The 121,896-nt window shown below is 59.2% G+C and overlaps 4 protein-coding genes across 8 annotated transcripts in view; 1 reads left to right on the forward strand and 3 right to left on the reverse strand.

The window, feature by feature from the left end:
• EDF1 (endothelial differentiation related factor 1) overlaps positions 1–3,950 on the forward strand; it is an 18,410-nt gene extending 14,460 nt beyond the window's left edge. The window contains exon 5 of one of the 2 annotated variants that reach the window (XM_025190523.2): positions 3,609–3,950. In XM_025190523.2, coding sequence (XP_025046308.1) covers positions 3,609–3,622 — 14 coding nt within the window. In that variant the 3' untranslated portion in view covers positions 3,623–3,950. Of the gene's footprint in view, positions 1–146; positions 710–3,608 lie in introns of those variants that run through there. The other variant, XM_006134753.4, reaches the window with a different exon arrangement.
• A 4,774-nt stretch (positions 3,951–8,724) lies between these two features.
• On the reverse strand, positions 8,725–56,807 carry MAMDC4 (MAM domain containing 4). Of its 4 annotated transcripts, none has more exons than XM_075905725.1 (30): positions 54,830–56,807; positions 47,172–53,063; positions 45,110–45,223; positions 44,522–44,695; positions 39,676–39,801; positions 38,634–38,779; positions 37,525–37,594; positions 37,046–37,174; positions 34,983–35,129; positions 34,419–34,519; positions 33,652–33,810; positions 32,972–33,062; positions 31,694–31,849; positions 29,760–29,888; positions 29,330–29,461; positions 28,833–28,963; positions 28,268–28,379; positions 26,845–26,949; positions 26,249–26,383; positions 25,010–25,140; positions 20,242–20,461; positions 18,417–18,554; positions 17,650–17,771; positions 17,020–17,110; positions 16,048–16,182; positions 14,902–15,036; positions 14,284–14,411; positions 11,632–11,746; positions 10,821–10,999; positions 8,725–10,324 (listed from the first exon to the last, which is right to left on the reverse strand). In XM_075905725.1, exons 2-30 carry the CDS (start codon positions 47,209–47,211, stop codon positions 10,256–10,258), a joined length of 3,660 nt encoding a protein of 1,219 aa, XP_075761840.1. In that variant the 5' UTR covers positions 47,212–53,063; positions 54,830–56,807; the 3' UTR covers positions 8,725–10,255. The 4 variants fall into 4 exon arrangements, with proteins under 4 accessions (XP_075761840.1, XP_075761841.1, XP_075761842.1 ...); XM_075905726.1 differs by lacking the exon at positions 54,830–56,807 and having other exon boundaries at positions 47,172–47,416; positions 52,921–53,894; XM_075905727.1 differs by lacking the exons at positions 14,902–15,036; positions 54,830–56,807 and having other exon boundaries at positions 47,172–53,896.
• A 199-nt stretch (positions 56,808–57,006) lies between these two features.
• PHPT1 (phosphohistidine phosphatase 1) lies at positions 57,007–65,020 on the reverse strand. The gene is made up of 3 exons (XM_075905729.1): positions 64,843–65,020; positions 62,931–63,055; positions 57,007–57,413 (listed from the first exon to the last, which is right to left on the reverse strand). The coding sequence occupies exons 1-3, from the start codon at positions 64,988–64,990 to the stop codon at positions 57,321–57,323; spliced, it is 366 nt and encodes a 121-aa protein (XP_075761844.1). The 5' UTR covers positions 64,991–65,020; the 3' UTR covers positions 57,007–57,320.
• A 1,866-nt stretch (positions 65,021–66,886) lies between these two features.
• On the reverse strand, positions 66,887–120,944 carry AJM1 (apical junction component 1 homolog). The gene is made up of 3 exons (XM_075905464.1): positions 120,828–120,944; positions 84,871–84,957; positions 66,887–79,922 (listed from the first exon to the last, which is right to left on the reverse strand). The coding sequence occupies exon 3, from the start codon at positions 79,858–79,860 to the stop codon at positions 76,558–76,560; it is 3,303 nt and encodes a 1,100-aa protein (XP_075761579.1). The 5' UTR covers positions 79,861–79,922; positions 84,871–84,957; positions 120,828–120,944; the 3' UTR covers positions 66,887–76,557.
• Positions 120,945–121,896: the final 952 nt, after the last annotated feature.

Below are 121,896 nucleotides of genomic sequence, written 5' to 3' on the forward strand. Positions count from 1 at the left end.
CATGTAGTGGGTGTCTTCTCTCCCTCTAGCCCACTACAATCATCTTAATTTGTTTGTTGGGCTGTTTGAGGATTCAGGGTGACAAGTATGTAGGGAGGACTAAAAGTCAAACTACTGAAAGTTGTCTCCTTTGTGTCTCGTTCCAGGCCTTAAGCTACGTGGAAGAGATATTGGAAAACCACTTGAGACTGGCCCCAAAGGGAAATGAAAACAAAGCCTCGAAATCAGTTTGTTCAGACTGATCTCATCTGGCTGGTACTCTTTAACCACCAGAATCTCTCTTCATATTGCCATGAACAAGAGGGTTTCAGACTTGTGGGGGGGAGGGAGGAACCTGCAGAATTTCTGCCTGCTGTAAAAAGGCAAATCTTAAGTGATTTTCCTGATTTTTTTTTTTTTGTTTTTTTTGTTTTTCCCTGTCTCCTTTCTGGAGTTTGAGGAAATAAACCCAATAAATATTGCATCTAATTTTGCCAGAAAAATGTCTTGGTGTTCTGAACCAGCTAATAAGACATCTGGGTTGGTCTGATGTTGGATGGTTTAATTGGAACAATTTTAGGGGAGGGTGGGTTGTGAGAGTTTAGGAGAGGTGGGGGTTGGTCAGAGTCCATATTTAAAAGGGCTGGTATTGGGCACTATATTGGAATGACTTTGCTTTGTTCCTGCCAGCCTGTTTGAAAGAGCTGTATAATAAAGTTTGTTACCCTTCTGTTGGCTGGTGTGGTCATTTCTAGGGTCTGTTCATTGATGATCGCTCCCCACCCAGCACCTGTTTAGTGCCATGGGACTACATGTAATGGCAAATAGCAGCTGTCACTGAAGCTCAAAAGCCAGAGAGAATACAGGAAGAGTCAGATGTTGCCAGAAGTGAAGAAAGTGGGATGATCTGTATGGACTGGAACAGCAGCCTTGAATCATCTGAAACAAGTCAGGGTGTTGAGTGTGGGCTGAAAGAGTGAGGTCTTCACGCAGTTGGTGACAGACTGAACCAGAAATTAAGTACCTCTGCCCAACATTTTGTACCAAGCTAGTCAAACCCAGTGGAACTGGACAAACTTCTTTTAACCAGAATGGAGCAAATATCCTGAGCTTGCTGGGGCCACAGCTCCAGGTAAATTAGTGTGGGGCCTGGGGAAGGCCAGACTTGCATCATAGAGCCTTTGTGTTATGCTGCAAGAGAGAGACTTGCTGATGCACTTGGCATATTTCTCACCTCCAAGGGAATGCTGAAATGGAACACTTGCCTTCAGGCTTTCTGAATGGTGCTTCTGGAAGTAAGACTTGCAAACGTGCTGGCCTGGAGGCAGAACTAATTGGCTGGCAGCTCTAGCCTGTATTCTGGTTCATATTGCAGGCTTCCTCTTAGCTAAAATGATGCTGTACGTCAGGCTCCACAAATACAACCGTGGGTTGTGCGGAAACCAGCTGTACAAAAAACTTGGGCTTATGCCAACTAATCTTCAAAAGCATGTGGGAAATCTCTAAAGTCTTCAAAATCCCTTTCATGTTCCTTGGTAGGACTCTGCAGTAACCTTGCTCTTCGTTCTCTCTGTTGCTTCTTGGAGCCCATTGGGAATACAGTGCAACCATTTTATTTGCAGGGCTCCTTTTGCCCTGATTTCTTCTCAGCATGTCTTTGATCAGAGGTGTCTGGAGCAATTGGCAGTCAGGCCTGAGTCCTGTCTTTTACCAGCCCCCAAGCCCTGCCCCTTTCTGCTATCACCCTGCCCTCTTCCCCACCATGGTACCCCATCCCCCTGAGCACACTTTTGAGGATCACTATGGGGGCTTGGAGCCATATGGTGGCAACAGTCACACCTCCTTATATTCCCTGTGGGTGGTGGGAGTATGGGTAAAGTGGAGTGAGTGTCCCCACCTGTGTGCACTGCTTCCCCACATGTCTCCAGTGATCTATGTTCTTGGGGAACCAGGTTCCATGGTGGGGGAGAGGCAGGGCTTGGGGACAGGTAATGGAACAGCCCCCTGCTTTGACAATCACTGTGACTGGCTTGTGGACCAGGAGTTTTAGACCCCCTGCCTTTGAGGGAGGCAGAAGAAGGTGTTGAGATTCAGTAAGTGGCTTCCCAAGGTCATGCATGAACTCTAGGAGAGCTGGGACTTGAATCCAAGGCCCTGAGTGTAGCTATTTGACATCCGTCTCAAAGTCCAGTTGATGTGCTATCTCCTTGTTGGCCAGTCCTTGGCTGTAAGGAGCATCTAGTAACCAGCAGTTGATCAGTTGCTTTTATTTGAAGATACATACTGACATAGTAAAGGTTGTATAGAATTTACAAGATTGACTAGAATTCTAATCTGATCCTTTACTAAATAGCTTCTGAGATTGTAAAGAATTTTTTTATATACAGTGGTATTTGACATAGAATAACGTAGTGCCAGATATATCGGTATGCTACGAAAGCACCATTTCTCCCTGACTCCTTGGTGAGTAAGTAATTCTTAGATGTTCACAGCTGCTTTGATGCAATTACCCATGACTAAGATTGGAAGGATTAGATTTATGGTTAAGTACCACTGTGCTGGATAGGAGGGGTACTACCGTTTTCTAGACATAGAATCCTAGAATACTGGAAATGGAAGGGTTCTTCAGAGGTCCAGTCCAATCCCTTGCCCTCACAGCAGGACCAAACACCATCTAGACCGGGGGTGGGCAATAATTTTTGAACAAGTGCAGCTGGAAGGGGCAGAGTCTCAGGTAGAAGGGACATTTATTTAAATAGCAGCAGTTGAAAGGGCTCGTGCCTCACCTGCAGCTCCCAGGCATCACATTCACAGGGGACAGGTGCTGTGAGCACTTACATTTCCTGCTATTTAAAGGTTTCACTGCTCTCAGCCTTGCTGCTAGTGCGTTGCCTGGGAGCAGCAGACACTAGAGCTGTTTCTACTGCTTCTATTTAAAGGGCGTGTGCCTTCCCTAAGGCTTTTGCCTGATAGTCACGAGGAAGGCATGAGTCGTTTAAAAGGAAGCAGTTGAAAGGGCTTACACATTTCCTGGCTCCCAGGCAAACAGCTAGCATGGGGCTGTAAGCCCTTTCAGTTGCTTCTGTTTAAAGGGTTTGCTCCTGTAGGGTGGCTGCCAGGCAACATAGCTGTCCAGTAGGCTTGAGCCCTTTAAATAGAAGCCGTTAAAAGGGCTCTCAGCTCCTGGCACTACTTGCGTGTTGCCAGGGAGCTGGGACTTGCAAGCCCTTTTAATGGCTTCTGTTTAAAGGGCTCATGCAGTCCCCATGACTGCTAGGCAACACGTTAGGAGGCAGGGCCTGGAACTGCCCTGCTGAGAGGCTTTTGCCCACCCCAGTTCTAGATAATCCCTGAGAGATGTCTATCCAACCTGCTCTGAATCCAGTGACAGGGATTCCACATCTTTCCTAGGCAATTTATTTCAGTGTTTAACCACCCTGACAGGTAGAATGTTTTTCCTAATGTCCAACCTAAATCTCCCTTGCTGCAATTTAAGCCCCAAGGGAACAATTTCTCTTCCTTCCTTCATGTAACGTCCTTTTAAGTACTTGAAAACTGTTATCCTGTCCCCCCTCAGTCTTCCCTTTTCCAAATTAAACAAACCTGGTTCTTTCAATCTTCTCTTGTAGGTTATGTTTTCTAGATCTTGAATCGTTTGGACCTTCTCCAATCTCTTCACATCTATCATGAAATGTGGTGCCTGGAATTGGATGCAATACTCCCTTTGAGGCCTAATCAGTGCAGCATAGAGTGGAAGAATGACTTATGTCTTGCTCATCACACTCCTTTCCCCCCTCCCCATAGTATTATGCTTTTGACTTATTTAGCTTGTGATCCACTATGACTCCTAGATCTTTCTGCAGTATTCCTTCCTAGATAGTCACTTCCCATTCTGATTGTTCCTTCCTAAGTGGAGTACTATGCTATGATACTTTGCATTTGTTCTATTAAATGTCATCCTGTTTACCTCAGACCCTTTCTTCAGTTGGTTCAGATTATTTTGAATTATGACTCTATCCTCCAAAGCACTTGCAACCCCTCCCAGCTTGATATCATCTGCAAACATAAGTGAACTCTCTATGCCAATATCTAAATTACTGACCTCACTTATTATGCCCTTCCATCATGACACTGAACTATTGATAACTTCTTTCTGAAGATAGCCTACACTGCACAGTCATTTTTGAATAAATTATTCCTGAATAGTTATTCTGAAATAGCACATCTACACTCCAGGGAAGCCTCAAAATTAGTCCGAGGCAGGCTTCCCTAATGTAGATGTGCTATCTCGTCTTAGAGCCCAAGGAGGTGCCCACTTACAGTGGCCCTTGTGAGAGCCAATTTCAAAATAACAAATGGTGGTGCTACACATGCCTTATTTCAAAATAGCTGTTTTGAAATAAGGTGGTGGTCTTTGTAGAATGAGGTTTACAGAAGTCAGAATAAGCCATCTGTTATTTTGAAATAACGGAATTGCTGTGTAGACAGACACTCGCATAGTTATTTCGGAATAACGGTCATTATTCCAAAATAACTTTGCTGTGAAGATACACCCTGAGACTGTTATCCCATCGATTATGCACCCGCCTTATAGTAGCCCCATCTAGGTTGTATTTCCTTAGCTTATTTATAAAGAAGGTAATACGAGACCATATCAAATGCTTTATTAATGTCTAGGTTTGATAGATGGCTGATTTGATCTTATGAGCCTTCTCTGTGCAAAGCTTTTACACAGTGTAAGATGGATTTATTTGGGGTTTGTTTTGGTCCCTTTTGGGGGTTGGTTTCCTGGGAGCTAAGTCCTTATAGCTGAGCCCTTCCAGTGCTGAACTGGTTCAATATCTGTGTTGCTCTGCGGGAATGTGGGGAAGGGTAACCCTAACTCTGTGCTTTGGCTGGAGGAGACAAGAACTTCTGGCCCAGCAGGACAGGGTGGTGGGGTGTCCCAGAGGGCAGGAAAGTGGGTCCAAGTGGCATGATCAGCACACCTGAAGACAATCCCAAGGGGATTTTCTGAGAGCCAACCCATCACAGGGTGATACATACCTTGTTTGTATCAGTCTATAAAAGAGGGGGCAGGGAAGATACGTCTTTGCCTGCCAGAAGGGCAGTGGGGGAGCCCTGCTACTGACTGAGTAGGTCCGTTGTCTCGCGTGTACATGTATCAGTGTCCCTGCCAAGTCTAGGGGCTGATAGTACAGTGCTTTGTCAGCAGTAGACCTGGCCAAAGGCCTTTCCCCACATATGCAAGTTTTTTTGGGTAGTTTGGTTTGCTAGGCTGGTTTCCTGGGCAGAGCTGGGCCAATATAATGCGTGCGTGCGCACACAGCCAACAACAGGTGTCATTGTATTAGAGCTCCCAGCAACTGTGGAAGGGTGGTCTGATGGTTTTGGTATCTGCCTGTCTCTAGCTAACCCTGAAACTCCTGATGGGTGGCACAGGCTGTGGCGATCAAGCTATAACATAGAAAAGAGGGTACCACATGATACTGATAGTCAGTGTGGCTAGTCCTGGCTTCCGAGGGAGCTGCAGGAACTCATCGCTGCTCAGAACTGGCCCACTGTGATGCAAGTGGAACATTCTGCTGTAGCGGCAGTGCCCTGGACAAACAGAGACAAGCAGCAAAGGAAATCCAGATGGAAGCTTTCACAAGTAAGGGCTGCACAAGTCCCACCCAAGTCACAGGTGAGCAGCCAGTCATGGCCCTGGAAGAAACAGAGCCCAACTGGTGACGCTACATCTGAAGTATAATTTGACATTCAATAGTTGAGAGCCTGACAGACCCCTCCCCTTACAGCTCCCTTTGGGGATTTGGTGCTGGTCACTTTGCTCACTCTGCCCAAATGAGAATGTGTCACAATGTTTCATGACTTAAAAGTGCTGCAGCAATTGTTGTCAGTCATCAGAGGCTGCAGCATTTCACACCAGGACTTTGTCCAGAGCACAGGGCTACTGCCTGGAGTTCTGAGTATGGGGACCAGGGCGAAGGAGTGGATAGCAGCAAGAACCTTGGCTGATTTCTTTAGCAGCAGGTAGAATCCCAATTGACTTTGCCAAGATATAAGCAAAGCAGCTAGTTGTAACCACTAGGACTTAATAATGCAGGTATTTGTAAGATCCAAACAGGAGAGGGTACAAATGGCCATAGGTGATATCTGTTTTCAACAGATTACATTGCAATGACCTATTTCTGCTGGTTTGATCATTGCAGTGTATCTGGCAGAAGCTCGGATTGTACAACTTAAGCAGTAATATGAAAAACTGAGTGTTCCTATCAAGAGATAAGGGATTCACCTTCTCATAGCAATGAAGTGGAACTTATCCAATCTGACTGTACTTTCAGGTGAAGGAAATGAATCCATCCTTTCCTGTCAAAGGCTGCTAGCAAGTTTTGTAAGAATAAAGCAATGTACAGAACCAAAGCTGCTGAAAAGTTAGAGAATTATCTACTTGTTCTAGTCAAGGATAAGGAAACTAATTTAGACCACCTAGATTTTAAACAATACAGCTGATTGTACAGCAAGAAAAAAAATACACCAATTCATCGTATGCATTTTATTCACTGTTACAAAATTAATCCAATGACAAATCATTTATATATATTGTCTTACAAAAACACTCTGTCAAACATAGATCTTTGCAGCCGGTCATATCTTGAGGTGCAGGGATGACAGATGCCTGCAGTTTACCGGAAGGAATTACCTGATCTGGCTGATCCATCCTTTTCAGGAGGTAAGAAATATATTACACATTCCCACAATAGTCAATATTTCTGGTCATGTTTTCAGGTGAAAAAAACGTAACCGATGGAAATCTTCATCTCTCTAAAGAGCACAAGAAGTTGCTTTTCTGAATAAAGCAACAAAAACTGATAGCTACTTGTTCAGACATAAGGAAAGCAGATGCTAATTCTAAGATCATAATATCTGCTCATTTTTCCTTTCCAGATAATACTATTAGCTATTCCTACAAAGAAGTAGCACTGAAGTTATTTCAAGGAAAAGTGAAACTAACCACTGCACGAAAATGTGCTTTAACGTCCTCTTACATATCCAGAGATGAGTTGTCCACTGAATTCTAGTTTTGCAGGATAGATCATTGTTGCATACTTATCAAAGGGCAAGAAGAAACAAGTGTAACTGATCATTTCTATCAAGATAAGGAATCTACCTCCTCATAGCCCAAGGCCAGGAATAAAAGGCTCCATTTCTATATTTAGGTGAAAAGGAAAGAATAGGCTGCTGAATTTAAGGGTAAAATCCAGAGGGAAGAAAAGCATCTTTTATTTCTAGCCGAGATAAAGAAAAGCAGCTAATTTTGTGCTTCAAGTTTTAACCCATGTAGCTTGCCATACTTGTAAGAATCAAAGTCATGCAGTAGAACTTCATAACAAGTAGGTGAGCATTGAAAAGTCTCTAAAAGCCTAATAATCTGGCTGCTAAGGAAGCATCTTCATTGATGACTTCATAGCTGGTAACGAGTAGTAATAATAAATTCAAATCCTGTCTAACATTTAATTGTAGGTTTTTCTACCAGGAAGACGTGAAGGAAAGTGCCGTGCTTGGCAAGAGGTAAGAAATGCTAGACTCCAGATAGCCATGTGCATATCAAGCAGTGTTGATTTTACTTTCAGGTAGAACTGCTGTTGACCTTACTTGTGAAGGGGAGAGTGATTGTTACAGCAGATCACAGATGGAAGGAGACCAGAGAGAGGGCCATTCTGTTCTATAAGGAATTAATACAATGAGCTGAACTGGGCATATCAACTGGTAAGAAATACTAGATCCCCAATAGACATTTTTTTAACATTCAGGTGGAAATGAATGGATCCTCTCCTACTTTCAGATGGGGAAAATGCCACTGATCTGACCTTGGAGGGTGAGAACTTCAGGAAGTTCCTAAAAGATCACTCTCTGCTAAGAGGTAAGGAACTTGCCTCGTAACAATGGAGAAGAATTAACAGATTGGCTGTGTCTACACTGGCAGGATTTTCCGCAAATGCTTTTAATGGAAAAGTTTTCCATTAAAAGCATTTGCGGAAGAGAGCGTCTAGATTGGTACGGACAATTTTCCGCAAAAGCACTTTTTGCGGAAAAGCATCCGTGGCCAATCTAGACGCACTTTTACGCAAAAAAGCCCCGATTGCCATTTTCGCGATTGGGGCTTTTTTGCACAAAACAAATCTGAGCTGTCTACACTGGCCCTTTTGCGCAAAAGGACTTTTGCCTGAATGGGAGCAGCATAGTATTTCCACAAGAAGCACTGATTTCTTACATGAGATTGTCAGCGTTCTTACGGAAATTCAAGCGGCTAGTGTAGACAGCTGGCAAGTTTTTCTGCAAAAGCAACCGCTTTTGCGGAAAAACTTGCCAGTCTAGACACAGCCATTGAGTTTCCTTTTCAGGTGGCAGAAATGCAGCTGGGCTCACCTCAGAGGGACTGAAAGCTAGTATAAGCAGCCACATTGAGAATAAAGGAAGACCTGGCTAACCCTGCAGAGAGGAAAGAAAAGTTGCCTTCCATGACTAGAATGGGAAGATAAAGATAGTCACTTATCACCATCAAGTTTCAAACCAATAATGCAGCAGACTACAAGGAAGTTTTGTTGTATAAGATGCTTCATAATCTATTCTCTTTTGCAACATTTATGGGCCTAATGAGCAACCATTAGGTCAAACTTGGATCCCTACAGTCCTGGCTGTGCTTTTCATGAACTACTTTGTGAAGCTGATTTGTCTTTTCAGGAGATCAGGGATATAAATGCTCAGGATTTTCAAGTACGAATGAATGGATCTGTTCAAAACCATTCCTCGGAGGGTGATTTGTTCTCATAAGATATGAAACCACAGACACTCCAGTTAATAGAGTCACAGAACTGGCTCTGAGGAGAGGTAAGAAGCATTTGGTAAGTGTAACAAATGAGCATACAATCAGCTCCACACATTTGCTAACTTCTGTTGTGCCAAGGGGCTTGTGACAGGTGATCACACATCTCAGATTCTAAGAGGAGCCAAGAATGATGGCAGACACAAGGGGATTCATCTTTCTCAGGAGGTGAGGAACCTGCTTATCACTTCCCAGATCAGTGGCTGTGATTGTGCTTTCAGATGAAGGAAACACAGCCACTTTGGACAGCATTCAAGAAACAATGTTCAGACGTTGCACAGGCCACCTATTGGCCTAAGAGAAACAGCTGGTTCCATCTGCTGGGCTGCAAGCAGAAGTGAACTTTCAGACAAGAGAGAGGCACTGGGGCTGGCTGCGGGCTCCCAAACTTGCACTGGTGTTGCGGCCGACTCCCTGTTCCTAGCCCCCTGCCCGCAGGACATCTGGGTTTCCCATGGACAGAGGCTGCTCTGGATGTCAGAGCAGCCCCTGCCTGCAGCAGGCTTATGGGGCTGGAGCAGACCCCCAGTCACTGAAGTCAGCTCTGATTACGGGTTAATCACAACCAGCAAGCACCCCGTTTGTGGTGATGCTTACCCGTTAACCTGGTAAGTGATTAACCTTTCACATCCCTAGTATGTAATCATAGTGGCCAGTGGATCCTTGCTTGCATGCACAGGGTCTAACTGATCACCATAGTTGGGGTTGGGAAGGAATTATCCTCCAGGGCAGATTGGCTAGAGACTCTGGAGGTTTTTTGCCGCCTTCTGGGGTACTGAGCAAGGACTAGCCCTTTGGGCCATTTGGAATAAAGTCCATCAAAGACAACTTTTGTCTTTTGCATTTTCTGTACACTAGTCCTGTGCCTCGGCCATGCCCACACTCCCAGCCAGGCACCAGGGTATAGTTTTGCCTGCTTCCTGCTCACAGTATCAGTATGGTTCCTCCAGGCATGGAGGGGAAATAGCCAGGTTCCCTGGTCCAGGGGAAAGCAGGAAGCAAGTGACCAGAGAAAACAGTGCTGATTTGAATGAAACAAAGTGGTACAGTCTTCAGAACTCTGTGATAGAATCCATTTTATTTTAGATAAAATCAAGGGGACAGTTCTTCAGTTGGAAAGGGCAACACAAGAGGGGAAACTGGGCGAATAGGGCAGCACTCATGAGCTCTTGAATGTGCTTCAGGAAATTCAGTTACATGGAGTGTATTCATGCTCTTGCTAAGTTCCAAAATGGACTTGTATTCCTCCCTCCAGCTGCCCTTGTTTGTCTCCACTAAAGCTTCCGTTTTAGCCAATGGGCAAAGCAGTTTAAGAGCACTTGTACTGGAAAGTGGCCATGCAGGACCCACTTTCCATTCTGTCATTGCAGCTACAGTACACGGAGGTGCCTACAGTGGGAGGCTGATATCTGGCTCTGCTTCCCCATCTCCTGGCAGTGGAGTTATAGTGACCATGTCCTGGAAAGAAAGGTGAACAGGAATTTGTTGTCACTAGCTCAAGCCCAATCAAATGACATGTACAGCTGGTCCTAGCCAGCCAACTCCAGGAGAGGAGGAAAAGGTGAGTCGGCTGCTGCTTCTACACCCCCTACTCCTGTGGCATGAAGAACATGAAGCAGCACTGGCATGTGCAGCGTCCACCACCACGTCCCGCTCTCCTCCAAAGAGGAGGCATTGCATGACCTGCTTTCTTGCCACATGAGCACAAAGCTGAGCAGCCCCCCTTCTTGAAATGCTGGCAAACTGGCCCTCCTCCCCCAGCAGTTTCTAGTCCTGCGGACTGCCCAGTGAAAGAACTGGTAGAGGGGTCCAGGACTGGTGCTGTTGGACACAGATTCTCTTCCTAGTGCCCCTGATGCTCAAACTCCAAAGGCAGCAGCTGGCCAAATTAGCAAAGCCCCTAATGGGCCCTCTTTTCCACCCCTCCGCCCAGCCCAAGCAGTGGCTTCCTTACGTCTCTAAAAGTGATGTTGTCAAAGCCTTGGCTAATGCCTCTCTCCTCCAGGATCCTGCCTGCTGCTCCCCTCTGCTGCTGCCAGTAGCAGGTGCTGGCAGCTAGCAGCAGGAGCAATACAATGGCCAGGAGCGTGCCAATCACCAGAGCTGCCACTGAGCCGTTGGTAGGCTTCCCATCTGCAAGCAGAAACAATGGTGAGCACAATGGAAGATGGCTGCCAGGTCAGAACCCTGTGCGCCTCAGCACCTGGTTTCGGGGAATCAGTCTGTATCAGGTGGGCCATGGCAGTTGGCTCCCAACAGTCCTGTCACCTGACAGAAGCCTGCCCAGCGTAGGCATCCTGAGCCCTGTCTGACTCCACCAGCTCTGAGATGAGGGCCAGCAGGAACTTGCTGCCTGTGCTAACTTTTAACCTCCCATCCTGGTATTCTCACCCCAGGCCTTCTCCGGGGGAGCCTGAACTGGAGAGCAGGGACACTAGCTCCAGCACAGGATCCCCCCACCCTCTCACTCTGAGCAGGCACCGTCACCTGCTTTCCCTGCTGCTGGCCTTGCTCCCCCCATACACCGGAGCACTGCCCCAGTTCCTCCTCTTGGTCCGTGCCAGCGTGGCCTCCCCAGTACAGGGAGAGAGGATTCCTGCGCTCCAGGCCAAGCTCTTCCTCTACTGTCCAATACAAAGTGGGGTGATTGATTCACTTCTCTGCCAGATCCCGACTCCACCCCATGCAAGGGGCTTGCACCAGGGGGAGGCACTGCAGTAGGGCCCAGCTGCTCCCACCTTTGGCTGGGTGGGATTTGGCCTCACCTTCCATCTGTCCCAGCCCGTCTCCACGACAGCCCACTCCGGTACGGTACGTGATGTCATCCACAGCAATGGTCCCCCCAGCAGGCCCCGCACCACTGGCCACTTCAAAGACAATCTGCAGGGTGGGCGGGGAACCCCCCTGAGGCTCAGTGCAGAGGAGCAAGCAGGGAGAGGAGACGTCTCCTTGCAGGGAGATGTTAGCCCCAGCATGGGGTGGCTCCAGAGGAAGGGACACTGGGCTGCACACAACCCAGGAGCAGAGCATGGAGCCTGGAGGGCGAGCCCTGCGCCCCGGAGTAAGGCTGCCAACTCTGAACAAAACTTAACATGCGCCTCCCCCCCACCCCTACTACCTCAAGGCTCCAGTCTGATCCTGACCCTTCTCCAAGGCTCGGCCCTGCCCTCCCCCCTCAGTCGCTTGTGTGAGGTGCAGGCTACTGGATGGAGTTTGGTGGGGGGGGTGGCAGATCTGGGAGGGAGCTCGGGTGCAGGGGAGTTTCTGCCTTAGGGCAGAGCGAGTGGGGTCAGGAGGGAGATCAGGGTGTAGGCTCTGTCTCGGTGGCACTTCCCTCAGGCCACTCCTAGCAGCAGCACAGCAGGGCTTAGGAAGGCTCCCTGCCTGCCCTGGCTCTGGGCTGCGCCCAGAAGTGGCAGCTGGGTCTGGCTCCTAGACAGCAGCGTGGTTAGGTGGCTGTGCACACTGGCCATGTCCACAGGCAGCACCACATGGCCCTGGGTCCTAGTCAATGGGAGCGGCAGAGCCAGTGGTGGGGGCAGGGGCAGGACAAGGAGTGTCCCTGATCACCCCTGGGCCTAGGGGCTGCAGGGACATGCCAGCCACTTCTGGAAACTGCACAGAGCTCGGGCAGGCAGGGAGCCTGCTGTGCCACCCACCAGATCTTTAACATCCCAGTCGTGCCCCAGAGCCAGCCAGTGGCAATCCTAACCCCCAAGGCAAGAGCATCTTGAGTCTGGGGGCTACAGACAATTGGCCTTGGCAGGACCTCAACTCAATGTGCTCATCTGCCATTGGACTCCCATCTTGTGCCTGTCTTTTCTGTAAACTGCTGAGGCATCCCCATCAACTGGAAAAGGGAGCTGTGACATCACTACCAGACCCCACAATTCAGCACCTGGCTGGAGGTCTGGAAAGCAAAGGATTGACCTGGGAAAGAGGTGGGAGGCGGGAAAGAAGGCCAAAGCCTGGCCGTGTATGGTAGCCTGGGAGATGCTGCATTCCATCAGGGTGACATTGGTGTATAGAATTTAGCCTGGAGCTCCTTTACGAGGTAACTAGCTTTGATCTGTGCGCAATTCTGAAAACTTCCACACAGTGTGCAGCGGTGGTCAAAAAGGCAAATAGGTTGCTAGGAATTATTAGGAAAGGGCTAGAAAATAAGACCCAGAATATCTTACTGCCCCTGTATAAAACTATGGGACGCCCACATCTTGAATACTGTGTACAGATGTGGTCTCCTCACCTCAAAAAAGATATTTTGGCCTTGGAAAGGGTTCAGAAAAGGGCAACTAAAATGATTAGGGGTTTGGAACGGGTCCCATATGAAGAGAGGTTAAAGCGACTGGGACTTTTCAGTTTAGAAAAGAGGAGACTGAGGGGGGATATGATAGAGGTCTGTAAAAGCATGAGTGGTGTGGAGAGGGCAGATAAGGAAAAGTTATTTATTAGTTCCCTAAATAGAAGAACTAGAGGACACCAAATGAAATTAATGGGTAGCAGGTTTAAAACTAATAAAAGAAAGTTCTTCTTCACACAGCGTGTAGTCAACCTGTGGAACTCCTTGCCAGAGGAGGCTGTGAAGGCTAGGACTATAATAGAGTTTAAAGAGAAGCTAGATAATTTCATGGAGGTTAGGTCCATAAAAGGCTATTAGCCAGGGGACAAAATGGTGTCCTTGGCCTCTGTTTGTCAGAGGCTGGAGAGGGATGGCAGGAGACAAATCGCTTGATCATTGTCTTCGGTCCACCCCCTCTGGGGCACCTGGTGCTGGCCACTGTCGGCAGACAGGACACTGGGCTAGAAGGACCTTTGGTCTGACCCCGTATGGCCGTTCTTATGTAATTCTGTGCCATTACAATCTCTTCAACTCTCTGTTTGATACGTTGCCAGTGTGGTTTGAGTGAAGTGCATGAAAAAAATCTTAGCTCAGTTTATAAAAACTTGTTCATGCCTCACCACAATGGTCTGGGAAAGGGCCGGGGGGGGGAGAGGGGAGCATGGACTGGGTAATAAATGTACCTTGGTCAGGCTTCTTGAGCAGGGCAGAAAGTGACGCGCTAGAGTCCCAGGCTGCAGGGACTGTCTGGTTCAGCAGTGGCTAAGAGAAGTCCTGATTTAACAGTGCTGAGGGTACCCGTCTGGGGCTGGCTGAGCAAGGAGAGGGTTGAGGCTTCTCGCAGCCTCAGTGTGAGGGGGGCACCAAGTGCACAACCCTCCTTTCAAAAGGGAACGGCCGGTGGTGGGGAGGTCCCAGCACTCAGCCTGCCTAGTAAGCCAGCAGCTGGGCTCCTCCATCACTAGCACCCCACTCTCCTGCTGGCTTCCGCTCCGCATTGGAAGTGCTGCATGGGCAGTGGCAGGGTAGCTGCTGGCAGGCCCATGCCACCACTCCCCAGACAGCTCCCTGCCGTTACCTGGAACTCCACGGCGCTCTGCACTGGGATGCTCCTGTTCCACCAGCCGTGGCCCTGGTGCCCGTGGGTGCGCCACACCATTAGCTGTCCCACCGTGCTGGAGAGCTTCACCCTCAGCTCGCTGCTGTCTGCTCCAGAGAAGGGTAGGGGGATGTGAGAATAGTGCAAGTAGCCAGGGATGGCAGCCCCACCACTCCCAGGGCCCAGAGTGGCTCAGACCCTGGGGGGTAAACCCAACAGCAAGGGAACCTGAGGCTTGGAGAGGGTAGTTGTTTGCCAGGGTCACACAACCAGTCAGTGTCAAGGCTACAAACAGAACCCAGGGAGCCTGGCTGCCAGCTCCAGCTTTACACCTGGCATCACCCCCTCTTCTGCCATTCCCAGCAAGCAGGCACAAGCCCCCTAAGCCTTTGGGCAACTGCTCTTCCCAGCGAGGTGGGACTGCCCCTCAGTCAGAGCGGACCAGCCCTAGCTTGGCTGCCACGTTACTCTTGGCTTGTGAGCCCGACTCCCTGCTCTGCATCTCTTCAGCTAGAACTGAGGGTGCCTGCCTACCGCTGGTCCAGCCTCTTGCCCATCCCCATGCCAGCAGTATGGTGAAAGCCCAGGGTCACTCACAGAAGTGCTCCTGAAAGTCCATGTGGTACCAGAACCAAAGGCAGGCACCTGCAGTGGCTGGCAGGTGCTCACTCAGCAGCCAGGCGACATGTCCCCCAGGAGCCAGCACGCTGGCATCGAAGTAAGCGTAGTGGCCTGCAGGGGAGATGCAGCAGGAGTGGAGGTGCCAGCCTCCTTTTACAAGCCAGGTGGGCTTTGCCCGGCCCTCATCTCCCTGTGTCCCTCTGCCAGCCATGCCCAGACTCTCACGTGGGCTCCACGTGCTGGGGAGGGGGCTCCCAAGGCACTACCCACATAGCAGGGCCACTGGGCTCCCTCACTCCAAGGGTTTCCCGAGCTGAGTGGGCTGGGGCACAGGGCACTGCTGCCTCCTGATCGCGCTGGCACTGGGAACAAAATGGCAGCCAGAGACCAGACCCAGACAGGTCTAGCAGCTCAGGTCTCCATAGGCAGGAGGTCTCTCACCCTGGCTGCCCCCAGCATGGCGCCCAGTTGCTCCCAGCTAGGAACCTGGGAACAGAATCTACAGAAGAAGTCGGTGGTCCCCAGCCTGGACCAGAGCGTCATGGGGGCAGTGCCCCCCAGCCTGGGCCAGAGTGCCGTGGGGAAGTGAGCTGGCTCATTGCACCCAGAAACACCAGCCCACAGCCGCGGGCACCACACAGCCAGAGAGACACTCAGCACTGCAGCCCTCCCCATCCAAGGCCCCCTGCCTGGTGCTGCAGTCATTCTGCACTGGCCAGAGCCGCTGTGCTCAAGGCAGTTGGGACAGAGCTCGGCCAGCCCCAGACCAGTTCCTGAGCCAATCAGCACCTCTCCAGCCAGTCCCAGGGACCAGGGTTCAGTCTCACTAGACCCTTGGTCCCGGTATGGCTGAGCCAACCCCAATCTGCCTCCATCGTCCTTGCAGGACCCCAGCCCTCAGGAACAAGCCCTTCCAGAGGCTCCTGCCCAGTGCTCCTGGCAATGCTGGGCACTAGCGCAGGCATCTCCCTGAGCCTCCCTCCCCAGTCTCTGCCACATCCTCCCAGGCAGACTGCAGGGTGAGGGCTACTGTTCAGCTCCTCATCTCCACCCATCATTGACCCCCCGCCCCTCCCAGGAGGCCTCCAGCCAGCAGCGCCAGCTCCCAGGAGAGACTCTCACCTGCTGTCGTGCCCAGCGTGTGATCCACCTCAGGGCCCAGACTGATTCCACTCCTCCAGCCCCAGGCATAGCTGCCAACAGTGGGATCTGAGGGGCTGGTCCAGCCACACGTATCTGACTCAAAGTCACAGGAACCTGCCAGCAAGAGACCCTGCCCCATTACACAGCATGGGCTCATGATGTCACCGGGCACCCCCTGGGCCCTGCCCGAGTGAGGAGGGGAGCAGGGCAGGACCTCGTGGAGCAGCCCCATCCCTGTGTGCCTGGGGTACAGCTGGGTAAGAGCTGCAGGGCTTTCACCATGGGCCCCTTGTACGGATCTGTGCTGGGAAAACGGGTGCTGCCAGGCTGGGAAAACCCATCAGCCCCCAGCCTGGTGCTGTGATGAGGGACCCAGCCCTGACCCCAGCGGCAGCAGCAGCTGCCATGAATGAAGCTGCTGTCTGGAGCGCTGCACTTAGGGAGGGAGATAGCTGAGCCACAGCACCTAGGGCTGCCTTCACGCTGGTCCCATGGCAGCTCTAGCTCTGTTCAGGGGAGCAGATACCAGACATAGAGCGAGATGAAGCTGGGATGGGAGCCCGCAGTGCCACCAAATGCTGAGCACGGTCTCCTTCTGTTGGCTTGGTCATCCTTACAGGGGGGCACAGGGCTTGGGGCAACCCCCTTCCCCCAGTGTCCCAGGCATGAGGCCCAGGGCAACTCCCCCGATGCATTCCTCACCCCTGCCCCACCTCTGCCCCTTTGCCCAAAACCTCCTCCCCCCGAGCTGGACGATTACCTGTGGGCTTGGTATGGGGTGGGTCAGCCTCTCCCACAAGCACCACAGCATTGGGAGCTGGAGCATCCCGGCAGCCTGTTCTGCTCTGCCCTGCCCCCCCTCAGTGCTCCTGGCTCATCCTCTGGCCCCAGCCAGCCTTCCCAGCCCTGCTGAGCTGTGTCTGGACCACACCTGCCCCCCGGCTCCTCTACCTGGCTCCGGGCAGCTGCTGGCCTGCAGGTGCAGATCATCGAGGGCGATGTAGGAGAGCTGGCCGCCAGCTCCCACTGCCTTGAACACCACCTGCCACAGAGAGCAGGCGCAGGTGAGGCAAGAGGCCCAGCAGAGCCAAGCATCACCACTGGGGCTGGGCACGTTCTCACGGAACCTGAAAGGGAGGGGCCAGGCACACCCATGGGGCACTGCGCTGCCTCTCTTCTTTGGCAGGCTGGGCCAGAGCCTGATGGCTGCACTGGCTCCCAACACCAGCATGGTCCCCAGGACTAACCCAGGTCTGCACTGGCCTTCCACCCCCACGTGCCATGGGCAGGCACCCAGTGTAGCACTTAGGCTAGGCGGGAGCCCAGCGCCGAGGTGGGCTTGACCTTCATTCCCCCCAGCAGCCACACAAGCCCAGTCCAGCCACCAGGCAGGGCCGGCTGGCTGCAGAGGAGCCAGGGGCAGGGCTAGGTTCAGCCCAAGAGAAGTCCCTCTGAGCAGGGCTCTTCTTGCAGAGGGGCTCTCAGGGTGAGGGATGAGCGCTTGGCAGGCTGCCATTCAGTGCCCCGGCTCACCATTACGTACAGTTACTGCCAGTGCATCGAGCACCAGGGCTGCCTCACCTTCCAGGCCTCAGCTGTTTGGACAGTCACTTGACCCCGGTGCCAGGCGTCCCCGTGCACTGAGCTCACGCTGAACAGACTCCGCTGCAGCCCCTTCTCCTCCACATGCACTGTCAGAGAACCTAGCACAGTGGAGAGAGAGGGCATCTCCCAAGGTCAGCCGCCGGGGCACAGAGCAGGGAGTGGCAGCGCCACCAAACCACAGCACTGGCAGCCTTCCTGGGAACTTGCTCTCTCCCTTCCTCCAAAGCCCCACATGCAGGCCACTGGGAGTCCAAGCCCTGGGTCCTCGCCTGGACATGTTGGATGGGCCCTACCCCACTCCATGGCCATTTCCGTACTGGAGCAATGGGGCTGTCATGGCATGGAGAGACCCCAGGCTCTGTCACGAGTATTCCCATGGGGCAGGTGTTCCAGACACTGCCAGGCCATTCAGCTGACCAGGCAAACTTGCCTCCCAGAGACTCAGTGCCCACAGGCCCAAGGCATGTACCTCAGCCAGGCCCAAGTTGGAGGCAGGGGAATTTATTCTTGGGTGTGAGCAGCCCAGACTCTCTGCGAGGCTGTGGGTGGGGGGTCGGGATGCTCCCTTCAGCACGAGGGAACCAGAGGCCAGGGAGGGCCCAGCAAGTGTGTGACAGAGCCAATATGAGAACCTGGGAATCCTGACGCCCACCACAGACCAGCCATCCACCTCTGCCTCGTGGCTCTCCCTCCATTGCCAACAGCTCTGAGCCTGAGGGACACGGTGGGGCTGCTGGGCTCACCTGGGTCACTGGGGCTGAGCTGGTACCAGAAGCAGAGGCACCGTGGATGAGTCAGGGGCCTGTACTGCCCAGAGCTCAGTGTGGCTGTTTGCCCGTGGGGCAGGGAGCCCTTGCTGGTGTCAACAATCATGTAATATCCTGGGAAAAACAAAAAGCATCAGCCTGGCAGCGAGAGTCACTTAATCACTCCAGGCCCAGAAATGAGACCCTTGGGCCCACAGCACCAAGCATGGCCTGGCCTCCTTGGAATGCCCTAACATGGACTGGCTCAGGCCCACCTGGCAGTGCCACAACATGGACCCCCCAGAACCATCCCAGGCACACACGGCCAGCCTTCTAGCCAAGCAGGGAAGGGCCCCAGTGTTAGAGCCACAGGGAGGAAAAGCCAGAGAATAACTGTCCTGCTGTGAGTCTGAACCCACGTGGCCTCACAGGCTCGCAGAGCTCTCCCTATCAGCCCAGCTAGAGATTGTCACAGGGTCGTGGCTACTCCTTTGCACTTCCTTTGGCCTGGCCAGCCCTTGGCGCCTCCTCCCGAGGCATGTGCTGGCAGCTCCATCAGCCCTCCAGAGCCCCGGCTGGGCAAAGGGAGAAAACCAAGTCCAGCCCCAAGCTTCCCACCGCACCAAAACCTTGAGGAGTTTTGCTGACACAGACTGGCCTGCCACTATCCCTCTGAAACGTGCCCCCCACAGCAGATATCCTCTGCCCTTAACACACTCTTCCCACGGTCTGTCCTTGGCACCTTCCGGAGCCCTGGGTCCCAGCTAGCCCCAGCCGGCTTATCGCTGCAGTGCCAAATGGCACGTAAGCCCCAGTGTCTGCTTTCTGAAAGCCCAGGAGTTGCTTCCTCTGGTGCAGCCCCCTAAGAAGGTGGGACTGGTCCCTGCCCCTCTCAGTGCAGCCCCCTGGCAAATGGCACTGGCTCAGCCCAGGAGAGCAGCATGGCATGGCCACCTTGCAATGCCCTAGACATGGACTGGCTCAGTGCCACAGGGGCTCCCTTCCCGTGTCCCACTCCTCACCTCAGCCCAGCTAAGGATGTTAAATATGGACTCATTGACTACTTGAATAGTTGATGCATTTTTGCATTGACTATTTGATTAGTCAATAGGGCGATTCCACTTTTGAAGTGCAGGGTTGTTGCTACACTTCAAAGGCAAAAGCACCAAGTGGAGCCTGGAATCAGGTGGGGACAGCTGATCCCGGGCTCCACATGCTGCCACTTTGAAACACCACAAATAGCCTGACACCAGGCTCCCCGCAGTGTTTCAAAGTGGCAGCTGATCCTGGGCTCCACGCAGCACCGCTGCTTTGAAACACTGCGTGCAGCCTGGGGACACCCCAGATGGCCCTGGACTGCACGCAGTGTTTCAAAGCGGCCGTGCTGAGTGGAGCCCGGGGTCTGGGCCCAGGCTTCAAGCAGTGCTGCCCCTTGGAAATACCCCTACTTCTTCCTCCTTCTTTCTGCTAAAGGCAGCAAGGGGGGTAGCGACTCCTTGACTAGCATGTTGACTATCCGATAAGCATTTGCGAGTCCTTCACCTCCCCAGGCGTGGCCCTGCAGTATCCTGGGGCCCGAGTCCACACTGCAGCATTCCTGCCACTTGCACATGGGCTCCGCCTGCGGCACCAGCTCTTCCACAGACCTTAGTACCAGGCACAGCCCCATGGCATGAGGAGCTGCCTTCTGCAATCAGGCCCACAGGAGGAGAGCTGTGGCTGGGGCCGTGCTGTGCTTGCCGGCAGCATGCGTGGCCGTTTGCCGGGCCCAGGTAGGGCAGACACACTTCCCCCTCCCCTGCAGAGCCCGGGGCTGCTTTACCTCGGGCCGTCCCTAGGGTGTGGTCCGTGGGAGGGCCAGCGGTAGCAGTGCCAGTGGCATTGCTCTGCCGTGCCCACAGGTACTGCCAGCTGGAGGAGAAGCCACAAGCATTGGCCTCGAATGAGCAGGACTCCTGGGGCCCACAGGCTCCGGCTCGCATGGTGACATCGTCCAAGGCTATGTCGCCCAAGTACCCACTCCGGAGAGCCTCGAAGACCAGCTGCCAAGGAGGAAGGCAAGCAGTGCTGAGCACCACCCCAAGCACCCACTCGCCAGGTCGGCCACATCCCCGGGGAATGGAACGAAGGTGTTGAGGAGCCCAAGGACCAGGGACATGAGGGCCTGGGCCCAAGTGCACGGCAGTGCAGCCAGGCGCCCCGTTCCTCATGGAGCTTGCACGGCAAAGCAGCCAGGCGCCCCGTTCCCCATGGAGCTTGCACGGCAGTGCAGCCAGGCGCCCCGTTCCTCATGGAGCTTGCACGGCAGTGCAGCCAGGCGCCCCCGTTCCCCATGGAGCTTGCACGGCAGTGCAGCCAGGCGCCCCGTTCCTCATGGAGCTTGCACGGCAGTGCAGCCAGGCGCCCCCGTTCCTCATGGAGCTTGCACGGCAGTGCAGCCGGGCGCCCCGTTCCTCATGGAGCTTGCACGGCAGTGCAGCCGGGCACCCCGTTCCTCATGGAGCTTGCACGGCAGTGCAGCCGGGCGCCCCGTTCCTCATGGAGCTTGCACGGCAAAGCAGCCGGGCGCCCCGTTCCCCATGGAGCTTGCACGGCAGTGCAGCCAGGCGCCCCGTTCCTCATGGAGCTTGCACGGCAAAGCAGCCGGGCGCCCCGTTCCCCATGGAGCTTGCACGGCAAAGCAGCCGGGCGCCCCGTTCCCCATGGAGCTTGCACGGCAGTGCAGCCAGGCGCCCCGTTCCCCATGGAGCTTGCACGGCAAAGCAGCCGGGCGCCCCGTTCCCCATGGAGCTTGCACGGCAAAGCAGCCGGGCGCCCTGTTCCTCATGGAGCTTGCACGGCAAAGCAGCCGGGCGCCCCGTTCCTCATGGAGCTTGCACGGCAAAGCAGCCGGGCGCCCCGTTCCTCATGGAGCTTGCACGGCAGTGCAGCCAGGCGCCCCGTTCCTCATGGAGCTTGCACGGCAGTGCAGCCGGGCGCCCCGTTCCTCATGGAGCTTGCACGGCAAAGCAGCCGGGCGCCCCGTTCCTCATGGAGCTTGCACGGCAGTGCAGCCGGGCGCCCCGTTCCTCATGGAGCTTGCACGGCAGTGCAGCCGGGCGCCCCGTTCCTCATGGAGCTTGCACGGCAGTGCAGCCGGGCGCCCCGTTCCTCATGGAGCTTGCACGGCAGTGCAGCCGGGCGCCCCGTTCCTCATGGAGCTTGCACGGCAGTGCAGCCAGGCGCCCCGTTCCTCATGGAGCTTGCACGGCAGTGCAGCCGGGCGCCCCGTTCCTCATGGAGCTTGCACGGCAAAGCAGCCAGGCGCCCCGTTCCTCCTGGAGCTTGCACGGCAGTGCAGCCGGGCGCCCCGTTCCTCATGGAGCTTGCACGGCAGTGCAGCCGGGCGCCCCGTTCCTCATGGAGCTTGCACGGCAGTGCAGCCGGGCGCCCCGTTCCCCATGGAGCTTGCACGGCAGTGCAGCCGGGCGCCCCGTTCCTCATGGAGCTTGCACGGCAGTGCAGCCGGGCGCCCCGTTCCCCATGGAGCTTGCACGGCAGTGCAGCCGGGCGCCCCGTTTCCCATGGAGCTTGAACGGCAGTGCAGCCGGGCGCCCCGTTCCTCATGGAGCTTGCACGGCAAAGCAGCCGGGCGCCCCGTTCCTCATGGAGCTTGCACGGCAAAGCAGCCGGGCGCCCCGTTCCTCATGGAGCTTGCACGGCAAAGCAGCCGGGCGCCCCGTTCCTCATGGAGCTTGCACGGCAGTGCAGCCAGGCGCCCCATTCCTCATGGAGCTTGCACGGCAGTGCAGCCGGGCGCCCCGTTCCTCATGGAGCTTGCACGGCAGTGCAGCCGGGCACCCCGTTCCTCATGGAGCTTGCACGGCAGTGCAGCCGGGCGCCCCGTTCCTCATGGAGCTTGCACGGCAGTGCAGCCGGGCGCCCCGTTCCTCATGGAGCTTGCACGGCAGTGCAGCCAGGCGCCCCGTTCCTCATGGAGCTTGCACGGCAAAGCAGCCAAGCGCCCTGTTCCTCATGGAGCTTGCACGGCAGTGCAGCCGGGCGCCCCGTTCCTCATGGAGCTTGCACGGCAGTGCAGCCAGGCGACCCGTTCCCCATGGAGCTTGCACGGCAGTGCAGCCGGGCGCCCCGTTCCTCATGGAGCTTGCACGGCAGTGCAGCCGGGCGCCCCGTTCCTCATGGAGCTTGCACGGCAGTGCAGCCGGGCGCCCCGTTCCTCATGGAGCTTGCACGGCAGTGCAGCCGGGCGCCCCGTTCCTCATGGAGCTTGCACGGCAGTGCAGCCGGGCGCCCCGTTCCTCATGGAGCTTGCACGGCAGTGCAGCCGGGCGCCCCGTTCCCCATGGAGCTTGCACGGCAGTGCAGCCAGGTGTCCCACGGCCTCATGGAGCTTGCACGGCAGTGCAGCCGGGCGCCCCGTTCCCCATGGAGCTTGCACGGCAGTGCAGCCAGGCGCCCCGTTCCCCATGGAGCTTGCACGGCAGTGCAGCCAGGCGCCCCGTTCCTCATGGAGCTTGCACGGCAGTGCAGCCGGGCGCCCCGTTCCTCATGGAGCTTGCACGGCAGTGCAGCCGGGCGCCCCGTTCCTCATGGAGCTTGCACGGCAGTGCAGCCGGGCGCCCCGTTCCTCATGGAGCTTGCACGGCAGTGCAGCCGGGCGCCCCGTTCCTCATGGAGCTTGCACGGCAGTGCAGCCGGGCGCCCCGTTCCCCATGGAGCTTGCACGGCAGTGCAGCCAGGTGTCCCACGGCCTCATGGAGCTTGCACGGCAGTGCAGCCGGGCGCCCCGTTCCCCATGGAGCTTGCACGGCAGTGCAGCCAGGCGCCCCGTTCCCCATGGAGCTTGCACGGCAGTGCAGCCAGGCGCCCCGTTCCTCATGGAGCTTGCACGGCAAAGCAGCCGGGCGCCCCGTTCCTCATGGAGCTTGCACGGCAGTGCAGCCAGGCGCCCCGTTCCCCATGGAGCTTGCACGGCAGTGCAGCCGGGCGCCCCGTTCCTCATGGAGCTTGCACGGCAGTGCAGCCGGGCACCCCGTTCCTCATGGAGCTTGCACGGCAGTGCAACCGGGTGTCCCACGGCCTCATGGAGCTTGCACGGCAGTGCAGCCGGGCACCCCGTTCCTCATGGAGCTTGCACGGCAGTGCAGCCGGGCGCCCCGTTCCTCATGGAGCTTGCACGGCAGTGCAGCCAGGCGCCCCGTTCCTCATGGAGCTTGCCCGGCAGTGCAACCGGGTGTCCCACGGCCTCATGGAGCTTGCACGGCAGTGCAGCCGGGCGCCCCGTTCCTCATGGAGCTTGCACGGCAGTGCAGCCGGGCGCCCCGTTCCCCATGGAGCTTGCACGGCAGTGCAGCCGGGCGCCCCGTTCCCCATGGAGCTTGCACGGCAGTGCAGCCAGGCGCCCCGTTCCTCATGGAGCTTGCACGGCAGTGCAGCCGGGCGCCCCGTTCCTCATGGAGCTTGCACGGCAGTGCAGCCGGGCGCCCCGTTCCCCATGGAGCTTGCATGGCAGTGCAGCCGGGCGCCCCGTTCCCCATGGAGCTTGCACGGCAGTGCAGCCGGGCGCCCCGTTCCCCATGGAGCTTGCACGGCAGTGCAGCCAGGTGTCCCACGGCCTCATGGAGCTTGCACGGCAGTGCAGCCGGGCGCCCCGTTCCCCATGGAGCTTGCACGGCAGTGCAGCCAGGCGCCCCGTTCCCCATGGAGCTTGCACGGCAGTGCAGCCAGGTGTCCCACGGCCTCATGGAGCTTGCACGGCAGTGCAGCCGGGCGCCCCGTTCCTCATGGAGCTTGCACGGCAGTGCAGCCGGGCGCCCCGTTCCCCATGGAGCTTGCACGGCAGTGCAGCCGGGCGCCCCGTTCCCCATGGAGCTTGCACGGCAGTGCAGCCAGGTGTCCCACGGCCTCATGGAGCTTGCACGGCAGTGCAGCCGGGCGCCCCGTTCCCCATGGAGCTTGCACGGCAGTGCAGCCAGGCGCCCCGTTCCCCATGGAGCTTGCACGGCAGTGCAGCCAGGTGTCCCACGGCCTCACGGAGCTTGCACGGCAGTGCAGCCAGGCGCCCTGTTCCCCATGGAGCTTGCACGGCAGTGCAGCCGGGCACCCCGTTCCTCATGGAGCTTGCACGGCAGTGCAGCCGGGCGCCCCGTTCCTCATGGAGCTTGCACGGCAGTGCAGCCGGGCGCCCCGTTCTCCATGGAGCTTGCACGGCAGTGCAGCCGGGCGCCCCGTTCCTCATGGAGCTTGCACGGCAGTGCAGCCGGGCGCCCCGTTCCCCATGGAGCTTGCACGGCAGTGCAGCCGGGCGCCCCGTTCCTCATGGAGCTTGCACGGCAAAGCAGCCGGGCGCCCCGTTCCTCATGGAGCTTGCACGGCAGTGCAGCCGGGCGCCCCGTTCTCCATGGAGCTTGCACGGCAGTGCACCTGAGCCCAGGCTCTGGTGTCTGGAACAGCTTGGCTGTGATTGCCTGCTGAGTGCCAGCAATGGGAGGGGCTGGCATGGCACTGAGCCAGCAAATCCTGCCCCTGGCTCAGCAGAGACTCCGCACATGCCAGGGCATGGTGGGAAGATGCCATGTCTCAGAGCTTACCCGGTACCCCTGGAGGGCCTGGCAGCGGAGTGTCGCGAATCCCAGGTGCCACGTACTGCCATGAGCTCCCGTTCGGGTCCAGAGCACAGTCTCCGGCTCCTCGTCATGCTGTATTTTTAGGCTCAATGTGCCTGGGTTGAATTGGAAAATGCAGGGCCCATGGGAAGGGCCAGGTGAAGAGCAGGCAAAGCTGGCCCAGAGCATCTGTCACACACCCACGAACCCAACCCCACTGACCTGCAGCTATTGGGGTGTGACCACCGCTGGAAAGTGACCAGGGAGCTGCCAGGGCAGTGTGGCCAGGAGCTGGGCTTGTGCCTGGCATACATTTCAGCACCTCAAGAGGGGCAGAAGCTGGGCTGAGAACCTGGGGCTGGACTTTGAGGTTCTCGGGAGCTCTGGTTGGTCAGGTGTCCCACGTGCTGGAGGAATCTTGGCAGAACTGGGGCAGGAAGCTGGCCTTCCCTGGGAGGGCGCTAGCAAAGGGAGGGGGCCATGCTGGAAACAAGACCCCTTGTGCTGGGGACCTCTCGCTATGAGCCTGCCCCAGGGTGACTCACAGAACTGGAACCTCAGTCCCTGCAGGGTGAGCACCAGGCGAGGGACACGTTCCTCCATGCAACACAGCACCAGCCTTGGCTCGCACCTCTGCCCCGCCTCACCCATGGGCCCTGTAAGCTGGGTGCTTGGGCAGCCACTCAGCAGAGGTGCCAGTGCCGCCCAGCTGATCAGCAGAGTGCTCACAGCCAGGTTCAGTGTTTCTAACGTAAGAACATAGGAACAGCCAGACCAGGTCAGACCAATGGTCCATCCAACCCAGTGTCCTGTCTGCCCACAGTGGGCAATGCCTGGAATGAGCAGAGCAGGGAATCACCATGCGATCCCTCCCCTGTTGCCCATTCCCAGCTTCTGGCAAACAAAGGCCAGGGACACCCACTGGGGATGCACTTTTACACATCCCTTGGTGCACATAAAACAAATTATTCTGCACATGGATGGAAAAGATTAGAGGGAACACGCACCAGGTAGGTCGGCACCAGTTCTTGGCTCACACCTGTGCCCCCTCACCCTGGCCTCATGGGCAGTGTCCAGGTGTGTCCTTGCCAGAGGCGCCATGTGTTGAGTGCACGATGCTAAGTGGCTAACTGGCAGCTTCCTGGAAGAGATGGGGAGGGATCTATCTCCCCTGCTCCCCACAGTATGGTCCAGCCCAGCCCTGGGAGCACAGGTGTGACTTACCACTCTGAGGGCCATCCAGGCGATACCAGAAGGAAAGGCACTGCTCTCTCGTGGGACAGTCCTGGGGGTACGTGATGAGACGCGCACTCAGGCCCCGGGCACTTTGGGCAGCAAGGTCCACGGCCAAGAAATAGCCTTTCGGAAGCAAACACAGACCGTGGTGAGAGCTGGAGAGGCAGTAACAAGGGCAGGCACCAGCCTAGACCTCCCTGTGCACAGCCCTAGCTCACGGCAGCTGCACCAAGATCTCGGCTAGGCCTTTAACACAGCCCAGGTGCATCAGCAACTCATGAGCTGGAAAGGCAGCAGACAAGCAAACCTGCCTCTTTCAGGGGAACTCTTCTTGCTCCCTACAAGAGCCCTTGCCTTGCCCCTAGCCCAGCCTGCCCCCTGCCCCCCCCAACAGCTAGTGGCCCAGCTTTGCCTCCTCAAGTCAGCTCTCCTCTGGGTGAGTTTGAACCGAATCCTGGAGCCACTGCAGGCTGCAGCTCTGAAACCAGCCCCCAAGCCTGCTGCTCCACCTGCTCTGTGCGCCCCTGAGCCCAGGAGTTCCTGGAGGCAGGGCAAGCACTCCCAGAAGCCCTAGCAGAACCCACCTGTGCCAGTGGTGTGATCGGAGCCCAGCCCTCGCATCCACTCAAAGTCATCACTCTGATCCTGGTACCAGCCGCAAAGCCCCCTCTCAAAGTTGCAGGACAGCTCTGCCGAGAGGAAAGGCCATGCTGTGGGTGACTGGGGGCTGCCACCCTCCACCCAAACTCCCCCCTTCCTGGCTCAGCCCTCGCAGCTGCTGTGCCCAACTCCTACCCCTAATAATGCCAACGAGTTCTCCGGTTTAGTGGCCAGAGCAAAGGACGTGGGAGCCAGGACTCCTGGGTTCTTTGAGATGAGCATAAGGTCCAACAATCAGAACAAAGAGGCAGGAAATTGTTTTCCTGGGCTCTATATTCTGCTCTGAAAAGGAATGAGGTTGAGTGGTCAGAGCAAGCAAATTGGGAGGCAGAACTCTTGGGTTCTGCTACTGCTTCTCTGAGTGAGGCTGGGGTAGGTCGCAAATGCACCGGTGCCTTGGTTTCCCCATTAGGAGTGGGGTGGGTGCTGTGATGTCCGGGAAGTGCTTAGAGCTCTCCAGATGGAAGGAGATGACCCCTTAGTGGCTCACATGCCCTGCTTTCTGCCTGGGATGCCTTCTCCTACCCCAAACAGATGGCAGGCAGGGGGATCCGCCTAACCCCCAGAGGGTAGGGAGTAGGCCAGAAGGCACACGATGGCTGCAGGAAGGAAGGCCACTTGGGCAGTGACCAGAAAAACGGTATCTGGGGGTTACTAGCCTGTCTCCTCACACGGTGCCCCAGACTCTCCCAGCACCAGCACCGGTATGGGCCCTAGGAAAGTGAACCTCGCAGGGGAGATTCTGGCGACTAGTTACTCTCATTGACACCACTGCTTCCCAACCCTCTGCAAGGACAGGCCTGCTGGCCAGGCACCCGCCACCATGGGCTGTCCCCACAGTTCCGGGGCAGTGAAGGGACCCAGGCAAGCAGGGGCGGCCCGTCCATATCGGCGAACGAGGCGGTCGCCTAGGGCGCCAGGTTAAATGGGGCACCAAATGGTGGCGCAATATCATTGAGGGGTTTGGGGGGGCGATTGCCTGGTTTGCCCAGGGCGCCAGTTGCTGGCAGCTAGTCTAGGGCCGCCCCCGCTGTCAAGGGAGTCTTCAGGGAGCAGAGATCAGTGGCTCTGGGATGAGCATGCAAATGTCCTGGCGCCTCCACGCCCCGCCTCAACTCAGCACTCATCCAGGGCGCTGGGGTCCCGTGCACCGCTCAGTGCCAGCAGCACGGGGTGCCTGCTCTTCACGGAGTAGGAACTAACTCAGGGAACGCAGCTCCTGCACTTGTCCCCCTCTGGAAGTGACCCCTGGAGCACAAGTGGGTCCCACCTCTCTTGTGCCAGCAGCAGCTAGGCCCCCAGGGCAGGAGCTGATCAAATATCTGTTGCCCATTTCCTGAGCCATACCTGAGGCATCTGGAGGGGTAAAGTGGGGGTCACAGTTCACAAACACAATGTCGTCCACAGCAGCACTCTGCACCACGAGGCCGCGCAGCTTCACCAGGGCAGTCAGCTCCAGCTGAGGGGACAGCAGCTCAGTGAGCCCCCATCCTGGCCCATGGTCTCCGCACACAGGGGCCCTGCACATTCGGCGCCACGTGGCAGCCTGGCAGTGAATGTGGCAGTGGCCCTCTCCCTCCCCTCCACATGGGAGGAAGGCAGGAGCTCTGTTCCTGGGGCTCACTCAGACTCAGCACTTGGCAGCTGTTGCTCCCTGGGACGGTTTGAGCTAGGCCGCCTGCCAGCCAGCTGAGTTTGAGCACTGCACCCTGGCTAGACTGGAGTCAGCACTGAGACAATCGGGTTCCTGTTCTGTGCTCCTGCCCCTGATCAATCTGTGCCCTCCGGGTTCACTCCCAGCTAAATGCTGTGTTCTTAGGCAGTGTGGGGTCCAGCAAGCTGCCTTCCTGGCCAGGGCACACCGGAGCACCCATGAGACCTGGGCTGGGTGGAGTCAGGCTGCTTGGCTCACCTGGAAGGGTCTGACCCGCTTCCCAAGAGGGACAGTGACATGTTTCCACGCCGTGCTGTCAGTGCCCTGCATGTGCCAGGCCAGTCTGTGTGTCCCCAGGCCAGGATCCAGGATGCTGAGTGCCAGGAACCCTAGGAAAGGAAAAGGGGATGGGAGGGTAGTCCTGGCTCTGAGAGTGCGAGCCCAGCACGGCAGGGCCCAGTGCCAGCAGGGGGATCCAAGCAAGGTGGGGTGGGGCACTGCAGGGACCCCACTGGCCAACTCCTTGCAGCCCAAGGGCCAGGGTTGGCATCCAGCAGGGAGGGATGGGCTATGGGGCAAGTCTCCTTCAGGTTCTGGCTGTGGCTCCAGAATCACTTTGCCAGGGGCAATGGCAGGCGCCTCTTGGCCTAGGATAGGGAGTGTCCAAGGGCCTCCCCCAGAGTGCTGCCACCCAGGGGGATGGGCCGCTCTGTAGGGCTGAGTGCAGCAGGGCGGGGGCCAGTAGGCGCAGGTACCTTGAGGGTCACTGTGCAACCAGTAGTGCATCTCCAGAGAGCAGGCCAGGCCCGAGGAGCCCAGAGGAGGGGTGCGAGCCCTTGCCACGGACAGCATCTGGCCCGGAGCCAGCCCCACACCCAAGTAGTGCCCTAGAGAGAAAACACAGGCTGCAGCTGGGAAACGGCTCCCCTGATCCCACGACCCCCAGGCACCACCTGCCACCCCTTCCGCTAAGCAACGCCAGCCACGTCTTACCTCTTCTGCTGCCCCCAGGAGGGGCAGGGAGTGGGGCGTGTGCCCTGCAGGGGGAGGTGGAGGATTGGGGGGTCTCCCCTGCAGGATGGCTTGGGGACATGTATGGAAGTGGAGAGGTGGGGGAGCAGCAGTGGGGAGAGTCTCCTCAGTAGAGGGGCAGGCGTGGGGCGGTCTCCCGTGCGGGGGTCTTACCTGCAGAGGAGTTGGTGGTGTGGTCTGCCCGCGGCTCTGAGGCTGTGCTGCCGTTCTCCCTCACCCACTGCAGCTGGCCCACACTGATGTCCTTCCAGCCCCCAGCCCCAGCCTCAAAGGTTGATGCCCCTGGAACACACACAGATGTCACTAGCCTTGTTAGGGCCCTGCAGTGGCCGGACTGTGAAACCTCTCACCAGGTGGTGCCAAGAGCCTCAGCAGCTTGGCCTGAAGCCATGTGCTGCCCAGTCTGGGCCCGGAAGACCCCATGCCCATCAGCCGGACGGGCAGCAGCCGAGGCTCGTGGCTACACAAGGCAAGCGGAAGCTGTGGCTGGTCTGGCTGGGTAGGTGTCCTGGGCTTGTCTGATTCCCATGGGCTGCAGTTTCCTCTCCTCCAGCCACTATGCTTAGGGGAAACATGCCCTCTACTTACACATGGGCTCACTCACTTGCCCAGCGCTCGGCTCCCGGGCATGGCCAAAAGGCCTTCATGTGGTTCCACGTGAGGCCCAGAAGGCTTTCCAAAGGGCGGGGTATTGGAGCAGAGTATATTGCCGCATCTGCAAAGACTCTAGAACAATCGGGCCCAGGGCTGGGCTAGCAGGTGGAAGGTCAGGGCTTGGGAGTCCTGGCAGAGCAGCGGGTGCAGGGATCCAGGGCTGGGCTAGCAGCTGGCAGGTCAGGGCTCAGGGGCACTGGGAGAGTCATGGGTGCAGGGGCCCAGGGCTGGGCTAGCAGGTGGAAGGTCAGGGCTTGGGAGTCCTGGCAGAGCAGCAGGTGCAGGGATCCAGGGCTGGGCTAGCAGCTGGCAGGTCAGGGCTCAGGGGCACTGGGAGAGTCATGGGTGCAGGGGCCCAGGGCTGGGCTAGCAGGTGGAAGGTCAGGGCTTGGGAGTCCTGGCAGAGCAGCGGGTGCAGGGATCCAGGGCTGGGCTAGCAGCTGGCAGGTCAGGGCTCAGGGGCACTGGGAGAGTCATGGGTGCAGGGGCCCAGGGCTGGGCTAGCAGGTGGAAGGTCAGGGCTTGGGAGTCCTGGCAGAGCAGCGGGTGCAGGGATCCAGGGCTGGGCTAGCAGGTGGAAGGTCAGGGCTTGGGAGTCCTGGCAGAGCAGCAGGTGCAGGGATCCAGGGCTGGGCTAGCAGCTGGCAGGTCAGGGCTCAGGGGCACTGGGAGAGTCATGGGTGCAGGGGCCCAGGGCTGGGCTAGCAGGTGGAAGGTCAGGGCTTGGGAGTCCTGGCAGAGCAGCGGGTGCAGGGATCCAGGGCTGGGCTAGCAGGTGGAAGGTCAGGGCTTGGGAGTCCTGGCAGAGCAGCAGGTGCAGGGATCCAGGGCTGGGCTAGCAGCTGGCAGGTCAGGGCTCAGGGGCACTGGGAGAGTCATGGGTGCAGGGGCCCAGGGCTGGGCTAGCAGCTGGCAGGTCAGGGTTCGGGAGCACAGGGGCGATGTCTACACTACACTTCTTTTTTGAAAAAAGGTACACCCATTACGTTCCGCAATGTGCTTAGCTTTTCCCAATTGTGTTTTCGGAAGAGGCTTTTCCGAAATTTGGCCCATGTAAACTGGGCCAAATATTGGAAAAACGTCTTCTTTCGGAAAGAGCGCGTCTGCTCTTCCGCAAAAAATGTCGTCAGAGCGGGCGCGTTCCCTGGAAAAACTCGGTCGTGTAGCCATAGCCTGGGAGAGTCACGGGTGCAGGGATCCCAGGGCTGGGTGAGCAGCAGGGCAGCAGAGCAGGTCTGAGCGGTGTTGGCAAATCATCACATGCAGGGATCCCAGCACTCCGCTACCAGGGTCAGCAGGTGGCAGGTGCTGGGGCATTGGCGGAGCTGTGCGTCCAGCTCCTGCCCAATGCCTGCGCTGGCTGATGCTCTGTGCTGTGCCTCATTGCTGTCCCTCCCAACAGAGCTTCGTGCCATGCGCTGGGTGTCCGTTACCACAGGACGTCTCATCGGAGCCATCTTCACACGTGTCTGTAAAGTCGCAGGCCAGCTCTGGGCGGATGCACTTCTCATTGTCACAGGCAAACTCCTCCGGGGCGCAGGGAGTGGTGGGACCAGGGGAAGCAGGCCCAGGAGTAATGGTCAGATTGCCTGGAGAGGGCGAGAGTGGAGCAGGCCAGGGCCTTTGGCAGGGGCTGTGCTGGGCCATTTAGCCAAGGGGCCCCGTGCCCAGCTGCTTGCCTGCCTGCAAACACAGCCCCAGCAGGGGCACTGAAGACTCCCTGGCACTTTCCTTAACATAAGCTGCTTTGGAACCTGAACCAGAGCAGGAAGCTCTCTGGCTGCTCCCTGCTCAGAGTCAGGTCACTGCAAAAGAGGGATGGACTCTTCCCCCAGGGCTCCCAAACCCAGCCCTAGATGGTGCGTGCGCTGGGCACTGCCAGCTATAGAAGAGCCAGCATCACCTGACCAGCCAACATGGCCCAAACCACAGTGGCTCCTTGACCTCTGCTCAAGTCTTCCACATGTCAGCACAGCCCCCCAGCTTCTCCCCTGAGCCCCAACCCACAGCCCTGCAGCCCTCAGTGCCTCCCACACCTGGCTCGTCCCACCCTGCCTTGAAAGCTGCCCTGGTCAGGCTGTACCTGTAAGGCAGCTGCCCATGTGTGGAGGGGGTAGATCACAAGAGCTGAAGGAGGCATCTGGCTGTGTCGCTGGGACACTTGTCCGGTTTGTAACAAAGTTGACAGAGAGAATAAACATGCAGAGAGCCAGGAAGGGGCCAGGGCCAGTTGTGGATTAGTCACTGGGCTGCTCCCCCAGAAAGAATCTGCTGACGTGGCAGAAGCTTGGAACCCAAGCTGCTAGGCAAGCAGGGTAGGAGAAGCCCCAAGCTCTGACCCAGCATCAGTGCAGCAGTGCCAGGCAAGTACTTGGGTAGAGGAATCCCAACAGCTGCTCCCAGCCCTGTCCCCAGCAAAAGCCCTGGGCAGAGGAAGCCCCAGAACCTGAAGCCTGGTCCTCCACAGAAGCACAGAGGGTCAGGGGGAAAGCTCAGCACCCGGCTCTCCATTGTGGCACGGGACTGGTAGAATTCTCGCTCTCTGCTATGCTCTGTGGCACAGGGACAGAGGGCTGCAGCGGGGTGGGGTGGAGCAGAAAGAGGACTGACCTTGCCCTGCCTGTTGGGCCTGTGGCGCGGGGGTTATGGGTTAACATGCCAGACCAGCAGCTGGCAAAGAGTGAGCCAAAGGAACCTGTCTAGAGCCTCACCTGTAGCCTGGAGGCAGCCTGGAGACAGAACCAGGTCATCCAGGGCCACGCTGCCTTTGTGTCCCGCTCCGATCACAGCCTCAAGAAGGATCTGCAGGGACAGGAGGAGCAGGTAACACCAGGCAGCAGGCTCGCACCCAGACACCCAGAGGTCACCCCACAGCGTCCTAGCCAGGGTGACTGCCCAGCCTGCAGAAATCTGCGCTACAGAGTATGAAGGGTGGGTGTAGGTGGCTGTGGTGGGTCAGCGTATAGGGTGTTTATAGGGCGGCTGTGGTGGGTCAGCGTATAGGGTGTTTATAGGGCGGCTGTGGTGGGTCAGCGTATAGGGTGTTTATAGGGCGGCTGTGGTGGGTCAGCGTATAGGGTGTTTATAGGGCGGCTGTGGTGGGTCAGCATTTATGATTTGAGACACAGGGTCAGGCTGGTAGCATCCTTGGAGCCCAAGGGCCCCTTTGATCCTCAGCAAGGTTCTAGGCACTAGAACTAGGTACTAGGCAGGGAGGTGCCTGTTGCTGGCCCACCCGTCCCTGGGAAGGATCCCACTGGCAGTTGCAAGGGGATGCAGCATTCATGTCCTTCTGAGGGGCTAGCTTTGCACTTGACACTCCCTGGGAAGTGTTGGTCCTGACACCATGAGCTGGTCCCACTCTCAGGGTGGCACCGAGTTTGCTGCCCACCTGGAATCTCTCAGTCACACTGAAGTCCACTTTGTTCCTGAACCAGTAATCACCCCGGTCTGCAGCCCAGGTGTGCACGAGCCCCATGGTGCCGTTGGTTTGGTAGTAGATGTTGAGGCTGCTGGTGGCTGAGCCATAGAGGTAGGAGTAGAACACGAGCTGGACCCAGAACGAGAGTGAAATGAATGCCACGCTGTGCCAGCCCCCAGGAGCAGCGGGCCTCAGCCTAGCCTTGGCACACTCACCCAGCCCAGAGCGGAGGCTGGGCAGCTGAATACCGGCTGCAGCGTGCCTTGCAGCTCTGCATGGCTCTTCTCACCCAAAGAGCCCAGGAGATGCTGTTCAACCAACCCTCCCTAGCATGCCCTGATTGTCTGATGAAGAGCTCAGTGTCCCACCTGCCCCAGGACCGTGGGGTAGAGCTGGCGGCCCTCTTTGATTTAATCAAATCTAGAGCCCAGAAATGTTAAGCCTAATGATCTGCTGAGGTTTCCATAAAACAGCCCTTGTGCAACTCACCCACAGCCTTTCCCTCTGCTGCATGGCTTGAGCTGAGCCTCATGTATACTGCAATCCTCCAGCTACCCAGGGCCAACCCACAGCTTTGAAGGGCTGGTTTCTCTCCGCAGCAGCCCCAGAGGGTGAGGTGTGAGTGGGTGAAGAGGTACCCTGCCTGTAGGCCCTTGATGCTGTGTAGAAGCAACTCCCAAGGTGCCCCAGGCCAAGCGAAGGGAAAGCCGGCAGCACATTAGCTGGAGGTGACTTACAGAACAGGAGTTGGTCGTGGTTGCTTGGAAAGTTGGACTAATTAGTCTGGCTGCTCCACTGCTCAAGTCTGGTGGAGCGGTACTGACGTAGAGGAAAAACCCTGTGGGAGATCAGCAGCACACGTTCCGTAATGCCTACTACAGCCCCATGGGCTGCCTCTGCAGCCAGCCCCTGTGTTACTGGGAATGCCAAGGGGGAGGGATGTGCAGCCTAGTGGCTAAAGCACTGGCCTGAGATGGGCTCCAGGAGGACCCTGGGAAAGTCACTTCCTACTCTGTTGTCCAGCTTCCCCAGGTGTGGAATGGGGATAACAGCAGCCCCCACAGTGGATCTGATGACGCGAGTCAGGTATTGTTCGACCTGTCCTATACCTCTGCTCCCAGCAAATACTCGAGAGAAAACCCCCCTCTGGAGTGAGGCCCCTAGCGTGACGAGTGCCCAGACTCACGTAGCAGACATCTGCACGCGAGCCCCTTCCCTCCACGTTCGGTGTTTAATTTGACGATCTTCCCAGCACAGTGGCTTGGCCCACGCCCTTGTGGGGGACCCGCAGCCCAAGGTACCTGTCCTGCTGTTGGTGCTGTGGTCGCGGCTGGGCCTGCGGGCCCCAGGTGTGAGGTGCAGGCTGGAGTTCCTGAGCCAGCTTGGACCATTAGGCCCAGCGCTCCAGCCACACCAGTCCTCCTCGAAGGAGCAGACAGTGAATGACCCTAACCGGAGAAAGGAGGCAGCCGTGGGGGGAGGGCTTTGTAGAGCATGCCAGTGCTGGGGCTTCCCTCGGGGTGGGAATGAGGAGTGCAGTACCAGGCTCAGTCCCCTCAGCCTTGGCAGCCGAGAGAGCAGGGGCAGACCCCTCTTCTACCCACACCGGTGCCCGGGGCATTGGGCAGATTGCTGGTGGAAGGGCAGCCAACAAAGGGACAGCGGCTGCTTCAATCCAGGCTGTGCACTGCCCTCTCGAGAAGCCAGGCAGAGCTGGGCGTCTTAGGCCTGTAGCCCAGGGCCAGGCTCTGTGTGTGGGAAACAGCCCCTGGGAAGGTGGGAATACACTGGCCCTTCCCCAGCCAGCTGGACCCAGGCAGCGCTGCTGTTCCCAAGGCCTGGGCCGGGCCCAGCTCACACTACAGGGTGACACGTGGCAGCCTTTGGCCTGGCTCTGAGCTCTGGGGAGCCATTGAGGCACACACCCTAGGCTCAGCGCCCCCCAGCCATGGCGGCCGGTGCCCAGCGCCCTCCAGCCCTGGCGGCCGGTGCCCAGCGCCCTCCAGCCCTGGCGGCCGGTGCTCAGCGCCCTCCAGCCCTGGCGGCCGGTGCTCAGCGCCCTCCAGCCCTGGCGGCCGGTGCCCAGCGCCCTCCAGCCCTGGCGGCCGGTGCTCAGCGCCCTCCAGCCCTGGCGGCCGGTGCTCAGCGCCCTCCAGCCCTGGCGGCCGGTGCTCAGCGCCCTCCAGCCCTGGCGGCCGGTGCTCAGCGCCCTCTAGCCCTGGCGGCCGGTGCTCAGCACCCTCCAGCCCTGGCGGCCGGTGCTCAGCGCCCTCCAGCCCTGGCGGCCGGTGCTCAGCGCCTTCCAGCCCTGGCGGCCGGTACTCAGCGCCCTCCAGCCCTGGCGGCCGGTGCCCAGCGCCCTCCAGCCCTGGCGGCCGGTGCTCAGCACCCTCTAGCCCTGGCGGCCGGTGCCCAGCGCCCTCCAGCCCTGGCGGCCGGTGCTCAGCGCCCTCTAGCCCTGGCGGCCGGTGCCCAGCGCTCTGCAGCCCTGGCGGCCGGTGCCTAGCGCCCTCCAGCCCTGGCGGCCGGTGCCCAGCGCCCTCCAGCCCTGGCGTCCGGTGCTCAGCGCCCTCCAGCCCTGGCGGCCGGTGCTCATCGCCCTCCAGCCCTGGCGGCCGGTGCTCAGCGCCCTCCAGCCCTGGCGGCCGGTGCCCAGCGCCCTCCAGCCATGGCGGCCGGTGCTCAGCGCCCTCCAGCCCTGGCGGCCGGTGTCCAGCGCCCTCCAGCCCTGGTGGCCGGTGCCCAGCGCCCTCCAGCCCTGGCGGCTGGTGCTCAGCGCCCTCTAGCCCTGGCGGCCGGTGCTCAGCGCCCTCCAGCCCTGGCGGCCGGTGCTCAGCGCCCTCCAGCTCTGGCGGCCGGTGCTCAGCGCCCTCCAGCCATGGTGGCCGGTGCCCAGCGCCCTCCAGCCCTGGCGGCCGGTGCCCAGCGCCCTCCAGCCCTGGCGGCCGGTGCCCAGCGCCCTCCAGCCATGGCGGCCAGTGCTCAGCGTCCTCCAGCCCTGGCGGCTGGTGCTCAGCGCCCTCCAGACCTGGCGGCCGGTGCCCAGCGCCCTCCAGCCCTGGCGGCCGGTGCCCAGCGCCCTCCAGCCATGGCGGCCGGTGCTCAGCGTCCTCCAGCCCTGGCGGCCGGTGCTCAGCGCCCTCCAGACCTGGCGGCCGGTGCTCAGCGCCCTGCAGCCCTGGCGGCCGGTGCTCAGCGCCCTCTAGCCCTGGCGGCTGGTGCTCAGCGCCCTCCAGCCCTGGCGGCCGGTGCCCAGCGCCCTCCAGCCCTGGCGGCCGGTGCTCAGCGCCCTCCAGCCCTGGCGGCCTGTGCTCAGCGCCCTCCAGCCCTGGCGGCCGGTGCTCTCTGGCCCAGGAACACTCACTGCAGGCTGGGGTGGACTCATCTGACAGATCCCCACAGTCATCGGTGCCATCACACAGCTGCTCCAGGTGCACGCAGGATCCACGGTTGCATCGCCACTTGTCTGGGCCGCATGGCAAGTTTAGGGGTGCTGAGTGTGGGTAGGAAAGAGTTAATTCTCGGGGGGGGAGGGGCTGGTAGTCTGTGAGGCCTGCCAGGGAATTGAGGGGGTAGGAGGCTGTGAGGGCTTTGGAGAGCTGAGGCAGCTGGACCCAGGAGAGGGCTGGGGGTTGTAGGTGGCCTGGGCACTGTCCAAGTGCAGCCTAGCAAGCAAGGGCACCACCTGCCCCAGCAAGAGCCCTGCCGAGGGCTTTGTCTGCCCCAGCTGATTGAGAGGAGTAGGGGTGCCTACAGGAATAAGGGAGGTGCCTGGGGTGGCACAGCCAGACTCAATGCCCTGGGCAGGCGAAGGCGGGTGCTAGAAGGGTGATGCTGCCTTACGTGGCAAACCGCAGCTCCTGAACTCCACATCATCCAGCTGCCAAGAGCTCTGCTGCGAGGAGAAGGTGATCTGCCACGAGAAGGGAAAACCATATGGGCACCGCCGGGCACTGGCAAGACGTGGGCATGGCTCGCCTGGCCTGACCCCTGGGAGCTGCTGGGCTCCTTCCGCTCCCTCTCTGGGGGTATGTCTACACTACCCTCCTAGTTCGAACTAGGAGGGTAATGTATGCATACCGCACTTGCTAATGAAGCCCGGGATTTGAATTTCCCGGGCTTCATTAGCATAAGCGGGGAGCCGCCATTTTTAAATCCCCGCTGCTTCGAACCCCGTGTAGCGCGGCTACACGGGGCTCGAACTAGGTAGTTCGGACTAGGGTGCCTATTCCGAACTACCGGTACTCCTCGTTTCACGAGGAGTAACGGTAGTTCGGAATAGGACCCTAGTCCGAACTACCTAGTTCGAGCCCCGTGTAGCCGCGCTACACGGGGTTCGAAGCAGCGGGGATTTAAAAATGGCGGCTCCCCGCTTATGCTAATGAAGCCCGGGAAATTCAAATCCCGGGCTTCATTAGCAAGTGCGGTATGCATACATTACCCCGCTAGTTCGAACTAGCGGGGTAGTGTAGACATACCCTGAGAGTGCAGGGAGAGCCCTCTGCCTGCTCTTCCCCCCACACGAGGAGCAATCAGCCTCCCCCAGCCATGGCTGCCATGAGCCCTCCAGCAGGAGTTGCAGAGTTTGCAGTTGCTGGGCCTGTCCCCTTCTTGTTCAGGCCCTTCACACACTGAGCACTAGCCTGTCACATGTGGACTGTCTAGAGCCCATCGGGGTGCTGACCACGTCCTATGCTAGTGCTATGGGCCACTGTTGACCCTGTGCCCTGACCTCCAGAGCCATGGGCCACCTGTAACCTGTGTCTGGGCCACCACATGCCAGAGCTGCAATCTCTAGCCAACCCTTTCCCTGCCTTTGCAACTCCATGCTTCCCCGGGAGGCAGGCATGGGGCTGCCCCACAGGCCAGTGTCCCACGCCCCACTCGTGATTAGCTGGCGGGGTGCATGTGCTGCCAGTGGGCACAGAGCAGGCTACTGCTTGGTTTCTCACCTGGAACTCCCCCTGCACCCGGCCTGTGTATGCCACCAGCTCCTGCCAGGCAGAGATGCTGCTCTCAGGGTTCTGCCACAGCATTATGGTCTCCTTGTCAGACATCAGCTCCACCCACAGAGCAGGCTGCACTGTCTTGTTAAGCCCTATGAGGAAGCCAGGATTCTTGATCACATGGTCGCTCCATCAGCCTGGGCACCCCAGTGTGACCTGCCCATCTATGTCACCAAAAGCACCAGCCAGCACCGGGTGCCTCCCTCAAGCCCTCTCCACAGCAGCATGGAACACTGTTTTGGCTAACAGAGTCTGGGCAACTGAGAACCAGGACTGCTGGGTTCTGTCAGGTTCTGCTTTAATCCCCCGAGAAGAACCCAGTCATGAAGGGCTAGCAGCTGGAAGGGTCTTTCTGTGCCCAGTGGCCTTCTTGAGACTCAGCTAGAGCACTGGCTCTGCCACTGACTCATTAGATGATGCTGGGAAAATCCCTTACTCCTCTATGCCCCAATTTCCCCAGTGGTAAGGTGGGGGTTATATTATCCCCCACATCAGAGGGAGACTGTGAGGGTTCAGAAGTGCCTGTAAAATACTTACAGACTCTTGGAAAGAAATGGGCAATGGCAAAGGAAAAGGAAATGGGCCCCTTTACAAGTAATACCACTGGTATCTGGTGTCCAATAGCTGCTAAAACATGGACAATCCAGTCCATCCAAGAAACATAAGAGCTGCCAGACCCGATCAGAGCAGGGGCCCATCAAGCCAAGATCCTGTCTCCAGAAGTGCCCTGTACCAGCTGCTTTGGCGAGACATGCACCCCTCTGTACACCAGACAGTAGAGCACCAATGTACTGGGAGCAGTCCCACCCCGTCAGTCAGCTTGCAAGCTGATCCCAGCCTACACCTGCAATAGCTACCCTACCGCCTCCAGTGCTCCCTTAAACCTGGTACAGATCTTGTCCCTGTGCTTGTGCTGCGATAGGAGAGGCTGGGTCTGTCCCCCTGCAGTGCTACCCTGTTGTATCATTTGGCGCAGGCTGAACTTTACCTGTTCCCCATAGGTGGTACCAAGCTCGGATCTCACAAGTGGCTGCTGCTTGTCGCATCACAGGGGACCTTAGCCTAGCGAAAGCAGCAAATACGCTTCTGCGTATTTCTGCAGCCATGTACCAGCCTGGGGAGAGCAAACACAGGGAGGGTCATTCCCACGCAAGGGCAGAGCAGACACATTTCTTTCTCCGATCCACTTCCCCTCATGTCCGTGGGACACAGACCCATAGCAAGTGGCACTTTGCTCCCCATCATGTGTGTTCTTACCAGGAGCCTCTCCTACAGTATGTGAAACCTGGACTGCAGTTCTTAGTCTCTAGCTCAGCGCAACAGGAGAAATCCCTCTTCACCCCCTCCCCTCCCAGTATCATATATATATAGTAGCCCAGTGTCTGAGTCTGTAATGCTGAAATGCTGACTGTTCCCTCTGGGAGGCGTTGTTGCCTGAAATGCTGTCTGTTCCCTCTGGGGGGAGCTGTTGCCTGAAATGCTGGCTGTTCCCTCTGGGGGGAGCTGTTGCCTGAAATGCTGGCTGTTCCCTCTGGGAGGCGTTGTTGCCTGAAATGCTGGCTGTTCCCTCTGGGGGGAGCTGTTGCCTGAAATGCTGGCTGTTCCCTCTGGGAGGCGTTGTTGCCTGAAATGCTGGCTGTTCCCTCTGGGAGGCGTTGTTGCCTGAAATGCTGGCTGTTCCCTCTGGGGGGAGCTGTTGCCTGAAATGCTGGCTGTTGCCTCTGGGAGGCATTGTTGCCTGAAATGCTGGCTGTTCCCTCTGGGGGGAGCTGTTGCCTGAAATGCTGACTGTTCCCTCTGGGTGGCCTGTGTTGCAAGGGGAGTGTGGGGCCCAATCGGCTGCTTGCTCCCCTGTGGCGGCCCGGCTGAGCAACGCAGAAGTCAGCCGAGCGCCACGGCGGGAGGGGAAGGGGGGTGGGGCAGTGATGTGCGGCGTAACAGCAGCTCCAGGCCCCGCCCCCGGCCATGAATGGCACCACCCCACCCCCATTTGCCTCCTGCCATGGCGCTCGGCTGACTTCTGTGCCGCTCAGCCAGGCTGCCGCGGGGGAGCAAGTGGCACAAGCGGCCGTTTGGGCTCCCCATGCAGCACGGGGAGTGTGGAGCCCAAAAGGCCATGTGGACTGTGTGGTCCCCCGAGTGAGAGGCAGAGGGGGAGGAGAGCTGAGGGGAGTGGGGAGGCAGTAGGAGGAGGAGAGAGAGAGAGGGAGACGGAGCGAGAGACCGGAGGCTCAGGGGAGAAGACCGACGTGGAGGAGAGACCTGAAAATCCCGTCTTATGACGGGCTAATTGGCTCATATTTCAAATAGCAGCCGCAAAACCCTTCTGATTCCTGTAAAGCATTTGCCTCTGTTTATTTCAGTGCATGATTCCATAGACACTTGAGAACTGAGTCTTTATTACCAGTGCAAGAGTCTTCTACTCTAGGGTTCATGGCACTTGGAGCAGCTTCCTTCAACCTTTCTCCTCTACCTCTCCACTGCTGCCAGCACCTTGCACAGGCCTTCTAACCCCTGACTTCCTCCATCATGCCTCATCCTTGCGTCAGGCCTTGAAATGTGCCCCTCAGGAATGCAGCTGTGGAGGGTGTCAGAGACAGGACTGCATCCCAGGCCTTGATGTTTACACTACAATTTTATAGCCCCTCAAGCCCAAGTCAGTGGTCACTGGCCTAATGCGAGTGTCTACACAGCAATTCTCTTATTTTGAAATAAATTCAAAATAACAGATGGCTTATTCCAACTTCTGTAAACTTTATTCCACAAGGAATAATGCCTATTCTGAAATAGCTTTTTCAAAATAGCAATAGTGTGGATGTTCCACTGCTACTATTTCGAAATAGCTCCTCCCCAAAGCAATTCAAAGTAATTACTCCCCAGTGCCTCCTGGGGCTATAAATCAAAGTAGCACATCCACATTAGGGAAGCCTGCCTTGGACTAATTTTCAGGTTTTCCTGTAGTGTAGACGTGCTATTTCAAAATAAGCTATTCCAGAAGAAATGCTCCGACATTGTCTACACAGCAGGGCTAAACCCGAAATAAGGTATGCAACTTGAGATACGTCAATTGTGTAGTTTAAGTCAAAATAGCTTATTTCAGCTTTTGGTGCTGTCTACACAGCAGGAAATCCAAGAACGAGCATTCTTCCTCCGACTTCCCTTACTCCTTGTAAAATGAGGGTTAGAGGAATCAGAGTAAGAAGTCCATCAGCTTGACATTATTTTAATATTATTTCAAAATAACTGCTTGTAGTGTAGACATGGACTATTTTGTTTTGCAATAACATCAATTATTCCAAAATAACTGCTGTGTAGACGTACCCTATCTAGGGAAGTGATTATTCCCCTTTATTCGGCACTGGTGAGGTCACATCTAGAGTACTGCATCCCATTCTGGGAGTGACCTCATTATAGAAAGGATGTGGATGCATTGGATCCAGCGGAAGGCAATGAAAATAATTAGGTGGTTGGGGAACATGACTTATGAGCAGAGGCTGAGGGATTTGGGCTTATTTAGTCTGCAGAAGAGACGAGTGAGGGGGGATTTGAGAGCAGCTTTCAACTGCCTGAAGTGGAGTTCCAAAGATGGAACTAGGCTGTTCGCACAACGAGGAACAATGGTCTCAAGCTGCTAGGCTGGATATTAGGAAAACTCTTTCCCATGGAGGGTGGTAAAGCACCGGGCTGGGTTCCCTAGGGAGGTGGTGAAATCTCCATCCCTAGAGGTTTTAAGTCCCAGCTCGACAAAGTCCTGGTTGGGATAATTTAGTTGGGCTTGGTCTTGCTTTGGGCAGGGGGCTGGATAAGATGACTCAAGTTTCACTATATAAATTGGGGTCCCAAAGGAAGTTCTTTAGCCCCTAATTCCAGGGCACAATCCAAGGTCAGAGCTGCCAGACCTCAGTGCAGTCGCTGGAGCCCCAAACAACCTCATCCTTCCTGGCCTCCAGGAAAAGTTCACCTGCCTTAGTGGGAGGGCTGAGCATTGTGTAGCATGTTTGTTCTGTTTTGGTGGCTGTTATCAAATCGCAAGGCCCTTGCACAGCTGAAAGGCCCTGCACACCTGCAGATTATGTCCTGAGCCCTAGGAACCGGGTATGGTGGGAATGCCTACCCAACCAATGAACGGCTTGGGGGAGTGGGCTGGGGCACTCCTGCTGCCATGGTGAAGCAGAATGCAGCAAGCTGGGAGAGGGGGGATAGAGTGGAACAGGCTGCCAGGTAAGCTAAGCACGTGGGCAGCCACCAAGGAGAAATTCAGGTGCTGCCAAGCACCCACAGCCTCCCACAACCTGCAGCATGTGTTTCTATGGGTAGTGCACAGCCACACATAAGTAGATGCACATAACAAAATGTATTTCACTCATCTATGAAACATTTTTAGAGGGAACACTGGTGCCTACATTAACCAGGATATGGCCTGAGCCACAGAATCGTAAAGATCTCTGCCCTAGAGGTGTGGTGCAGATAATACCATGGCTTTTTTGCATTTATAATCCCTACCTGAAAGTGACAAGGCAAAAGAATGCCTAAAAGCCCCATGTGCCGATCACAGATGGATCTGTTCTGAATATAACAGTGCACCATACCCCAAAGGGTAAACATAACTTATATTTTGTATAGGTATTGTCCTATCACAACCCACCCTCCCTTGGCGGGCAGGGGGTGAGAGAGTTGTGATACGACAGAACCTGCAGGAAGTTTAACTGTGAGGTGAAGTGTGGGGGTGAGGGGGGCACTCAGGGTACAGGGCTGGAGATGTGGGAGCAGTGCAGGAGTCAGGGCTAGAGTTTATGAGGGGCTCAGGGCAGAGGGTTGAGGTGAGGGGGGGCTAAGGGGGCTGGGTGTGGGGGGGGCTCAGGGCAGGGAGTTGGGAGCTGGGGTGGGTCTGTGTAGGGTGTATGTGGGTTGGGAGGTTCAGGGCTGGGGCAGCTCATTGTTGACCCTGCCCTGCACTTCTCCTGTTCTTAGCCAAATGGGAGCTGTGGAGCTGTATTATTAGGCACTGGAAGGGATTTAACGGAGGGCAGGGTGCTGCAGCATCCCCCAGGATCCTAGCCTGTGGTCTTGGCTAGGGATGTAAGTGACTAGTCGAATAGACTTATCAGGTAGTCGAGTCACTACTCAACTAGTCACTTTTCCCCTCCTGCCCCCCGCCTCTGTATCAGCACTGTCTCCATAAGGAAGCAGAGGTGCAGCAGAGGAAATGGTGCAAGTGGGGACTTGAGCAGTCCCCGCTTATGCTGGTCCCAGTGCTGTGTGTCAGCCTTTTAAATGTAGCAAGAGCCCTAAAGGCAGTGGTGTGGCCAGGATAGCGAGTGCCCCACCCCTTACTGATTAATCGAGTAGTTGTTGGGGAATCCATCGACTACTCGATTAGCTGACTAGTCAAAATTTAATATCCCTAGTCCTGGCTACTGGCCCTGCTCTCCCGAGCTCTCAAGACAGCCCTGCCCTGCCCCCAGCTCTTGAACCAGCTCTGTTCCCCTCAGGCCACCACCACCCTGAGCTTGCAGCCAGCCCCATACCCCGGATCCCAGCTGCCAGCCCTGCCTGTGTGCCTGGATCCCAGCTGCTACCAGCCCTGTGCATCTGTGGCTTTCCTGTTGCCCACTCCTCATGTCCTGGGCTCTTCTGGCGGTCAGCTTCAACTTTGGGCAGCAGGGAAGGGCAAGATCAAGGGCCCGCCCTGAGCCAACCACTTTCTCACCAGGGTGCACCTCTGCCTTAGAGGCTTGCCAGGTACAGCTGCTAGAGGGAGGGTGATTTTCTAGCTCAGACACCTCAGGGCAGAGGTAAGAAGAGGGCTACTCAGCCGAATGTGAAGTGTTTACCCAGATTGGTGCCCAGGGTGTGATCGGCACTGGGCCCTGTCCCCCACGCGGCAATGCTGGCTTGGTCTGTGACCCATCGGTAGGCAGAGGTGCTCACATCCTTCCAGCCACAGTTGCCCTCTTCAAAATCACAGGTGAAGGGAGTTCCCAACATGGACGATTCTTTGTGATAACCTGCTGGGAAGCAAAGGAGAGTGCTCAGTGCACCTGGGCTGGGAAGAACTCGTTTCTGGGACAAGTGGACGCAGGGTGTTAAATCAGCAGCCCTAGACATCTGGGGATTCCTGTGGGAGTGGGCGGGAGGTTGGAGGAGGAGATAGGCACATAGGTATGGGTAAGTGGCATGTGGATAATGGAGCCCATGTGCTAGGCAGAGTTAGCAGGAAAACTGCACTTGTGTTGCTAGGCTTGCGTGTGTTTGGCCCATTCAGGGCCTTTGGTCCGTGCTTGTCTGTGGTAGCGTGGTCCTGATTCCAAGCTCTCTTCTTAGAGCTGGTTCAGGAGTCAGGACCCTGGGGGACCCACCCAAGGTTCTTTGGCTGCCGATTGCTAGTCCCAGGAAAGAGCAGTCAAAGGGCAGGGACTCACCGCACTGGTTCTCATCAGAGCAGTCCCTGCAGTCGCACACAAAGTCACACACCCGTGGGACAGCACTACGGCATCTGTTGATGAAGATGGACTGGACGCCAGAGGGAGGCCAAGCTACCAGAGAGACAGTAAAAGCAATGAGGAGTACAGGTAATTCGAAGTATGGGGTTTTCCCTTGGAGTACCGCGTCTACATGTGGCGAGTTAATTCAGGCTAGTCAATTTCCAACATGGCGACAGGACGTGACTATGCTAATCAAGTGTGGGATATTTAAATCCCGTGCTTGATTTGCAACTTCGGTCACCTTCATTTGCCTCCCTACTTCGAAGTAGGGGCAAGTATAGACATACTCTCGGTGAATAAATGTCCCTGATAGAGCCATATGGCCCAAGAGGCCATGCAGTACTGGGCAATATGGTCTACATTGTGGGTGGCTCCTACGGCACTGTAGCTAATACAACAAGGAGTCCTATGGCACCTGAGACTAACAATTTTATTTGGGCATCAGCTCATGTGGGCTGGACCCCACTTTGTCAGAGGCATGTAGCTAATAGAGCTGATCAAAACACTCACTGAGTTCTCTAGAATGTCACCCTGGAAGAAAATGAGAACTGAAAAGTCCTAACAGTGCTGAAATGTCCCATTTTTCACACAGAGTCACAGACATGCAGGCCTGGGACTAACCATCCAATCAGTCTCCTGCACTGAGACAGGCCAAAGGAAACCCAGACGAGCCTTGAGACATATTTGTCCAGCCTCCAGTGACTGGGGTTCCACAACCTGCCTTGGAGAACATTTTATCACGAGTCTCTTCACAAAACCCTTTCATATATTTGAGGACTGTTATCAGGCCCTCTCTCAGTCTGCTGAAGACTCAATAGGCCCAGTTTTTGTAATCTTTCCAATTTGTTTCTGTATCTTTCTGGGCATTAAATTAAGGTGAAATTTCCAGAATGAAAAACTTCAATTTTTCAGTTTGAAATAACTTTTTGTTTCAGTTTTTCTGCCAATACACCCTCTGTAATCATATCTATAGTAGCCCAGTGTCTGAGAGTCTGTAATGCCAAAATGCTGGCTGTTCGCTCTGGGCGGCCTGTGCAGTGCGGGGCCCAAACGGTCGCGTGCGCCACTTGCTCCCCCGCAGCGGCCCGGCTGAGCGGCGCAGAAGTCAGCCGAGCGCCATGGTGGGGGGGAGGGGAGCAGGGCGGTGACGTACATGGCCAGGGGCGGGGCCTGGCTGTGTACGTCACTGCCCCACCCCCCTTCGCCTCCCGCTGTGGTGCTCGGCTGACTTCTGTGCCGCTCAGCCAGGCTGCCGCGTGGGAGCAAGTGGCACAAGCGGCCGTCTGGGCTCCACGGTCCCCCGAGTGAGAGGCAGGAGCGGGAGGAAAAGAGAAAGAGAGAGACAGAGAGAGAAGCAGGAGGCGGAGGAGAGCTGGGGGGGAGGCAGTGGGAGGAGGAGAGAGAGGGAGGGAGGGAGAGAGACAGAGCGAGAGACCGGAGACTCAGGAGAGAAGACCGACGTGGAGGAGAGACCTGAAAATCCCACCTTATGACGGGCTAATTGGCTAATAATAATAATAAAATACAAAACTTGAAAAGTGTCAAATTCAAAACAACTTAATTTATTTTTAGAATTTTCCTTCATGGAGAATTTCATCATTGTGCAGTTTCCTGTCAGCCAGAGAATCAGTGGCAAAGATGGGAATAGAAGTTAGGAGCACTGCATACCAGTCTCATGCTCTAACTACTAGGAAACACTCCCTCCTTTGGTGTGGAGTCATCCAAGGCACTTTCTACTCCATAGCACCTCAGTCCAAGGGCACTATCTAGCCTACCATGTGGCATGATTAAAGCCAATTTGACTTCAGCTTTTTGTTTAAGGGCAAAATGTCACCTTAAAGTCCTGGCATGGCGGCAGGCTACAATCCCCCAGAACGGAACTCAGGGAAGTTACATGTGGAGGTTGAATCTCAACTAATAAATGACAGCTGCTCCCCCTCCCCCCCCCGCCCCGGCAATGTCCTGCTTCAAAGTGCTGCGTCCCGCCAAGAGATCTTACCAGAGAGCACCAGAGCCAAGAGGAACAGGCACAAAGGCATCTCCTGAGTTGGGGACAGGTGGGCAGCCAGGAGCTGACCTACTGCTGGAGGGGCTGTGCTGCAGTGCAAATGCTAGAACCAGCTCCACAAGGAATTGACAGACTCTGGACTTCGGCCCCAGCTGTTCCTGGCGCAGCAGAGCTCTTGATCCCAGTGCAATCAGCCCAGGGCAGCAGGCTTTATCAGCAGGAATTTCCCTGTGGAGCTGACACCATACAGGGATGTTCAAGGGTGAAGCCTCATTTGCATACCTAATGAGCCGCCGTTTTTGCGCAATGCCACTACACTGATTATTTTCAGGAATAACGGCATTGCACAAGAGGGTTTTTCTTGCGCAAGAAGGGGCAGTGTAGACAGCTCCTTCTGGCGCAAGAGCCTCTTCTGCAAAAACGGTGGTTCATTAGATATGCAAATGAGGCTCGGCGATATTCCACACTTAGCCTCATTTGCATATTTCTCACGCAAGAAGCAGCGAGTGTAGATATAGCCTTTGTGTTCTTCACAGTCAGACCAGTCGGACTGAGGAGCAAGCCATGCCACCCATGCCAGCCACCAGAGCCTGGGGCACCCAAAAGCACACCAGGGTCCAGGAAAACCTCATGTAGCAGCATGGCAGTGTCCTGCACGACATGCAGCAGATCCCGGCGCAGAAGATCCGTGAGGACACTGAATGGTGGAACAGCACCTGGGACCAGCTCATGCAGCGGTGCAATAGAATGTGTGCGATCATGAGGGAAATGAAGGCACGCCCGCCTGTTGTTGCTGCTCCTGCCTACCACCTACCTGCCCTCCCTGCTATGCCCATTGCCCCTGCTCCCCAGGTGATGCCCATGCTCCTTCCCAAGCAATGCCCTTGCCCCCTCCTCAAGTGATGCCTATGCCCCCTCCCACTGCCATCCCTGACCCCGCTCCAGCCCCCCCTCCTGCGTTCACCGGACCCACCCAACCCTAAGTCAGCAGAAGCAGAGAAACAGCTGTCCAGGAGGTTCCACATTTAAGCACGTGTCTCTGCAAAGCTCTGGCACTAGCACTCGGAAGCAACTGGTGACCTAAAGCCCTGGCTGAAGTGGTTTCAGGTGGCCTTTTATGCGAGAGAGCGTCCCAATCAGTCTGGACGCTCTTTCAAAAAAGCAGTTCGCTTTTTTTATGTGTTTGTGTGTGGACGCTCTCTTTCGAAAGACTTTTTTTCAGATCTCTTCTGAAAAAAACTTCTTTTAAAAGAAGCTTGCAGTCTAGACATAGCCTCAAGCAAGTTGCTTTCCCTCTCTGTGCCTCAGTCCCCCCCCGCCTCCCCCTGCAGTGTAAGGGGAATAATGCTACTGATGGCTCCTGTAGCATTCCTATGAGCACATCAGAGGAAAAGCACTAGATACGCTCTAGGGATTATATTATAACTATCACCAGCATGGGCTGTAGTGACTGTGCTTGCTCATGCAGGGTTCTCTTGGGTTATGGCCTCTGCATACCTGTAGCAGGAGGGGGAGGGATGCAGAACAATATGTAGACCTACAATTCACTCCAGGCAAATAGGCCCCAGCACACAGAGCCTTATAGAGCTAGTACAGGCTCAGAGACTCATATTTGACCCTTGGCTGGTGACTGATTGCCAGTACATCCCACCCTGGATTTGACTTAGGCATGTTGCTTTAAGTGTCCCAAACACTCATGGCTGACCTGCAAGAGAGTCACCATGGTGGAACCAGGGTCTGTCTTGCTTGCTGGAAGTAGTGATCCAGCTAGGTACCTATTGCTAATTAATAATAATAGCTCCTGGCTCTCCAGGATGGGTTCTGAACACATGGCTGAGAAGGCGGCTTTGCAATAGCTCAACACCTCACAGGAGTGCTACCCCCAACTTCTGCTCCCAAAGGTTTGAGTTCCCTTGGCTGGCATGGAGCATAGACTCAGAGAAGGTTGGGAGAAACCCCAGCTCAATCATCCCTGCCAGGGCTTTGCCAAGCCTGGCCTTAAAACCAGTAAGGATGAAGATTCCACCATCTCCCTAGGTAACTCATTCCAGTGCTTCACCACCCTTCTAGTGAAACAGGTTTTCCTAATATCCAATTTAGACCTCCCACTGCAACTTGAGACCATTGTTCCTTGTTCTGCCATCTGTCACCACAAAGAACAGCCTCTCTTGAACCCCCCTTCAGATAGTTGAAGGCTGCTATCACACCTCTCCTTTATCTTGTCTTCTATAGACTACATTTATCCAGTTCCCTCAACCTCTCCTCCTAAATCATGTGATCCAGCCCCCTAATCATTTTTGTTAACCTTTGCTGGACTCTCTCCAATGCATCCACATCCTTTCTGCAGCAGGGAACCCAGAACTGGACACAATACTCCAGGGCTATGTCTACACTGCAGGCTTTTTGCGCAAGAATGGCCATTCTTGAACAAGAACTTGTGGCGTGTCTACACTGCACTCGTGTTCTTGTGCAAGTAAATTTACAGTAAAGCATCAGAAGAGAGGACATCTTGCGCAAAAGTAATTCCTCTCCCCACGAGGAATAAGGCCTCTTGTGCAAGAGCTCTTGCACAAGAAGGCAGTGTGGACAGGAACGGGTTTCTTGCACAAGAAACCCCTACGGCTAAAATGGCCATCAGAGCTTTCTTGCGCAAGAGAGCGTCCACACTGCCATGGACGCTCTTGCACAAAAGCACATGGCAGTGTGGACGCGCTCTTGCACAAGACCTTTTGTGCATGAACTCTTGCACAAAACAGTTCTTGCACAAAAATCCTGCAGTGTAGTTGTAGCCCAGATGTGGCCTCAGCAGTGCCAAACAGAGGGGGATAATCACTTCCCTGAGTCTGCTGGCAATGCTCCTATTAATGCAGCCCAGTATGCTGCTAGCCTTCTTGGCTACAAGGGCACAGTGTTGACTCATCTCCAGCTTCTCATGCACTCTAATCCCCAGGTCCTTTTCTGCAGAACTGCTGCTTAGCCAGTCAGTCCCCAGGGATTCTTTCCCCTCCTCCCAGCACCTTCCTCTCAGGGTTCTGTCACCCAAGTCCTAGTATACAGAGCAGTACATACCTTCTGCTTCCTAGGAGATGTCCTTGAACACTAGACTAGACGTAGCTTGGTGCAATCAAGTAATAAACAAAGGGTTTGATTCTGCTCTCATCTGTGCTGGTGTAAGTCAGGGGTCTCTGAAACATCAGAATCTAGCATGCAAGGGTAGGTGCATGCCTGAGCTATCAGAAAGCCAATGGCATGACTGGGGCTGGCCTGGGACACAGAAAAGGCAAGTCTCCTGCATATTGAATCAGAGCTCTGGCTTTGTCCTCATCACCTGAGTAGCACTTATCGTACCCCCTGCCACCGTTCATTACACTCCCCAGCTGACTGGCTACTAGAGGGCCCCACGTTCTATGCACACTCCAGCAGAAACTGAGTGTTATTGTCCCAGGAGTAAAAACTAACAGATACCCTTAGTGCTAACTGCTACTAATGAGGCGTATGTTTAGACTGTATTGCTATTTCAGGATAGCAGAAGTATCCCAAAATAACAACACCACATCTTTAAAAGCGCCCACTATTTCCCAAAATAGGAGGTGCGCTATCCCAGCATCCCTGTAACCCTTGTTCCACAAGGGCTAAGGGATTTGTCAGAATAGGGCCTTATTTTGACTTAGATTCGGAATAAACTACACAATTTACATAGTGTAAATTACATAGCTTATTCCGATAGAAGAGTGCTGTCTAGACGCACCCTAACTGACCAGCCAACTTGACATACCACAGAGGGAGCTGTCTTGCTTACGCTGTTTGCTTAGACTGTTCTCAACAAGGTTAAGACTCTGAACGTTCTCTCCAGACATGTGTACCCATAAAGTCGATGCTTTGTTTATCTCCTAGCAGACCTTTGGTCTGAAATAAGGCAGATGTATGCTGGTAACAGGAGAGGTATGTCATGAGCAGCTGAGCACTGGAACTGGGAATGTGTGTTTACTGTGGAATCAGCGAGTGCATGTGGGTATCCAATGCATGGTAGGGCAGACACGTGAGCTTAGGTCAGGATGTGTGTTCACATGGACTTAACCCGTGCTCACTGACTGCTGAGGGCTGCATGTAGCAGTAAGTGGCCCGTGTTTATCATGTAGGCATCTTTGAAATGGCACGAGAGGCATCAGCCATGAGATTCTGACCAACCAGCTGCTGGCAGGATGCATTTGTCAGGCTTTTATTAATGCACAAAAAGGGAAACTGCCACGTTAAAATTCTTATTTTGAAAAGCAAAACAAGTGCCCATCTGCGGTGATTCAAAGGATGGGTGGGCAATAGTTTGGATAGGGGCCACTCCAAGAATTTGGTAAATGGTCACAGGCCACATGTTAATGGAGGTGTGGGATCTGGAATGGAGGTTGGGAGCAGAAGGAGCTCAGAGTAGGGGATTGAGGTGCAGGAGGGAGTGTGGGGCCAGGAAGTTTGGATGAAGGAGGGGTTTGTGACCTGAGGCAGGAGATTGGAGTGCAGGGTCAGGGAAGGGATATGGGTGCAGGAGAGACTCTGACCTGGGGAAGGGATGTTCAGGATCTGGGAGTTGTAATTATGGGCAGGGGTTCAGACTGTGAGGGTAATGACTTGGGGCAGAGTCAGAGAGAGAATGGAGTGCCAAGTGCAGGCTCTAGCCATGAGGTGCCAAATGTGACCTGATAGTGCCTCTGATGGAGAGATTTCTGGTGACGGCTAGGGAGTCTTGACCCTAATATGTCCTGCCTGAAATTCATTGCAGTGCAGAGGGACCAACACCAAGTCTAGGCACAATTTCCAGGGACATGACTGAAGCCCCACTTAAGTCAGTACCACGTGGGCCCTTTGGATCGAAACAAACTAAATCGATCCCATGGCCAGAAGGGACTATGGTCTAGTCTGATCCCAAATCCAGTACAGGCCAGAGACCTGCCCCACAATCATTCCAGGTTTTCTAAGCCTTTAATCAATATTGTGTCTTTTCTCTGAAGCCTCTCCAATTTATCACCAACATCCTTCTTGCACCAGAACTGGACAGTGCCAAAGCACTTGCAGCAGCAGCGCAGAGGTTAAAAAAAAAAAATCAGTCTCTGCTCCTATTCACAATTCCCATGTATGTTTCCCAGGATAACATTTGCTCATTTGGCCCCTGCATCAAACTGAAAGCTCACATTCAACTGATTTTCTACCCCCACAGCCCATCTTTGTCAGAGTCCCTGCTTCCCACGTAATGTGCAGCCTGCACTCAGTGTTCCTCAGTGCTTCCATTTACACTTCATTACACTATAACAGTTTATTGTGTTCAGCTTACCAATCGAGATCACTCTGAGTCAGTGATCTGTCCTCTGCATTATTTCCCACTTCTGTAATTGGATCTCTGTACACTTCATTGTGATGGTTTTCTTACAGGTCATTGATTAAAAAAATGTTGCATAGCATAGGTCCAAGAATGGATCCCCACAGGAAACATGATTCCCATGTACAATTACATTTTGAAACCTATTAGCTAGCCAATTTTAATCCATTTAAAAGATAAGAATGCTATAAAATAAGACAAGCAGTGCCTAACTCCTGTGCTTTGCCCCAGAACTCCCTGTAGTCATTGGTTAAAAAAAGAAAAACCTAAATATCTACACCTTCCCTTTAGGACATGTGCACCTGTGCTTGGCGGGAAGATCACTGCCTCTATTCCAAGAGGACCTCTAGATCTCTTGCCAGTACATGTACAAACCCAGGAATAATCTGTGCTCAGGGTGAGACAGAGGGAGTCTCGATGAAACATTAAGCAGCGATTTCCTGCCTCAGAGCCACATCTTGGAGGCCTGTAGAATAGGTACATATGCAGGGCAGGCTGCGGTACATCCAGTGCTCCACCTGACCATTCAAAAAAAAAAAAAAAATCAGTGCTGAGTCCCATGGCTGCTACCCACAGATAAGCCCCTATTTTCCCTGCAGGGAAGGCCAATGGTGCTCACTCTCTCCCCCCCCCGCCCCAGGCTGCAATTGAAGGGGGCAAGGAGCTTCCCAAACATTCTGCCCCAGATGTACAGAGGGACTTAGGCCTTGCAGTGCTGAGCATTATGCCACCCAACTATTAGGTGCGAAAAGTCACAGGCCCCAACCTCTGAAGTCCTAGTTAAGCAACCAGGCTCTAGACGCTGAATAGGAAAGAGGTGGGTGCCTTAAGTGGATGCAGAGGGTCAGCCAAAGCCAGCTTTCTAGGTGCAGAGGGTCCTAAACTAGCCAGTGACAGGAGAGCATCCTACACCCTCCCCCACAACTAGAGGCCATAGTCTGGGCTGCTGTTGCCCAGTGAACTGTGCAAGTCAGGGGCTTCTGAGCTACAGGCATTTGTTGCAGGAACACATTAGGTGCCAGCCTCGCCTACACCACACACATGGCTGTAGCAGAGGGAGGAGTTTGAAGAGGTGTTGCTCAGGAGCATGCGCTAAGCACTGACTCTGGGAGCTGGCTCCCTTGGTTTCACCTCTCATTATAAATAACTAGCCAATTAGCCCTACGGGGGTGGGGGGGGGTGTGTGTGTCCTTCCTCCCTACCTCGCCCCCCCCCCCCAAGCTCTCCGCCCCCCCTTGCCTCTCACTCGGGGAGCGTGGGGCCCAAACGGCCGCTTGTGCCACTTGCTCCCACGCAGCAGCCCAGCTGAGTGGCGCAGAAGTCAGCCAAGCGCCACGGCAGGAGGCGAAGGGGGGGCGTGAAGGTAATATACAGCCAGCATACATCACCGCCCTGCCCCCCTTGGCCGACTTCTGCGCTGCTCAGCCAAGCCGCCGTGGGGGAGCAAGCGGCCGTTTGGGCCCCGAACTCCCCATGCAGCACCTTTGTGCTTGTGCCACTTGCTCCCCCGCAGGGGCCCAGCTGAGCAGCGCAGAAGTCAGCAGAGCACCACAGCAGGAGGTGAAGGACATGACTCAGGCAACAGCGCCGCCCAGAGGGAACAGTCAGCACTTCAGAGTCACAGACATTGGGCTACTATATATATATGATGACAGTGGCTCTGGAGCCCAGTGGTGAGGCCAGCCAGCGTGCATACACAGCCTAGTGGTCAGAGCACAGCTAGTATGCCAGGCATGACTTAGCAGTGGGTCCCTGGTAGCTCAGCACTGACTGCGTGGGCAGCTCCTAAATTAATGAGCTGGACCACATCTCCTACTTGGAGCCAGGCTCCATATTGTGCTTTCCCGTGTGCTGGAAAAAGGCTGAGAGGAAAACAAAGTGGCTAATGCAGAGAGCTGATGGATACAGTTGTCATTCTACCCTGATCCCTTCTCTGCACCTATCCCCCGACAGCCCCACTGCCCTGTAATCAGCAGAGCATGAGATCCTGCTGCTGCTGCTCATTGGAACCCTAGAACTGGAAGGAACCTCAAGAGGTTAAGTCCAGTCCCCTGCCCTCACAGCAAGACCAAGCACCCTCTAAGCCCAGAGATGGGGAACCTATGGCCACAGCTTGCACTGATAGAGCCCATGAAACTTGGTGCACCCTCACCCCATGCGGTGGGAGAGCCAACACTTGGTCCCCGCTGCAGGGAGGGGGAGCCCTGAGCCTCACAGGCTGGATCAAGGTAAGTGGGTGAGCTCTGCCTGGCAGGGTCAGGAAAGCAGCTCTGCATGCACTCACTTGCAGGCTCCACCCCTGCCATTCCAACTGCCCATGCCACTCCATCGCAGTGCCTGCAAAAATAGGGTGGCACTGAGCCACATGGGAGCTGCACCTGGCAAGCACCCAAATCCTCTACTCCCTCCAGTCCAGACCCAGCACCTCCAGCCCACACCCTACTGGGCATGCTAACAGTGCTGGGCCAGCATAAAAGGAAGCAACTTGGTTCAATCTGGGGTAGATGCTGGAGATGAAGGACCAGTGGTAGAGGCTTTAGTTGAGAACCAGCCACAGATTCCGTTGTTGGATGCTGGAGACTCCTCTCTTCCCCACCCAAAGAACTAAAATAAGCTTCCACTGCTGGTGGAACACCAGGGAATAACCTGTACGGCGGAACCTGGAGATCCGTGGATTGCCACACCACTGAGTACAGTAGGACATGACCTAGGAAGGGTGAGCAAGTGGCATCTCCTACCCAGATGATCTCAGCCTGATCTGCCACTCTCCAGGCCCTAGGTTGGAGCCCAGTGCAGTGAGATGGGGTCTGGGTCCTCATCCGTGGGTCACCAGACACCCCTCTTAGCGCTGGCTGCTAGACCATGCTCTCTTCCACCAAAAGGCTGCTACACTGACTTTAGCTGTTAAGCCACACTATGCTGTATCCAAGGGCTACCTCACTCTGGCTGTCAGGGCACATCACTGATTTTAGTGAACAAGAGCCAATGACTGAAAGCTGAAGTTAGACATTTCAGACCTGAAACAGGATGTAACTTTTTTGGGTTTAAAGAAGCAGTGAGGGGAATTAAGCATTGAAACAACTTACCTAGAGATGTGTTTAGAAGATTTCAAGTGACTCACCACAAGTGGACAGATGAGAATTCTGCACTAGCTCTACCAGAAGTTGTGGTATCATACAGAGATCACAGAGAGGTTCTCTGGACAATGTTCTGTGGACTGGACTAGATCATCAAAATGCTCCAGTTTGGCCTTAGAAGTCTAAGGATTTTTTCTTGCTGCATTCTTTTCTCCTCCTAGTAGCAGGCATGGGGGCTCCTCTGCTAGGTCTTGATCCTGCAAAACCTCTGACAGTTCACAACTTGCTCTTCTTCTGTATCTAGCTCACTCCTTGGGCCACATCCTTTCCAGAGATCACCCAGGGTACTACCTTGGGCAAATGAGCCCTCCCCACCTGCCTTAGCAACTCCTGCCACTCTGTAACTTCTGGTGGTGACTCAGACTATTCTCAACTGATCCCTTAAGACATGCTCTTTGCAAGCCTAGCTCCATCTCCCCAGGGCAATCCCTAAGGGGTACAGGGCCCGGGAGGGATGGGGAGTTGCCAAGCTCTGTCCCCTCCCACTCCCATTGCATCTCTTCCCTGAAGTCTCCTACCCTAAGCTACACAACCTAGGGTGTTATCTGGGGCAGGAGAACAGCAGCATTCAGAGTACCCCAGCCTGCTCCCCTGAGCCCTGCATTGCTTGGAGGACAAAGCAGGCTGGGTGCTCCACTTGTCACTGCTGCGGTGAAGTAGAGCGCTGCAGGCTGGAAGAGGATGGTGGAGTGCAGTGGGCTGCTGGGTTGTTCCAGCTCCCACCACCACAGTGGGGGGTGGGGGGGAAGAGAGGAAAGAGGGGTAGTGGGACAAGTCCCACTATCACTCTGTACCAGCCTCCCAGGTAATCCCCCAGGCCACCATGGCCCCTGTGGCCCCTGTCCATATGACTGTTGAGGCAGCCACCCCAAACTGTCCTATGGATGGGACAGCTCTGCATTTCCCCTCTGTTTTTCTATGCTCGAGTTTAGGACACAAAGATCCCTGCATCTCTGCTCCCTTCCCCATTTGGGGCTATAACTGCTGCCTCTTATTTTGGAAAGGCAACAGAATTCTCTGCATCTGCAGCTTTGAGGCTTAAATCCCCAGATTTGTCCTGAAATAGCAGCCTCTATGCACAGTCTTAATATGAAGGATCTGATCCAAGTCAAATATGGAGCATGGCTGGGCACAATCTCAGAGAGGAGGCCCTATGGGAACAGCTGGCTGGGCTGGAAAGTGAGGCAGTCATGCACACAGAACAGGCAGGCACAAATCTCTTCAATGGATTTAATTTTCACTGTAAACATTCAGAGAAGTTCTGGCTCCACTGAGATCAATGGCAAACACCCCCCCCCCCCCAGTCCCCGTGCCACACACAAACCATTTTCACTGGGGCCAGGATTTCCAACACGGGCTTTTCTGGAAACTCTTGGCCAGGTTCAGCACTGTCGCAACTCAAGCATATAATTCATGGATCTGAAAGGAGGTTACTGAATTCCCCTCCTGCAGAAGCCTCCCAGCAGAATGAACCTGCATCCTCCATGAAGCTCTAGACACAAGGAAAACAGCAGAACCCAGGCAGTTTCAGAGCACTGGCCAGTGCAGGCTCTGCTCCCATAAGCCCAGTCAACAGCCTGGGCTGTTCAGACCTAAGCAAAAGGGCAGGATGTCTGCTGCTGTTGAAGCAGAGCCAGGTCAGTAGCCTTCATCAGCCCAGGTGACCTCGTAGTCTGGGTACTCTTCTTTCAGTATCTTTGTGGTCACAGAATGTTCTGCTCGACCAAAGCCCTGGAGGAGGAAAACAGCAGCATTGTGAAGAGCTCCAAGAGTGCCAGGGACAGAGCCCTGAGCAAGAAGGGTGTGAAAGGGATGGAAACACTTAGTCTAAAACTCAACGGCACCCACCTACATCTGGCAGCAACCCATACTAAGTGCACTGCAGTTTGGCACCAGGTGCCAGAAGTGGAGCATCTAAGCAAGGTAGCCCTGTCCCAGGGATGCTCCTACAGAAGAGTAGGCTTGAGAAGACTCAAGTGTGACAGCATCCTGGGGCCACACAAGGCACCTCTCTTTTATTGGGTTTATCTGGGGCAGGTCTGGGGAGCCACTGTGTTTCTGGCAGAGACAGCGAAGGAAGAAGGTGAAGGAATGTTGCAGAAAGGAGATTAAACTGTAAGGCTATGTCTAGACTACAGGCTTTTTGCACAAGAAGCTTTTTTCTGAAGGGATCTTCCAAAGAAAATTGTTGCGCAAGGGAGCGTCCACACTGCAAAAGCACATCGAAAAAGCGATGCACTTTTCCAAAAAGATAGCATCCAGGCAGTCTGGACGCTATCTCGCATGTAAGAATGGACATCAGGGCACCTTTGATTTTTGCTCTTTCCTCTTCCGAAAAAACCTCCCTCTTCCCCATCCACACGTGCCTTTTTGCAAAAGAGCTCTTTTGCAAAAAGGCTTCTCTCATAGAATAAGGAACACCAACTGCGCAAAAACCCCTCTGTTCTTTCGATTTACTGTCAAAAGAACGCATTTGCAGTGTGGACGTAACTCAGGTTTGGTCAGAAAAACAGCCATTTTTCCCATAAAACTCTGTAGTCTAGACATACCCTTACTCATTAGGATCCATTCGGTTCTTTCTATGCTATGTGGCCATCGCTTAGCCCTTTGAACTGCTCTTCAGCAATACCTGCTGCAATCCATTAATTTATTCCAATTCAGTTTCTTTCTTTGCCCATTTGGCTTTTGCTCTCAAATTGGAAGCAACCACAAGCACAACCCTTAAATAGATGAGTATAGTTAAAGCGGTACAATCCCCCAGGAGGAACAGAGTCACAGAACACTAGAACTGGAAGGGACCTTGAGAGGTCATCAAGTCCAGTCCTGGGCCCTCATGACAGGACCAAGCACCATCTAGATCATCCCTGATAGATGTCTGTCTAATCAACTCTTAAATATCTCCAGATGGCGATTCCACAACCCCCCTAGGTAATTTATTCCAGTGCTTAACCACCCTGACAGTTAGGAAGTTTTTCCCTAATGTCCAACCTAAACCTCCCTTGCTGCACTTTAAGCCCACTGCTTCTTGCTCTATCCTCAGAGGCCAGGGAGAACAATTTTTCTCCCTCCTCCTTGCGACACCCTTTTAGATACATGAAAACGGCTATTATGTCCCCTCTCAGTCTTCTCTTTTCTAAACTAAAAAAGTCCAGTACTTTCAGCCTTCCTTCATAGGTCATGTTCTCTAGACCTTCAATCATTCTTGTTGCTCTTCTCTGGACCTTCTCCAATTTCTCCACTTTTCTTGAAATGTGGTGCCCAGAACTGGACATGATACTCCAATTGAGGCCTAATCAGCGCAGAGTAGAGTGGAAGAAAGACTTCTCTCGCTCACAACACTTCTGTTAATGCTTCCCAGAATCATGTTTGCTTTTTTTGCAACAATGTCATACTGTTGATTCATATTTAGCTTGTGGTCCACTATAACCCCTAGAGTATGTCTAGATCAGCATAACTAAATCAGTCACATCAACACAGATGTGCAGGTACTGGATTAGCACTTCACACAGGGAAGGCAAATAAGCTATACGGCTGTGTCTACACTGGGCCACTTATTCCGGAAAATCAACCACTTTTCCGGAATAAGCTGCGAGCTGTCTACACTGGCCCTTGAATTTCCGGAAAAGCAACGATGTTCTACTGTACAAAATCAGCCGCTATTCCGGAAAAACTATTCTGCTCCCGCTCGGGCATAAATCCTTATTCCGGAACACTGTTCCGGAAAAGGGCCAGTGTAGACAACCCAGTAGTCTTTTCCGGAAAAAAGCCCCTATCGCGAAAATGGCAATCGGGGCTCTTTTCCGGAAAAGCGCGTCTACATTGGCCACAGACGCTTTTCCGGAAAAAGGGCTTTTCAGGAAAAGCAGCCTGCCACTGTAGATGCTCCTTTTCCGGAAAAACTGAAAACAGAATAGTATTCCGTTTTAAGCAGTTCCGGAAATTCATGCCAGTGTGTAGACAGCCGAAATGTATAAGGCACCTGTGACGTAGTGGGGGTACCTGGCTGGTTTCTATGCTGCTGGCTCTGGGGTAACCCCCACTGGCTGCCGTGGGTACCACGACCCAGCAAAACAGGATGAGTCACTATGCAAACCAGTATGGCCAGACACCCCCCATGGAGAGGAACAAAGGAAGGTGGAATGCTGCCCTGGCTGGGGGGCAGGGCTGGAAGAGTGGGAGTTAGTTGCTGGCTGGGAGCATGGAGGAGACAGCCTAGGGAAAGGGGCTGGAGTTTAGGGGCCCAGTCTCCCCCATCTCAAGGGGGCCTGAGGCATCCTAGCCCAGCTCTGTGACCAGACTACATCTGTGCTGTGCTGTAACCTGGAGAGGCAATAAACTTCCTCTATTCCACCGGCTGGTGCAGTCTGTTTGTGCCATTTCGGGGTGCAGGAGATGGGGGAACCCCCAACACGCCGTCACACTGGTGTCAGGGGTGGGATGCACTGCACCCCGTGGATGGAGCTTCCAGCAGCGAGCGACAAGGCGCCGTAGAAGCAAGAGCCCTGGAGCCAGGCGTGCTGGAGACAGAGCGAAGCGGTTCCTGGGAATCGTGGGGCGCTGCAGCACTAGACTGGTGAGTCTGCACCAAGGGAACCAGCGGGCAGATGGCCTACGCCCAACTCTTGAAGGCAGAGCTGGTGGGGCTGTGCAGAGAGAGGGGCCTGCCTGTGCGGAAAGCAACCAAGACCCAGCTGATTGCCCAACTGGAAGAGAATGACCAGCCACAGGGCCAGGATCTTGTCCCCAGGGGAAGCAGCCAGACCCCCCCTGAGAGTGTGTCAGGCTCAGAGAGGGGGAAGAGCGCTGGAACCCACCGCAGAGATGAGACAGCTTCCCCCGGGAGGCCTGCAAGCCGTAGCCCATCTAGAGCAGGGGCCAGCCCAGCGGAGCTGCGGCGGCTGGAGATCCAGCTGCGGATAAAGGAATTGGAAGCAGAGGACCGAGAAAGGGACCGCCAGGACCGAGAGGCAGCGACAGCATGAGCTGGCCATGGCAGAGCGGAGATCCGGCGGGGCACCGGCTGCGCCAAGTGCGGATGGGCCCCAGGGTCCCGGGGCTGCCAGACGCTTGGAGAGGCTCGTGGTGGCCCAATTGAAGGACATGGGTGACATAGACGGGTTCCTCAGCTCCTTTGAGAGGGCCTGTGGACTGCAATGGATCCCCCCAGTTGACTGGCTGCAGGAGCTCGTCCCTGCACTGAGCCAGGAGGCGGCCGGAGTGCTCAGTCAGCTGGAGGACCTACAGCCAGGGGATTACAACCGAGTCAAGGAGGCCCTGCTGCACAAGTTCGGGCTGACCCCCGAGATGTACAGGAAGAGGTTCCGGGGGGTGCAGAAGGAGCCACGGGAGACCTATGTGGATCTGGCCTCCCGCCTGGCGCAATACGGCCGCAAGTGGGTGTCTGGAGTCGGAGCCCAGACCGCAGAGGAGCTGCTCAAGCTGTTCATGATGGAGCAGTTCTATGAAGCGTGCCCACCCAAACTGAGGCTGTGGCTCAAGGACCGAAGACCAGAGAACCCCCAGGAGGCTGGGAATCTGGCGGATGAGTTCACGGAGAGCCGGTCCGGGTGTGAACGGGAATCCCGGAGAGAGAGGGAACCGCGCAGAGACCGGATCTCGGCTGAGCGACGGAGGGAGTCAACTACGGGGCGAGACCAAGGAACAGGTCTGTGCCCCAGAGAACCAGCCAGGTACCCCCACTACGTCACAGCACCTTAACACAGAGAGATCCTCATTGGTCCCAGGGAGATTGTACTGTTTTAACTATACTAATGTAGTTAAAGCAAAGTTGTACAAGCGTAACTAAATCAGTAAAGAAGTTACATCCCTAACTGACAGTTATACAAATACAAATACTGTGTTTAGACCATGCATTGGGACATATCAGAGGAGCAAGTTTAGGAAAAGAAAACCCATGAGGAAGTACTTCTTCACACAAGGTACAGTCAACCTGTGGATAGGGATGTAAGCAACTGATGGAGTAGTGACTCCACTAGTCACTTCTCCCCCCCCTTTGCTGCCTCTCAGAGGCAGAAAGCGGGGGGAGCATAAGCTGGTGCTGGGGGGAACCAGAGGTGTAGTGGGGGTCTGGGCACAAGCCAGGAATCAGCTGATTCCCAGCTCACTTTTGCTCCCCCTGCTGCGCATCTGCCTTTTAAATGTATTATGAGCTGCAGCTCTTAATACATTTAAGAGGCAGAGCCAGAGTGGGGTTAGCTCTCAGGGAAATGGCTCTGCAGTTTTCCCCCTTAACTACTCAAGTAGTTGATGGAAATTATGTTGACTACTTAATTAGCTGATTACATGCAATTTAACATCCCTATCTGTGAAATCCTTGGCTACGTCTACACTGGCATGATCTTGCACAAGAACTCTTTTGCGGAAGAGTTCTTGTGCAAAAACTCTTCCAGAAGAGAGCGTCTACACTGGCATGTGCGTTTGCGCAAAAGATGTGCTTTTGCACAAGAGCATCCATGCCAGTGTAGACGCTCTTTTGCACAAGAAAGCTCTGATGGCCATTTTAACCATAGGGCTTTCTTGCACAAGAAATTCCTGTTGCCTGTCTCCACTGGCCTCTTGCACAAGAACAGTTGCGCAAGAGGGCTTATTCCTGAGCGGAAGCATCAGAGTTCTTGCACAAGAAGCCCTGATTTCATACATTAGAATGTCAGTGTACTTGCACAAGAACTCACGGCCAGCGTAGACAGACAGCAAGTTTCATTCATTCAATTCATGGATCACACCAATGTAGAAGGCCAAAAGTATAAGCAGGTTCCAAAAAGGAGATAAGTTCATGGAGGATTGGTCCATTGATGGCTGTGGGCTACAACAGTCAAGGATACAACACTGTGCTTTGGATGTCCCTATGCTTCCAACTGCCAGAAGCATCAGGCACTGGACCCTGTCAGAAGACAGGATACTGGGCTAGACTCCAAACTGGGCTCCACACCAATATTGCTGTCCTTTTGGTCTTCAAGGCTTGGCTTGTAACAAGGGCTATTGGTTACCAGCCTACCTAATACCACCTTTGAAGCTTCACTACCTTAGAGCCAGTTAGAGGGTGGTACGATGCCAGCTTCCATATCAAAACTGCATGGAGTCGGGGTTGGGTGGGGGTGGGGATGTTTCAGGCTGCTGCTCAGACAGCAAAGATAGCAGCATAAAAGGAAAAACTCCTCTCTCCACCCACTGTCCTTGAGACTGGTTACAAGTTCCTCAAGCAAACCAAGAGCATCCTCCCATGATTACCACAGAATATCCATAAACGTGGATCTTCTTTTCCTTGCTCTGATGAGAGATCCTGCCCCCGCCCAAGCACTCGCAGTCGTAGCCTTGCTTCTCGATTTCTGCTGCAGTCTTGTCATAAATGTCAGCTGGGGTGGGAAACATTGTAAGATGAATGTAAACAAGTGTCTATTAAAGTCCCTGCCTGAGAATATTCTTGTTCCATGTGTGAATGTCGTCTTCCATATATTACACGTGTTGCTTGCCCCATACATCCCTGGTAAAGACATGCTCCAACTCTAATCAGGTAAGTGGATAAAAGATTAGTAGGGAACTACACTCTGATGCTCCACTACTGTGGGTCCCATTTCATAATTCTCATCTCCAAAGCCACTTTCTATGGATACAGATTTGAACAGATTTCTTTATCTAAAGAAGTATGTTGTGCCCATGAAAGCTCATATCATCTAATTTTTTTTAGTCTCTAAGGTGCTGCAGGACTATTTTGTTGTTTAAGTCTTTCCAGTTACAGACTAAGTCAGCTACCCATTTGAAACTTTTGGACAGATTGTGTTTAGGATTTACAACTGTTGAAAAGGTTTCAGAAATGTAGCTGTCTTAGTCTGTTTCAGCAAAAACAAAGAGTCTGAGGTCACCTTAAAGGCTAACAATTTTATTAGGGCATAAGCTGTCCTGAGTTTCACTTCATGCATCTGAGGACGTGAACTGTAAGAAACCTATAGAGACGGGAATGTTACATTAGTGCTAATTCAATCAAGGTGGATTTGGCCCACTCCCAACAGTGGTAAGAAAGTGAGAATACCTGAAGGGGAAAGTTACTTATTGTAATGAGACAGCCATGCCCAGTCTCTATTCAGATGCATCTTGATGGCATCAAATTTTCAAATTAATTCCAGCTCAGCAATATCTTCCTGCATTCTGTTTTTTTAAACCAAAAAAACCTTCAAAACAACAACTTTCAAGTCTGTAACTGTGTCTAGGAATGTAAAAGTGGTTTCCCACTGATTTTAGTATGTTACCATTTCTGATGTCTGATTTGTGGCCAATTATTCTTTTGCATAGTGTTTCAGAGAGCAGCCGTGTTAGTTTGTAACTGGAAAAAAACCTTAAATAGTCCTGCAGCACTTAGAGACTAATAAAAACAAGTAGATAAACCTGTGGGCGCAGCCCGCTGCTCCAGATGAATGGAGCGGAGGGGCTCAGGTGCGAACAAATGGACTTGACCCTGGCCCGCCCATCGCCATTCATCTGCGGCAGCGGGCTGGGCCACAATAGCTCGACCCATCGACTCGCTGCGGTCTCCGAGGTGCTGCCAGGGTCTGTTTGTGGTTCAAGCTTTGGCCTAGAGACACCCTGGTTGGGAACCACCCCAGCCCCCAGCTCACAGCGGGGTGCACCAACTCCCCAGCCAGCCGCCAGCCCCCAGCCAGCCCGACCCTGGGGCGCGCTGCTCATCGCCCCGCCCCCAGCCCCCCCCAGCCAGCCCGAGCCGCGGGCGCCCTGCTCATCGCCCCGCCCCCAGCCAGCCCGACCCTGGCGCGCGCTGCTCATCGCCCCGCCCCCAGCCAGCCCGACCCTGGGGCGCGCTGCTCATCGCCCCGCCCCCAGCCAGCCCGACCCTGGCGCGCGCTGCTCATCGCCCCGCCCCCAGCCAGCCCGACCCTGGCGCGCGCTGCTCATCCCCCCGCCCCCAGCCAGCCCGACCCTGGGGCGCGCTGCTCATCGCCCCGCCCCCAGCCAGCCCGACCCTGGCGCGCGCTGCTCATCGCCCCGCCCCCAGCCAGCCCGACCCTGGCGCGCGCTGCTCATCCCCCCGCCCCCAGCCAGCCCGACCCTGGGGCGCGCTGCTCATCGCCCCGCCCCCAGCCAGCCCGACCCTGGCGCGCGCTGCTCATCGCCCCGCCCCCGCTCTCACCGTGATACTCGGCCCAGGCGTGGCCCCGCACAACGTCCCGGGCGGGCCCCGCGCCCCGCGCCGGCCGCACGCGGACCAGCACGTACTTGAACACGCCGTCGGGGTCGATGTCCACGCCGGGAATGCGGCTGAGCTGCGCCGCCGCCATCTTGCCGGCCCAGAGACAGAGCGTGCGTCACCCTGCCTCCGCCAATAACGGCAGGGGCGGGACTATGTCTCGCCTCGGCCAATCATGCTGTAGAGGGGCAAAGATCTCGGCCAATTAGAGCGAAGGGCTCCTAAAGGGGACGCGAACGTTGCAAAAGTTAAAGGGGAGTGCCAAGGGGGGGGTCACTTTGCCGACAGAAAACTCCTGGGGCTGGCCCAATTAGAAGGGGCGAGGCAAGGCGGCACGTGTGTGTGTGCGCGTGCGCGTGGCAGCAATCCACCCTGCCAGCAATCCACCCTGCCCACAGTCTGCCCTGCCCTCTACCTGGCTGGAACCTGGCTGGAACCCACCCTGCCAGCCATCCACCCCAGCCATCCTGTAAACGACCCTTCCTGGCACCTACCCTGGTACCCATTCTGTCACTCAGCCTGGCTTCCACCCACCCATGCATCCATCCTGCCTACCAACCAGCCTGACACTGACTGCCACCCATCCTGCTATCAATGCACCGTGGCTCCCAGCCAACCTGCAAACCACCCAGCCTAGCACCCGCATGTATGGCACCCCCTGTCTTGCACTGCGGGCACCCAGCCTTGCACCCTCCAAACATAGCACCCATCCCAACTGGCAGCAAATCCTGGCTGGATCCCACCTGAACACCCACCCAACTTGGCATCTCTCCAGGCTGGTATTAAGCCTAGCACCCTTCCAGGCTGGCACCCTGCCTGCCAATCATCCATCCTAGCACCCCCTGCCTGGCACCAAGCCTGGTACCCACCCATCCTGCCATCTTTGGTACCCTGCCCAGCCTGGCACCCACCTGGTCCTGAGGAATAGGCCAGTCCATGCACTAGCTAGATGCTCTGAGAAGAGGATCACACAGGTGCGCTGCTGCCTGGTTGGTGCTGTGTTGAACCACTCCCTGCTGGTGCCAAGCTGAGGGTCAGGCGCAGTGATGGAGGCTAGGGAGTAGCCCCTCCACAGGGTTGCGGCCAAGGGGCCGTGAGGAAGTGAACCCCGGCCTTTATTTCTGCAGGGTCTGACGCAGCCAGGCACACTGCCTGTGCCCAGCAAGAAGAGGGTCTCAGGGTGCTCAGAGGCAGGTAACGTTTACTGGGTGGGGGCTGAGATACATCACCTGCCAGCCAGGACCCACTGCCCTGCAAAGGCCGCATCTCACTTGTGCCCCTATCCACAGCCCTGCATCCAGCACCTCCAGAGACAGGCTGAGGGGAGGGAGGTCACTGCTGCTATTGTTCCTGAGCCCCACACAGACACCTCCCTGGCTCTGGAAGAGAGGCTGCTTGGCACCATAACCTCATCCTAGTGTTTGCACAGGAAGAAGAAGTTCCCCAGGCAGCCTGGCTCCCCTGCTCCAGCTCCCCAGTGCTCCAGCCCAGTTCCCTCTGCCCGCCTGGTGCTCCAGCTCCCTTAAAATGGAGCCAAGTAGAGTCATGTGACAGTAAATGTCCTGGCTGGGGCCTTCTCTTGACAAGTTCATGCCCTAGCTAGCCTCTGGCATCACAGGGACACTGTAGTGTCCTGGCTTTTGGGGGCTGCCCTCTAGTGATGGCTCCCACTTCTGTCAGCTTTCAAAGTTGCCTCTCACACAAGTAGCAGAGGCTTAGACATGTGGGAGATGGGCATTTGTGGGCTCTGGTCCCAGTTCCCCAGTAACATGTCTCTTATCTGCAGCACATCACTTTGTTCCCCCCTACAAATGGTAACTTGCCCCTCACTCTGCCCATGTCCCAGGGGTTTTAACAGTCCCTTTTCTTTGGATCTCACCCCATGTAATTGTTTTGGAAAGGGCTCACCTTTGTGCCCCACATGAGCTGTGCCTTCCCCACAAAACTGCCGTTGCCCAGTTGAGACAGGAAAGGCAGACAACAGAGCTGTACATTCAAGTTATTCTTTATGGATATGCAAAGGAAAGAGATCTCTCATAATACCTCAAAGACTTTGCTGTAGGACACCAGCAAAACTATACGACTTGTGAGAAAATACAGACGTAGCTCTGCACGAGGAGATGTGGGCGACAACTCTTCAGTACGATGCATCATTAGAAAAAGGAAATAAATAGACCATGCATTGACCACAGAATTCTGTCATTGCAGTACCACCCTCCAGGGAGCTCAGCTGAGAAGAGGCAGTTTCCGGCTTTTTTAAAAATTGTTTATTAGATTAGTAGGTTTTAATTACCAGGATACACTGTTACCTCCAAGCTACGTAGTTGAAGGAGCTGCTTGGATCTGGACCATGAACCATGGTTACGGTATGGAGAGGCCCAGCAAAGCAATGTAAAACCAGGAGAAAGATGCTCTTGGCTTCCCCTGCTTCCACAAGAGGAGCCAGCTCTGCAAGCGAGCGGGGGTGCATACTCACATTGAGTGGTTGGGTGGAAGAGAAAAGTCCATGTGGCCTTATGGTGGAAGGCAGGCAGTCCACCGACCTGCCACAGTGTTGTTGGAGAGGCAGGAATCCCCAACTATTCAGCTTGGTCAGATGTGTTAATGGGCATGATCCTGGGGGTGCAGTAGGGTGGGGCCTGCCCACAACTGCACTGTTGTTTTGGGTGCTGCCTCCCAACAGTGGCAGCCTGCTCTTCCCCAGCTAACTTGGCAGCTGCTAGCACAGGAACTAATGATTTCCATCCCGCTGCTAGTTAATAATGTCAGGTGGGTTTGACTCCATCCCTTGACACTGGGCAGGCCCAGAATCACTGCTCTGGCACATTCACATTAGTGCCTGGTTACCCCAGGCCCTTAGGGTGATGTGCTTTAAGGGGAAAGGGCCCACACAAAACCAGGGATCAGCACACGCAGCTGGATGTCTCTGTATAACAGCCCAAACCAAGCACCTGTCATCTGGAGTGGGATCCATTTGTTCCTGCTTGTGGAACCTCCAATTTTGGACCAGGGGCTTGGACTGCCCCCTTCTAGGGAAGGGAGGTTTTCCTCCAGGGATGTAAGTCTGACCCATCTCTCCAGATGGCAGCAGGACTGGGCACTCCCTGTGATCAAGGAGAGAACATTGCCATCATCTTCAGAACAAGAGCACAGCCTCACAGTCCTTCTAAATTACCTCCAAACAGCATACTGTTGGGCTGTGACAAAGGCTCCTGTCCTAACGGCACCAATCCCTGCAGAATCAGAGCCAGAGCCAGAGCCAAGGGCATAACAGACGGCATTCTGTCTAGCAAGGAGCCACTTCGCTACAGGGGTGATTGTGAAATCTCTACTTCCATTGTTTGCCTTACAGTCCCTACTTCTCTCTTGTTTATCTGAATGGTCTCTGGTTCTTCAATTGTTTCTGTCTGTTGCATAACTAATTTTGCAAGATGTACATCAGCTATGTTGGTGGGGAATCGTTGAGCAAGGAACTGTTTTGCAGTATGTTAGGGCTGGTCAAATCATTATTATTTAGTACTTTAGTTCATAATGATTGGTTAACCTACTGCTAAGCAGGCCTCAAATGTAACTACTGTATCTAAAGAGGGATCCAAAAGGAAATTCTCTAGCATCTAATTCCAGGACATAACCCAAGGTCAGAGCTGCCAGACTTTAACACCTGCCACTCATATTGAGCAGTCGCTGGAGCCCCAAACCATCTCATCCTGCTTGGCCACCACGAAAAGTTCATCTGCCTTATTGGGAGGGTGGAGAATTGTCGGGGTAGCGAGTGTGTTCTGTTTTGGTAGGAAACAGAGTTCAGGCTATTACTGTGTAAGGACCTTTTGCAGCTAAAAGGCCCCACAAACCTGCAAAAGATTATGTCTTGCGCTCTAGAAACCGGGTAGGGGTGCGGGTGCCTACATTATTAGGTTACACCTTGAGCCCACAGAAGTGCCTAGAGCAGGTGAGTAACAGAATTGTCTGGGGGAAAGGTCAGTTAAGCTCCTTGATCCATTACACGTGGCCATATCAGCAAATGGGGCTTATGCCCCAACAATCCCCCCCATTCACCTCCAGGGGGCTCCAGTCACAGACCCCCAGGCTGCCTATGCCTCCACAATTCAGGGGTCAAGCTCTGATAGTCCCAGAATGAACCCTAGGCAGTCAGAGTCTGGTAGCCAGGATGGAGGCATCACACTTGGCTGGGTCAAACTTGGCCCCAAAAGCAGGGCTAGTAAGAAATGAGCCTTGACAAGGTAGCGGAGGAGTAGACCGTCCAAGAATGACAACAGAACAGACTGGTCTGTGAAAGCCAGCACATTTCCTTGACAGCCCTAGCTGGAGCATAGAAACTGACGCTAACCAGCCAGTCCCAGGGAAGCACACAGCATAGAGAGTGAAAGCACTGTGATTCCCTTGGGTAAAACCACCCAGTGCTCGCAGGAAGGGCACACAGTGTTTCTGGGTTCACTCCCTTTGCATTGGCCTACATGGAGCAGCTCAGGATGTGCCCTGGGAGTTCTGACCCAAATGAAGGCAGGGCTTTAGTATCACCTGCTTGCATCCTGTGTTTGGCAGCCTGCCAGATTCCCTGCTGCTCTCCTCTTGCTGCTCTCCCACCTCTCTCGCACGGTAAATGTGGCCAAACCGGCGCCCTGGGCTCTAGTTGGCTGAGGCAGCACCAGAAGGCCGGCTGCTCTCCTGGCCTTGCTTAGAGCTCGTGCTCTAGGGACAAGAAAAATATTGCTCAGCCACATTGCCAGGCAAACAGGAACAGATCTTTGCAGCATCCACTCTCTCCCCCCCCCCCCCCAGAAATGATTCTTACCCCCAACATATGGGGGAAAACGAGGCACACAGTGATTACATGATTTGTCAAAGATCTTGCGGTGCATCAGTTTCAGCTCAGGACTTACCTGACTCTGTCACCTTCCCACAGTTCACATGACCCCAGTAAGCAGCTTGGCTGTGGAGCAGCCCTTAATGCAGGCTCTGCCTGCAGCAAGAGAGCTGGGCTAGAAAGAAGGGCCAGTGAGAGGCAGAAGGTGGCTCCCAGCAGCAGAGGCAGCAGTTTCCATGCAGTACAACCTGCCCACTCCTCTCTTGTTCCAGCTCAGAGTCTTGCGCCAATTCACACCCAGCATGAGCAAGCCCAATGCCACGGAGGCTATGGAGCTGCACTTGTGGCCAGTGGGTTTGAACGTGGTCTCTGCCTCAGTATGCAGCTGTGACCTGGCCATACTTTTTGCTGCATCACAGGTCCCATGCACCTTCCTTTGCAGCCAGCCTCGAGCACACATGGGCACCCATCCTTGTGCTCTCCCACCTGGGGCAGACCAGGAGCTGTTCCGTTCATGGGGTGCGCACTGCACCTGGGTACAAGGGGCTGAGTGGATCTGCCAGGGGGCCTGTTGGCTGCTCCCACTAGTTCCTTCAGGAGGCACCAACTCCAGCATGCACCCAGAGGGGAGAGGGCTCTGGGGAGGGTTGCAAGAACAAGCACAGGTCTGGATTAACACCAGCCTGGCTTCCTGTGCAACCAGGGGGCACTGCATTTTCTTCTAGAGAAGCCAAGCAATGAAAAGAGGCAGATTATGGCTAGGTGGGGGCAGAGTCTTTATGACATGGGATAAAAGGGATGAGCAGCCTTTCTCCCCACTCCTACCCAGTGAAGGCAGCCCAAGCACCAGGAGGCTGGCCATGGCCACCCCCGGCTGCTGGCCACTGAGTGGGTGAAACAGCCTAGCTGATTCCTGCTCCTAGCAGATCAAGTAGCCACCTTGGGTAACCATTGGTGCTCTTGCCTGCTACCTGAGCAGCAGCAGAACCATGGATGGAAGGGCCCCTGGAAGCCACAGCCCAGCATTCGGGCTTTGCCATGAGGGAGCAGCATGCAGGGTCACTGTGTGCCAGGATGGGCAACGGTGCAAGAGGGACTGGTGGATGCAGCCTAGGCAGCGAGGGCCACCAGAGGCCAGCTAGCCAAATCACAGGGGCAACAAACCACCCAGACCTGCAGCCGACTGAAAGAGAAAGCCAGCCAGCCAGCCCTCCCCCTTCCCCGCAACTGCTGGGACGCTCAGGGCCCCAGAACTCAGTTGATGCAGGGACAATGAACAAACAAATGGGGAGGCCACTCCTACCTGACCCGGGGGTGGGGGGTGTCTTGGCCCCCTGGGCCAAGGGACACAGGACAATGGACAACTCCATGATTGACGGCTGTGGGCCCCTCCAGGTTGAGGGGGGAATCCAGCCTCGGTGAGGAGCCAGTCAACCCTGAGTCCCACACTGCCAGTAGAGGGTCCCTTGGTACTTTGGTGTGAAGAGCAGCCAATGGTGCACTGGAGTCCAGGCCTGGACTTGGCAGCACCGCTGAGTTGTTGAGTCACATGGCATGAAGGCATCTAGGGTTGCCAGATGATTTCACAAAAATATTCACCTCCGCCCCGCAAAAAAAGAAAGCCAGGAAAAAAAATTCTGTTGAGGGGGGAAAAAAAAAAAAGGGGCCAGGACAGAAATGCAGTCGCGACCCCTTTAATCCCAGGCCGCTCCCCCACCCCTTCCCTTCCCAGCCTGTGGCCTTCTGTCAGGTGCCCAAGCCGGGCCTTGTGAAAACACAAAATGTCCGGTATTTTCTGAATTTGTTTACTGGACAGAAGGCACAAACCCTGGGCTGGTTCAATACCTGACACCTGGCAACCCTAAAGCACCGTATCCCCTCCGGCACTACATCCCTTTGTGCCTGGAGAAGCTGTGGGAGAGGGAAAGCTGCAGCATGTCTCTGTGCTGGGCTGGCTGCGTGTGGAGCCCCCCTTGCATGCCCCCGGCCAGGCGCTGCAGCAGGGGCTGTTGCTCAGGCGCATTGTTCTGGCCGAGCTCGCTGGGTGGCTGGCATCTGACATTTCAGTGCACTCCAGAGCCACCGAGGCCCATAAAAGCCACTCCCCTCGTCTAACGGGATTAACTGCTGTCTGCCGTGTGTCAAGCTGCACTGGCACGAGGCCAGCAGAACCCACCTAACACACAGGGCAGGAGCCCATCAACAGGGCAGGAAACCGGAAACCCCCATTTCACTCGGCCTGGTGGGTCGGGAGGGGCAGGGCTGTTGTCAGCCCACATGGGGCAGCTCTGCTGAGCCACGGGAGGCCAGGACTTGTCCCTTGCAGCCCTAGGGCAGGTGGGCCCAGAAGGGCTGAGTCACAGGGAGGGCCACAGCGCCCCCGGGGGCCTGGCTGGCTGCGCCCAGGAGCACTGGAACAATCTGTAGGGTGGGGGTTCTGAGAGCCACCGAACCAAGCCCTGGGAATGACAGAACCCACTTCACGCCGGGGGGTACGGCAGCAGCCTTAAAGGGGCCCCCAAACTCTTCTCTTCGCCCTGCTCCTGCTGGGGCCCCTCAGTGAGCAGCTCCCGGCAAAGAGCCCAGCCTCCCTGCGACCACACCGGGGTTTGCTCCTCACCGTGTTGCTGAGGCCGAGGGCAGGATGGTTTTTCCAGTGCAGCTTTCAGAGCAGCCCAGCCCCGGGGAGGGCAGCCTGGGTGCGGTTAGTGTCAGCACCCTACAGCCACACCCTCAGTCACTGCTTGCCAGGCAGTGTTCCCAACTCTGCCTGCTGCCATAGGGATCAGCTACAGCCACGTGTCCCCCTTTGAACGTGGCACTGCCGTGGGAACTAGAGAAGGCTCATTGCAGATGGGCTGGTGCACACACAGCAGGCTGGGCTGTCTCGGGGAAAGCCAAGACACCTCCTGGGCCCTCGCGCCAGCAAAGGAAGGAATTAGTGGGATTTGCAAAGCCATTGGCTCAGGCCCTGCCTCAGCCACTGTAAGAGGGGGAATGACTACAGAGGCTGCCCTGGCCCATGGCTAGTTAATACCAACAGCACAGACCAAGAGCAAGAAGTGGCAGCATGTCTGAGAACTGGGCAAAACTCTGGGACGTGTTTGGGCCCCTGGAATGCCCAAGCAGCATGGGAAGCGCTGGAGAGGAGACACTGTCAGAAACAGTTCTGCCCAGGCATGGGGCAGCTAGTGGGAGCTCGTCCTGGAACTGCCCTAGAAGTTTTATTCCCTGAGAAAAACCAGAGACCAACTTCCCTCTAACTCCTGCTGCAACAGGGGCTGGCCCGGGATTCACGTCAGAACCTTCAGCACCATGGATTGCAGGGCCTCAGCTCTCACGGCAGAGCACAGTCCAGAACTCCTGCACTACAAACAGCCAGCACCAGGCCTGACCTGGGCCTGCGTTCCTTCTTCTCCAGAGGAGATGGACCTTTGGGACCTGGGGAGTACAGGCCTCTCGGAGCCACTTGGAGGTTTTGCACTCAGGGCGAGCCTTGGTACCAAGCTCCTGGCTCAGTTCTGCTCGCAGGGGTGGGGTGGGGTACGTCCTGTGGCAATGGAGGAACCAGGGGGCCTGAGCCTTATTCGGGGGGGGGGGGGGGGAAATGGAGGCTGCACTGTTGGCTTTGCCCTGGGGGTGGGATATTGTCAGTTACAGATAAAGTGCATCAGGTGCCTTGGAGCTAGGGTTGCCAGGTGTCCGGTATTGACCCGGACAGTGCGGTATTTTCAGCTCCTGTACAGTAAAAAAATTCAGAAAATACCACATTTAAAATGCCCGGTATTTTCTGATTTTTTCCCAGCCAAGGGGCGAAAATACCAGACTGTCCGGGTCAATACCGGACACATGGCAACCTGCACACTCAGCAATCAGGCCCATGTGGCTTCCCTAGTTCTGCAGGGGAGCTGTCTGGCCCAGAGCAGGGAGAGAGGCAAGATGGCCACCAGCTGCCCGCAGCCTGTTAGAGGCAGAGCCCAGCCTCTTCTGTTCTTAAAGGGGCCATGCTGTTTTTTTAAATTTTTTAATTTTTTTTGCTTAATAACTCTCTGGGTCCTTTTTTTTCCCCCTCAACGACTTTGGTCCTCCCCCCTTTTTCAACAAAATTTTCCCCCTTTTTTTGGAGGGGAGGGTGTTCGGTATTTATGGTTAAACCATCTGGCAATCTTACTTGGAACTTTAACTCCTCACAGCCACCGCCCGTAGGCACTGGCTGACTTCCCTGCCCCAGCTGCACTCACAGAGCCTGACTCCACCCCCATAAGTGTGGGGTGCCCCACTCGTGCACACAAGGCAGGGAGAGCTCAGCGCTGCAAGGGGGAGACAGAGGCTATATCTATATTACTGGGGGTATCATGGAAAAGCTATCTCATGTCCAAGGAAAACGTCCGCTTTTCTGCAAAACATTTCAGAAAAGCAGACATATTCTTTCACCATCCCTGTAAGCCTTGTTGTACAAGGAAGAAGGGATGTGTCGAAAGAGGAGGTTTTTCCGAAATTTGGCACCGTGTAGACGTGTCAAATTTTGGAAAAGCCTCTTCTGGAAGAAAAGCAGAAAAAGATACTCAAATTGCAGTTCACAATTGCCTTTTTCTGATTTTTCTTTGTAGCGTAGACACAGCCTGATTCAGCACTTGGGAGACACTGGAGGGACACCAGAGGGATTTTGCCAAAGGGCAGCAGCATATGGGGATGGGGGCAGCTGTATGCAGGCCTGAGGGGAGAGAATGCTCTCTGCACAGATACACATAGGCTGTGTCTAGACTGGCCAGTTTTTCTGGAAAATCAGCCGCTTTTCCGGAAAAACTTGCCAGCTGTCTACACTGGCCGCTTGAATTTCTGCAAAAGCACTGACTTCCTACTGTAAGAAATCAGTGCTTTTTGTGGAAATACTATGCTGCTCCCGTTCGGGCAAAAGTCCCTTTTGTGCAAAACTTTTGAGATTTGTTTTGCGCAAAAAGCCCCGATCATAAAAATGGCGATTGGGGCTTTTTTGAGCAAAAGCGCGTCTAGATTGGCCACAGACGCTTTTCCGCAAAAAGTGCTTTTGCGGAAAAGCGTCCGTGCCAATCTAGACGCTCTTTTCCGAAAATGCTTTTAACAGAAAACTTTTCCGTTAAAAGCATTTCTGGAAAATCCTGCCACTCTCCACATGGAATATAAGGCCAACTGCAAGAGAGACTCATATCACACAGAGACCCTAATAAGCACACGTTATAGAGAGACACTGGCGAGTGCCTCATGCTGCAGAAACCACACAGCGTGCATGCTCTTTAGCAAGAAGGGCAACCTGTGGCCCAAAGGCCACATGTGGCCCATCAGGGTTCTATGCATGGCCTGCAGGCGCGTACACAGGAATTTTGGGGGCGTGCTTTTTTTGTAAATGTGGACTGCAATGGTGCAAACGTACCCGTCCATAGTCCTCCAGGTAAGCATGCTCTAGCCGGGGAGGAGGGAAAGTCAGCCCCAGCCTTTCCCTGGACAGCCAGAGCATGCTTACTTGGGGGAGCATGAGGGGTGCGTTCACACCCTTCGCACTCCCCTGCATACAGGCCTGCCTGCAAGACGTTTTGTTGCCACTGCCCACACACAGGGTTGCCAGATTCTCCTAGTTTAAATCCACCTGGTTTTTTCCTACTAGTATTACTAAAGTGACACATACATAAAACAAGGGCCTGTGACATGAGGTGCGTGCTGATTGCACACAAAACTGACTAAGATCCAGGCGCTCCCTCTGCAGCCAATCACAGAGCTGCTACAGTTCAATCAGCACATCCCTACATTCTAGGGACACAAGCAGTGAGCAAAACTCCCCTGTCCCAGGAGATGTCTTGTTTATGACAATCTTGCAGCCCATTAAGATAAAGGAGGCCACTCATATGGCCCAGTCACTAGCCTAGGTTGCCCATGGCTGCTCTATAGATACTCAGACTATGTAGAGTCCAAGTAGGGGCACACTGAACAGACTCATACTGTATAACATGCTGTATTGAAACTCAAATGCATTGGGCCAAATTTTCATGTGAGCTATATGAATGTGTCTGCACAAGTTGAAGCCCCCAGTACATGTCCTGATGTGGCTCCAAGCCCCCTTCCATGTACAATGATGCAGCTGTGCAGACAAATGGGAGCTGCTGTGCTAAGATGTTGGGCCTATTTGCAGAGGCCAGGTTGAAACCATTACCCTCTCCTGGCTGTCTACAGAATTACACAAGGTGACGCGGAGCATGTGGGGAGTGGACCTGTGCACCTAGGGGCTGTGATGGCCAAGGTGGGGGTCTAGGCAGCAGGATGGAGAGGGCATGGCAGGGAGCTCTGGCCACACTTGGTTAGAGGTAGCCATGTTGTCTAGTGGTTAGATTTAGGGGGTAGGGATAGGCAGAGCTGCTGGTTCTATGCTGGCCGAACTGTTAGGAGAACAGCAGCAGTCTAGTTACTTGTATCTCTGTGCTTTGGCCAAGCTCAGCTGAGAACCAGGGAAAACAAAGAGAAGGCAAAGCCTTACAGCAAGCCAGAGCCGCGGCACTGGAGTTACCCTCTGTGCAGCAGCCTTCTCCTTGTGCCAAATCTCATGCAACTGGGCCAGCCCCACCCAGAGTAGCCAGGATCTAGAGCTGAGCAGCTCCTGCCCTGCCCAGCCACGGCCATGGAGGCAGGGGGTCTGAGCTCCACGCACAGAGTCCCTGGTCGCTGCCCTACGAGGACAGCACCTTTCCCAGGCCTCCCCGAGCCAGGAGCCAGCAATGGGAGGGCGATTCCCACCAGCTAGCTGAGTGCAAATACCTGTCTGCAAAGGGCAATACACAGAAGGCCTGCATGGTGTGGAGGGCTGGTCATATGATGTCATCCAGCAGGTTAGGGCTGGCGACCCAGTCCAAGGTCCGTGGCTCAGAGGCAGCCATGATCATACACAGGAACTGCTTGCCGGTCCGCTTGTCAATGGGGTAGATGGTGGTGGGCGTGAACCTCTTGTTGCTCTCCACGAAGTCACAGAGCTGCGCGTAGATCTTGGGGAACTCATGGCGCAGGAAGACGCCGCGGGTCCGCAGTTCCCGCTGGATGTTGATGAAGCAGACCTCCCGGGCCTTGTGCCCTTCCTCACCCTCCTGGTCCATATCTGCCGTGCCAGGCGGGGGGGTCAGGATCAAGGTCTCCATATCCCGCTCCTTCTTCAAGATCTGCTTTTCGGGGCTGGCGGAGGCTAAGGCCACCTTGGCGTATTTCCTGACTGTCGGCACCTGCACCTTGGGAGATGGCCTCACAGGGACTGCATGTCCCACAGCCACAGTTACATTCAAGAGGAAACATTCCTCAGGGTCGTACTGGCTGCCAGCGCCCACCAGCTCCCGGGCATAGTCTCCTAGGCTCTCTGCATAGCCCTCCAGCTCCCGCAGGGACAAGTAGGTGGGGGACATCAGCAGGCTCTCCAAGCCAAACTGCAGGAAGTTCTCGGCCGAGCCCGAGCTGGGGAAGCCCAGGAACAGCACCCCTCGCCCCCGGGACAGGTAGCCCACCTTGGCAATGCGCGAGAAGGCCTTGTGCACCTCGGCATTCTCTCGGCAGAACTGCAGCACATGGCGGCAGACGCTCCCGATACGCCCGTAGACGCAGTTCTCCTTGTGGGTGTCCCAGTCCTCGCGGCGGCAGCTCCGGGAGCAGTAGTAGGTGTAGCAGCTGTGGCAGGACTTGAAGTAGAGACAGGCATTGAACATGGTCTCTGTGCGCCTGCACTTGGCATTTGAACACATCATCATGTCGTCCTCGTCCGCACTCAGCTCCGGGGAGCAGTCATCCTGCTGCTTCTCAAAGCTGCTGCTGGAGACAGACATGGCGAGTGCACGGCCACCCTGCTCCTTGCACACATCTCTGTGGAAGGAACTGGGGCCTGGCTGCTCCTTGGTGGGCCGGGGCTCCCCTACCAGCAAAGGCAGTGGTTTCCTAGCATCCAGCTTCTGGGGGGGTATGGGTGCGCCATTGTCAATCAGCCGCTTGAGCTGGTCTGCCAGGCTGTGCCCATTGCTGGGGTGGTGGCTGGGCGGGGGCTTGGAGTCGATGACCAGGTCTGTGATCAGTTCGTCCAGCTGGTCCAGGCTGCGCTGGCGGGAAGAGCTGGTCTGGGTGCTCTCTTTGGCAGGGGGAGCCGAGTGGTAGTGTGTGGGGTAGGGGCGACGCCCATCCTGCCCAGCATCCAGTACATCCCAGCTGGCTGAGCGCTTCTCACTCTGGCTCAGCCCATTGGCTTTGATGTCATTATCAGTGATGGTGATTTCTGGGGTGACAAACCAGGAGCGGCCCAGAGGGCAGCGCCCACTGTCCGCATGCATCTTCTCCAGGATGGAATTCTCGGAGAGGGACAGTGCTGCGTAGCGCTTGGGGGAGCTGGACAGGTTGATCACCACGGGCTGCCGCCTGTTGTCCGGGGATAAGGCACGGTGCTGCTCCCGGGCCAGCAGGTTCTCATAGCTGCGCCCACGGAACAGGGGGTCCTCCCTGCGCGCACTGGACGTCAGGATGTTGTCCCAGGATCTGGAGTAATGCCGGGTGTCTGTGCCTAAGCGGGGCTGGTTGGCGCTGTAGCTGGCATGCCAGGAGGAAAGCAAGGCCTCCTGCCCAGAGGGGTGAGGTGCTAAGTGGGACATCTGCAAAGTCTGGTAGGGGAGTGCACTCCGGTCTGGACAGTACCAGTCGCTGAACTGTAAAGGCTGGGTGCTACGGGCATGAGGGTATGTCCGCGAAATAGCTTCTCTCTCATGATATTTGCCATAATCCTCAGTGTAGAACAACCGGGAGGAGGAGTTCAGGGCAGGATACAGCCTGGGGTCCTCTGGATAGAGGGGTTTGGTGGGGACACCTCTGGAGGCGTAGATTCGAGGGTCTTCTCTATAGAAAGTGTGGGCAGGGGCTTCTTGGATAGGGTAGGTCCGAGCTTCTTCCACGTAGAGAGTCTGGGGTGGGATGGTACGGACATTCCCTTTGGCAGGGTCCTCTGCATAGAAGGCCTGTGGAGGGACGTGGCACCCTGGGTATGGGCGAGTGCACGCCTCATAGCCAGAACTTTTCAGTGGGATGCTGGAGCCAAGGCACCCTGTTGGCTCCTCTGTGTAGAAGAACTGGGTGGGCACGTTGGGGGCAGAGAAGGTCACGCATCCCCTCTCAGGATAATCCCGTGGGGAGGGCATGGCCTGGTAAGCCCGAACCCGGGGGTCACCTTCATAGTACTCGTTGGGGTAGCGCAGCACCCGGTGCTCCCCGCTGTAGGAGTCGCTGGGCGTGGGAGTGCGGGACACAGACACGTGCCTGCTGCTTGGGATGGTCAGGCTCCGAACAGTGCCCGGTGGCCTCGGCCAGCTTGGCAACTCCATCCTGCTCTGGGCCTTCAGGCTGCGTGCCGTGTGCACCAGCACTGCCTCATCTGGCTTCATGTCCATCCGGCACTTGACATGAAGGCTTGTGGTCGGCCTCCCGCCTGGGGCCTCCTCTGGACAGTTGCTGCTGATGCAGAGTGGAGAGATGCGGCTGGTGCTGCTCCGCTGGGGCTGCAGCTTGATGGGGTGCACCTCATTCATCAGAGCCTTCATGGGAGTGTAGCCACTCTCCCTGCGTGGGGACATTTCTGTCCTCACAGGATCCCTGGCGAGGCGCAGAGCCTCCCGTCCCCTCCTGGCCGATGGGGCAGGAGATGAGGATGACATCTGTATGGGAATGGGAGCGAAGGTAGATTTCACCCGAGGGGTGCTCTTGGATCTTGCTCGCCTCTTTGGCTCCGCCCGAGCCAGGGGCTCCTTGGGGACTTCCCTCCCATGAGGGTGAGGCCTGGTGTTCTGAACGTCTGACCTGGGAGGAGCCTTCCTGCCTCCAGAACCTGAGGATGGCTCGGGGGTGCCTGGGCGCCGGCAGGGGCGCTCCATAGCAGGAGCACAGGCCAGCTGCTCGTCAAGCGACTCAAGAAAGTCAAAGCTCCTACAGTGGCGCTTATTGAAGGGCTGCGGGTCACGTGGCAGAGATGCAGACATGAAGGCGTCACATTGTGGCATCAATGGCTGGCAGACGATGGAATCTGCAGATGTAGGGCACTTCACCTCCAGGTCTTGATACACCGTAGACACCAGTATGCCAGGTGGGTCGGTTCGTGTCATCTTAAACGAGCTCGTCCTTCTCCAGCTCCTCCTCAGACCATCTCAGGGGAAGCCAGCCAGCCCTGCAACACAAGAGAGAAGGGGCCTTGAGTCTCAAGCATTCTGCAGAGGCCCACTCAAGACAGGAGCTGAAAGGGGAGTATAAAGATGCAGTTTGATTGCGAGGCTCATAACATGGGAGGTTTTTCTTCCAACACCTGGAGCCAAGGGATCTGGGGAGGGTCTCCATTTAAGAGAGCAGTTTCTAGCCCTTTGGTCTTGGGGAAACGCTGGAACTCACCACCTTGAACATGAGGCAAACACACCAAGCCAACCCTAGCTGACGTTTAGCCAAGCGGATGATTTTGGGTTCCTGACTCATGACCCTACAATGCCTGGGACTGGCTGAGCGGGTAAGTCTGGCGGGCAATGTGCAAAGCAGTCCTGTTGGGGGAAGAACTGATAGCCAAATGGTGACGAGGTGATGATGGGGAATTCCAAGTGGCCGTGGCCGTTCCCAGGAGGGGCGGGGATGGCAGCTCCTCTAGGAGTGCCCAGCCTGCTCCTGGTCGGGGCATGCACTGCTCAGATACAACAGTGCCAGAGACCAGGGTAAGCCATGGCCTAGGATTGGGGGGCGGGGAATCCTCTTGAGCTGAGGCTACCTCTCCATGGCAGGGAACTCCAGGTATTAGGAAGAGACAAGTGTTAGTAATGGAGCATTTTATCATTAGAATCACAGACAGATGGGTTTGCAATGACCAGGAGAACCACATGGTGATGTTGCCTGACTGGTGCTAAGGCTGCAGAGTTCTTGAGCCATCTAGACTTATGAGCAGTGCTGGGGACCAGCCAGTGGTCATGGTACAATGGGATAGGGAAGGACAAGAGGGAGGTCCTGGAAGCCAAATCTAGGCTGCTATGTAAGAGACTGAAATCCAGGATCTCCATGGTAGTGTTCTGAGATGCTTCCAGTCCCACGCACAGGGCCAGGTAGACAGCATGGGTCTCAATGTGTGGATGAGTTGATGATATAGGAAGAAGGATAAAATAGATTAGGAACTGGGGAAACTTTTGGGAAAGGGGGAGCCTGTACAGGAGGGATGGGCTCCACCTAAGCCAAAATGGAACCAGATTGCTGGTACTTAAAATCAAATCAAATCAATTTAAAATAAAAAAGGTCCCAGTCCTTAGTTTAAAAACTGTTCTAACGGAAAGCTGACAGGTATGGAGGAGCAGATGGATCGGACAGAGTTGAGAAACTTCATGCCCAGAGACCAGATGCAGCCCCCCAAGATTCAGGCCCCCCCGCCCCCCAGGATCAGGGAGCCTGCACTGGCACTTCAGTCCTCTCCATCCTCTGTGGATCTGGAGCACACACACTCTACTAAGCTGCCCCGCCCCAGTTCTGGTGTGTGGGGAGTTTTGTTTGGTTCTTTTTTTGCTTCTCACTTTATGTGTGTTCCCTGACTGATTTTTCTGTGGGTTTCATCAATAGGAGCTGCTAAGGAGAATCTGACTTACCTGAATGCTTTGGGCATTCAACCAATGAAATGCAGATAGGAATTTCAAACCGAGAGAGGGTTTTTTTCCCCTCTCTTCTTTTGTTGGAGATCAGAGCAGTTTTTTCCCCAGGTAAGAAGAGATTCGGGCTCTCCCAGGAATGGACTCCTTGAAATGTGTAAGTAGGGAAAAGTTTAGATAATCCATCAGGTTTTATTGCTTTCCCTGTTTAGGGGTTTGGAAATCAAGTTCGAGCTGGTTAACTGTTTTTCTCTTTTGTGACTAAGGATTACAACCCAGGAATTCCCCTGAGTCTATTTCACTCCATGGCTTTTAATACCCAGTCATTTACTATGCTTGCAACAGTAGTTTTGATTGATAATAAAAGTGTTGCCCTTTTTGTGTTGATTAACCGGTATTGGTTGATTTGTGTGTCCTTAAACCTACATGCCTAGGTTATCTGGGGGAAGCAGAGCCCCATTGTTCTCTATGGATTCCCTCAGTTTGTTTTCCCAACTCCAAGCAAAACGGAGGTTAGGGTAGGAAGGAAAGCTTTGCCTGAGGGAGGAGATTCCCACATGATCTCTTCTCTGGAAGAGATTTTTTTTTTAAACTTCACTTAGGTGGTGGCAGCCACCGATTGTCTTCCTTTTAGGTCTCAAGGAAACTGAGGCTATGTCTAAACTACAAAGATTTTTTTTGAAAGAGGATATGCAAAGAGGATCTTTTGAAAATGCAAGTAGCTCGGATGTGTTTTTTTCAGAAAAAAAACCTCTTTTTTGAAAAACTGTGTAAACCCCTTTTTTTTAGGAAGAGTTTTTTTTTCCCAAAAAACCCCACATCCAGACTACTTTCATTTTTGAAAGATCCTCTTTCAAAAATGCGATTGGAAGAAATATGCAAGGAGGAATTTGCATATCCTCTTTTGAAAATGCTTTGTAGTTTAGACGTGGCCTGAGACCAGACAAGTTTGTCTCTGGGGAGTTACAGAGACAAGTTCTTACAGAGTTTATTCTGCTAGCTGGTCCACATAGCTGCACTCTAAGTGCCAGCCAGGGGAATTGAGCTGTGACAGTGGGTCAGTGGCCCCCGACCCAAAAAAAGTTCCCCATCCCTACCTTAGAGAATTTCTATTAATAGACCGTCCCTTATGTCCTAGTGAAGAGAAGAGGATGGAAGGTGATAAAATATAGGTAAGATCTGATGAGAAACAGTCAAATGAAAAAAGTTCCATCCAATCACATCATGTAAAAAACAGACAGCTAAAAAGTGTTTTAAATGCTTATTTACAAACTCTAAAAGTCTAAATAATAAGATGGGGGAACTAGAGTGCCTCGTATTGAATGAGGATACTGATACAGTAGGTATCACAGATACTTGGGTAGAACAAGGATAATCAACGGGACACCGTAATATCAGGATACAGACTATATTGGACAGGTTGTGCTGGAGGGGGAGTGGCGCCATCTGTGAAAGAAAGTGTAGAATCAAATGAAGTAAAAATCTGAAATGAACCAAACAACCAACCATAGTATCTCTATGGATAGTAATTCTATGCTCTAATAATAAGAATATAGCAGCAGGGATATATTACTGACTACCTGACCAGAATAGTGCTAGAGACTGTGAAATGCTAAGGGAGATTACAGAGGCTATAAAGAAATGTTAAAAAACCTGCAATAATGGGGGATTCCAACGATCCCCATATTGACTGGGTATACACCACCTAAGAACAGGATGCAGAGATAAAGTTTCTTGACACCTTCAATGACTGCTTCTTGGAGAAGCTGATTCTGAAACCCACAATTTTTGATTTAGTCCTAAACGGAGTGCAAGATCTTGTCCAAAACATGAATATAGCTGGACTGATTGACTATAGTAAATACATTAAATGTAACATCTATGTGGTCGGAAAAACACCTCAGCAGCTCAACACTGTGGCATTTAATTTCAGAAAGGTGAACTACACAAAATGATGAGGTTAATTAAATAGAAATTAAAAGGTACAAGGCCAAAAATGAAATCCCTACAAGCTGCATGGAAACTTTTCAAAGACACCATGGGTGTGTCTAGACTATATGACTCCGTTGACGGAGCCATGTAAAGTAGTTTACACGACATAGTCAGTGAAGCGGGGATTTAAATAATCCCCACTTCATTACAATAAAAATGGCCGCTGTGCTGTGCCGACAATCAGCTGATCCAGCCCAGCACGGCAGTCTAGACGCGGATTGGTCGACAAGGGAAGCCTTTGTTGACCGCTCCTGTAAACCTCGTTTCATGAGGCATAAGGGAGCAGTCGACAAAGGCTTCCCTTGTCGACCGATCCACGTCTAGACTGCCGTGCTGGGCCGGATCAGCTGATTGTCGGCACAGCGCAGCGGCCATTTTTATTGTAATGAAGTGGGGATTATTTAAATCCCCGCTTCACTGACTATGTCGCGTAAACTACTTACATGGCTCCGTCGACGGAGCCATGTAGTCTAGACACACCCCATAATAGAAGCTCAACATAAATGTATACCCCAAATTAAAAAACACAGAGAACCAAATAAGTTCCACCTTGGCTTAACAACCAAGTAAAAGTAGTAGTTAGAGAGAAAAAGACGTCAAAAAGTGGAAGTTAAAACCTAGCTAGGAAAAGCGGAAGGCGCATAAACTCTGTTAAATGAAGTGTAAAAATATAAGTTTGATGGCAAAAAAGGAATTTGAAGAACAACTAGCTAAAAACTCCAAAAGTAATAGTAAAAAATGTTTAAGGACATCAGAAGCAGGAAGCCTGCTAAAAAACTATTGGGACTATTGGACAATCAAGATGCTAAAAGTGCACTCAAAGATGCTAAGGCCATTGCAGAGAAACTAAATGGATTCTTTGCATCAGCTTTCATGGCTGAAGTTGTTAGGGAGATTCCCAAATCCTGAGCCATTCTTTTTAGGTGACAAATCTGAGGAATTGTCCCAAATTGAGGTGGTGTTATTGATAAACAACAAATTGATAAACCTAATAGTAACAAATCACCAGGACCAGATGGCACTCTCTCAAGACTTCTGAAACAACTCAAATGTGAAATCGCAGAACTATTAACTGGTTTGTAACCTATCCTTTAAATCAGCCTCTGTACCAAATGACTAGAGGAGAACTCATCTGACGCCAATTTTTAAAAAGAGCTCTAGAGGTTATCCTGGCAATTACAGGCCGTTAAGTCTAACTTCAGTACTGGGCAAATTGGTTGTGACTATAATAAAGAACAGAACTGTTACACTTAAATATGTTGGGAAAGAGACAAAATGTTTTTTGTACAGGGAAATCATGTCCTGCCCTTATTTCAACAGTTAACCAGTTAAACTTAACGTTTAACCGGTTAACTAATTAAACAGGACTTTACATCTCCATTCCTCATTCTTACTGTGCTGGAGGACAGGAAGGTCTGGGGCCAGAGGGATAATGAAATCCAGCCTCCCCTCAGGTTCTGCAGCTGGAAGGTGCTGGAACAGGAAATGAGTACAGGACAGCTGTGCTGTTCCTACCTGGTCTGCTGGCAGTGGTGTGCATTTGGATGGGCAAAGCTGGCACAAGCTGCTGTGTCAGCTCCATGCTGAGAATCTGGTCTGGGGCTAGAAGATAAAACACATCAAATTAATCCAGGAAGTTACCGCTCAGCTTCCTGAAGACACGCGCCACCCTGCTGAGCCCAGCACCAGCCCTGGGGTCTCTCCTCTGTGCAGGTCCACAGCACATCCCCTCGGGGAGCTCTGCAGACAGTGATATCCTGCAGGGCTTTGCCCCTGGAGCAAAGAGAGACCCAGGAGGTCAAAGTGACATGCCAGAGTCCTGGGTCTCCCTCAAGCGGCCGAGTGTAACAGCCTGGTCACTCACTGTGGCTGTCTACACAGCAGCATTCTTTTGGAATAACTGACATTGTTCTGAACTAACATAGCCTGCATCCACGCAGCAAGCAGTTATTTCAACAATGTCAGCTGAAGGACTTCTTACTCCGCCTCCTGTAATTCTCATTGCGGGAGGCTAAGGGAAGTCGGAGGAAGAGTGTTCTCTTTCGGACTCCCTGCTGTGTAGACAGCGCCAAAAGCTGAAAGAAGCTATTTTGACTTAAGCTACGCAATTCACATGGCTCACGTTGCAGAGCTTGTTTCAGTGTTAGCCATCCCTAGCACTTTTGTTTCCCTACACAGGCTGCCATGGAGGGCGGAGGGCTTGTACACAAGGGATACAGGGCCAGGTAGGCAGGAGCTGTGGGAGGTAGGCCCAGAGCTGCAGGGGCAGGAACAGGGCAGCCAGGCAGAGAGGCAGCAGGAGTCGGCAGTAGAGTGTAGAACTACCTGGCCCCAACTTGCTCCACTCCTCTGGCTCCCAGCTGTGTCCTAGGAGGGCAGGCTGGGGGTTGCCCACACGCGCTGGTGGCAGAAAGCGGAGCCATGCAGCTGGGAGCTGGCAGAGCAGGCTGGGGCTTGTCGTTCCGCTTTCTGGTGCAGGGGGTGAGACACCTGTTGCCAGTGCCAGGCCCCTGCTAATCCCCAGGCGACACTGCTTGGGGAGGGGTTTGGGGAAGTTGTGGAGCGGGACGAAGCAGGGGCGGGAAGAGGCAGGGTGGGAAGAGCAGGAGGGCTATCAGGAGCCCTGCAGCCACCAGGGACAACCCACAAGTGCACCAGCTGGAGGACAGGTCTGGCTGCGGGAGCCGGCAATGCTGCATACACAGCCCACAGCTGCCCAGGGCACCATGAAATCTGGGGCAATTTACGGCCCCAAATGTTGTGGTACCTTAAGCAGCTGCATATTAGTAGGGATGGCACTGCCCCTGGGGCACTGCCTTTCCCTTGCCAGCTGGCCTGGAATCACCTGCAGTCTCCCATGCAAGTGCTGAGATGGTGGAGCCACGCAGTCAGCCGCTACTAGACCTTCCTGCAAGGCACCCAAGAAAGAGCACAGCAGCCAAGGCGCCACGTGCCCACAGCTCAGCCTCTGCCCTCAGCGATGTGCCAGCAGCCTGTGGATCGCCCTGCCTATTCAGAGCGGCCCTCCCCCACCCAGCAGCACCTCTGCCGAGAGACACTGAAGCCCACAGGCCCAGGGGCTGCCAGAGTGAGACTGAAACCTGCTGCCAGGAGGCCAGTGAGCAGCACAGCCTGGCTGGAACCCGGGCTGCTCATGGTGCTGGCACCCCTCTGGAGCTGACAGTTGCCATGGTTTTGCTGTGCAGTCGTGGGGGCTGGAGGAGCAGTGTGTGCGGGGGAGGCACAGGAGGAGGCTGGGGCACTGCGAGGTGATGTGGGGGGAGGCCCTGTGTTCACTGAGCAATGGGGACAGCAAAGGCAGGACCCCAGGCCTGCCCCCCACACAAGCAGCAGGACTGGGAGCGGTGCTATCTCTGGCCATGGTGTGGGGCGTAGGGTGGGCAGAAGCCCAAGAGCTGGGCTGGACAGCCTCTCTCTCCTCTGCCCACGCAGGCAGTGGACACTGGCAGGGGCCAGTTCTGGGGCCCACCCCCAAGCCTGCCAGGCACCAGGGGAAGAATCGATAAACTCTGCTGACTAGAGAGGCCAGCCCACTGTGGTGCCAGGCCCCATCGGCCTGGATGCGCGTGTGGGAGGAGAGGCCACATCCCTGGGAGGGACGAGGCTCCCGATGCCCTCGGGGACATTCTCTGCTGAGGCCGTGAGCTCGCGTGGCCCGGAGTCCGGCTGGCAAAGGCTCGGCTGCAGTTACCACAGGCCCATTTCCAAGCCGGTGCCACTTGGGGGCAAAGGCAAAGGGAGCCCAGATGCCAGCTGGGGCATCCTGAACCCACCTCCTCACAGCTTGTCACAAAGGAGCTGGCACATCACTAGCCCCAGTCTGCAGCTGGGGGGAGGAGGCGCCCTGTGCTCACCACAGCCCAGAACAAGACGCAGGCGCCTGGGTCTGAGCCTCCTGCCGCAGCCCACAGATCTCCCCTGGCCCCAGAAATTGTCTCCAAGGGCCCCCCCAGCTCCCTCCTCCCATCCCAGCTAGACAAAAATCTGAAACACTTGTGCCCTGCATTGGCAGCAGGCGACCCCGGCCCGGGGAAGATCCCAGGGCAGGCACGGCCCCAGCCCAGGAGCGGAAGGATCCAGTCGTGGCACCGCTTCCCCTGAAGCACCTGGCTCCCGAGAAGGGTTGAGTCCAGGGCCGGCTCGAGCCATTCCTGTGCCCCGGGTAGCGGGCGCACGGCGCACACGCAGCTCCGCCCCCGGGCACACGGCACCCCTTACAGCTGCAATCGGGCGCACGGCGCACGCGCAGCTCCGCCCCCGGGCACACGGCGCCCCTTACAGCTGCAATCGGGCACACGACACACGCGCAGCTCCGCCCCCGGGCACACGGCGCCCCTTACAGCTGCAATCGGGCGCACGGCGCACACGCAGCTCCGCCCCCGGGCACACGGCGCCCCTTACAGCTGCAATCGGGCGCACGGCGCACGCGCAGCTCCGCCCCCGGGCACACGGCGCCCCTTACAGCTGCAATCGGGCGCACGGCGCACACGCAGCTCCGCCCCCGGGCACACGGCGCCCCTTACAGCTGCAATCGGGCGCACGCGCAGCTCCGCCCCCGGGCACACGGCGCCCCTTACAGCTGCAATCGGGCGCATGACGCACGCGCAGCTCCGCCCCCGGGCACACGGCGCCCCTTACAGCTGCAATCGGGCGCACGACGCACGCGCAGCTCCGCCCCCGGGCACACGGCGCCCCTTACAGCTGCAATCGGGCACACGACACACACGCAGCTCCGCCCCCGGGCACACGGCGCCCCTTACAGCTGCAATCGGGCGCACGACGAACGCGCAGCTCCGCCCCCGGGCACACGGCGCCCCTTACAGCTGCAATCGGGCGCACGGCGCAAGCGCAGCTCCGCCCCCGGGCACACGGCGCCCCTTACAGCTGCAATCGGGCGCACGGCGCAAGCGCAGCTCCGCCCCCAGGCACACGGCGCCCCTTACAGCTGCAATCGGGCGCACGACGCACGCACAGCTCCGCCCCCGGGCACACGGCGCCCCTTACAGCTGCAATCGGGCGCACGGCGCACGCGCAGCTCCGCCCCCGGGCACACGGCGCCCCTTACAGCTGCAATCGGGCACACGGCGCACGCGCAGCTCCGCCCCCGGGCACACGGCGCCCCTTACAGCTGCAATCGGGCGCACGGCGCACGCGCAGCTCCGCCCCCGGGCACACGGCGCCCCTTACAGCTGCAATCGGGCGCACGACGCACGCGCAGCTCCGCCCCCGGGCACACGGCGCCCCTTACAGCTGCAATCGGGCGCACGGCGCAAGCGCAGCTCCGCCCCCGGGCACACGGCGCCCCTTACAGCTGCAATCGGGCGCACGACACACGCAGCTCCGCCCCCGGGCACACGGCGCCCCTTACAGCTGCAATCGGGCGCATGACGCACGCGCAGCTCCGCCCCCGGGCACACGGCGCCCCTTACAGCTGCAATCGGGCGCACGACGCACGCGCAGCTCCGCCCCCGGGCACACGGCGCCCCTTACAGCTGCAATCGGGCGCACGACACACGCAGCTCCGCCCCCGGGCACACGGCGCCCCTTACAGCTGCAATCGGGCGCACGGCGCAAGCGCAGCTCCGCCCCCGGGCACACGGTGCCCCTTACAGCTGCAATCGGGCGCACGGCGCACGCGCAACTCCGCCCCCGGGCACACGGCGCCCCTTACAGCTGCAATCGGGCGCACGACGCACGCGCAGCTCCGCCCCCGGGCACACGGCGCCCCTTACAGCTGCAATCGGGCGCACGACGCACGCGCAGCTCCGCCCCCGGGCACACGGCGCCCCTTACAGCTGCAATCGGGCGCACGACGCACGCGCAGCTCCGCCCCCGGGCACACGGCGCCCCTTACAGCTGCAATCGGGCGCACGGCGCACGCGCAGCTCCGCCCCCGGGCACACGGCGCCCCTTACAGCTGCAATCGGGCACACGACACACACACAGCTCCGCCCCGGGCACACAGCGCCCCTTACAGCTGCAATCGGGCGCACGGCGCACGCACAGCTCCGCCCCCGGGCACACGGCGCCCCTTACAGCTGCAATCGGGCGCACGGCGCACGCGCAGCTCCGCCCCCGGGCACACGGCGCCCCTTACAGCTGCAATCGGGCGCACGCGCAGCTCCGCCCCCGGGCACACGGCGCCCCTTACAGCTGCAATCGGGCACACGACACACGCGCAGCTCCGCTCCCGGGCACACGGCGCCCCTTACAGCTGCAATCGGGGGCACGGCGCACGCGCAGCTCCGCCCCCGGGCACACGGCGCCCCTTACAGCTGCAATCGGGCGCACGACGCACGCGCAGCTCCGCCCCCGGGCACACGGCGCCCCTTACAGCTGCAATCGGGCGCACGGCGCACGCGCAGCTCCGCCCCCGGGCACACGGCGCCCCTTACAGCTGCAATCGGGCGCACGGCGCACGCGCAGCTCCGCCCCCGGGCACACGGCGCCCCTTACAGCTGCAATCGGGCGCACGCGCAGCTCCGCCCCCGGGCACACGGCGCCCCTTACAGCTGCAATCGGGCGCACGGCGCACGCGCAGCTCCGCCCTCGGGCACACGGCGCCCCTTACAGCTGCAATCGGGCGCACGGCGCACACGCAGCTCCGCCCTCGGGCACACGGCGCCCCTTACAGCTGCAATCGGGCGCACGGCGCACGCGCAGCTCCGCCCCCGGGCACACGGCGCCCCTTACAGCTGCAATCGGGCGCACGGCGCACGCGCAGCTCCGCCCCCGGGCACACGGCGCCCCTTACAGCTGCAATCGGGCGCACGGCGCACGCGCAGCTCCGCCCCCGGGCACACGGCGCCCCTTACAGCTGCAATCGGGCACACGACACACGCGCAGCTCCGCTCCCGGGCACACGGCGCCCCTTACAGCTGCAATCGGGGGCACGGCGCACGCGCAGCTCCGCCCCCGGGCACACGGCGCCCCTTACAGCTGCAATCGGGCGCACGACGCACGCGCAGCTCCGCCCCCGGGCACACGGCGCCCCTTACAGCTGCAATCGGGCGCACGGCGCACGCGCAGCTCCGCCCCCGGGCACACGGCGCCCCTTACAGCTGCAATCGGGCGCACGGCGCACGCGCAGCTCCGCCCCCGGGCACACGGCGCCCCTTACAGCTGCAATCGGGCGCACGCGCAGCTCCGCCCCCGGGCACACGGCGCCCCTTACAGCTGCAATCGGGCGCACGGCGCACGCGCAGCTCCGCCCTCGGGCACACGGCGCCCCTTACAGCTGCAATCGGGCGCACGGCGCACACGCAGCTCCGCCCTCGGGCACACGGCGCCCCTTACAGCTGCAATCGGGCGCACGGCGCACGCGCAGCTCCGCCCCCGGGCACACGGCGCCCCTTACAGCTGCAATCGGGCGCACGGCGCACGCGCAGCTCCGCCCCCGGGCACACGGCGCCCCTTACAGCTGCAATCGGGCGCACGACGCACACACAGCTCCGCCCCCGGGCACACGGCGCCCCTTTTGCTGCAATCGGGCGCACGGCGCACGCGCAGCTCCGCCCCCGGGCACACGGCGCCCCTTACAGCTGCAATCGGGCGCACGGTGCACGCGCAGCTCCGCCCCCGGGCACACGGCGCCCCTTACAGCTGCAATCGGGCACACGACACACACACAGCTCCGCCCCGGGCACACGGCGCCCCTTACAGCTGCAATCGGGCGCACGGCGCACGCGCAGCTCCGCCCCCGGGCACACGGCGCCCCTTACAGCTGCAATCGGGCGCACGACACACACACAGCTCCGCCCCGGGCACACGGCGCCCCTTACAGCTGCAATCGGGCGCACGGCGCACGCGCAGCTCCGCCCCCGGGCACACGGCGCCCCTTACAGCTGCAATCGGGCGCACGGCGCACGAGCAGCTCCGCCCCCGGGCACACGGCGCCCCTTACAGCTGCAATCGGGCGCACGGCGCACGCGCAGCTCCGCCCCCGGGCACACGGCGCCCCTTACAGCTGCAATCGGGCACACGACACACGCGCAGCTCCGCCCCCGGGCACACGGCGCCCCTTACAGCTGCAATCGGGCGCACGGCGCACGCGCAGCTCCGCCCCCGGGCACACGGCGCCCCTTACAGCTGCAATCGGGCGCACGACGCACGCGCAGCTCCGCCCCCGGGCACACGGCGCCCCTTACAGCTGCAATCGGGCGCACGGCGCACGCGCAGCTCCGCCCCCGGGCACACGGCGCCCCTTACAGCTGCAATCGGGCGCACGGCGCACGCGCAGCTCCGCCCCCGGGCACACGGCGCCCCTTACAGCTGCAATCGGGCGCACGGCGCACGCGCAGCTCCGCCCCCGGGCACACGGCGCCCCTTACAGCTGCAATCGGGCGCACGGCGCACGCGCAGCTCCGCCCCCGGGCACACGGCGCCCCTTACAGCTGCAATCGAGCGCACGGCGCACGCGCAGCTCCGCCCCCGGGCACACGGCGCCCCTTACAGCTGCAATCGGGCGCACGGCGCACGCGCAGCTCCGCCCCCGGGCACACGGCGCCCCTTACAGCTGCAATCGGGCACACGACACACGCGCAGCTCCGCCCCCGGGCACACGGCGCCCCTTACAGCTGCAATCGGGGGCACGGCGCACGCGCAGCTCCGCCCCCGGGCACACGGCGCCCCTTACAGCTGCAATCGGGCGCACGGCGCACGCGCAGCTCCGCCCCCGGGCACACGGCGCCCCTTACAGCTGCAATCGGGCGCACGACGCACGCGCAGCTCCGCCCCCGGGCACACGGCGCCCCTTACAGCTGCAATCGGGCGCACGGCGCACGCGCAGCTCCGCCCCCGGGCACACGGCGCCCCTTACAGCTGCAATCGGCCGCACGACACACACGCAGCTCCGCCCCCGGGCACACGGCGCCCCTTACAGCTGCAATCGGGCGCACGACGCACGCGCAGCTCCGCCCCCGGGCACACGGCGCCCCTTACAGCTGCAATCGGGCGCACGGCGCACGCGCAGCTCCGCCCCCGGGCACACGGCGCCCCTTACAGCTGCAATCGGCCGCACGACACACACGCAGCTCCGCCCCCGGGCACACGGCGCCCCTTACAGCTGCAATCGGGCGCACGGCGCACGCGCAGCTCCGCCCCCGGGCACACGGCGCCCCTTACAGCTGCAATCGGGCGCACGGCGCACGCGCAGCTCCGCCCCCGGGCACACGGCGCCCCTTACAGCTGCAATCGGGCGCATGACACACGCGCAGCTCCGCCCCCGGGCACACGGCGCCCCTTACAGCTGCAATCGGGCGCACGGCGCACGCGCAGCTCCGCCCCCGGGCACACGGCGCCCCTTACAGCTGCAATCGGGCGCACGACGCACGCGCAGCTCCGCCCCCGGGCACACGGCGCCCCTTACAGCTGCAATCGGGCGCACGGCGCACGCGCAGCTCCGCCCCCGGGCACACGGCGCCCCTTACAGCTGCAATCGGGCGCACGGCGCACGCGCAGCTCCGCCCCCGGGCACACGGCGCCCCTTACAGCTGCAATCGGGCGCACGGCGCACGCGCAGCTCCGCCCCCGGGCACACGGCGCCCCTTACAGCTGCAATCGGGCGCACGGCGCACGCGCAGCTCCGCCCCCGGGCACACGGCGCCCCTTACAGCTGCAATCGGGCGCACGGCGCACGCGCAGCTCCGCCCCCGGGCACACGGCGCCCCTTACAGCTGCAATCGGGCGCACGGCGCACGCGCAGCTCCGCCCCCGGGCGCACGGCGCCCCTTACAGCTGCAATCGGGCGCACGGCGCACGCGCAGCTCCGCCCCCGGGCACACGGCGCCCCTTACAGCTGCAATCGGGGGCACGGCGCACGCGCAGCTCCGCCCCCGGGCACACGGCGCCCCTTACAGCTGCAATCGGGCGCACGGCGCACGCGCAGCTCCGCCCCCGGGCACACGGCGCCCCTTACAGCTGCAATCGGGCGCACGACGCACGCGCAGCTCCGCCCCCGGGCACACGGCGCCCCTTACAGCTGCAATCGGGCGCACGGCGCACGCGCAGCTCCACCCCCGGGCACACGGCGCCCCTTACAGCTGCAATCGGGCGCACGCGCAGCTCCGCCCCCGGCCACACGGCGCCCCTTACAGCTGCAATCGGGCGCACGGCGCACGCGCAGCTCCGCCCCCGGCCACACGGCGCCCCTTACAGCTGCAATCGGGCGCACGGCACACGCGCAGCTCCACCCCCGGGCACACGGCGCCCCTTACAGCTGCAATCGGGCGCACGACGCACACGCAGCTCCGCCCCCGGGCACACGGCGCCCCTTACAGCTGCAATCGGGCACACGACGCACACGCAGCTCCGCCCCGGGCACACGGCGCCCCTTACAGCTGCAATCGGGCACACTGCGCACGCGCAGCTCCGCCCCCGGGCACACGGCGCCCCTTACAGCTGCAATCGGGCGCACGGCGCACGCGCAGCTCCGCCCCCGGGCACACGGCGCCCCTTACAGCTGCAATCGGGCGCACGGCGCACGCGCAGCTCCGCCCCTGGGCACACGGCGCCCCTTACAGCTGCAATCGGGCACACGACACACACGCAGCTCCGCCCCGGGCACACGGCGCCCCTTACAGCTGCAATCGGGCGCACGACACACGCGCAGCTCCGCCCCCGGGCACACGGCGCCCCTTACAGCTGCAATCGGGCGCACGACAAACGCGCAGCTCCGCCCCCGGGCACACGGCGCCCCTTACAGCTGCAATCGGGCGCACGACACACACGCAGCTCCGCCCCCGGGCACACGGCGCCCCTTACAGCTGCAATCGGGCGCACGGCGCATGCGCAGCTCCGCCCCCGGGCACACGGCGCCCCTTACAGCTGCAATCGGGCGCACGGCGCATGCGCAGCTCCGCCCCCGGGCACACGGCGCCCTTTACAGCTGCAATCGGGCTCACGGCGCACGCGCAGCTCCGCCCCCGGGCACACGGCGCCCCTTACAGCTGCAATCGGGCGCACGACACACACGCAGCTCCGCCCCCGGGCACACGGCGCCCCTTACAGCTGCAATCGGGCGCACGGCGTACGCGCAGCTCCGCCCCCGGGCACACGGCGCCCGTTTTGCTGCAATCGGGCGCACGGCGCACGCGCAGCTCCGCCCCCGGGCACACGGCGCCCCTTACAGCTGCAATCGGGCGCACGGCGCACACGCAGCTCCGCCCCCGGGCACACGGCGCCCCTTACAGCTGCAATCGGGCGCACGGCGCATGCGCAGCTCCGCCCCCGGGCACACGGCGCCCCTTACAGCTGCAATCGGGCGCACGGCGCACGTGCAGCTCCGCCCCCGGGCACACGGCGCCCCTTACAGCTGCAATCGGGCGCATGACACACACGCAGCTCCACCCCCGGGCACACGGCGCCCCTTACAGCTGCAATCGGGCGCACGGCGCACGCGCAGCTCCGCCCCCGGGTGCACGGCGCCCCTTACAGCTGCAATCGGGCGCACGGCGCATGCGCAGCTCCGCCCCCGGGCACACGGCGCCCCTTACAGCTGCAATCGGGCGCACGACGCACGCGCAGCTCCGCCCCCGGGCACACGGCGCCCTTTACAGCTGCAATCGGGCGCACGGCGCAGCTCCGCCCCCGGGCACACGGCGCCCCTTACAGCTGCAATCGGGCGCACGGCGCATGCGCAGCTCCGCCCCCGGGCACACGGCGCCCCTTACAGCTGCAATCGGGCGCACGGCGCATGCGCAGCTCCGCCCCCGGGCACACGGCGCCCTTTACAGCTGCAATCGGGCTCACGGCGCACGCGCAGCTCCGCCCCCGGGCACACGGCGCCCCTTACAGCTGCAATCGGGCGCACGACACACACGCAGCTCCGCCCCCGGGCACACGGCGCCCCTTACAGCTGCAATCGGGCGCACGGCGCACGCGCAGCTCCGCCCCCGGGCACACGGCGCCCCTTTTGCTGCAATCGGGCGCACGGCGCACGCGCAGCTCCGCCCCCGGGCACACGGCGCCCCTTACAGCTGCAATCGGGCGCACGGCGCATGCGCAGCTCCGCCCCCGGGCACACGGCGCCCCTTACAGCTGCAATCGGGCGCACAGCGCACGTGCAGCTCCGCCCCCGGGCACACGGCGCCCCTTAAAGCTGCAATCGGGCGCATGACACACACGCAGCTCCACCCCCGGGCACACGGCGCCCCTTACAGCTGCAATCGGGCGCACGGCGCACGCGCAGCTCCGCCCCCGGGTGCACGGCGCCCCTTACAGCTGCAATCGGGCGCACGGCGCATGCGCAGCTCCGCCCCCGGGCACACGGCGCCCCTTACAGCTGCAATCGGGCGCACGACGCACGCGCAGCTCCGCCCCCGGGCACACGGCGCCCCTTACAGCTGCAATCGGGCGCACGACGCACACGCAGCTCCGCCCCCGGGCACACGGCGCCCCTTTTACTGCAATCGGGCGCACGGCGCACGCGCAGCTCCGCCCCCGGGCACACGGCGCCCCTTACAGCTGCAATCGGGCGCACGACACACACGCAGCTCCGCCCCCGGGCACACGGCGCCCCTTACAGCTGCAATCGGGCGCACGGCGCACGCGCAGCTCCGCCCCCGGGCACACGGCGCCCCTTACAGCTGCAATCGGGCACACGACACACGCGCAGCTCCGCCCCCGGGCACACGGCGCCCCTTACAGCTGCAATCGGGCGCACGACACACACGCAGCTCCGCCCCCGGGCACACGGCGCCCCTTACAGCTGCAATCGGGCGCACGGCGCACGCGCAGCTCCGCCCCCGGGCACACGGCGCCCCTTACAGCTGCAATCGGGCACACGACACACGCGCAGCTCCGCCCCCGGGCACACGGCGCCCCTTACAGCTGCAATCGGGCACACGACACACGCGCAGCTCTGCCCCCGGGCACACGGCGCCCCTTACAGCTGCAATCGGGCGCACGGCGCACGCGCAGCTCCGCCCCCGGGCACACGGCGCCACTTACAGCTGCAATCGGGCGCACGACACACGCGCAGCTCCGCCCCCGGGCACACGGCGCCCCTTACAGCTGCAATCGGGCGCACGACGCACGCGCAGCTCCGCCCCCGGGCACACGGCGCCCCTTACAGCTGCAATCGGGCGCACGACGCACACGCAGCTCCGCCCCCGGGCACACGGCGCCCCTTTTACTGCAATCGGGCGCACGGCGCACGCGCAGCTCCGCCCCCGGGCACACGGCGCCCCTTACAGCTGCAATCGGGCGCACGACACACACGCAGCTCCGCCCCCGGGCACACGGCGCCCCTTACAGCTGCAATCGGGCGCACGGCGCACGCGCAGCTCCGCCCCCGGGCACACGGCGCCCCTTACAGCTGCAATCGGGCGCACGACGCACACACAGCTCCGCCCCCGGGCACACGGCGCCCCTTTTGCTGCAATCGGGCGCACGGCGCACGCGCAGCTCCGCCCCCGGGCACACGGCGCCCCTGACAGCTGCAATCGGGCGCACGGTGCACGCGCAGCTCCGCCCCCGGGCACACGGCGCCCCTTACACCTGCAATCGGGCGCACGACACACACGCAGCTAAGCCCCCGGCCACACGGCGCCCCTTACAGCTGCAATCGGGCGCACGGCGCACGCGCAGCTCCACCCCCGGGCACACGGCGCCCCTTACAGCTGCAATCGGGCGCACGGCGCACACGCAGCTCCGCCCCCGGGCACACGGCACCCCTTACAGCTGCAATCGGGCGCACGGCGCAAGCGCAGCTCCGCCCCCGGGCACACGGCGCCCCTTACAGCTGCAATCGGGCGCACGGCGCACGCGCAGCTCCGCCCCCGGGCACACGGCGCCCCTTACAGCTGCAATCGGGCGCATGACACACACGCAGCTCCGCCCCCGGGCACACGGCGCCCCTTACAGCTGCAATCGGGCGCACGGCGCACGCGCAGCTCCGCCCCCGGGCACACGGCGCACCTTACAGCTGCAATCGGGCGCACGACACACACGCAGCTCCGCCCCCGGGCACACGGCGCCCCTTACAGCTGCAATCGGGCGCACGGCGCAGCTCCGCCCCAGGGCACACGGCGCCCCTTACACCTGCAATCGGGCGCACGACACACGCGCAGCTCCGCTCCCGGGCACACGGCGCCCCTTACAGCTGCAATCGGGCGCACGACACACACGCAGCTCCGCCCCCGGCCACACGGCGCCCGTTACAGCTGCAATCGGGCACACGGCGCACACGCAGCTCCGCCCCCGGGCACACGGCGCCCCTTACAGCTGCAATCGGGCGCACGGCGCAAGCGCAGCTCCGCCCCCGGGCACACGGCGCCCCTTACAGCTGCAATCGGGGGCATGGCGCACGCGCAGCTCCGCCCCCGGGCACACGGCGCCCCTTACAGCTGCAATCGGGCGCACGCGCAGCTCCGCCCCCGGGCACACGGCGCCCCTTACAGCTGCAATCGGGCGCACGCGCAGCTCCGCCCCCGGGCACACGGCGCCCCTTACAGCTGCAATCGGGCACACGACACACGCGCAGCTCCGCCCCCGGGCGCACGGCGCCCCTTACAGCTGCAATCGGGCGCACGGCGCACGCGCAGCTCCGCCCCCGGGCACACGGCGCCCCTTACAGCTGCAATCGGGCGCACGACGCACGCGCAGCTCCGCCTCCGGCACACGGCGCCCCTTACAGCTGCAATCGGGCGCACGGCGCACACGCAGCTCCGCCCCCGGGCACACGGCGCCCCTTACAGCTGCAATCGGGCGCACGACGCACACGCAGCTCCGCCCCCGGGCACACGGCGCCCCTTTTGCTGCAATCGGGCGCACGGCGCACGCGCAGCTCCGCCCCCGGGCACACGGCGCCCCTTACAGCTGCAATCGGGCGCACGACACACACGCAGCTCCGCCCCCGGGCACACGGCGCCCCTTACAGCTGCAATCGGGCGCACGGCGCACGCGCAGCTCCGCCCCTGGGCACACGGCGCCCCTTACAGCTGCAATCGGGCGCACGGCGCACGCGCAGCTCCGCCCCCGGGCACACGGCGCCCCTTACAGCTGCAATCGGGCACACGACACACGCGCAGCTCTGCCCCCGGGCACACGGCGCCCCTTACAGCTGCAATCGGGCGCACGGCGCACGCGCAGCTCCGCCCCCGGGCACACGGCGCCACTTACAGCTGCAATCGGGCGCACGACACACGCGCAGCTCCGCCCCCGGGCACACGGCGCCCCTTACAGCTGCAATCGGGCGCACGACGCACGCGCAGCTCCGCCCCCGGGCACACGGCGCCCCTTACAGCTGCAATCGGGCGCACGACACACACGCAGCTCCGCCCCCGGGCACACGGCGCCCCTTACAGCTGCAATCGGGCGTACGGCGCAGCTCCGCCCCCGGGCACACGGCGCCCCTTACACCTGCAATCGGGCGCACGACACACACGCAGCTCCGCCCCCGGCCACACGGCGCCCGTTACAGCTGCAATCGGGCACACGGCGCACACGCAGCTCCGCCCCCGGGCACACGGCGCCCCTTACAGCTGCAATCGGGCGCACGGCGCAAGCGCAGCTCCGCCCCCGGGCACACGGCGCCCCTTACAGCTGCAATCGGGCGCACGCACAGCTCCGCCCCCGGGCACACGGCGCCCCTTACAGCTGCAATCGGGCGCACGGCGCACGCGCAGCTCCGCCCCCGGGCACACGGCGCCCCTTACAGCTGCAATCGGGCACACGACACACACGCAGCTCCGCCCCGGGCACACGGCGCCCCTTACAGCTGCAATCGGGCACACGGCGCACGCGCAGCTCCGCCCCCGGGCACACGGCGCCCCTTACAGCTGCAATCGGGCGCACGGCGCACGCGCAGCTCCGCCCCCGGGCACACGGCGCCCCTTACAGCTGCAATCGGGCGCACGCGCAGCTCCGCCCCCGGGCACACGGCGCCCCTTACAGCTGCAATCGGGCGCACGCGCAGCTCCGCCCCCGGGCACACGGCGCCCCTTACAGCTGCAATCGGGCGCACTGCGCACGCGCAGCTCCGCCCCCGGGCACACGGCGCCCCTTACAGCTGCAATCGGGCACACGACACACGCGCAGCTCTGCCCCCGGGCACACGGCGCCCCTTACAGCTGCAATCGGGCGCACTGCGCACGCGCAGCTCCGCCCCCGGGCACACGGCGCCCCTTACAGCTGCAATCGGGCGCACTGCGCACGCGCAGCTCCGCCCCCGGGCACACGGCGCCCCTTACAGCTGCAATCGGGCGCACGGCGCACGCGCAGCTCCGCCCCCGGGCACACGGCGCCCCTTACAGCTGCAATCGGGCAGACGACACACGCGCAGCTCCGCCCCCGGGCACACGGCGCCCCTTACAGCTGCATTCGGGCGCACGGCGCACGCGCAGCTCCGCCCCCGGGCACACGGCGCCCCTTACAGCTGCAATCGGGCGCACGACACACGCGCAGCTCCGCCCCCGGGCACACGGCGCCCCTTACAGCTGCAATCGGGCGCACGGCGCACGCGCAGCTCCGCCCCCGGGCACACGGCGCCCCTTACAGCTGCAATCGGGCGCACGGCGCAGCTCCGCCCCCGGGCACACGGCGCCCCTTACAGCTGCAATCAGGCGCACGGCGCACGCGCAGCTCCGCCCCCGGGCACACGGCGCCCCTTACAGCTGCAATCGGGCACACGACACACGCGCAGCTCCGCCCCCGGGCGCACGGCGCCCCTTACAGCTGCAATCGGGCGCACGGCGCACGCGCAGCTCCGCCCCCGGGCACACGGCGCCCCTTACAGCTGCAATCGGGCGCACGACGCACGCCCAGCTCCGCCTCCGGCACACGGCGCCCCTTACAGCTGCAATCGGGCGCACGGCGCACACGCAGCTCCGCCCCCGGGCACACGGTGCCCCTTACAGCTGCAATCGGGCGCACGACGCACACACAGCTCCGCCCCCGGGCACACGGCGCCCCTTTTGCTGCAATCGGGCGCACGGCGCACGCGCAGCTCCGCACCCGGGCACACGGCGCCCCTTACAGCTGCAATCGGCCGCACGACACACACGCAGCTCCGCCCCCGGGCACACGGCGCCCCTTACAGCTGCAATCGGGCGCACGGCGCACGCGCAGCTCCGCCCCTGGGCACACGGCGCCCCTTACAGCTGCAATCGGGCGCACGGCGCACGCGCAGCTCCGCCCCCGGGCACACGGCGCCCCTTACAGCTGCAATCGGGCGCATGACACACACGCAGCTCCACCCCCGGGCACACGGCGCCCCTTACAGCTGCAATCGGGCGCATGACACACGCGCAGCTCCGCCCCCGGGCACACGGCGCCTCTTACAGCTGCAATCGGGCGCACGGCGCACGCGCAGCTCCGCCCCCGGGCACACGGCGCCCCTTACAGCTGCAATCGGGCACACGACACACGCGCAGCTCCGCCCCCGGGCGCACGGCGCCCCTTACAGCTGCAATCGGGCGCACGGCGCACGCGCAGCTCCGCCCCCGGGCACACGGCGCCCCTTACAGCTGCAATCGGGCGCATGACACACACGCAGCTCCACCCCCGGGCACACGGCGCCCCTTACAGCTGCAATCGGGCGCATGACACACGCGCAGCTCCGCCCCCGGGCACACGGCGCCCCTTACAGCTGCAATCGGGCGCACGGCGCACGCGCAGCTCCGCCCCCGGGCACACGGCGCCCCTTACAGCTGCAATCGGGCACACGACACACGCGCAGCTCCGCCCCCGGGAGCACGGCGCCCCTTACAGCTGCAATCGGGCGCACGGCGCACGCGCAGCTCCGCCCCCGGGCACACGGCGCCCCTTACAGCTGCAATCGGGCGCACGACGCACGCGCAGCTCCGCCTCCGGCACACGGCGCCTCTTACAGCTGCAATCGGGCGCACGGCGCACACGCAGCTCCGCCCCCGGGCACACGGCGCCCCTTACAGCTGCAATCGGGCGCACGGCGCACGCGCAGCTCCGCCCCTGGGCACACGGCGCCCCTTACAGCTGCAATCGGGCGCACGGCGCACGCGCAGCTCCGCCCCCGGGCACACGGCGCCCCTTACAGCTGCAATCGGGCGCATGACACACACGCAGCTCCACCCCCGGGCACACGGCGCCCCTTACAGCTGCAATCGGGCGCATGACACACGCGCAGCTCCGCCCCCGGGCACACGGCGCCCCTTACAGCTGCAATCGGGCGCACGGCGCACGCGCAGCTCCGCCCCCGGGCACACGGCGCCCCTTACAGCTGCAATCGGGCACACGACACACGCGCAGCTCCGCCCCCGGGCGCACGGCGCCCCTTACAGCTGCAATCGGGCGCACGGCGCACGCGCAGCTCCGCCCCCGGGCACACGGCGCCCCTTACAGCTGCAATCGGGCGCATGACACACACGCAGCTCCACCCCCGGGCACACGGCGCCCCTTACAGCTGCAATCGGGCGCATGACACACGCGCAGCTCCGCCCCCGGGCGCACGGCGCCCCTTACAGCTGCAATCGGGCGCACGGCGCACGCGCAGCTCCGCCCCCGGGCACACGGCGCCCCTTACAGCTGCAATCGGGCGCACGACGCACGCGCAGCTCCGCCCCCGGGCACACGGCGCCCCTTACAGCTGCAATCGGGCGCACGACGCACGCGCAGCTCCGCCTCCGGCACACGGCGCCTCTTACAGCTGCAATCGGGCGCACGGCGCACACGCAGCTCCGCCCCCGGGCACACGGCGCCCCTTACAGCTGCAATCGGGCGCACGGCGCACGCGCAGCTCCGCCCCTGGGCACACGGCGCCCCTTACAGCTGCAATCGGGCGCACGGCGCACGCGCAGCTCCGCCCCCGGGCACACGGCGCCCCTTACAGCTGCAATCGGGCGCATGACACACACGCAGCTCCACCCCCGGGCACACGGCGCCCCTTACAGCTGCAATCGGGCGCATGACACACGCGCAGCTCCGCCCCCGGGCACACGGCGCCCCTTACAGCTGCAATCGGGCGCACGGCGCACGCGCAGCTCCGCCCCCGGGCACACGGCGCCCCTTACAGCTGCAATCGGGCACACGACACACGCGCAGCTCCGCCCCCGGGCGCACGGCGCCCCTTACAGCTGCAATCGGGCGCACGGCGCACGCGCAGCTCCGCCCCCGGGCACACGGCGCCCCTTACAGCTGCAATCGGGCGCATGACACACACGCAGCTCCACCCCCGGGCACACGGCGCCCCTTACAGCTGCAATCGGGCGCATGACACACGCGCAGCTCCGCCCCCGGGCACACGGCGCCCCTTACAGCTGCAATCGGGCGCACGGCGCACGCGCAGCTCCGCCCCCGGGCACACGGCGCCCCTTACAGCTGCAATCGGGCACACGACACACGCGCAGCTCCGCCCCCGGGCGCACGGCGCCCCTTACAGCTGCAATCGGGCGCACGGCGCACGCGCAGCTCCGCCCCCGGGCACACGGCGCCCCTTACAGCTGCAATCGGGCGCACGACGCACGCGCAGCTCCGCCTCCGGCACACGGCGCCTCTTACAGCTGCAATCGGGCGCACGGCGCACACGCAGCTCCGCCCCCGGGCACACGGCGCCCCTTACAGCTGCAATCGGGCGCACGCGCAGCTCCGCCCCCGGGCACACGGCGCCCCTTACAGCTGCAATCGGGAGCACGGCGCACGCGCAGCTCCGCCCCCGGGCACACGGCGCCCCTTACAGCTGCAATCGGGCACACGACACACGCGCAGCTCCGCCCCCGGGCGCACGGCGCCCCTTACAGCTGCAATCGGGCGCACGGCGCACGCGCAGCTCCGCCCCCGGGCACACGGCGCCCCTTACAGCTGCAATCGGGCGCACGACGCACACGCAGCTCCGCCCCCGGGCACACGGCGCCCCTTTTGCTGCAATCGGGCGCACGGCGCACGCGCAGCTCCGCCCCCGGGCACACGGCGCCCCTTACAGCTGCAATCGGGCGCACGGTGCACGCGCAGCTCCGCCCCCGGGCACACGGCGCCCCTTACACCTGCAATCGGGCGCACGACACACACGCAGCTCCACCCCCGGGCACACGGCGCCCCTTACACCTGCAATCGGGCGCACGACACACACGCAGCTCCGCCCCCGGGCACACGGCGCCCCTTAGAGCTGCAATCGGGCGCACGACACACACGCAGCTCCGCCCCCGGGCACACGGCGCCCCTTACAGCTGCAATCGGGCGCACGACGCACACGCAGCTCCGCCCCCGGGCACACGGCGCCCCTTAGAGCTGCAATCGGGCGCACGACGCACACGCAGCTCCGCCCCCGGGCACACGGCGCCCCTTACAGCTGCAATCGGGCGCACGACGCACACGCAGCTCCGCCCCCGGGCACACGGCGCCCCTTACAGCTGCAATCGGGCGCACGGCGCACGCGCAGCTCCACCCCCGGGCACACGGCGCCCCTTACAGCTGCAATCGGGCGCACGCGCAGCTCCGCCCCCGGCCACACGGCGCCCCTTACAGCTGCAATCGGGCGCACGGCGCACGCGCAGCTCCGCCCCCGGCCACACGGCGCCCCTTACAGCTGCAATCGGGCGCACGGCACACGCGCAGCTCCACCCCCTGGCACACGGCGCCCCTTACAGCTGCAATCGGGCGCACGACGCACACGCAGCTCCGCCCCCGGGCACACGGCGCCCCTTACAGCTGCAATCGGGCACACGACACACACGCAGCTCCGCCCCGGGCACACGGCGCCCCTTACAGCTGCAATCGGGCACACTGCGCACGCGCAGCTCCGCCCCCGGGCACACGGCGCCCCTTACAGCTGCAATCGGGCGCACGGCGCACGCGCAGCTCCGCCCCCGGGCACACGGCGCCCCTTACAGCTGCAATCGGGCGCACGGCGCACGCGCAGCTCCGCCCCTGGGCACACGGCGCCCCTTACAGCTGCAATCGGGCACACGACACACACGCAGCTCCGCCCCGGGCACACGGCGCCCCTTACAGCTGCAATCGGGCGCACGACACACGCGCAGCTCCGCCCCCGGGCACACGGCGCCCCTTACAGCTGCAATCGGGCGCACGACACACGCGCAGCTCCGCCCCCGGGCACACGGCGCCCCTTACAGCTGCAATCGGGCGCACGACACACACGCAGCTCCGCCCCCGGGCACACGGCGCCCCTTACAGCTGCAATCGGGCGCACGGCGCATGCGCAGCTCCGCCTCCGGGCACACGGCGCCCCTTACAGCTGCAATCGGGCGCACGGCGCATGCGCAGCTCCGCCCCCGGGCACACGGCGCCCTTTACAGCTGCAATCGGGCTCACGGCGCACGCGCAGCTCCGCCCCCGGGCACACGGCGCCCCTTACAGCTGCAATCGGGCGCACGGCGCATGCGCAGCTCCGCCCCCGGGCACACGGCGCCCTTTACAGCTGCAATCGGGCTCACGGCGCACGCGCAGCTCCGCCCCCGGGCACACGGCGCCCCTTACAGCTGCAATCGGGCGGACGACACACACGCAGCTCCGCCCCCGGGCACACGGCGCCCCTTACAGCTGCAATCGGGCGCACGGCGCACGCGCAGCTCCGCCCCCGGGCACACGGCGCCCCTTTTGCTGCAATCGGGCGCACGGCGCACGCGCAGCTCCGCCCCCGGGCACACGGCGCCCCTTACAGCTGCAATCGGGCGCACGGCGCACACGCAGCTCCGCCCCCGGGCACACGGCGCCCCTTACAGCTGCAATCGGGCGCACGGCGCATGCGCAGCTCCGCCCCCGGGCACACGGCGCCCCTTACAGCTGCAATCGGGCGCACGGCGCACGTGCAGCTCCGCCCCCGGGCACACGGCGCCCCTTACAGCTGCAATCGGGCGCATGACACACGCGCAGCTCCACCCCCGGGCACACGGCGCCCCTTACAGCTGCAATCGGGCGCACGGCGCACGCGCAGCTCCGCCCCCGGGTGCACGGCGCCCCTTACAGCTGCAATCGGGCGCACGGCGCATGCGCAGCTCCGCCCCCGGGCACACGGCGCCCCTTACAGCTGCAATCGGGCGCACGACGCACGCGCAGCTCCGCCCCCGGGCACACGGCGCCCTTTACAGCTGCAATCGGGCGCACGGCGCAGCTCCGCCCCCGGGCACACGGCGCCCCTTACAGCTGCAATCGGGCGCACGGCGCATGCGCAGCTCCGCCCCCGGGCACACGGCGCCCTTTACAGCTGCAATCGGGCTCACGGCGCACGCGCAGCTCCGCCCCCGTGCACACGGCGCCCCTTACAGCTGCAATCGGGCGCACGACACACACGCAGCTCCGCCCCCGGGCACACGGCGCCCCTTTTGCTGCAATCGGGCGCACGGCGCACGCGCAGCTCCGCCCCCGGGCACACGGCGCCCCTTACAGCTGCAATCGGGCACACGACACACACACAGCTCCGCCCCGGGCACACGGCGCCCCTTACAGCTGCAATCGGGCGCACGGCGCACGCGCAGCTCCGCCCCCGGGCACACGGCGCCCCTTTTGCTGCAATCGGGCGCACGGCGCACGCGCAGCTCCGCCCCCGGGCACACGGCGCCCCTTACAGCTGCAATCGGGCGCACGGCGCATGCGCAGCTCCGCCCCCGGGCACACGGCGCCCCTTACAGCTGCAATCGGGCGCACGGCGCACGTGCAGCTCCGCCCCCGGGCACACGGCGCCCCTTACAGCTGCAATCGGGCGCATGACACACACGCAGCTCCACCCCCGGGCACACGGCGCCCCTTACAGCTGCAATCGGGCGCACGGCGCACGCGCAGCTCCGCCCCCGGGTGCACGGCGCCCCTTACAGCTGCAATCGGGCGCACGGCGCAGGCGCAGCTCCGCCCCCGGGCACACGGCGCCCCTTACAGCTGCAATCGGGCGCACGACGCACGCGCAGCTCCGCCCCCGGGCACACGGCGCCCTTTACAGCTGCAATCGGGCGCACGGCGCAGCTCCGCCCCCGGGCACACGGCGCCCCTTACAGCTGCAATCGGGCGCACGGCGCATGCGCAGCTCCGCCCCCGGGCACACGGCGCCCCTTACAGCTGCAATCGGGCGCACGGCGCATGCGCAGCTCCGCCCCCGGGCACACGGCGCCCTTTACAGCTGCAATCGGGCTCACGGCGCATGCGCAGCTCCGCCCCCGGGCACACGGCGCCCCTTACAGCTGCAATCGGGCGCACGACACACACGCAGCTCCGCCCCCGGGCACACGGCGCCCCTTTTGCTGCAATCGGGCGCACGGCGCACGCGCAGCTCCGCCCCCGGGCACACGGCGCCCCTTACAGCTGCAATCGGGCACACGACACACACACAGCTCCGCCCCGGGCACACGGCGCCCCTTACAGCTGCAATCGGGCGCACGGCGCACGCGCAGCTCCGCCCCCGGGCACACGGCGCCCCTTTTGCTGCAATCGGGCGCACGGCGCACGCGCAGCTCCGCCCCCGGGCACACGGCGCCCCTTACAGCTGCAATCGGGCGCACGGCGCATGCGCAGCTCCGCCCCCGGGCACACGGCGCCCCTTACAGCTGCAATCGGGCGCACGGCGCACGTGCAGCTCCGCCCCCGGGCACACGGCGCCCCTTACAGCTGCAATCGGGCGCATGACACACACGCAGCTCCACCCCCGGGCACACGGCGCCCCTTACAGCTGCAATCGGGCGCACGGCGCACGCGCAGCTCCGCCCCCGGGTGCACGGCGCCCCTTACAGCTGCAATCGGGCGCACGGCGCATGCGCAGCTCCGCCCCCGGGCACACGGCGCCCCTTACAGCTGCAATCGGGCGCACGACGCACGCGCAGCTCCGCCCCCGGGCACACGGCGCCCTTTACAGCTGCAATCGGGCGCACGGCGCAGCTCCGCCCCCGGGCACACGGCGCCCCTTACAGCTGCAATCGGGCGCACGACACACGCGCAGCTCCGCCCCCGGGCACACGGCGCCCCTTACAGCTGCAATCGGGCGCACGACACACACGCAGCTCCGCCCCCGGGCACACGGCGCCCCTTACAGCTGCAATCGGGCGCACGGCGCATGCGCAGCTCCGCCCCCGGGCACACGGCGCCCCTTACAGCTGCAATCGGGCGCACGGCGCATGCGCAGCTCCGCCCCCGGGCACACGGCGCCCTTTACAGCTGCAATCGGGCTCACGGCGCACGCGCAGCTCCGCCCCCGGGCACACGGCGCCCCTTACAGCTGCAATCGGGCGCACGACACACACGCAGCTCCGCCCCCGGGCACACGGCGCCCCTTACAGCTGCAATCGGGCGCACGGCGCACGCGCAGCTCCGCCCCCGGGCACACGGCGCCCCTTTTGCTGCAATCGGGCGCACGGCGCACGCGCAGCTCCGCCCCCGGGCACACGGCGCCCCTTACAGCTGCAATCGGGCGCACGGCGCACACGCAGCTCCGCCCCCGGGCACACGGCGCCCCTTACAGCTGCAATCGGGCGCACGGCGCATGCGCAGCTCCGCCCCCGGGCACACGGCGCCCCTTACAGCTGCAATCGGGCGCACGGCGCACGTGCAGCTCCGCCCCCGGGCACACGGCGCCCCTTACAGCTGCAATCGGGCGCATGACACACACGCAGCTCCACCCCCGGGCACACGGCGCCCCTTACAGCTGCAATCGGGCGCACGGCGCACGCGCAGCTCCGCCCCCGGGTGCACGGCGCCCCTTACAGCTGCAATCGGGCGCACGGCGCATGCGCAGCTCCGCCCCCGGGCACACGGCGCCCTTTACAGCTGCAATCGGGCGCACGGCGCAGCTCCGCCCCCGGGCACACGGCGCCCCTTACAGCTGCAATCGGGCGCACGACGCATGCGCAGCTCCGCCCCCGGGCACACGGCGCCCCTTACAGCTGCAATCGGGCGCACGGCGCATGCGCAGCTCCGCCCCCGGGCACACGGCGCCCTTTACAGCTGCAATCGGGCTCACGGCGCACGCGCAGCTCCGCCCCCGGGCACACGGCGCCCCTTACAGCTGCAATCGGGCGCACGACACACACGCAGCTCCGCCCCCGGGCACACGGCGCCCCTTTTGCTGCAATCGGGCGCACGGCGCACGCGCAGCTCCGCCCCCGGGCACACGGCGCCCCTTACAGCTGCAATCGGGCACACGACACACACACAGCTCCGCCCCGGGCACACGGCGCCCCTTACAGCTGCAATCGGGCGCACGGCGCACGCGCAGCTCCGCCCCCGGGCACACGGCGCCCCTTTTGCTGCAATCGGGCGCACGGCGCACGCGCAGCTCCGCCCCCGGGCACACGGCGCCCCTTACAGCTGCAATCGGGCGCACGGCGCATGCGCAGCTCCGCCCCCGGGCACACGGCGCCCCTTACAGCTGCAATCGGGCGCACGGCGCACGTGCAGCTCCGCCCCCGGGCACACGGCGCCCCTTACAGCTGCAATCGGGCGCATGACACACACGCAGCTCCACCCCCGGGCACACGGCGCCCCTTACAGCTGCAATCGGGCGCACGGCGCACGCGCAGCTCCGCCCCCGGGTGCACGGCGCCCCTTACAGCTGCAATCGGGCGCACGGCGCATGCGCAGCTCCGCCCCCGGGCACACGGCGCCCCTTACAGCTGCAATCGGGCGCACGACGCACGCGCAGCTCCGCCCCCGGGCACACGGCGCCCTTTACAGCTGCAATCGGGCGCACGGCGCAGCTCCGCCCCCGGGCACACGGCGCCCCTTACAGCTGCAATCGGGCGCACGACACACGCGCAGCTCCGCCCCCGGGCACACGGCGCCCCTTACAGCTGCAATCGGGCGCACGACACACACGCAGCTCCGCCCCCGGGCACACGGCGCCCCTTACAGCTGCAATCGGGCGCACGGCGCATGCGCAGCTCCGCCCCCGGGCACACGGCGCCCCTTACAGCTGCAATCGGGCGCACGGCGCATGCGCAGCTCCGCCCCCGGGCACACGGCGCCCTTTACAGCTGCAATCGCGCTCACGGCGCACGCGCAGCTCCGCCTCCGGGCACACGGCGCCCCTTACAGCTGCAATCGGGCGCACGGCGCACGCGCAGCTCCGCCCCCGGGCACACGGCGCCCCTTTTGCTGCAATCGGGCGCACGGCGCACGCGCAGCTCCGCCCCCGGGCACACGGCGCCCCATACAGCTGCAATCGGGCGCACGGCGCACACGCAGCTCCGCCCCCGGGCACACGGCGCCCCTTACAGCTGCAATCGGGCGCACGGCGCATGCGCAGCTCCGCCCCCGGGCACACGGCGCCCCTTACAGCTGCAATCGGGCGCACGGCGCACGTGCAGCTCCGCCCCCGGGCACACGGCGCCCCTTACAGCTGCAATCGGGCGCATGACACACACGCAGCTCCACCCCCGGGCACACGGCGCCCCTTACAGCTGCAATCGGGCGCACGGCGCACGCGCAGCTCCGCCCCCGGGTGCACGGCGCCCCTTACAGCTGCAATCGGGCGCACGGCGCATGCGCAGCTCCGCCCCCGGGCACACGGCGCCCCTTACAGCTGCAATCGGTCGCACGACGCACGCGCAGCTCCGCCCCCGGGCACACGGCGCCCTTTACAGCTGCAATCGGGCGCACGGCGCAGCTCCGCCCCCGGGCACACGGCGCCCCTTACAGCTGCAATCGGGCGCACGGCGCATGCGCAGCTCCGCCCCCGGGCACACGGCGCCCCTTACAGCTGCAATCGGGCGCACGGCGCATGCGCAGCTCCGCCCCCGGGCACACGGCGCCCTTTACAGCTGCAATCGGGCTCACGGCGCACGCGCAGCTCCGCCCCCGGGCACACGGCGCCCCTTACAGCTGCAATCGGGCGCACGACACACACGCAGCTCCGCCCCCGGGCACACGGCGCCCCTTTTGCTGCAATCGGGCGCACGACACACACACAGCTCCGCCCCCGGGCACACGGCGCCCCTTACAGCTGCAATCGGGCGCATGACACACACGCAGCTCCGCCCCCGGGCACACGGCGCCCCTTACAGCTGCAATCGGGCGCACGGCGCACGCGCAGCTCCGCCCCCGGGCACACGGCGCCCCTTACAGCTGCAATCGGGCGCATGGCGCTCGCGCAGCTCCGCCCCCGGGCACACGGCGCCCCTTACAGCTGCAATCGGGCGCACGACACACGCGCAGCTCCGCCCCCGGGCACACGGCGCCCCTTACAGCTGCAATCGGGCGCATGGCGCTCGCGCAGCTCCGCCCCCGGGCACACGGCGCCCCTTACAGCTGCAATCGGGCGCACGGCGCACGCGCAGCTCCGCCCCCGGGCACACGGCGCCCCTTACAGCTGCAATCGGGCGCACGGCGCAGCTCCGCCCCCGGGCACACGGCGCCCCTTACAGCTGCAATCGGGCGCACGGCGCACGGCGCAGCTCCGCCCCCGGGCACACGGCGCCCCTTACAGCTGCAATCGGGAGCACGGCGCCCCTGAGAGCTGCCATCAGGCACCCCCCCCAGTTTGGCGCCACGGGCAGCTGCCTGGCTAGCCCCGCCCCTTAATCTGGCCCTGGTTGAGTCACAGACAGACACCAGCCAGCCTGAGCAGCAGCAGAGCTGAGAGTGACAAGGAATAGGGGAGGGTGAGAAAGGGAGACTGAGTGCAAGGGGCCGCGTGGGAGTGATGGGGGACTGGCCGGGGCGGTCGATGGGTATCGCTTCAGCACAGACTACACCCCTCGACACAACCCCCAGCCTGCTTCTGAGCTGCCAACCCGCAGCGACCCCCAGCACAACCCCAACCTGCCAACCCCCCAGCACAACCCCCTAACTGCCAACCCGCAGCGACCCCCAGCACAACCCCAACCTGCCAACCCCCCAGCACAACCCCCTAACTGCCAATCCGCAGCGACCCCCAGCACAACCCCAACCTGCCAACCCCCCAGCACAACCCCCTAACTGCCAACCCGCAGCGACCCCCAGCACAACCCCAACCTGTCAACCCCCCAGCACAACCCCCTAACTGCCAACCCGCAGCGACCCCCAGCACAACCCCAACCTGCCAACCCCCCAGCACAACCCCCTAACTGCCAACCCGCAGCGACCCCCAGCACAACCCCAACCTGTCAACCCCCCAGCACAACCCCCTAACTGCCAACCCGCAGCGACCCCCAGCACAACCCCAACCTGTCAACCCCCCAGCACAACCCCCTAACTGCCAACCCGCAGCGACCCCCAGCACAACCCCCTAACTGCCAATCCGCAGCGACCCCCAGCACAACCCCAACCTGTCAACCCCCCAGCACAACCCCCTAACTGCCAATCCGCAGCGACCCCCAGCACAACCCCAACCTGCCAACCCCTCAGCACAACCCCCTAACTGCCAACCCGCAGCGACCCCCAGCACAACCCCAGCCTGCCAACCCCCCAGCACAACCCCCTAACTGCCAACCCGCAGCGACCCCCAGCACAACCCCAACCTGCCAACCCCCCAGCACAACCCCCTAACTGCCAATCCGCAGCGACCCCCAGCACAACCCCAACCTGCCAACCCCTCAGCACAACCCCCTAACTGCCAACCCGCAGCGACCCCCAGCACAACCCCAACCTGCCAACCCCCCAGCACAACCCCCTAACTGCCAACCCGCAGCGACCCCCAGCATAACCCCAACCTGCCACCCTGTGACCCCCAGTATCCCTCAGCCTACCTCTGAGCTGCCAACCCCCACAGAGCAACCCCCAACCTGCTATCTCAGAATGCCCCAAGACAACCTCCAACCTGCCCCCTAATCTTCCAATCTCCCAGCAGCCAAGCACAATCCTCAAACCTGCCCTCGAGCTGCCATCCCCGAACACATCCCCTAGCCTGCCCCCAACCTTCCAGTCCCAGAACGCGAGCTTTGACCTCTCCTGCATCTCACTGATTCAAGGTGGCCCGCGTTCTTGCAGGAAATGGGCCTGCCCATTCCACCTGCTTCAGTACAAATGGGCAGGCAATGGCATTTTTGGCTGTAAAAAGTACAAAAATAATAAAGCGCAATAAAACTTAAAACAAAAATTCAGTTTTCTCCAAATGTCAGGTGTGTTGCCCCCCGCCAGACTCCTCTCGAGACACCTACGGATGCCCGTTCCACTGGTAGAGAAACACTGGCCTAGACGGTTAAGCAATAAGCCTTGGCTTAATCTTGCTGACCACTTGCATCCCCCCCATTGCTAACCCTGTATCAGAGCTGGAGCTAGTGCCGGGGGAGCAGGCTTAAAAGCCATTTTCCCCCAGCACTGGCTCCATGGTGCTAGCTGCTCCCCCTGCACAGCTGCCTCTATCAGAGGCAGCAGCTGGGAGGGAGGGGGAAGGTCAAGGGGAGGTTGTCATGAAGCAGCCTCTGTCCTCGGTGGGCCCAGGCTCCCCAGACAGAGGCTGCTCCCGGAGATGCGGAGCAGCCACTGTCCACAGGGAGCTCGGACTCCCCACAGACAGGGGCTGTTACCATGAAGCATCTCCCTGAACAACCTCCCCTGCTGCCCCCTCTCCTCACCTCCCCCACCCCTGCTGCTGCCTCTGATATCAGAGGCAGCAGCGGGGAGTTGGCGGAGCAGGGGAGGCTGCCACAAAGCAGTCTCTGTCTGCAGCAGGCCCAGGACTAATTTCTTAGAGCTGTAACCTGAAAGAGCAAGACACTTTGGGCTCCCGCAGGCTCAACCACACGTAGATCCCGTCACTGTAAAACAAGCCTAAGGGAGATGCACAGACTGAAAGATCCAGGCCCATGTGATCAGAGCCTGGGACTGCAACCTGCAGCATCATGCCCGTCCTACGAATTCACCCTTGGACATCAGAGCAGGTTTGACCATGGGCAAAAAGACCAGCTACTCGCCTTTGTAACTGTTCTTCGAGATGCGTCGCTCACCTCTGTTCCAATCAGGTGCGCGCGCTGCGTGCACGGCTGTTGGAAAGTTTTACCCTAGCTGCTCCCAGCAGGTTGACCGTGGAGCTCTCTGGAGTGGCACTGGTGCCACACCCTATAGATGACTCTGCCAGCCCAATCGCCCCCCCCCAGTTTCTTCTTGATGGCTACTCTGACAGCAGAGGAGGAGGGTGGGCGTGGAATCAAGATGAGCAACATGTCTCGAAGAACAACCGTTACAAAGGTGAGTAACCATTTTTGCTTCTTTGAGTGTTTGCTGGCATCAGTTCCGATCAGGTGACTCACAAGCCTTACCCTGGAGGAGACCCTGCCTAGTCAATGCGTAGCTGACTTGAGTACTGTGGTACCCAAGGCCAGGTCCTATCTGGACTGTTTCATGACAGCATAGTGTGATGTGAAGGTATGCACCAAAGACCACATAGCAGCTCTACAGATCTCCTGGAGAGGTACCTGAGCCAAGAAACAGCTGAAGAGGCCTGTGTCCATGTAGAACACTCTGTGAGAGGCAGTGAGGAAACCTTGGCCAGATCGTAACACATACGGCTGCATGCTGTGATCCAGGAGAAACAACACTGCAACAAGATTAGCAGCCCCTTTACAAGATCTGCCATTGGCATGAACGGCTGCGAGGACTTGCGAAAGGCCGTGGTCCGGTTGATGTAGAAGTCCAGTGCCTGCCTGACATCAGGGGATGCCATCTTGTCCCTGTAAGCTCTGGTGGGGATTAAGGTAGAACATGGGAAGAAAATGTCCTGGCCAATGTGGAAGTTAGAGCCCACTTTTGGGAGGAAAGCTGGGTGAGGGCAAAGCTGGATTTCGTCCGTAAGGAACGCAGTGTATGGGGCTCAACACCAGGGCATGGAGCCTGCCAAGTGGAGGTGATGGCAACCGGAAGAGCCACCTTCCATGAGAGCAAGTGGGGGGGGGGGGACCCAGGAGCACCATAAGGACCAGGCTGAGTTCTCAAGCAGGGACGGGGCACTGGGCTGGAGAATGGAATCTGTCCAGGCCCTTGAGGAAGCACCCGACCAGGAGGCTTATGAAAACAGAGCAACCAGCTCCCACCAGGCGGAAAGCAGAGAGGCCACCAGGTGCTTTAGGAACATGAGGCACTCCAGCTCCTGGGCGACAGAGGTAGACAAGGGGCCCAGATGATGCTGCAGATGCCAACAGGAGAAATGTTTCAATTTAGCCAAGTATGTGAGTCTAGCAGAGGGCTTTCTACAGCCAAGAAGGACATGGTGGACTCGCAAGCCTGCTCGGCAGGATTTAGCCACAAAGCTGCTACACCATGAGGTAAGGGAGGGAGTGGAGGTCCGAGTGGTGGAGATGACCATGATGAGGCCCAAGAGCAGGGGAAGTGGAATGGGCAGGTGTACCAACAGCTCCAGGAGAGTGGGGTACCGTGCTGACTGGCCCAGGCTGGAGCTATTAGGATAACATTCATCCTGTCCTGAGGAGCTTGAGAAACACCTTGTGGGCCTACGGGGGAAAAGCATACAGCAGACCGGTTTGCCACGGGATCAAGAATGCGTCTGCTTTTAAGGATCCTAGGCTGAGACCTCAGAATGACCAGAAACGCAGGCACTTCCAGTTGTCCCAGGTGGCAAAGAGACCTAGCTGGGGAAATCTCCACTTCTGGAAAATGGCATGGAAGACATCTGGCCGGATTGGCCACATGTGAGCAAACACATGTCGGCTGAGGTGATCTGCCAACTGGTTCTGGACACTTGGGAGGTATGATGCCTCCAGGTGAGTAGAGTGAACAATGCACAATTCCCACAAATGAAGGACTTCCGAGCAAAGGAGACCAGCTCCACCCTGTTTGTTGATGCAGTTCATGGCGGCCGTGTTACCCCACACACTGCCCCCCGAATGTGCGGTAGAAACACAAGACGTGTGTGGCAGGCACTGATGTTGAGAGACAACTTCCATCATCCACATTGTTGGAGTGGCGAGGTTCCCAAGGTGAGCCTCTCTGAACCTAAAGTGGACCCACCTGTGACCAGAGATAATGTGGGTTGTGGAGCATGAAATGGAATGAGCCATCACCAGCTGAGGGTCCAGCCACCACCGGAGGGCGTGAATCAAGCAGCGAGGAACCATGACCCCCATGTGGGTGGGAAGCAGGGCGTCTGTCCCTACAAGTGGACTGATTCATCTCCACGAGGCCTTGAGCAGCCTCAAAAGTGTTCAGTGTGGAAGACAGGCCAAGCACCATCAGAACCCGGGACTCAAGAGGAGCTCATCATCTCAGTGCCCAAGCCCAGTAGGGCCTGCCACAGCGGACAGCATGGACAAAGCAGGGCGTGCCGCTGGCGCAGCCACAGGGGACTTAGCCACTCTGGAAGATGTGCTGGAGAATGGGACCAGCACTGGAGGCCTTTGGAGAGCACCAGTGCTGGGACCGGAGGTGCACTACGCACCAAGGCACCCGATGCCAGTTCCTGTCTCAGTCCAGAGAGTGGATTCCACACGGAGCTGCTCCTTCTCTGTAGTATGGTTTAAGGCCTTGCAGATCACGCCCTTGTCTGCCAATAGGCTTCTCACAGGCACCCAGCACAGGAGTCCTGGGGGCTGCTCATTAGCATAGACTTGAGGCAAGACCTGCAGGGTTTGGCATGCTCCAGCCCAACCCCCCTCTAACTACAACTATCCACTAATGAACTATAAGCACTAGGGCCACATGGCCCCTGCAATGCAAGAGAGCCACAGTTCCAAATAGTGAGGAGAAGGAACTGAGGGGCTGTTGGGCTGGCAGGGTCATCTATAGGGTGCTGCACCAGCATCCCTCCATGGGGCTCCACAGCCAACCTGGCGGGCAGCAGCCGGGGGGAACTTTCCAGCAGCCAAGCACATAGTGTGCACACCTGACTTGAAGTGATAGGAGCAAGCATTGGAAGCAGCAGCCGGGGGGAACTTTCCAGCAGCCAAGCACATAGTGTGCACACCTGACTTGCAGTGATGTGAGCAAGCACTGGAAGGAGCAGCCGGGGGGAACTTTCCAGCAGCCAAGCACATAGTGTGCACACCTGACTTGCAGTGATGTGAGCAAGCACTGGAAGCAGCAGCCGGGGGGAACTTTCCAGCAGCCAAGCACATAGTGTGCACACCTGACTTGCAGTGATGTGAGCAAGCATTGGAAGCAGCAGCCGGGGGGAACTTTCCAGCAGCCAAGCTCATAGTGTGCACACCTGACTTGAAGTGATAGGAGCAAGCATTGGAAGCAGCAGCCAGGGGAAACTTTCCAGCAGCCATGCTCATAGTGTGCACACCTGACTTGAAGTGATAGGAGCAAGCATTGGAAGCAGCAGCCGGGGGAAACTTTCCAGCAGCCATGCTCATAGTGTGCACACCTGACTTGAAGTGATAGGAGCAAGCATTGGAAGCAGCAGCCGGGGGGAACTTTCCAGCAGCCAAGCTCATAGTGTGCACACCTGACTTGAAGTGATATGAGCAAGCATTGGAAGCAGCAGCGGCCAGCAAGGGACATTATTTGACTAGGCAGGTTAGTGACTTGCTAAGCCTAGGACAGTAAGTTTGCCAACTTGGCAATATTTAAAATCCAGAGACTCCGTGCTGGAAGTTGGAACCTCCCCTGCCCTGCCTCCTCCTGCCGGGGACAACATCCCATTCACGCCTTTCCTCCTGCCCCTTTTGCTGGGGGCTGGAACAGTTGGTAGCATGGGGGTGCTGTGAGCCATTGAATCAAGCTGTAATCCTGCAAACCACGTGGGGTGCTGCAGCCCCCCGCTCCCTAGCTCCAGTCTGGGCCTGTTGCTCACTGCTTTTCCCCTCCCACACCTGGCTGGGTCAGGAGGGACTTGCCTGCAGAGCTGGGGCTGGGAGCTGCAGTTGCCTAACACAGGCAGGAGCAGCTCTGAATAGAGGCTGGGTGGGTGATGACATTGGGTGTCCACTTAGCTCCGACTAGACACTGGTTGGTCCCTGTTTCAACCAGACTTTGCAGCTGAAAGCCAGGCATCTGGCCACCACAAGGGCAGGGCAGGGGCTCAGATACAGGGCTGGGGGAGGGGGAGAGGGGAGTCTTTGGAGGGCAGGTTGGGGGCTCAGGAAAGACAGGCTGGGGGAGCTGGCAGAGTGGGATCTTGTCACTGGGGGTGTGAGCGGATTTATCAGCTGGGAGGAAGACTGCAGGGTCAGAGGTGCCCTCCAGCAGGGACACAGCTAGGTTTAGTCTGGGGGGGGCCAATAGGATTGTGGGCACATATCAGTGTATGAGGAGAGGAGTGGAGGTGGCAGCAGTGAGGTCGGGGGGGGGGGAGCTCTGATGCTCCACTAGCTTGGCATGAGCCCAGATGTCTGGGCGCCCCCTGTACTACACCATAGCGCTTTTGGGGAAGGGATGGTCCCAGCCTGCTCCCTGGGAAGCCTGGGGGGTGCTGGGAGCCACTGAATCAAGCTGGGGGTGGGGGCTCTTACTCCCCCAGCCCAGTTCTCTTACACTGTGCATCCCTCCCACAAACACTTGCATACTTCCATGAACCCACACGCTGCTTGCTCTCCCTCTCCTACACATATGCAGGCACCCTACATGTGCCCAGTCCTCCCTCCCCCATGCACAGCCCGTCACAGCCTGAGCATCACGCTCGCAGCCAGGCCAGGTGAATTTTGTTCTGTTCAGCAGATAATACCCCATGTGACTCAGTTTCCCTGCTCACCCTGTCTCTCCCCTTGTAATGCTGGCACTGGCTATAGGGAAGGGCATCCTTCCCTGCACACAGTTAGGGAGGAGACACAATTTAATTGATCAGAGCTCAAAGGATTTTCCCCTAATCGAATGTCTGTCACTTTCCTGCTTCAGGAAGGGAGGCAGCTCGAGGGGAAGGGAGGGGGAATCAGGGATGCTCAGGGCCAGAGTGCATAGGGGTCAGCGCTGTGCAGAGACCCACTCACCACAGTAGCCACAGGCCCCTAGCGCTGACTCTGCAGTTCAGGGGGGAGCGGGACTGTCACCCCCGGCCCCTCAGCTTGGTAGCTTGGGGTCTGGAGCACGTGGCAGGCCTGGGGCTGTGGGGCAGCAGGTCTGCCCAGAGGCTGGGAGGACAGTGATTAGACTCCTCCCAGGAGGCGTGGCTGAATAGATCTCCTTTGCAGGGGCGTAGGGGGAAGCACAGCTTCCTGGGGGAGCAGCTCCAAGAGGCAGTGGAAGGGGATGAAAGCCCATTTGCAAAGTGGTGGGTGACGAGAGGGGACAGGAATGTTGTGAAAAGCTCCTTTTAGACCCCTCCATTCATTTCTGTTGCTTGGTATCACCCCAGCCATCTGCATCACTCCAGAGCCCGGGATGGCAATGGGCAAACCGACCCCTCCCTGCCCAAAGAGCTGGGATGACTCTGCCCCCTGCCAGCGCCAGTCTGCCTGTGCCTCTGCCCAGTAAGACTCAAAGACCCCCAGGCCAGGGGACCCAGGGACACTCAGACGGCAGATAACCTCCTCCCTGCAGCTCCAGGGCCCAGGCTGCTGCCGCTTCGCTGTGGGTCGGAGGTGAATCTGGAACAGCATGAAAGGCTCCTGGCCCTTCCTTCCTGCCACCTCCGTGCCAGCCCCCAGCCACCTGCTGAACCAAGCCAGGGCACCCTGCTCAGACACAGCTTAAGCCATAAACAGCCTCCAGGGCCCAGCTGGGCCAGCCCACAGACCGCTGGCCCAATGCTCAGCTCCCATTTCAAAGTAAAGGCCCGTCCTTTGGTGCCATCCGCGGGGTTTACAGGGGAAGGGGGAGTGCAGCTGTGTGGATCCCAGTGCAGGATCAGGCCACGGGGTAGGCCCAGCCTTAGGCTGGAAGAAGCTGACATGCTGCAGGCCACAGAATACATCCTCATCCCTGCAAATGGCCTGTCAATGGGGCAGGCTCCTCTGGGACAGGGCTGATGTGGCACAGAGCTGCCAAGGAGGCCTAGGGGAGAAGCCCTGCTCATTTATTGGCAGCATCCTCTGGAAAATGGCCCCCAGCTGACCCTCCAGGATCCTCCCCCATACACACATTTTTGGCTGACACTAATATTTGTCGCCGTCTCCCTTGGCCACCAGAGTCGTGGCCTGTCCTGCCCTGCCCTGCCAAGCTCAGCCTCGCTGCCTGGCGATGACACAAACAGCCGAGGTGCCTGGAGGGAACCCCCTATGGAGCATGCCCAGGAGACCTGTCTCCAGGCTGTGCCCACCTGCACTCGGGCAGCAGGGCCCTCCTCACACTGAGCAGTGTTCCCCCGGTTCCTGCAGCCCCCCAGACCCTGCAGCCCTCCATCCAGCCCCCCCCCCCAGTTCCTGCAGCCCCCAGCCTGGACTCCCCCTTCCCCTCCCCCCTGGTTCCTGCAGCCCCCCAGACCCTGCAGCCCTCCATCCAGCCCCCCCCCGGGTTCCTGCAGCCCCCCCAGACCCTGCAGCCCTCCATCCAGCCCCCCCCCCGGGTTCCTGCATCCCCCCGGGTTCCTGCAGCCCTCCATCCAGCCCCCCCCGGTTTCCTGCAGCCCCCAGCCTGGACTCCCCCTTCCCCCCCCCCCCGGCTCCTGCAGCCCCCAGCCTGGACTCCCCCTTTCCTCTCCCCGGTTCCTGCAGCCCCCAGCCTGGACTCCCCCTTTCCTCTCCCCGGTTCCTGCAGCCCCCAGCCTGGACTCCCCCTTCCCCCCCCCCCGGTTCCTGCAGCCCCCAGCCTGGACTCCCCCTCCCCCCCCCCCGGTTCCTGCAGCCCCCAGCCTGGACTCCCCCTTCCCCCCCCCCGGTTCCTGCAGCCCCCAGCCTGGACTCCCCCTTCCCCCCCCCCGGTTCCTGCAGCCCCCAGCCTGGACTCCCCCTTCCCCCCCCCCGGTTCCTGCAGCCCCCAGCCTGGACTCCCCCTTTCCCCCCCGGTTCCTGCAGCCCCCAGCCTGGACTCCCCCTTCCCCCCCCCCCCCGGTTCCTGCAGCCCCCAGCCTGGACTCCCCCTTTCCTCTCCCCGGTTCCTGCAGCCCCCAGCCTGGACTCCCCCTTTCCCCCCCGGTTCCTGCAGCCCCCAGCCTGGACTCCCCCTTTCCCCCCCGGTTCCTGCAGCCCCCAGCCTGGACTCCCCCTTCCCCCCCCCCCCGTTCCTGCAGCCCCCAGCCTGGACTCCCCCTTTCCCCCCCGGTTCCTGCAGCCCCCAGCCTGGACTCCCCCTTCCCCCCCCGGTTCCTGCAGCCCCCAGCCTGGACTCCCCCTTTCCCCCCCGGTTCCTGCAGCCCCCAGCCTGGACTCCCCCTTCCCCCCCCCCGGTTCCTGCAGCCCCCAGCCTGGACTCCCCCTTCCCCCCCCCGGTTCCTGCAGCCCCCAGCCTGGACTCCCCCTTTCCCCCACGGTTCCTGCAGCCCCCAGCCTGGACTCCCCCTTCCCCCCCCCCGGTTCCTGCAGCCCCCAGCCTGGACTCCCCCTTCCCCCCCCCGGTTCCTGCAGCCCCCAGCCTGGATTCCCCCTTCCCCCCCCCCGGTTCCTGCAGCCCCCAGCCTGGACTCCCCCTTCCCCCCCCCCGGTTCCTGCAGCCCCCAGCCTGGATTCCCCCCCCCCCAACCCAATTTCTGCAGCCTCCGCCCGCGACACAACCTCCCCCCCGCCGGGCCGGTCCCTGCAGCCCCAGCCCAGGATCCCCGGTTCCCGCAGCCCAGCCAGGGCAGGGGCTCCCCGTACCTCCTCCTCCAGCCGCTGCGCCCGCTCAGTGCGCGGCCCCAGGCCGGGGCGGCTCCATCCTGCACCGGCCGCCACGGATCGGGCCCGGCTCCCCGCCTACCTGTCAGGCCGCTTCCAGCTCCGTATCGCCCCCAGCGGGCAGGAGCAGCCTTAAAGGGGCCGCGCCCGCCTCCCAGCTCCGCGGCCCCCCCGGTCTGCGCCCAGAGCGTGGGATCCGCCGCCCCCGCCCAGCTCCCCGCACGCACCAGCCCCGCATTTCTCCAGGCTTTTCTGACGAACTCCCCCGCCCCCGCCCCCGCATGGCATCGCAGCAGCTGGGTCTCCCCTCCCCTGTGCCCTACCCGAAGCAGCTTCCTGGGGCGCGGGGGGGGGGGTTACAGTCCCCCTCCGATTCCTCCGATTCCCCTTTTCTGGAGGCCAGACGGGAGAGGGGGAGTTTTTTGAGAGTTGTGACTTTGGGGCAGTCTTCGGGGATGGGACACTTTGTCCATTGCCATAGACCCAATTTGTCCAAATCCCCTAGAATGCTGTGAACAGGCCCCTTCTTTCCCCCATTTCCCGGGGCCATTCTCTGGGACTGAGGTTGTGCTGGGTAGCAGCACCAGCTCTCCTGATGGTGGTGGGGAAATGGAACAGGACAAAATGTTCCAACCTGGCTATGACACTACACCCCCCAGGCTTCATGGAGATACCAAGATGCCATTGTAGGTTGGATGCACATTTTGCAGACAGGCCTGTGACTAGCTAGACTATGATTGTCCTATTTCTCATAGAATCCTAGGGCTGAAAGAGACCTCAGGAGTCATCGAGTCCAGCCCCCTGCCCAAAGCAAGACCAATCCCAACTAAACCATCCCAGCCAGGACTTTGTCAAGCTGGAACTTAAAAGACTCTAGGGATGCAGATTCCATCCCATAAGAACATAAGAATGGCCATACATCAGACAAAGGTCCATCCAGCCCAGTATCCTGTCTGCCGACAGTGGCCAATGCCAGGTGTCCCAGAGGGAGTGAACTGAACAGGTACTGATCAAGCGATCTCTCTCCTGCCATCCAGCTCCACCCGCTGAC

This window comes from Pelodiscus sinensis, chromosome 22 (genome assembly GCF_049634645.1).
Source record: "Pelodiscus sinensis isolate JC-2024 chromosome 22, ASM4963464v1, whole genome shotgun sequence".
NCBI classification, from domain to species: Eukaryota; Metazoa; Chordata; order Testudines; family Trionychidae; genus Pelodiscus; species Pelodiscus sinensis.

What these genes read in the sequence shown, in the direction of transcription:
- MAMDC4 (XM_075905725.1), bottom strand. Translation starts at nt 47,211, where the DNA reads ATGCCTTTGTGCCTGTTCCTCTTGGCTCTGGTGCTCTCTG. An exon ending in CACGCTGGGCACGACAGCAG is followed by an intron (nt 15,037 to 16,047) that starts GTGAGAGTCTCT and finishes TCTCCCCTGCAG; the next exon opens with GCCACTACGCTTACTTCGAT. An exon ending in ACAACATCACTTTTAGAGAC is followed by an intron (nt 10,325 to 10,820) that starts GTAAGGAAGCCA and finishes CTTTCTTTCCAG; the next exon opens with GACATGGTCACTATAACTCC.
- PHPT1 (XM_075905729.1), bottom strand. Translation starts at nt 64,990, where the DNA reads ATGGCGGCGGCGCAGCTCAGCCGCATTCCCGGCGTGGACATCGACCCC. An exon ending in CGCCTGGGCCGAGTATCACG is followed by an intron (nt 63,056 to 64,842) that starts GTGAGAGCGGGG and finishes TTCCCACCCCAG; the next exon opens with CTGACATTTATGACAAGACT. An exon ending in ACGTTTATGGATATTCTGTG is followed by an intron (nt 57,414 to 62,930) that starts GTAATCATGGGA and finishes TTCCTCCTCCAG; the next exon opens with GGCTTTGGTCGAGCAGAACA.
- AJM1 (XM_075905464.1), bottom strand. Translation starts at nt 79,860, where the DNA reads ATGACACGAACCGACCCACCTGGCATACTGGTGTCTACGGTGTATCAA.